This window comes from Pleuronectes platessa, chromosome 7, assembly GCF_947347685.1.
Source record: "Pleuronectes platessa chromosome 7, fPlePla1.1, whole genome shotgun sequence".
NCBI lineage: Eukaryota > Metazoa > Chordata > Actinopteri > Pleuronectiformes > Pleuronectidae > Pleuronectes > Pleuronectes platessa.
In genome coordinates this window covers 25,809,731-25,953,909 of record NC_070632.1, presented here as the reverse complement: position 1 = coordinate 25,953,909, position 144,179 = coordinate 25,809,731, and the positions used below count along the sequence as shown (strand labels likewise).

Below are 144,179 nucleotides of genomic sequence, written 5' to 3'. Positions count from 1 at the left end.
CAGCTACATGTCTGTACATTTAAGTCATGAATGTTATATATTGATGTATATATGGTTCTGAGATGCAGTACAACTACAAACTGCATTTTAATTATGTTTTAAATTCTTAAGCACTGAAATTCAACCGTTTTTGTAATTTGTGTGAGGTTTTTAAGTAGATATATCTAGATTTGTTTGAGGTTTTTAAATAAAACCAACATGGAAAACCAAATGTTAAAACTTACTTCTATCCACATGCACGCACGCACGCAAACACAAATGTAGGCGTGCGCGCGTAAGCACATCAGTGGGCCGCGGATTACTTTCTAGTCAAAATGGTGGTCCCTGGGACAAAACCAGTTGAAAACCCCTGGTATAAGACCATGGAAATTGGAAGTTTTTCCCGTCGCTGTGCTTGTGTCTGGGACAGCTCACACTAGCACGTGCGGCACCTGTAAACCAGCTATGTCAACACTCGCACAATGCAAATCCATCTGATCCACACATGGATCACAGTGGGAGATATGTGATGCCGGGACAGGAAAGTGGGTGTTATGAAGACATCTAAGCCTCCCCACCAACTTATAAAGGCGCAATTCCATAAACATAAACCACCCGACTGATTGTCACAGACAGCGTAGCTCAGTTTTTTGGGGGAGATGTCAGATCTGAGAAAACTGAGGGCACATCCGCAATGCTGTTAAAAAAAACACGACAAACCAAGCAATGGAACCATAACTATCCCAAGCTTCACAGTTTGTCAGGTAAAGGTTTTGATTGCACCTTTAGTTGGTTTTGGAAAGTGCTCTTTGCACTTGGGTTGAATCTTTAGTAAGTATTCGGTCATACAAGTTTTTAAACGAACTTTAAAATAGCTCCCTTTCTCTGTAGTTAATATTATAGGCTTTTGCATTCTCCTCTCCACATGTAAGCCAGACAGCCACCAAACATGGATATATTGTCTTCAGCAGGGTAGACAGCTGCTAACATTTGCAACACAAATTTAAATAATCTTGCTTGCATTACTAAAACACACCCTTTGCCTTCATTAGTTTCTTTTAAAAAGTAAAGAAGTCTAAACTAAATTCTTAATCTCAAAAATATTTGACTATGAAGTCAAAGAATATTAACTATCACAGAGTTGAAATGTCTGAAAGTCTTTAACATTAGAAAAAAAAAGTCACAAAAAGAACAATTTTCTTGCAACAAAGTGCAGATTTCCCATTTCAAAACTAAGTACATAAGAGGGAGCAAAATTGAAAATAATTTGTTATCAGTATAGCTCATCTGATAAACGATCACATCTTGAAGTTATTAAGAGTGAACTAAACGTTCAATGTCTGATATTGAGATTGGATTTAAAAGGGCTAAAATAACAAGACTGGTATCATTGAAACGACAAGATGGCTTTAGAATAATCATTGAAAGAAACATTAAAGAATCGGGCATGCACACAAACTAAATGATACCTAAAAAAATGTCTGTTAAAATGCATATCATGTTCCAGAGCAAAGCTGTGAGATGTGATCTCACCAGAAAAAAAATGCCTTTCAGTTGAAATTGTGTGGGCTGAATAGCTGTGATGGAAAACACTGTACACACACACACACAGCCTCTCACACACACAGAGAGAGAAAAGAGAGAAAGAGAGAGAGACTGAATCTCACAACAAGGCTCTTCATTCTGACTTCCCCCTACTCCAGACATTCTTTCCCAGACATTCGCCCAGAAGGCGTCGGTGGGGATCAAAGGTCCCAACGACATAAGTGATGATTTTAATAGGGGGGGTATGTTAATGAAAGCCACACATATTTGCCTTGAACCTAGATTCCTCAAAACCCAAATCTAACATTAACCCTTCAAACAAATCTTAACTCTAAAAAGAATATAAACACACACAAACACACACATATCACGGTAAAACAAGGTAGTGATAACAGTGAATAATTGACTGCTATATAGCATTGAGGCTCCCAGTCAGACAACATGTGGAATAACAGTACTCTGGAACAACAAAGTCTAAAGGGATGCAGTTGTCTTGTTACCACCAGGGCTGGTGTTGTTTTCACATTCAAGTGTGTGTGTGTGTGTGTGTGTGTGTGTGTGTGTGCGCGTGTGTGTGTGTGTGTGTGTGTGTGTGTGTGTGCGTGTGTGTGTGTTGTGTGTGTGTGTGTGTGTGTGTGTGTGTGTGTAGGTGTGTGAACTACCTAAGAGGCGGTTTTGAGTACATTGGCAGATGTTTCTGTCTGTGGACAGTGTCCTAAGCATTCAAAGATACAGTAACCAAACATTACAAGTGTATAATTGAGATCAAAATGAAGGCAGAGAACAAAGACTGGTCCAAGCAAGGGCGCTGAAAGCAATGAGGTTGGAGGTAGGGGAAAGAGGCATTGGTGCCCCTCTCTATGCTCCTGCTGCCCATGTTCATTTTAAATCAATGTATCCCAGATTTAATCATTCTCATCTACTATGCTATGAAGACATATTTACCCAAGAGAAGTAGAAATCATTATCTGGTCGTCACATTATATGGATCAGATGTACTGATGCAAAATGACACCCACTCAACAGACGTGTCAGGCAAATTACTTATGTTGATACTTGGGTTCTACCACGGGTGGCCGAGATGTCTGGAAATAGAACTATTGATAGGTTCTGTTCTGAAAGTAAAATAAAAGCTTTGGCTGCTTTTAGAGCAACAACAACATTTTTATACATTAAAATAACTGTAAAATCTACACAAACTTATAATGGGGAGAATCACATGGTTACTACCACAGCGAAACCTGGAGGCCTAGAACTATGCATCACTGGTGTCCAGTGCTGGTCCATTACGACTTGCTCAAAAGCATAGGTCACAATACAACCAGATTGGAGCTACTATCTGGGTAAAGAAAACAACTGGCTCAACTTTCTGTGCGGACAGCAGGACAGAGCCACCTGAGAAACCGAAGAGGACATTGTCAGAGGAAACAAATAAGAGGAAAAGAGAAAGTCACAGAGTAAGGAACCACAGTCAGAGCAAAGATAACTAATTCGATTTCAGTGGTCACAGTAACCTCATATGAATGTGTGAGTGTGTGGGGGGGGATGTAGATGGCAACTGCACTGATTGGTATACAAGCACAGAGCGGTATTTCTATTTTTCCTTAACATCGATTATGTATCACTTACTATCCCAGGTTTGTTTGAGTGGGCAATATGTCACAGTTCCAAAGCATGTGATAGTAGCATATATCATAGTATATTTAGTATATTAAAGTAAACGCACGACCATAATTCATTTTTAGTCACCTTATGTTGCAGGTTAAAAATGTGTTTGTCTCTTTGTTCATACTTGCCGTGTGTTCCTCAGTTCCTCACATGTAAATTTGCACAAAACCTTAAAGTATCTCTTAGAGCCCTACATCATGTGCTTTTGAAGTCCCACTACAAATTCTTATAAAGAAATAAAAACCCCAAACATATACATGCTTGTGCTTCTGTCTTTGGCACAGAGCGTTCCTTATGTTTACCATCAAAACACGTTCCTCCCACTTTGCGCTCAAATATAAAAATGATTTAAATAAAATGTCCTCAATTTCTGTATGATACAAGTTTGAGGACACACATACACACACACACACACACACATTAAAATGTATTTTACTTCTTTGAACTCAGAAACCAAATAATTGTCAAGGTTGACAACATTTGGGCAGAGACCAAACCCTGTTATCAACACTATTCACTACGAGGGCTGATAGACCTCTGTGAGCGTGTCATGAGCTTGTGTGTGTATGTGCGCGTGCGTTTGTGGGTGCGTGTGAGTGCAAATCTGCTGACAGGAAGTATTGAGGGGAAATGTTTGTTTTTTTTGAGCTGGTCCATCTGTTGCTTCTGACTAGGTTTTGGTCACAGCCACAACGTCTATGTGTTTTGAGAATGAGCTTGTCGGCTCTGTGTGTTGGTGTGAACGTGTGTGTGCTCGCGCGCCTCCCCTGGAACTTGCAACACGATCTGTGAGGGCAACAGGAAATTACTGGAGTGGATGAGAGGGAAGCAGTGTGACATGAGACAGGTGGGTGGGGGGTTTTGCTGGGGGAGCTGATGGAGGGATGGATGGTGGAGGGAGAGAGAAGAAGGGGGAGGAGGCGACTGTCAACACGCTGTCGCTTGAGGGTAAGAGGGACAGGAACCGTTAGCAGAGTTTTAGCAGGCTTGCCAAGTTTAGCCCCACAACCCGCTGCCTTTATTTTCAGGGCCAAAATGCCAGTGAGAACTGGGGCAGCGGCGCTCCAAAGCGAACTCAGAGACTGGTCACAATGTCCGCGATCATTGATAACCCAATCTAACCCTAGCACCCTTTCGGCATCAAAAACGGAACAGTTTCATTCTCTAGCCAAGATAGCAGTTGGGCCTTTATCACTGCAGTAATAACCATGGTCATACCAGGCTCTCCGTTGTAATTTGCCATTTTATAATACTATGCTTTAGATAATGGAAAGTTCGATCAATATTGTTGCAACTCCTACTGTGATAGTATGGGTGAAGGGTTTAAGGTTTTGGAAAGGCAAGTGAGTAGATGAAGCTTCGTGGAAGGGTTTGGGGTTAAGGGTTAGGGCGGTCCCAGTCTTCCCCATCTGCATACATGTCCTTGAGCAAGGGGTACCCATATATTCACTGTATTAATGTGTGTGAATGGGTGAATGGCAAAGAACTGTACTGTAAATATTATATCTCTCATATTTTCTTTCTCATTAAAATCTTCCCAAAACAGAAAAAACTGAAACCCAACAACAGCCAGGGTCAGGGTCCATGTGTTCTTGGCATGTAACCATCTGTGACTTCAGTTTGAAATCTTGTACTTCAGCTAAACTTACTTGACTCACCTCTCTACCTCCTCCAGTTTCCCACTCATGCATGTGACCGAATCTCTCCCGCTGCCTGCCTCACCTGTTGTCTATTTGCAGCGACCTTTACTCTATCAGATTATCTGTGTTGTACTTTTGCTTCAGTGTTCCAGCCTATTCATGCTCCTAGATGAAAAGCAAATGCACACCCAGCATTGATCTTAATGAGTGAATGGTTCCAACTAATTTTGTTGAAGCTAGTTTCACTTTTGCCTAACCATGATGGGTGTAACATGGATGTTGGGACCTGATGTTGTTACCTGAATGAGGCATTTCTTTTGGGGTAAAATGACAACTGTCATGGTAACCTAAATCCTCTGTTTGGACTTTCTGAATATTCCTGAATCACCTGTACCTGCAGTAAAACTCTAACGCACTGCAGACCATTGTGTTTTTAACTCAGTGCTATTTCTAGGCAGAACACCTGCTTACTCTCCTCACTACTTTACATTTAACTCCACCCCCCTGACAGCCCTCACCATAACCACAGCCATACGTGTCTCCAGGTCCCTGTATGGCCTGCCCTGTCACAGCAGCTGGGCTGTGGTGATCTAGGTGCTCATGGGTTCTGCCAATCCCATTGACATGCCTGTCTGAAATTAGCACTAGTAGTTTCCTGTGCCCTTTAATCCTTGGCTTTAAAGCCACGAAAGGCCAAACCGCAGACAGGAAGAGCGGCCATGAGAGCCCCCTTGGGTGCTTGACATGCCGCACATACCCCCGGCCCTATCTGTTTATCACAGTTCTGCCATGACATCACCACAGTCCAGTCTAAGAATAAGAGCTTCCCAGGCCTGACTTGATGGACGATATCCGGGTGGCTGAAGAGACCTGCCCCTCACCAGCAGGCTCACAGGTTTGATCCCCTGCAGCAGCCAGAGTATATATCTGTCACAGTGTCCTTGAGCAAGACGTTGAATTTCATGCTACACTGAGGACACCACTCATGTCAGAGCACTTTTGCTTTTGTCTCTCATATAATATAATAATGGTGGTATTGTATGTATTAGTTGAGTTACTATTCATCAATCTTCAAACCATTGTCAACTAGAAAACCAATACACCTACTATAAAATGGATTCACTACTTTGCTAAATTTCAAATCTTGCTTGTTGAACATCAACTCTGTGGTTAGCGTAACTACAGCAGCTACGGGGGGGGAGGGGGGGGGGGTCTTCAATGCCAGTGTCTCCTGGTAATTTTGGTGCTTGGGCCCTTAAAAGTGTGGCAATTAACAAGCATCAGTTTCATCAGACATGCAGTTTTTCACTGCAGATAAATAGACTTGTAATTTCAGAATTTGAGAAGATGCAGCTGGGTATCATTAGCGTAGGAGTGAAAAATAATTCCATGACTTTGAACAATTTGACCAAGAGGTGTAATATAATAAAAGAAACTCAAACAGCCAAGAACAGAGCCCTGGGCACATCTCATATCAGAATATGTCTATTGTTATCGGAGACATACTGTGTTCTTTAAGATAAGATGGACATGGGTACTAATGTTATCTCTCCGGGCCTGTACAGTATATCTGCACCAATCCTGTGATACTCTGATTACTCTTCCTTTCATTGAGTGCAACCAGAATCCATGACTTTAAAGTTTTGAGCTGGCAGAAAAAACTAATGGAGAGTGGTATAACGTGCCACAGATATATTTCCTCAGTACTTTTTTGCATGAATTGGTAGTTGTTTATAGCACGAATCACTATGACTGTTAACTATTTACTTCAATTATAGATTCATACATTGACTTCACCCTTGGTCATGGAAATCCTTGTGGGCCATGTGGCAACTCTAGGATGAGTTAGAACAAGATTACTTTGTTTTTGTTCACTTAGCTGTAATATCTGGACTGTTGGAGTTATATTACTATGACATTATTACCAAGGAACTGGAAAAACATCCTAACTGCAAAGTGGGCAGGGGGTTGAGTGCCGGTGTCGTTATAAATCATTTACATCAGGGCATGAGTATACATGGGAGTTCAGGTTTAATCCTTTTGTTATATTGCCGATGATTCACCTGCTTTGCTCAACTGTATCTCTGATTCTATTTCATGTCTAAACCTAAAAAAAAACATGCCGGCGACTTTATTTCCGTTTCCAGTGTTAGCTCAACTAACAAATTGATAATTAAGCAATACAATTATTTATTTATTTTGTTGAGTATTTGGAAAAGACTACAGCTTCCTGCCTCTACTGCACCTAATGCCCTTTCCAGTTACATTCTCATTGGCACTCAAAGACTGAAAACCAGTACATTTTGATGCGGATCCAATTAAAGGGGCAGAGTCATATTTTGTTTGCACTTCGCTTAACATTGAGAGAAGCCACTGTATGACTATGAGATCAATGTTTTTACAATTTGGTGCAAATTATTTGATATAATTTTATTGGATTTGGCTGCAACCCTGTTTACCCTTGTGACTCCAAAAGTGTTTTGTGGACTCATACACTTCCCCCATAGTGGTGATGATTGAAAAACATTTTAGGGTGAACCATCCCTTTAAAGCAACTCTTAGCAGCCAGTCACATTAAGGATGCTGTTTGTGTGGACTAGTTTGTGAACATTATGACAAGCACATGGATGATGTCCTCATCAAGGGCATGGCAGACTAAAAGAGCTTCATGCTATTCAGACTTGGATGTACACAGATCGGGGCCTTGGTTGATGCTTGCTCCAAATCTTAGAGATTAACTCACTTCAGTCACACATACTTGGTCTGCTTTTGCTGTTAATCAGCGTGTGTGGAAATGTTGGTGCATGGCAACGCATCTCTGCTGAGCTGTGTAGCAAGTTGCTGCTTGCGTGAGAACACAATGTACCTCCTCCCTCACTTGCACTGTGAGGGCCGTCTCCCTAGCCTCCAGGTCTTAACAGGTACATACTACTATGCTCACTATCAAGTATCCGCCTATCTAGGTACTTTCTGTTCCCTTTGATGGCTGAAGCAGAGGCACAACCTTCAGGATGTGCCCTGTGGAGTATTAGCATGAACCCAAAGCCCTCGCCACAGAGCTGCACCTGGAAAAACCAGTCGGGCTGTTTACAACATGACAGAAATCACTTTGTACTTGTTGAGTAGCATTTTACAGTTCACGAATGATTGTGGTTTGGAACAGAGTGTGCACAAGTGTCATGTGACAGGACATGCTAATTCTGAACTGGAAAGTGAAGTTGGAGATTAATCGTGCACTGCTGTTAATGAATAGCAAGAGCTTTGTGAACAGCCCCATCATTCACTGCAACTTTTTTTCTTGTCGTGACTTGGCTCAAGTGTTCTGTGGGTGAGGAGACACTTACATAAATGTGTCACTGTGGACACAGACAAACACCAACGAACTGCGTTAATGGAAAAACAGACATGAGAAGCGGAAAGTGTAGACAAAATAGCAATTTATTATAACTTATCTTTTCTTTACATTCGTAAGAGAGGAGTGTGTAGGGTGGGTGGGGTGATGGAGGTCACCAGGTTGGCATCCTCCGGCAAGTGGCCTTGTCTTTGGAGGGGGGCAACACAACCCTCCTGAGCTCTGGATTCTTCTCTCATCTTGACAAATTAAAATGCATTTCACAGACGTTTCCCTGAAGAGGCGAGGCAAGCATAGCCTCGTGCTTAGTCCACATGTCAGCGACTTTTAACACTTGTGCACAGATTGGGATTAGTCACATTAACCTTCAGAGATCCGGGCAACACTGTTGGCCACTATGACTAGTCAAGCTAGCTTTAATGTGGTGCCAAATTAAAAACTGCTACTATTTTAACTGCAAGATTTGTTTTTTTGTTGTGTGAAAATTGTAATAAAAAGAATTCTGGTATCCCATACAGTTGAGAACATTTATTTTTAGTGTAATGCACTAAAACACTTTCTCAGCACAAAAGTAAGGCAAACAACCATGGTGACTTTGATTTGTGATAGGGTGGTTGCAAAAACAAGGCCGATCGGCTGAATTCACACATAAAGCGATTCTCAAATATATTACACATGTACAAATTTTTCCATAATTCTCAGAAAGCCTACTTGATTTTTGGCATAATAAACTTACATACTGATTAATATGCAGTTTGTTTGCTTACATAAAATTAGAATATGAAACAAAGAATCTTCAGTACCCAATTGTTGCAGAGGGTATATACTAGAGTAAGGCTTTTACCGTATTGTTTTATATTAAGATATATACACAAAGTATAAATGTTTGAAAATAATCCACAAATGTAAAATCGAGTCCAGTATGTGTGCCATCTAAAGCTGGGGTGTTTCGGCCCCTCATAGGCAAGTCTTCACAGAAGACAAAGGAGACAATGCACCCTGAAATCATGGGGAAACCAACATTAGACCCCAAAACGAACATAAAAAAAAGACTTTCATTTGTATATCTGTCCAGTCCGAACAATCGTGTATCTTTGGCACACCAGCCTAGGAACTTTAAAGCATAACGCACAGCTGTCCCAACAAATCACCTTTAGTTTCCTCAGACACAATGATAACAAAGATAGACGACATCGGGAATCCAACAAGGATATAGGATTATAGAACGTATCTGCACTCTTTAATCAACTCTCTTCCTCTTTTGTGTCTCTTTTACTGTCTCTCCTCATTTAGTCGACAGCAACTGCATCTTGTCCAGACAGCTTTGGCCCTCCAGTTACCGCGCTCAGCAGCTGTCACCTCCAACCAGCTGTATCAATAGCGTCAAGAGCCTAGTTGCACAGCAGACGACAGGATAAAAAGGAACTTTTTGTAGCTTTTCCAACAGGAGGCTCACAAAACCTCCAGCAGCGACAGGGGTGGCAACAGCCAACCTCACGTGGACTCCAGGGGGTCCAGCTGGAAAACGTTGTGGTTGGTCGGGGTGGTGAAGTAGAGCTGCTGGCTCGGCGCAGCCATGCGGTTGTCACACGGGCTTTTCAGGCCCAGCGTGCGCTCAAAGTCCAAGAGCTGGCCCATGAAATTGAAGTTGGGGGAGATGTTAGACTTTTTCATCTTGACAATGTCATAGGCGTCGTTCATGGACAGGTTTAGTTTCTGCATCAGGTAGGCCACTGTAACTGTCACTGAGCGGCTGATGCCGGCCAGGCAGTGGACCAGGACCCCACACTTCTGGCCTCGAGCTTCATCTGGTAGAAAGAGAAAAGGGTGTAAAGGTTAAATACTTTCTCCCAACACTACACTTGCAGAGCAACACATAGTTTAACAAAACAACTAGGCATTTTTGTTGATTCTTAAACGACTCATCAATTACATTTTCTGTCAGAAAAGTCTGTGCCTGTTTCAGTATCTTGTAAGTGGCTCAGGAGTAGGGTTGCTCGATTATGGAAAAAATCATAATCAAGATTATTTTGGACAATATCGAAATCACGATTATTCAAACGATTATTAATGTGCCCTTATTCTGAAGGTTTTATTCTTTAAATGACTGGAACAGAGGTACCAGTCACTTCGAATCCAAAGTGTTCCCATACAAGAGAACTTTTCTACACTTTTTGTCGGTCAGACGGGGTTCCCCTCTCGCTGTTTTTTACATGCCGCCGGTCACCACTTCACGGCTGCTTGAGAGTGAGAGCCAGTCAGCTGGGCCGCGTTGAATGCTTTGGGGGAAGGACTGAATTGCGCATTCACGTCACTTTCGGAAAAAAATTCAAATAATCGTTTCAACTCGATTATAGTAGTTTGGAGATCGTTTGTCCCAATAGTCGTAATCACGATTAAATTTCGATTAATCGAGCAGCCCTACCCAGGAGGCATCATTTGTATTACGGACACACAGGAAAATAGCAGTCCCTTTTTACAGGGAACAAAACTTGTGATAAACCTCTCTGTTATTTAAGTCAAGCTATGTGGAAGTTGAAGCCGATCCGGGGAAGGATAGCAGCCTGACCATCTCCCAGGCATGTCAGTCAACAAAGAAGGGACTGCAGCAGTAGTGCACATAAACAGAGCCGACATTCTTTCGTTTTTGGCCTAGAGTAGCCGGCTGGGAAATTGACTATTACGGTCTATTAAACCATTCTTCCGCTTGCTAGGGTTACTCCGACAATGGTGCCATTTGGGCGTGTAAACGTAGGAGTCATGAGGGCACCCTGTCAAGGCAAACAGGATGTCAACAGGGCCTGTAAATGGCTCCTTTTGTACTTTGGAGATAGGAAAGAGGGGGGGGGGGGGGGGGACGTGCCATGTCCTAGATTACTTTCAATGCCACTTCCTTCCTGTTGCGCTCAAATTACCGCCCTCCCCTTGTTCACTCTCCCCATTCTCCTGTTTCAACGTCCCCTTTGTTCTGCAATTACACAAGCCCCAGTTCAAGAGACAGGCCAGGAAGTCTTCCATTGAAGTCAAATCACTTGTACACATTGCATTTTAGCCTGTGCACCATTAGAGTCAGACTAGTATTCCTCTGCCTCAACACAATGGCCTTAATCTGCCGCTCTGTGTGCCCCTGCCTGATCGACTGATAAGACTACAGCCAGGGAAACCTCATCTAATCTCAAAAGCACAATAAGAACCTAAGGAACTTCCTGGCATTGACAACACATAGCAAATTAATGAGATTATGTCCTTGACAATCTGCTTCCGCTCCTCAACTTTATCTGCATATAGTCAAAACAATCACAAGATGTCCAATAGTGAGGCGTTGAGGTGTAAAGGGGGAATAATGATTAGGGGAAATAATTAGCTGAAAAGCTGCTTCCTGTTCCTCAAATGTTAGTGTCCCTGCAAAACTAATATATATTTGACTTTCGGACCAACCAAAACAAGCAATACAAATATATATAATACTAATCAAAATATTTTTGTTGGGTAATCATGGATGAGAATAATTACCAATTACAGTATTTGCAGCCCTAAAGGTGAATGTAAACAAGGGGACAAAACCATAGCCTGGGGGGGGAACAGTATGCAGCAAAACAAGCGCTGGTGTGTTTGCAGCTCTGGTGGATTACTCACCGATGAAGCTGATGGCCTCGGGGAAGAACTGCGAGAGATTCTGGCTCCAGTGGTCCGAGATGGGGATCTGTTTGTACTTAAACTCCCCGGCGTTCTCGAAGAGGTTGGGCAGGTTGGGGGTCACGTTGAGGATGTACTTGATGCCGTACTCCTCCAGCACGTCCAGGTTGGTGGAGTCCTTGGCGCAGCCCAGGTAGAGGTGCGGCAGGATCTCCACGGGGAAGCAGGGCTGCGGGTTGGAAAGCGGGCTGCCGTCAGAGTCGGTGGCGCTGCTCGGGTCCCGGTCTATGTCCGACTCGATGTCCGAGGAGTCGGAGCTGATTCGTAACCCACCGAGGCCCAGAACCTGGGCGGTGGGGGAGCTGCTGTTGGAGGAGCCGTCCAAGTTGGTTTCGCACATAGTTGGATACTCTGCGTGGAATTTACTGAAGCCACCTGGAAGATAGAACAAAAATCCAATGAACATGGGTTGCACTGCAAACTGCATCTATCTTATATTGCAATGTAAACTCGTTTAGCTGCACAATAGTTGTTTAGTTCGTCAAATGCCTGCACACCGTATCAGTTTGTTTTGATTACAGTTCCACGTGAGTGTGTTTTGTTTTGGAATGAAGGATTCCCACTAGGAGATTGAATGTTGGAGGATACAGGCTGATCATTGAAAAATATTTCCTATTAAATGTGTTTCACTCTCCTTCTCTGCGCACAGACCTGCTGGTACTGAAGAGCAGCGGCCTCCGGGGGCCATGAAATGTGAATGAACCGCACTCACCCTCCAGATAATAGGCCTTGTAGCCCTCATCCTTCATCCGCCTCAGCAGCAGACCCAGCACCGAGCCCCCGTCCACGTTCTCGTTCCACTCGCGGCTGTACTCGTCGTACATCACGATCGTGTCCGTCTTGCACCGGCGCACGAACCTCTCCCGGTCCTCCCCGTCGGAGAGCAGCGAGCGCACGGGCAGGTTTCCCTTCTTGAGCCGCCGGAGCATGAGGCTGGGTATGGCCACGTTGATGGACGTCTCGACGTGCGACGACTCGTACAGCTCCTGGGCCCGACAGTCCATCACCAGCAGCGCGTCCCTGCGCGTCTCCAGCTGCTCCCGGAGCCAGCCTACCGTCTTGCTGATCGCCATTACCGAGTCGAGCTGGACGACGGGCTTCAGCTTCTCTAGCATTTATACGCAGGAGGTTGGGAAAATGTGCGTTGAGAAAGCGAGGGGGCTTCCCTTGCTGCTGCGGCGACGAGGCGAGCGAGCGCAATAATGTGAATGGACTGCGTGTGTCAGTGCTCTGCGCTGCCTTGGGGGGCAGCTGAGTAAAAAGAAAACAGACGGGAAAAAATGCAAAGTCAGACGATTAAATTCTCACTCCGAATGTCCTGCGGGTGTCCTGGGCGCTGCGGGACGAGGCGGTTGGATAAATAAAACGCAGCGATCCCTTTCACAGATTCCCCGGCTGCGGGTTGCATTCACTGGCGCTCATTCATGCATCTGGTCGGAGGGAGCCCGTGTTATTTATCAATGAGTCACACCGGCCCTGCGAATAGCTGCTGCTTCCTCTGCTCTTATATAAGTCCACGGGTCCAAGCGCAGCGGCTCCTCCGGCCTTCAGACTCGCAGTGGACAGGCAGTGTGAGGCGGTGTGTTCCTGTGGGTGAGGCGCGTGCGGGTAATATCCGACTGACTGTGCCTGCGGATGCCGCCTGTTCCCTCTCTGTCCTCCGTGTGAAGCGTCGCTCTGCCAGTGTTCTCTCAGCGGCGCCAGGCTGCTGAATGGCTCCTAACAGGAGGCGTCTCATTGGATACATTAGGCAGGCCGGCCAATCAGAGCGGGCCCAGCGGAGGTCTCCTTGGAAACGGGGGCCGGATGGAGCGGCCCCGTGTTGATGAATTGTTAATGAGTTTGTCATTCACAAAAACGGAGAGGAATTTCCGCTCCGGATCAAGTGAGTGCAAACAAACAGAAGAACTGCAGGCGGAGGGAAGGAAGAGAGGGAGGGAGAGGAGTGAGTGCTGCAGGGTATTATAGTCCACAACAACACGAGGAGGCTATGTAATAACGTACTTTACATCAGTTTGAACTGCCAAAGTTCAGAAGTTATAACATTCCAAATGAACTAAAAGTTTAAACAAAGTTAAACTTTTCACATAACATCAGACTAATTCAACATTGAATAACAAAACTGTTCTACCTTTTCTTGAGCTGCCTCAGGTGCTTTATGTAAAACCTATTGATAGATATTTTTGTTTAAATAAAAACCAGTGTTGCTGTGTGATTTTAGAAATTTTAAAGCTTCAGGTGCTGACATCACATGACTTTACTCATCTGGCCTTCATCCATACTTTGTGGACTCTTGAAGGACGACATTTTGGTTTAATCTCATTGCAGTGTTCAATTGGACTGTAAACATGTTATTAAAGATTTAAAGATGTTTTCTCTTTTACATTTATGTTTTATATTATATTTATCATTTCTGACATAACATGTACAGGTTTATTTTTCTAACTATTTATTTATTTTCTGTGTCAAGCACATCAGACTTGTTTGTTTATATACAAGAAAAGTTATTTAAAAAATCCATCCAGTGCAGATCAGAGGTCAACTACTCACCTACTGCATGCTGTTTTCTTTCCCCATGCTCGAGACAACCAAAAACTGTATCTCAGAGGGACGTCTTTCCCCTAATCCCATGTTCCTTTACTTAGGGGGGTGTTATAACATCTTATTAATTCCATAATTTCATGGATTTGGACTAGACTTTTGAAACTGTGGTGGAGAGGAGGACACTGAGCAAACTTTTATCGTTAATCTGACCGCCCTACCACATACTGGACTGACAGCTTTTATATTTTAACTTTTTACATTTTGCTTAGTTTTGATCTTGTATTTTTGCTTCTTGTTATGTGTATAATGCACCATATATCCATCTATCTATCTATCTATCTATCTATCTATCTATCTATCCATCCATCCATCCATCCATCCATCCATCCATCCATCCATCCATCCATCCATCCATCCATCCGTGCTCACATCCAGGCTGTTGTGATCAAAATCCATGCTTGTATATTTTCCACAGCCAGAATTGAAAAACAACAACCCTTTTTGATTACATTTGCAATTGAAACTGGAGAACTGAAAAGTTTTTTTATCACAACCTACTCTAAATATAAATATTCTGGTCCAACAGTAATTCAAATGTACAGAGAGGTCTTTCAAAAGTTTCTGTGGAGATGTTTTTCAATCGAAACGAATAAACACTGCAGCAGAATAATGATGGCACTCAGTGATACTGTGAGCAAACCACAGCACTGGATCTATTATTGTCTGTGCAGCCTTCAGTAGACTGGAGAGGCTCCTGTGTGTGGGTGGTGGTGCATCAATATGTCACAGTCAGTTTGGCTTCAGCCTGCCTTTCTCTCGTTAACTACACTCAATGGACTAACCACAACCACTTTGATGTTCCTATAAATCTGCTGTGGGGGGAAAAATACTTTTTCTAAATGTTATATCTGCAGCCCATGGTCTTAGTTAAATCCCCATAATCAAGGGAGTAGGTTTGATTTGGACATTGGTGGGGTCCGTGGGATATGAAAGTGCTTCCTAAAGTTGATAGGTTTTTTTTGTATTCTACATGCCCTGCCTGGCAAGGTACTGTATTGATCCTACAATATTTTGTAGGCAGTACCTAGCATCCTCTTGTTGCTGTGCCCATGCACTTGAGAGCTGCGAATCTATTGGGCTTCCCTCTTGAGCACTAACTGTCATGGCATGATGGTGGGATTTGGTATTTTGATGCCGCTGAAAACTGGCAAGTGCATTCTTCCAATTATTAAATCCCTTTGACGAAAAGGCAGGGTCTACCTTTTTATATAGTGTGCTTTTCTTTATAGTGTATGTTTCCACACAGTGAAAACAGAGAACCCCTTTGATGGAGGGGCTATAGTGCAGCCATGGATACTGCTTGAACCAACTCTCTTGAAAATGGAGGAGCTTGTGTGGCAGCTGTTGAACTGGAATGTAATTTAGGTGAGGTTGGTTTGGTTTGTCCAGAATATCTTCTTGAATGCTGACAATCTCCCTGACCCTATCCTTGGCACTCTCCCTGCTGCTCTCTCCATTTGGATCAGTTTCCTAAGAAATCACAGTATACATTTGACCACGCTGTAGCAACTACTGCAAACACACTATTAATATAGGCCTATTGTTATTCAGGTCATAATCAGACTAATATTTGACACAATGCTGAATCTCATGACTAACATATTAATCATTATTGAACCTCACCTGTGAATTTCCAGCCTCTCTTCCATCTCCTCCAGCCTCTCCTTCTCTAGCCTCTCCTTCATCTTCTACAGCATCTCCTCCTCTGTCTCCTTCTCTATCCTCTCCTCCAGTCTCTCCTTCTCTATCCTCTCCTCCAGTCTCTCCTTCTCTATCCTCTCCTCCTCTATCTCCTCCAGTCTCTCCTCCTCCAGTCTTTCCTCCTCTATCTCCTCCAGTCTCTCCACTGTCTGTCACCTGACAGAAGTATGTTGATGCATGACATATGAACAGATATATTAGGGTACATACATGGGTAGACAAAATGTTCACACAATTATTATGTTTTATTCCCCCAAAATATATATGTATAAAATCACATGAGCATCTGCAATGTGCTTGTTGTTACTGTAAATGAGAGGGAAACCTTGAAGGAAAATAAAGGTTATTAAATTTAATTAATGTTTATTTATACCCAAAAAATTTTTTAAACCATTGCTCCCTTTCCACACAAATAAAACATGAAAATAATGGTAGGCCTATACCTTAAAATGCGGATCTCTTTGGCATTATAGCCTATGCTGACTAATAATCAATATCAGTATTGTTATGGCTCTAAAATATATAACCTTTTAATTAACTTACACGTTGACTTCTAAAGAAGTCTCTTATGTCCAGTTTTCGTTTCTTCGACATCCTACACACACACACACAACCGCACACATACACGCACAGCGCGCGCACGCACAAGCATAAAACACACACAAATATAAGTGTTACTGCAAATGACATCACTGATATTAAAATCCGTCTCGCTGACGTGACCGAAGGCAGAACTTACACTCGCAGATGCAGATATTAGCTATGAACTGAGGCGTCCTGTTGCTCCTCTTGTCTGGGACTAGCAAGTTGCCGGTAGCTTTTTTTTTTTTAACAAGCAGATGGAGTGACAGCGGGGACGGCCAATCAGGTTGAATATAGGTTTGCGGGAAACCGCTACAGCCAATCAAAGTGCGATAGTTGTTTAGAGGCGGGACTTCTAGCAGAGACTGATTTTTAACCCTTTGTGTACTATAATTATTGCCTAAACAATACGGACAGCGGGTGTATTATTGGTAGGTACTACACAGTAGAGGCTGGATTTTGGTAGGGTCGGGACCCTACCGTCCCTATATAATCCTACGCCCTTGCCCATAATATCCCAGCATTTCCAGTCTATTCCTGTTTGAAAGGACTCGCACATTAACACAGCCACATGGTGTCAAAGTCAGCCGGATGTCCTCTATCTCCGCGTCCTTCACGCCCCTTTAGCGCGGACAGACCGTGTAGTCCTCGGCCAGCGGTGGGTCATCAGGGCCGCTGATCGCTTCCCATCAACCCATTAACGCCTCCACAGCCAATCTAAACGCGTTTGTGCAGTAAACAAGAGATGCGTGCACGTCCACGGGTTGTGTATGTATCACCACCCGCGCCTCGCAGCGGACTGTGAACGAGCGCAACGCTCTCCCATCGATGACCTGTGGATGTGACATCACTGCAGAGTCAGCAGCTGTAATGAAGTTCACACATTATACACACCATGGAGTTATAAGCTAAATTACAGTTATGCACACATGACACAGCTGGAATTACAAATTCAAACCAACAGGCTTTATTTTATTAATCAAAGCCTGAAATTAATAGAAACAACTACTGTGTAGAAAAGTAAGTAAATAAATAAGACTAGTTATTGTATTTAGTACAATGATTCAAATGTTAATACCGTGAGATAAGCTTTATTGACTCGTTACAGCAGCAGATAGTCAGAATGAGGTCGATAAGAGAACATGTGACAGAATAAAATACTTAAATTAAATAAAAATACAGAGAATATCAACATAGTAGACACCTTTCACTTTGTATCCTATTTAACATTCGTATAGCCAAGTACATTCTACATTTGTGAATATAAAAGGTTAACTTCAGGTTAGTTACTCATTTGTGAAATAAAAAAAAAAAAAATGATTGTAAGATTACCGGACTCTTTAATTTAATTTATTTCCTGACAGAACAGTTTAGATTTCAACCCTCTGAAGGAGATGATGCGTGGGTCATGATGCACCCTTCACAAACCGCTATTTTTCAATTCTATATTCATGCTATGATTGTTAGCAAAAACAGATATTCTATGAAATGAACATGTTATTATTTTTGATATAGCAGCTATGATTTAGCTATCTTGATAACAAGCGGTTCTGTTTAAGGGTTTTACAGCAGTTGTGTTTTGATTCAGCTGTGATCAGGAAAGAATCATCTCTCAAATAGGGGCATAGTTATCTAATGTAAAACACACCAGATACCAAGCTATTATAGTTCTAAATCAGCACACAAACACACACACATTAAGCAGACGACCCCCACTTCCAGTCTCCCATCAGCCCCTCTTTTCACTATGTGCGTCTGTATGCTGTATCCTTGCCAGTGTCTCTGCAGTGTATGTTAGCATATGAAGCGTGTACCGGCCCCCCAGCGTTAACATTGGCCCTTTTTCCCATGTGGCACGAACCCCTCCCCTTTCCTAAATAGCCAAGCTGTTTCTATTCACCTTCAAATTAATTCTGCTCTCACCAGCAAACTTCCCCCTCCCTCACCCCTGACCCACCCCAACTACCACCTTCTCCCTGCGTGCTTGCTCTATTCTTCTGCCTTTGCCCCTTTTTTTGGCCTTGGCCCCTCTTTCCCTTCCCCTCTCTCCCCCTTTTTGTTTAATTTTCACCTCTTTCAGTTAGGATACGTCCCGTCAGAAACAACCGATTTTGACCAAACTTGCGCAAATGCTGTATGTCACTTCTTCACTGGGACATTTTTACAGTCATGCTGATCCACACCAAGCCATACCAAGTCAATTTCGTGTATGTGTAAATATACTTGGCCATTAAAAATAATTCTGACTCCAAGTTTGATTAGGCTGTTTGATGTGCCAAGTGTGATGATGTCCAAGTGGAAGATTCAGATTTATTTTTAAGATGTCCTTTTCCACAATGAAAACAACAAGATTTGATTGTGGCTCACAAATAATAACAAAGAAAAGTTTCTACAGTGATGATTTGGTCAAATGTGTACATAAATCAGGCGATTGGCAGTGTTTTCTACTGTTGCAGTTGACTAACTACAGACATTTTGAGATTCATCAATGCCAAGTTAAGAACTAAATCGTTGGCTACTCTAACATACAACACAAACAATCACAGAGAGTGTGAGCACTTCCCATTTATCAGCACCTAGGTGGGCACGAGAATTTTCAGTGCTGCAATGTCTTTCAGAGCAAACAAACAAAGACACCTGTCAAACCCACCACAGCGCCATTAAACCAGAAACACTGCAGATAAGTCATAAAGGCATAGTTCACCGAAAAATAAAAAATGCCCTCATCCTCTACTAACCACTATGCCGGTGGAGGGATGGGGTGAAGTGTTTGAGTCCACAAAACAGTTCTGGAGTCTCAGGGGTAAACAGCTTTGCAGCCAATTCAAATACAATTGAAGTCAATGGGGACTTACACTTCAGACGTAAACAATAATAGAAAAAACATAACGAGCCTCCATACTGCTTGTGTGGTGTCAAAACAAGGTAATTAGGACTGTGTTTTAAGCCTACAAGTCCAATGACACACTACGCCCGCTAGTTTAGCAGCTTCCAGTGGCCATTTTGGCTTAAAACACAGCGCAAATGACCTTGTTTCTTATACCCATGATGCTAGGCCACGCTAAGAAGCTAGAAGCTGCCCGGCCCGATGAAAGTGTGCTGCAGTAAAGCAGCAGTCATGCATATTGCTATAAATTAAACAACTGTACATCTATTCAGCTATTCAATTTGCAGCCTATTACCATGTGATGTCTGCATTGAAAAACAATCTGAGCCAAATCATTTGACATTTTCTCCAGTCAGTCCGTTGACATGTTTACAATTCTCCTGGAAAACCCCTGACTTTCCTTCTCTCTGACTATACTGTATGTATGTATGTCACGTCCAGCGTGCTGTGGGACTGATCCATGTTGTTTTGCTTCTTCTTCTTCTTTGCTAAATACTCAGGATTTATTTTCCTCTCAGGCTTGTCCACCGTGACAAACCAGCATTGAAGGGTTTTCTATAGTTTCCTGAAGAGTGTCTTGTTTTTACCAACTGTCAGGCTCATAAGGTTACAAAATACATGTCAATAAAACAAACGCAAAAAAGTAAAGGTTAGTGAATATTAGGGACAAAGTCAATTCAATAATGGCAGGCGTCAAATCATAACATTTTAAGGTCAAAGCCTTAAAAACGTCCTCATTAACGAGAGAGAGAGAGAGAGAGAGAGAGAGAGAGAGAGAGAGAGAGAGAGAGAGAGAGAGAGAGAGAGAGAGAGAGGCCTGGTACAGTTGTGCAACCATCATATGGTCTGTCAGACTGGTTGTCTGTTGACATGTTTACAATTGAAGTCTACTCCTGGAAAACCCCTGACTTTCTTTATTTCTCTTTGACTGTATGTATGTCACATCCACTGGGCTGGTACATGTTGTTTTGCTTCTTCTCCTTCTTAGCTAAATTCTCAGGATTTCTTTTTCCCTCAAAGCCTCAATTTCTTGAAAGATTCATCCTTTTCTCTTTCAGATCCTGTCTCTCTCCTCTCTCATTTACATCACATTTGCATTATAACCGGTTTACATTTCCACAGCGACTGACTTAACGATGGAAGATGAGTGAGTTTAATCAGCTTGAATGAGCAAGTGACTGAACGCAGGAGTTTAAAGGTCACAGACTCTTCTCCTCTATTACCTCGACCTGTTGAAAGAGATTCCAGTGAATAACTGGTGAATTACAGTTCACCAAGCGAAAGCAGCGTCCAAATTAAGATGCTTTTCCAACATGCAGACTCTGCAGTTCCACCATATTCTCCAGTGGGATACGTGTAAAAGACCCCGACGGAGAAGTCAGGAGAGTTCGTGGTGATAAGAGCTGACGACGATGTCGGAGTGCTATAAACACGATCAGATGATATCGCCAGCTGAGTAAATACATCCCTTCCTACGTCTGTCTGTTGCATGCGGCGGGTTCACCTCTTGCCTGAATAATGTGGAGGATTTGTTTCTGTTGTGAACACATGTTCACATGACTACGGGTAAACTCCCTAGCAAATTCTCTGGATTTTGCCTGCAGGTCATGTCTGAAAACGGCTTTAAAGTCAGTGAAGCTTCAGTCTTTCTACCTCTGCCTTTTTTCAATTTGCCTCCCACCCCTCCGTGCCAACCCCACCCGTTCTCCTCATTCAGCAGCTAATCTTGTCCAGCTCCCTGTGTCTTTGCCACCAGCTGCTCGTCTCAAAGAGGGAAATCCTTTGTCCTCAAACAAAGACTCACCGTGTGCACTAATCAGGTCTGGAGCTAGACCTGTCTCTCTCTGTGTGTATGTGTGTGTGTGTGTGTGTGTGTGTGTGTGTGTGTGTGTGTGTGTGTGTGTGTGTGTGTGTGTGTGTGTGTGTGTGTGTGTGTGTGTGTGTGTGTGTGGTTTGTGTGCGTGTGTGTGTGTGTGTGTGCGCGTGTGTGTGTGTGTGTGTGTGACTGCGTGTGCATGTGCGTGGGATGATACTGAGGAAGTGAGTATGGGTTATCATGGAATTTATAGTGTGAGAACGACACAGAGTCTGACAGAGGCAGACAATGAGAGAGTGTCTGATGCGAAATCCTAAAGTTAGCACATGATGCACAGGAAGCCTGCGTTTTTGATGGATAAAGGAACTTGGCGTTAACGTTAAACACTGATGCAAATAATGATAACACACACAAAAAGAAAAGTAAGCGCAAATTATATAACCTTAAAGAGTGAAATCTTAATTTAGGTTACAATCCAAAACTCTGAGTGAAGCAACCAAGTATTTAACCGTGAGGTTCTTTTGTGTCCCATTTGCAGCTGGTACTAAGGTGCAACCAGACGAGTGATCTTTATGAGGAAGTCATTGTGATCAATCAGACCATTAAAGCTACAAGAAAAATGAAGTAGAGCCTACATCCAGCATTGCCGGCATAATTGTGGTTATGTTTAGGGGTGGTTTTAAGGGTTTTTATGGTATTACTTGATAACACATCCATGCATTCAACCTAGACTCCTACTAATACATTAGCGAGACAGATATTATTAACTGATTTTGGCTCAACAAATGACAAAACATTATCACCTACATAGTTATATGTCAACATCTATGTTAGACACTGTATGACAGAGGATCTTGCACCTTCTACAGATTATTTAACGTTATGAGGCAAATTGTGATTTGTTAATATGGACTGCTACCGATATAAGTTGACAAAGGTAATTTAGGCACAGTGTCTACATATACATTTACTTATTTAAAATTCAAATGTATATATATTTATGCTTTGTATTGATGATAAAGATAATTTGGTTGATGTTTAAGATATATTGTTGTTGATATTCTCAAACATCTTGATTGAGAAAACTTGATTGAATCCAGATATAAATCAAAAAATGTGTGCCACACTCTACATAGAGGCCAAATAAGACAAAGTTACATGTAAAGCTCCTTTTCCACCAACATCTGTCTTTTGTCTGCAGTTGGAATGGATACATTCAGCTTTCACTCCAGGGTCAAATGATTCTGCAGTAGACACAGGTTTGTATCGGCTCCAGCTCCAATCAGCAGTGATGGAAACATGACACGTGGGTGTACACACTGATTTCTTCTTCTGCTTTATTTTGGCAGTCTAGACGCTGATGCCGCATCATTTCCAGAGCAACGTTGTGACGCACATTGATATACACATATAAGTTGGCACGTAAACAGCCATGAATGTTTGTGTACTAATTGTTTTTTACATCTTGGACAACATCCTGCACTGAATTCTTTTTTCATATCATGCAAGATGCAACACTGGCCAGACAGCGAGGACAGAGAGCCTCTCAGTTTAAATTGAGATGAGCAGAGACATCTTAGGTAGAGCTGCTCAGGCTCCTGCTCACAGATAACAAGCACATGCTTCCTTCTCTTATCACACAGATCGTATCTGCACAGGGGAAGAATGCTCACCAGAGCAACACGCACACAAACACAAGCTAACGGGTGATCCGCACGCGATGACTAGACCGGATTGATGCTGCTTTTATTCAGACTTTTTTTTTTATGATGATGAACATCATCTCATGGTCTTTTCATTTAAATCTGACTTAATTGTCACAACAATCATATCATAGATCTATAAATCAACAGGTCATCTATTCATTCCCCTAGTTGGTTTGGTTATTTTTGTGTTACATTTCCATCAGTGTTGAGATGAAACTAATTAATTGACAATACACAATGCAACCCTACTCCAGCAAGGAGGTTATGTGTTCACCCCTGTCTGTATATTGGTTTAACTTTAAGCAGGATAACACTAACTTAGTGAAAGAATGTGGTGCATACAGATTTTGGTACGGATCTAGAAACTTTTTTTGCACATGCATTAAACATTGTAATTTGGGGTATTAGCCAAAAGATTTGGCATGTTTAAGGGAAAGAAATATATGAGTGTGGGCAGCACAGTCGTAAGACATATCTTTAGTTCGCATCAGAAGATGTGCAGACTTTCTGTCTTGATGTCAATGGGGTGCTCGTTCCACCATTTGGGAACCAGGACAGCAAGGAGCCAGGATTTTTGTACCTTACATTCTAGTTCAAAACTTTGCTGATGCCGATCTGGAAAAGGAGAGCAGCTGGAAATGCAACCAAAAAGCCTTCTGCGTGTCAACAGTACCGTCCCATGTATCCTCATCAGTGTAGGCACACAGTGAAAGTTTAAGGGAGCAGCTTTTCGTACGCATGACGGACATTCAGACCTTTTCAGCCCTCACTGAGATCTTGTCTCCGCTGCTCAGTCAGCTGCCGTCTCCACCACCCATTCACACACCATTCACATTCAAATCAGCCAGCGTCACAGCTACACCTCCACCACCTGGGGGGCTGAGGAGAACACACGGGGACACATGCATAAAGACACACATGCAGAGATGCAGACATAGGAGCACATGTTTCCTGTCTACTTCTTAAACACTCACAGTTTTTCCTCTTTAGTTCTCTGCAATATGTTTCTGTGACAAACACGAGTGAAAAAAAAGTCCAGTATCTTTAAATCGTCTTCTGAATGACCTGTGCCTGTTCTCCATACTGAAGAGTGTATCACTCAACATAAAATCTCTTGTTTTGAAATGTTATTGTTATAGACATATATAGATATGTTATATATATATATATATATATATATATATATATAACATGTATATATATATATATATATACACTGCATAAAGAAACTGAGCGGCACACACACGGTCGGATTTCCAGAGAGGTCTCCTCCAGCTGTTTGGTAACAGTTCCAGACACACACACAGACACACACACCCTGGTCTGAGCTCCGTGAAGACAATGGTGGCACCAGTGTTATCAACAGCTCCATCACTCTGTCTCTGCTCTGCTTCGCCTCACTTCTGTCCATCCTCAGTGTGTGTGTGTGTGTGTGTGTGTTTGTGTTTGTGTGTGTGTGTGTGTGTGTGTGTGTGTGTGTGTGTGTGTGTTTGTGTGTGTGTGTGACCCTTAGAGAGGATTTCCACTGCACTGGGTGTCCACTTCTTTCTACCTTTGGCCCATTTAGCGTGCAAAACAGGCAGACTGCCGTTCCTCTCTCTCACTATGAGACTATTTGGTGTGTACACACAAGCTCAGATTAGATACATGTTTGCTGAAGCTACGTCTATGAGGATGTGACAGTGGGCCTATCACATCAGTAATCAGTATTTTAGCAGACGTATACAATATCATACAGGATGTTGGTTTATATTATCTTTCTTTAGGCAAGGGTGGTTAGAAATCCACAACAGCAGCATTTCAGTTTCTCAGCAACTTCAGCCTTTGACCATGTTCACCAGCTTCTTTTGCCAGAAATTACTGACTCGAATGTTTAATAAGAGAGGAAGAGGAACAGACCCATGAAATAAAAGAGCCAAACCATCTGCATTTCTAAGATTAACTGAAAACACAAGTAGTTCTCATACAAGTGTCTGCAATAAATGTATCAATATAGGTTTAACACAATAGCTACAGTCAAGAATGTGGTTTTTATGTGTTGAACTTAACAATGAACAACAGAGAATTGGTTCAAGCATGAGTTCTGGAGAATGTCCGAACAACTGGGTCCGGCCTTTCACAAATGAACAAAGCAGCAGGAGATTCTTCACTAAGAGGCGTTCACAACAACACAGAATCTGTGCAGTGTTTAGGTGAGGGGTGGATCAGCAGGCGGAGGGGGGTGTGTGACATATTCATTCAAATGTGAGGATCACATGTTTTTGTTTACAGAACATCGACATGTCCACCACGGGTAAAAAATTGCATCAATCCCCCCACTTGTTTAGCTGTGAATCATTTTTTTTTTCAAAGGCTCTGGCAGGGAAAACTCTGCAGAAAGGTTGCATTCTAGGCCACGTACACACCGGATATATACATGTGGTGTTTGTGATCCAATCTCAAGTGGACCGATCTAGGTCCACTTGAGAAGAAGGGCTGTGAACACACCCCATACACTCTTGGTACACAAATCCGTCTTGGGCCACATATGAAGGACCGCACACTCAGCTGACATCCCCTGACCCACTGCAGTTTTCTCATGATTCAAACTTTTCTCTTCTTGTTGATTTGTTTGTAAGCACAATAACAACACTGCTCAACACATAATGATCAATACTTTGCTTAAATTGGTAAAAATCGTTCTTAACAGATGCACTAGATTCATTCTGACTATCTTGACTCTCTACCTCTTTTCTGGTGTGTTTATAACACAATATCAATATGTGCCGCGTTAATGTCAGTTTCATCCCACAACATTGGCAGTTGTCCTAAAGTCAACAAGTCGACTAGCACTGAGATCCAGCTTATTTAAAGAAAAACACAAGCGCATCTACTGCTGAGGTCAGTGGGATTCATTGTTGAATAGCAAAGGAAAAAGCAGGTTTATGATGAGAATAATGATCTTTCTGGGGTTGGGGTTGTTTCTGGTTGAGTAGACAAAAAGTGATGTTTGCCTGCACTTTTGACTCCTGCAGTCCAGTGAAAACAGGAAGTGTCTAGACTGAACAGCGTCCTTCAAGAGCGAGTCCGCAAACAAACAGACCAACTGGAAACGGACGAGTGCAAGCATGAGGAAAACAGGAAATACAGATGGGGGACGGCGGGGAGAGAGTCGCTCAATGTTTAGCTGTGAAAGTGTGTTTCACTTCTAGTATATGTGTATGGTGGTGGTGTGTGTGTGTGTGTGTGTGTGTGTGTTTGGTGGTATTTCTATTCACCCATGTGACTTAACTTGAGGAGGAAACAAACGAAGGTAGAGGGGAAACAGAGAGCAACACTGCAGGACAATGAGAGACAGAACGGGAGAGAAACTATTGTGCGGAATTGAGTTAGAGTTTTTCCAAAAAAGGTCATTTCTCCTTCATGGTTCCACGTTGTTTCTCTTAGCAAAACATTGCTGACATTCCTTGTCGGGCCACTGGGAAAGGAGAGGGCATGCTTCAACTTCCAAACAGCTGTGCAGACACTTGCAAATTTCAGACAGTGGTCTCAATGAACAGGCATCTGTCAAAACAGCATCTATTGGACATGTACATACAGGCTCTCTAAACATAGATATCTAATATGTAATATGAATATGAAACAAAATCGGAGTAAATAGTTTGAACACGTTATCCCTCCAGAGCCACTATCCAGAATCTTTGGGTTTCTGTGCCCCTGCATTCACTTCTGTGGGATCCACACTGTAAAGGGTCCCCTGGCTTTACCTCTCCCTTTCAGCTATCATCTGTGGGAGAGCCAAGCAACTTTTTAGTCTGTTACATTTCAATGTTTTAGTCTTTCGGTCAAATTACAATTACATTTAATTGCAGCTTAAATTTACATCAACATCCTCCTATGTCATATCATATGTGGAGGAGCTCCAGGTACATATGGAATCATAATCTCTTGTCTGGTATGTTTTCTGTGTTTTCTTGTATTGAATGAAACATAATGTGGCCCAAATTTTCCACTGTACTGTTGGAGAGGAGCTCAAGTTACATAATCACAAGTGAATGTTTTTGTCATAATAAAGCATCATTGCATTCAGCTTTCAGGTCACCCATTATGAGGCGTTTAATGTGAAAGATACACAGGAAGTGTTTGATTCCAGTTAGAGTAGAGTCAACCAAATGTGTTTGTTTTAGCCATTGTTATTTTGATTCCACTATTACTTGTTTAGCAGCATTTAATTTACAGTTTATGGCAAAGGCTTTTAGCATGAAGAATGGAAACTGTAGATAACCGATTTCTCAAAGATTTTACCTTCTACGCACACTATCTACTACTATTACTTACACCATGCACTTTTTTTAGCTGTTTTGCTTCTGCCAGTGTTTTTCTAAAACCGCATCAGGGACCTTTTTACAAATGAATCCTTCCTCACCTAATCAAGATGTACTTACCGACAACCGCAGATTCTGGTGCAGGTCATTGTGTCACTTCAATTAAAAAAGTAGCATAAACAAGGACGATTTAGAAACACTCAAACCCGACCTCAACCTACATGTGATGTTATTGAACTTTTCCTTATGCCTTCCTGACAAACATCCAGGAAGAATTATACACGGGAACATGGCCGCTGAATGGCAGCTGCCCCAGTCCCATGGAAATCCCCAACATGTTTTTCTGAATTGATGCACATCATCGTACTTCATACTTTATTACTTCCTGTTTGTGTATTAGAAGCAAGCCGAAAACAAAAGCTGGTTTTCCTATTACTCCCATACTTGTATTTGTAAATTGTGTGTGCTCGCACCTTTTTGGCTCAATTGTTTTTTTTGCCCTTTGCAGGAACACAGATGAGCTTTGACAAAATAATATATTGAAAAGTGAAAACTTGTCTGTTAAATGCCATGATTATTAATTCTACACCAGCAGCTTAGGTACACCTCTACTCACCTCTAGCTTAAACTGATGATCTATAAGTAATTAACCACTGGGGAATGATAGGTGCCTGTGTTAAGTCAGAAAAAAGACCACAAACTATGCGTGATTACAGCAGAAGGAGACTGAGCCTGTTTCTTTCTGGCGCCGCGTGGTGAATCCCAGTCTTCTGACTCCAAAAACAGCAACCACCCATCAGGAAATGAGTCAAGACCTACAAGTCCAGGCAAGACCCCTCGCTCCTCAACAGCTGCTTTAGTCACACACACACGCACACACACAAACACACACACACACACACACACACACACACACACACACACACACACACACACACACACACACACACACACACACACACACACACACACACACAGGTATACTATGGTGCATCTCATACAAATAAGGCTTGAGAATGCGATAAACACTGGGAAAGGAAGGAGGCCCTGAAGCAGCGTGGGTAATGACCCCCCAGAGTCGGGGTTGTTGGGATGGGCGAGCAGGATGAGGGCCATTATGTGGTTGTTTGTTGCTGATTTGCTGGATGTTGTGTGACCTTAAGTGAAGAGGCCCCTTTAATTAGGTTGCTGTTGCAGTTATTGTTATGAGCGTATGGTTGGTGGGACAAACCAGTCGAGGGAAAACTGCACAAAAAAGATGTTGTTTGTGGATATGTAAATATATGAAACTAGAAAGATAGACAGAGTCCTTCAGTTGCATCCATGTAGTTTTATGCTGGACAAAAATATAAACCTTTTTCTTTACCTGACACTGATAGCCATTTTCCATCGATACATAAAGAACCAGTTCTACATATTTTCATCAAAAGATCAAGTGTCAGCTCAGTTAAACCAAAAATACAAAAAAAGTCAGTCAGCCTTTGAAAGCACCTCAACGTCTACTCCATTACATTCTTTCTTTCAAACAATGACCTGGCGCATTACTGCCACCAACTGGTACGGCATGCTAACGCGGAATGTTTTATTCTCACACATGTTGAAATAATGATGGTTTCATCTAAATTGCATGAACTGGGTAGATGTAACTAAATTCTGCACACTGAACCTTTAAGTCAAACTTCACAAATACAGCCACACACATCATCCAGATTCCCAATATTTCAAATTAAGAGACATATAATTATGCTACACCATGCAATGATATATAAACAACATTATGCGTCCAACTCTGCCCATACTGGTCCATTAAGAAAAGCTTATCTGAGTTTTGAGTAGAACCCTGTTAAAAGTGCCAACCAAACCCATCTGCAACCCAAGTGGCTAACTTTGGCCACAGCTCACAACAGATACATAGCCTTGGGATTCAAATCCAATGGCTGTGAAGAAAACATGTGTTGCATATCTTTTTCAAAATACAGTTTATCTTCTATCTCTTAATATACAGTTTTTTCCAATAAAAAATTGATGGGTAGTAATCTCAAAGGTATCGTTCTAGCAGATTTATAGTAAGTTTTATCAGTTGTCTGTTTGTGGTAGTAGCATGGTAACAGATTTTGTCCCCAAAATAAATGAAGAGCTGGTGTTTCTCTCGAGTCTGTTTATCCGAGACACTGTATGTAAAGATGGACGACTAACCTCCACTTCCTGCCACTGAAATAACATTTTTGGTGTGTTCTGCCATGCACCCAGGAACGTTGACCATAAACTAAGCATCAGCCTCCCAAAAATGATAATGGAAATATAATAAAGTTTTGGTGAATTATTTGGCTTGATGATAGGCTGCAGTTAGTGATCTGTAGGTCAGGGAGTTCTAACACCTGCACCAGCCCAACGTATCGCAAAAGTAAATCTGACCAACAAAAACAGGCTTTAGTCAATTACCTTCACCGTCCAACCATGGCAACTCCCAGTTTGTCTCTCTCTCTCTTGCTGTGTCACAATATAGCAGCCTACATGTGTTGGCTAAAGCTATAACATCTTTCTAATAAAATAGCAATGATACTCTGGGTGCATAGATGTGTCACAAGTTCGGTAATGCTGAATATTGACATTCACTGTGTGTGTGTGTGTGTGTGTGTGTGTGTGTGTGTGTGTGTGTGTGTGTGTGTGTGTCTGTGTGTGTGTGTGTGTGTAAAGACAGTGAAAGAGAGGATGCAATGTTTCTGTGAGTTATTTACATTTGCGGTTACATAACCCAAGGGTTGTGGGTGGACCCGGGCATCACTACTGTGTGCCTTACAACAACGTCTGTTTCGGATGTTCCTTCTAAGTGAATCTCCAACAAGAGCAAAATGAATTATTTCGGGACAGAGTAATGCTCAAAACATAGTAAGTAATTTAATTGAGCACTCGCCACCAAATGTGATCATACAGATGTCTTCATCGAAGGTGTGTGTTCACAATAATGCATGTTATCTCCATGTGTGACCTCCACGTCGGGAAAGTTAAACACATCTTTAACTTTTCAGGATTAGGCTTGCATCATTACATAGACGATGAATGATGACTTCAAGAGAATCTCTGTATGTACATATTTATGATGTATATTCCTCTCTCTACTCCAAGCCTTGCACGTTTTTTTCACATGCCATGTTCGGCAAACTCCACAGCGCACTATCCCTCCACTGTGCCCTTGACACAGCTCTCTGGAGAGTTGTGGTTGTAGGGCCAATGTTAGCAAAAAGTAGGGGGTCTGGTCTTTGCAACAAAACAAAAACTGACTCCGCTTGACTTGACCCCACTAGCTGTGGACCACCCAGCCTGTCACTCACTCACTCACACACACACCGAACACACACACACACACACACCGAACACACACACACACACACACACACACTGAATTGTTCAGATGTCTGGAGTTGGTTCAGGAGAACGGGCCTCGCTCCACTCCATCACCGTTGGAACAATTAGCACAAGGGACGACCTTTGACCGAGTGAGCAGCGGGGAAGAAATGAGCTTCGAGGAACTCTGCCGAGCACAAAGCCAGGAGTCTTACACGCTTCTGAAGATAAATAGCTGGGGTTTGGAAGACAGTGGTTAATTTGCTTCAACTAAGAGCATGTGGTCTCTGTTGAGCTGCTCCAGAGTCACCATCAAAGACTCAAGGTAATCCAACATGTAGTCGGAGTCGCTGAACTTTGAAGAAGTCTCCTTGAACACTCTCTTTTAACACTCACTTTGTTTGATTGGAATTTATTAATTAACTTACACTTTTACTGTCATCATGATATGGAAGTAAAACAAGCAACAGTAGACGTGAACGTCAGCATAAATGGTTGTTTGGCTCAGTAATACTCTGCCTCTCGCAGTATGCTGTGAGCGGCTCCAGCTCCCCCCCCCACAATTCTTAAAGGATTAGCAGTAAAGATAAAGATAGATGGATAATCTTTGTTTTAAATAAAATGTATGTAATTAAAACGACTGAAAACAATATTGATTCAACTTTTGGATTTAAAAATTGCTACAAATGACAAACACTAAGATTTAGTTTTGGACAAGATTACATTGTGTCAGCCAAGAGAGAATTCAACACAATAGGTAAAAAATTACAGGCGTGTCTAACTTTGCGCCCTATTGAGGGGGTTTAAAACAACAAATATATTTGCAGAGAGTACAAGTATGGTTGTGTAACAAAAATGCTTGGTGTCCAAATCTTCCTCAAACATAGGTTAATGTTACTTTAAAATACAGGTAAAGTACTGCCATTTTGTGTGGGCTTTCCTTGTAACATGTATCATTCCCTTTACTTAACAGTGGACTTACTTAAGTGTGTCTCAATTTGTCTCCATATATATTTTATTTATTCGTTCAGTCAACTCTAAACTAACACAAAAGTATGTTAAACTCAATCACGTACAGTCTCATGTCACATGTCACCTGACCCACACATAACTCTGCTTAGTAGCGCTGTTATCGCTTGAGGCCTACAGTACATATTACCTGGTGAATATGCAGCGAGGTTAAATCCACTGGCAGCAGATTTTCTTTCAGAGCTTTAGCTGTCATAGTGACAAACGATAGTGACCAGACGGCCGCTTTACGATAAGAGTTGACAGCAGTTAACCAAATGTCCGAAATGCAGCGATTGCCACGTTCACCGCTTTACAACCTGGGTCACCAACTGTCACCACACTGAGCCACATAAGATGGGCCTGCACATGAATATGTGAAGTCATACAAAATAAAGCACAAACACATATATTGAGCTCACTGTGTGCTCAAGCATTCCTTCCTCTCCATCAACAGTCCCCTTAATAGTTAATCATACGTCACTTTCATCAATCTGAGGGCACAGGTAAGATCACATCCCTTCACACATCTTCTGACACACATAATTTGCTGTGCCCACTGCGCCTGAAAAGCCAAACACCTCTAATCCTTAGCAGGAGTGCATCTCGTCCAGCTCCTTCCCTGCACTGGTGAAATTGGGGGATTTGAACCAGGCCAAATTTGGCAACCATATCTAGCCAGCCGCCCTCACCGCCCACTTCCTCGCTTCACTCTCCTTTACCCAAATCCCTGTCCGACCTCACTCGTGGCGTAGCCAGCAACCCCCAGTTCATACAATCCCATCAGCCCTGCATAGGGCCAGCTGCCCACAGGTCTCGTGCATGTCTGTGGCGTCTTAAAGGATCTCCCATCCGCTAATGCAACTTAAGCACAAAGCGCTTCAGTCTTGGGAAGGCTGAGTGCTGACGGTGCCTCCCTGAAAATCAAACAGCAATTCAATTCAATTTTATTTGTTTCAATCCAAATCAATACATTATCTCAAGGCACTTTACATAGAAGGTCAATACCTTAAAACTCAATGTGGGTGGTCATCTTCCTCGACCGGTTCGGGGGAGCAGAGAAAAATGTGGAGGAGAGGGGAAGTGTGTGGAAAAGAGGGGAGAGGGGGGGGGGGGGAGACACCAGGAACAGTTGTGCACAATCAGGTATCAGCTCTGACTCTGACTTTTATATGGGGGTCAAATGACAAACATGGTCAAACATAAGTCCAAGGTTCCTCTAAGTGGAGCTAGGGGCCAAACTAAAACCATCCAAGGTGACTACCTGGTGAGACACTGTTTCTCTGAGATGTTAAGGGCCAATTACAATGACCTCAGTTTGGTCTGAATTTAGAAGTAAGAAGTTTTGGTTCATCCAGGCCTTGATGTTCCTCAGTGGAGAATTGTTCCATGGATAGTACCTTGTGGAACTTGTGTGTGGATGGAGGAGTTATTCTTTACATAACAAAATTCAAATATATCTGATAAATATTATTTTAAACAGCCTAATGCTGTTCCTTTAATCCCTACAAGTTGTCCAGATCTCTGTAACAAAATCGTATTATCTAAGGCATCAAATGCTTCACTAAGATCCAGTAGGAGAAGTATAGAGACCATTATCTGAGGCCATGAAAAGGTAAAAAGAAAATTTTAACAATGCTATTTCTGTGCGGTGATGGAATCTTAATCCTGACTGACCTTCAGCCGGCTGGTCACTTCCTTTGCCTGATCGGCATACTACAGTAAGCCGCCTGGACAGGAGGGGTGAGGGTAACTGTACCACAGCCAGAGACAACAGTTTGGGGTGGAGGCTTCCAAGAGAAGAGACAGCAAAGCAGAAGATTGATGGGATTTTATGTTGAGGAGATCAGAAGTTCAGCTGCCTTTTTTTCATCCACCTTTTGATTCCATGTATAAACTTCTGAGTCAATGGGTTAAACATTAAACTTTGTCACTCTGAAGGAAAAAGGAGGGCCTACAAAGGATTTCCTTTTTCATTTGAACATTTGTGCAAACACAGGCACTGTCAGAAAATATCAGGGCAAAATCTTTCCTTTTCAGAACAAAGAGAAAACAAACGACTGTCAGGGGGTGATAGGGCAAAGTCTGATCCATGCTGCAAGGGATTGCCAGGGTCTCCTCACAAGCTTCAAGCAAATACACAATCAAACATACGTCTGAATGTCCCCTTAAGAATGAGCATTGGAAACAATGGAAGTGCTCATTGTTTCCAATAACCTAGAGCTGATCAAATCAAAAACTATATTGTAAAAGTATTTGCAAGAATACTGAGGTAATACAATTTTGATAATATGTTCTCTTCCCTTAGATCCAGTTAAATTCCAACCACAAAATATTGACTATAATATTTGCAGCATGTTGTTGTGTGTGTGTGTGTGTATGGGTGTTTGTGTGAGACATTAAAGATAAAGTTTTGAGTGGGACTGGGTACTCACAGTACCTGCTGCCCATCCGAGCTGTGGTGTGGTCACTGCAACACTCTTATCAGTATTATTTAGTCTGTTTATCTTCTGCAAGTGTACAAACAGTTCTGCAACTTTCTTCAAAAGTGCAGAAGCTTTGGTGTTTATGGGAAAAATTCACTTCCTGCCTTCCTGGCGCCTGATCATGACTTAGCCACAACACAGGCCTCTTTCCCATTTCCTCCGTCTGTTCAGGAAGAGTGGCTGTGAGGTCATGAAGTCACAGGCTGTTTAGCAAAGAGGGACAGTCCACGTTGAGACATAGCCAGGCACTGCTGGCATCAGACTGGAAGCTCCTGAGGGAACAAGACATATATTTCATAAGTTTGTCTGCAGATGAAACTGGGTCTCAATACTTGGTTCACCACACTAATCCTCAACAGATACTGAGCTGCAATGTGTCTTTCCTTTTAAAATGTCCAGCGTTTCCTGTAACACAAGTGTTAACTTGACGTTCATTACCCTGTTTGAACATTTCCACACCGGGTAATACTACTGGAAACATTAGAGCGATCGATACGGATAAGACAGCCAGATGCAAACAAAATATCCTGGAAATAAAATCTCCATGTGAGTGACCTGTGGAAGTAGAGGGACAATACGATTGCCTTGGGAATCCCAGAGGAAGAGACCTGATCAAATCAATCAATCCACCAGAAAGGGATTCTCCTTCTTTAGTCACGGTATTGATGGCTTTCCAAATGGGTGAAATCCGCTTTGGAAAGCTGAAATCTGTCGTTGATTGATCTCTGGTCCGGTGAGACCTCTTTGAAGTAAGGAACAAAGAGATCCTATTGGGTTACACAGGTCAGGATTGATGATGCGTGAAATCAAGGACTCAGAGGGGGAAAACATTGGAAGATACTCATCTTCCCATGGGAATTATTTCTCCAAAACATACCTCCATGTAAAAGTTCTTTACATAGAGTCTGGCAAACTATCAGATGAATGTGGGCTTTAAAGCAGGACTCAAGCCTCAGTGTTTTCTGCTGTTGGCAAAGCATGGACCAAAGTGACCGGGTATGTTCTTACTTGACATAAAAATTCCTGTTTATCTATGCAGTAAGCAGGTAGGAGCCATTCCTGACAGCTCAGACCATCTCAACTGAGGCCATCGGCTGTTCACTTTCTCTTGTCTGTCATCTCCCTACTCTCTTCCCTCCCCTTCCCTCTCTTTCTCCAGTCTGGGGGACAGACACAGGAGTGGGGAGGGTGGAGGGAGCATTGTGAGGCTGGAGGACCTAGAGGGCAGGAAGCCAGAAGACAGGGAACAACAACAGTGGTTGCCAGATACAAAGTGTTTGTCCTTGCAAGCAAAGAAGAGATGTCAGACCCCAGGAGCGGAGAATTGATTAAGGCGAAGAAGAAGTGGTGGGAGGGGGGTGGTGGGGGGTTTAGATGTTACTGGGGTAGGCTTGAGTTGGCCAACACCTAGTGGGGATTAGGGAGGAGGATAGGTGGTAGTTGAGTAACTCTTTTATTCTGGAGGAAATCCTTTTTTTTCTCTCTCTCTGTTGTGTCACGTTATTATTATAGGCTTGATGTGGATAATGAGATAGTAGAACTTTTACAAAACAGTAATGGTGAAATATTATTGTAAGAGGGATTTATTTGTAAATTGTCACTAAAGGATAAATGTCCAATTTTAGCTCCGCTAAGAAGGTTCTGTTTTTGCCCCTGTCCATTGGTTGTTTGTTTTTCAGCAGGATTCAACAAAACCTATCAATTGGATTTTAATAAAACTTGGTTAAAGATTGGGACATAGGCCAGGATAGTGATCTTTAATCATTTCCTTTTTTGACATTTCCACCAATTTTTCAGAGAATAATTCATGGATCCTGAAAAAAAAGAAGTCTAATAAAGAGAACTGATATCTAAAAGGGTTGGAAATTTGGTGAAGCTTGATTGAGTTTCAGGGAACAGATAGGCCTTGGTGGAGGAGATATCATTCAACATTGTAAAGCAAATAATATAATACTGTACCAATTCTGATTGGATTCTGAAAATGTCCCAAATTAGAAACCACTTTTCATAGTGTATGACTAATTTAATATATAAGTTGATTAATTAAGGTGGCTGTTGTTATTGTTGTTGCAAACTGACCACCCAATGGTTTTGTGTCTAATTTTAGCCAAAGCGTGGACAGGAGCTTGACACGGGTAGAAGATGAGGAGACTGTTTAGGTTACAGCAGACAGGGGGGGGACTCTGCTGTCCTGACATTCAGTGGTAAGGTCAACAAACCGTTGGGGAGATGGGAAGAGGCAAGTTGTGACACCAAAGACTGGTTATTAAAGCAGGCAATTAGGATTTTCATATTACACAATGTTACAATGGCCTACGTAGTGGGTGAAGTGAGGTAAAGACGATAGAAGGATCAGAGGGAGCGAAAGAAACAAGGGATCAGGGAACCCTGCCGTCAAATACTGGGAAGTGAACTACACCGAGGGTGCATTGTGGGAACTGACCCAGAAGCCCAACAGGGCTGAACACTAATACTCCTCTATATATTATACCAGTGTCATCAATACTTGATTGTTCACATATAGTAACATTAATATTCATTGATTTAGTATTGGCTCAAAATTGCACCTAATTTAAAAAGGATTTAAATGGATGTGTAAATCTATTAAAGAATATAATACAAGATTTTAAGTTTTTTTTCTCTCCACTTTTTTACTTTCTATTTGAAGTAAAGAAAAGGTCATTATTGATATTAGAAAAATCCTGGAACAAATCAAATATGAATTATTAAGGTCTATATTTGACATTATTTTTTCTGGCTCTTTGTATGAACGAAAGGATAGTTGCGAACACATTTCATTTTCGGCACGTGAGTCACACTGGCTGACCGCAGTGATTCTGATTCCTCATCATATGTGATGCTGAGGAGTGTGTGCAGACAAACTAAACCTGCTGTGACCAGGATGTACATGATCCGCTCCCGTTGTCACCTGTGAGCGCAACCACTTCAGGGCAGGCTGGGACAGCAGGCTTACAGGAAAAACTATTAACCAGGATCCTCGAGACTGGAGGCAAACACCTGACTGAGCAGACACATGGAGGCCTGGTGAGAGAGAGGGAGAGCGTCACAGGAGAAAGCTGAGATAAGAGACAGAGGGACGAAGATGATCCCAGGGACACAGCTACTCACATGAGCAGAGAGAGTATCATACTTTGAGGATGTGTCAGGCCGTCTGTCACTCTGAGACTGAGGGCTGTTGTTCCATTAACAAGCTCAAAAACCACATCAGAAAAGTTTGTTTGACAATGGGACCTGTTGAAATGTTTATGGAGTTGGGTTCATTCTTTCACCAAATCCATTTTGGAGATGGAATTTGACTTGAACCCTTAATAATATTTATTAAATGTAATGCCTGGTCTCCATATAAATGAGAAAAAATGGGGATTATTGATTACGATATCATATTTTGCAAAGTAATACATTCTTTTTCGTTAGAAAAAGGAATCTCCTGCAATTTTAAAGCTGTTTTTGGATAAAATATCAGAATATATGCCATAAGAGAGATTAACTCTGTAGAAATACACAAGTGGAGGAATATATTTGGTCACCAATATTATCTCACTTGGAAAACCTTTCTAGAGTTGATGAATAATGGACATAGACATTTTTTTAAACTGAGTCACTATTGGCATTGTATACCATAAATTAGAGATTCATTATTGCAATTTGCTGTTATTTATATTTGTCTCTCATTATTATAATCATATTTCGCTGGGTGATGTTGTCTACCTGGGAGTTTGGGGTGTATGGAGGGGATGGGGGATATGATTGAATCAGTAAGCTTGTAACCTGTTCATCTTTTGATCCTGGCTATTACAGTTTTGGAAATAATAAAAGGGGAACACAAATATTTCAGTAAAAACACAAACTCCATCAATATGTCAACGGAATCTAAATTAAAATATATAGAAAAGGGGATTTTTAGATTAATTAATTTCTACTTTTCCCCACATGTGCTACACAATGTTGAAGTTTTAATTGTTTAACTACATACATCAAAGTTATAATTTTTTTACGGTAGAGGAAGATTAATTGAGTAATCTATGTAAGGGAAATACTAATAGAAATTGCTATACTTTTTTTTTTAACAATATATTTATTGAGTTTTACATATAAGAAACATACATTCAAACATTTATAAACATACAAACGTTTATGAACACCCCCAACCCAGAATCAAACACTCAGGGTAAGGAAAAAAAGTCAGAAATTAAAAAAATTTAAGAGATTAAATAAAATAATAATAAAAATATAAATATAAAAATATAATAATAAATGGAAGTAAATAAAGACAGAAATATACTAATACAAATAAATAAAATAAAATTCCAATCAGTCAAATCAAAAGCCTAGATAAAATAACGTTCTCTTATTCATAATATTAGTTAGATACTATTAATTTTCATCCCATTAGGTGCTGCTATTTTATTCTGTTTCACTCATTAATTTCCACTTGGTCGCTTTCCAAAAATTGCATGAAGGTGTCCCATATCTCCTTGAATTTACTGTTTTTCCCTCTGACCACATATGTTAATTTCTCCAAGAAATTGCTATACTTATTGTTAATATTATAATATTGAATAAAGTTCTTTGATTGGCCAGTAAAAAAAATTAGAAAATGAAGAAATGTTGGTCTGTGTAGTTCTTTAAATCTATGGAATGTGGAAATCTGCATTCTCCACAGAGCCTGGCATGGTGCCTTCATGTACCAGCAGGCATTGTGTTTAGGTTCATCAATGACAAGCTGGTGAGCAATTTAAGCTTCTTAGCACATCTGCTAAATGTCTGGCAGTGAGCCTGGAATTACTGAATCACTAGTTCAGGGCCGAGCCCAGTGATTAGTTTCATGATCAATTAATTCGGGTTAACAGATTAATCAATCAGGTTAATAGAGAAAAATGCAGAAAAATCGAAAACAGACACCAAGATATTTATAGAGAAGAAGTGTCTTTGCCTATGAGGAACAGGCATGGGAGGGTTCACATTTGGCTAAATAAATTATTAATCTATTATTTAAAAGGTTGTGGGTTGACTGATGATTAAAATAAAAAGACAGTGATAATTTGATCATTTTTTTTATTTTTACAAAAGGTACATATAAGATGATATGTATAATGAGTCAGCTGAAAAGGTGACGACCTGGTGAGAGTTGTGCGTCAGTGGCCTTTAAGAAACTTTAATTTCCCACATGACTCACCTGTCCAAACCACAGCACGGATTTGAGCATGTCAGCTAAATGCAGGTCCACAACATGGAAATTCATTTTCATTTTCAGGGGAGAAGAAAGAATAAGGAGACTCAGTCTCCATGAGTCGAGTAAGTTGAATATTAAACAGTAATGAGTTGTACAAACTCTAAAATAAAGGACGTCATAGTGGATCATGTGATCAGAAAAGACCAGACAGCAATTATCTGTAATTTCTCTCTCTCTCTCTCTCTCTCTCTCTCTCTCTCTCTCTCTCTCTCTCTCTCTCTCTCTCTCTCTCTCTCTCTCTCTCATACACACACACACACACACACACACACACGTAATTTGCATAATGGTTGATGTGACTTATGTGTGTCATAGAAAAATGATTTTTTTTTTTTTACCGTTTTTAAACTACGATTTGGAATACAGTATGAATGGAATGAATTGGGCTGTTGATTATAATCAGCTTCCTCTCTCTTGTCGTGAAGTCAACATTGGAAGCAGAGAGGAGGAGTCCCACTCAACAAATAGGCTGTGGTGGGACCGGCAGGAAGGATGTGTGATCCACGAAAGGGACCTTTGACCCATGTGGCCCTTGACCAACAACATGCCAGGATGCCAGGAAGTCCTCTGCTTCCTTATCAGAGGAGCGGAGGTAAGCCGTTCCCACGTTTTGTTCCTTATTCCAGAGAAAAGGGAACCAGATAAAACATCTGAAAACCGGGCCAATGTAGGAAGCCAAAGCCCGGCAGCATTAACGGGAAGGGAGTTGGAAGGATTAATGTTTTTTTTTCGTTTTTTTGTGGAAAGATGTCAAAATGTTATGAGACTCAGCTCAGCAGGTCTTTTTAGGCAAGATGCAAGGCAGGCAAATCTTGAAAGTGAACTAAACATATTCAATTCTGGCTGATGCTAATCAAGCATTCTCAGGTAGCTTAGGTACCTCTGTGCATAATGTAGCAGCAGAGTTTCATGGTCAGCAGACGCGTTATGCAAACATATTAACAAAAAGTATGCAAGTAGGAAAAGGCATCCAGTGCCTAACACAGTTAATTAGTTTTTCCTAGAAAATGACCTTAGCTGCAGGGATCTAGTAAAAAGCAATGCATTGTCACCTTGTGTGGCTTATTGGCCTGTAAGACGCTTAAGAACACTAGCTGGTTACATGTCAGGGAAGTGAAACTGTTTAGGATTCATTGCACTGTGTGTCCAGGATACAGGAAGTCAGAGGAGAAACAAATAACATTTTATTGTCGCACAAAGGAAGGGAGAATGGCGAGTCTGTTGTCAGAGGCCTTGTGTATATGCATCCCCGTTTCCTGTGAGTGAAAGAGAGGAACAGGAAGGCCGTAGAGCGAGCGAGAGATAGAAAACCAACTGGGGGATCAAATGAAAACAAACAGATCACACAGGAGCAGAGGTCCCTTTGAACCTTCGCCGTGCGGAAGTCAGCTTTTTTCCCTGTGCGCGCTCTTTCTTTCCCCTCACTTTTTTTTAATCCACTGCTCCCCCCTTCCACCGGAGATAAGCTTTCAACACGCTAAACCCTGTAAAAACAGGCCACGAGTGTTTAAGCCGACACCAGTCTGCAAAGATGTCCCAGCATGCTGCGGTGCACCAGAGCGCTGCTGCTCAGGACCAAGTGTCCACTAAAAGTTGCTACCTCTGTTGGCTTCTCAGCCATTAGTCCTCACTATGTGCTGCTGTTGCAGAGGTTACAGTGGGGCAGGGCACTAATGATGAGCCTGACATGATGCCTGCATGTTCAGAGGATCGCATGCAGCTGTGATAAGATGAGGCTGCATCATTTCAGTCCATAAAATGTTTTTTTGGAACAATTAGGGTTAGAAGGCTTTTTATTATATGCCAGGGATCACACACATCCTAAATCAACTTCAAGGGGAACTTATTTTGGAAAAACAAGACATCAGTTCATAAATTTTCTGGCTTTTCACTATATGAATAAATATGTTTAGAAATAAGCTACTTCCAGACATACACTGAACTCCTGACATTCTCAGGAAGGGCTGTGTGTGAGAACGCAAATGTCAGAGTGAGATGCTCTGGAGTCTGCAGAGTTTCTCCAGCCAGCCCCCAAAAAACTCCACAGAGTCCCAATGAGCTCATGTGAGAACACAGCAGCAGATCCTCCGCAGGGATGACCACGAGCGATTGGTTGTGTTGATGCCGTTTCTAACATGAGACGCAAAACTAGTAAAACTGAAAATAAAAAAAAGCAGAGCCACACACGTAGAGGACACAGACAAAGATATCAAGAGAGATTTGGGTGATAAGAATCGGCATCAGTGTCAATGTGCTGAAGAACTAAGTTCCAGCCGCAGAAGAATTGAAATGTTATGTTCAGCCTCCGTCTGCTGCTCCACCCTCACCTCACCTGAACGCTGCGGAAACTTCTGCGTCTGAGCGGAGAATCTCCTGTTGTGGCAAACTTTACTTCCAAAATTCAATAGGAGGCCACGGATCAAATATTGATGCGAACAGAATCTGTTGTTGCTGCTATGCCAGATGTTTTCAATATTAATAAAATACAACATCAGTGTCTGATTTTAATTGTGAGTATCCTGGATGTCTAACAAATATGCAAAGTGTATATCATCTGAAAGATTAGCACTTTTATATATTAAAAATCATGCATTGTTGTTATTATCATGAAGTGTTCTTCCGCTCCTCGTTGTTGCATTCCTCTATTTCTTTGTGTGTAATTTTTATGAAATAAAACCACTTTCTTTTCATGATATCCAAATTACAGATTTTACAGGAGCGGTGGTCATATGACAACTGAGCAACTTTAGGCCGTAAATTCCCTTTTTAGGTGCAATCTTGCCCACAACCCCAGACATAGTTTCTACATTTCCCAGAATGTTATTCCTCAAGCTTACCAGGATACATTTAACCAGAAAACATGAAGGCAAATTCTAAATGGTTCGTGGCAAGTGCTTGGATGCTGCAAACAGGCCACAGTGAGAGATATCAATCGGGCATTTGTTCACTGTTTCTCTTTGCACAGTGGGTCTGTACTGGGCTCAAGTCATAAAATACTGTTGTAAACATTTTCTACCACCTGACACATCCTGTGCATATTTGTGTCCTGGTGGAATAAAATAGGTTTGACCAGATCAGCAGTGACAGGTTTAATTGCTAATCATGTAAAAATGTACCATTATTTTTTTCCACAGTTGTTTTTATATGAGCTCCGGAACGGAAGAAGGTTGTTAAACCCCTCTGGCAAACAGGCAGCATTTTTCCTGACGAGCACAAGTCAAACAGGAGCATAGAAAGCAAACAGGGGAGCCACTGGTGAAACAGTGTGCAGGTTTCACTATTTACCTGTTCCCTTCTGCACCTATTTGAACAGGTGTCACACTGTGTGTGTGTCTGTGAATGGGCATGCACATTAGATAAACTACAATCAATTATTGTTAGGGCCAGCGTGAGCCTCACTGAAACTCAATAGGCGTGGGTGCAGCATCCTCCTCTCCCCCTGCCTGCCCTCCTCCTTTCTCTTCTTCTTTCTCTGTTCACTCTCTCCTCCTTTTGTCCCTGGAGTCCATTTATCGCCTCATCCCCTCAAGCCTTTGAGGGGAATTTCCGAAAAGACAATCCTCTTGTTTTTGAGGGATTGGCAAGAAATAGCAGAAAAGATAGAGGAAGGGAAGGAGAAGAAGGGGTCTTTCTATTCAGTTGAGGGCTAAAGATAATGTTGACCTTCAATCTAATACCATGACTTTACTTTATCATGCAAGTAAAATTACAGCATCAATCAAAGGATTGTAGCATATATCTGAAGGACGGGCAAAAATTATTTTGTTATGTTATTTTTGATGATAATAATAATAATAATAATAATAAACATCATTTACACAGCACAATTCATGCATTAAAGTGCAACAGACAGTGCTTCACATAAAAGCATAACATTTTTGTATAAAGCAGGTTAAGCTAAATATGGCAGAATAAGATCAAATTAAAAATACAAATAAAGATCCTCTGGAACAGTATCTGAACCTGTAGGGTGACAATGAGACTTTCCACTGAAAACCAAATTAAAAACACTCCTCTCTGATTATCAACTCCTTAAAAGAAGTCTGACATATCTGAACTATTAAAATACAGGAACTTTTTAAATCGCCCATTAAAAAAATAGAGGCTTAATAATTCAAATTGTGTAAAAAATAAAACCAAAAGGATAGAGATATAGAGACTTCCTGCTCCTCCTTCAGCCCAAGGACAAACATATAATTACACACTCACACAATTCAGCAGTAAACTGTGACCAAGCAGTTGCCTGGTGGCAAGTCAACAACCCAGGCTGTAAGAGATCCGTCCTTCATATCAACAGGAAACCCCTCTTCCAGGAAGCTATGAACAGGTTATGGGATCATGTTCACAACGCACTAAAGACACATACACAACCACAGTCAGGGGTTTACACCACGCTTACTATAAAACAAGTCCTGTGTGCACTTAATGACATGGAATTGGAAGTGAAGTTGGAAATTGGTCGTTAACCCTTTGCACCTGACTCCCTCTCCTGCTTTTTTTCTCAAAAGGTTTTGCAGCCGGGTTTGTTTGTGTGTTCTTGGTTTTCTTCTTGCAGAGAAACAGTAATGCTAACAGAGGCCTTAAGTGGACATTTCTTCAAGGTGAGGTCATTCTGTTCAGACTTCATTGAGTCACTTTGGGGGTAAGACCCCACTCAAGATCCACTTATTTGCTATTTAAAAAAAGAAAATCCTATCACACCATCTTCATCACAGGATAAGGTTTGCTCAGTTGATGTGGAGCTGTTCATCTTCAAACTAGACTGTTGCAGGCTCAAAGGTTGAGCTTGACCAAATTTCCGTGAGTGAACGTTAAGTAAGTTCATTACCAAAATGTATCATGTGATGAAGACTTTTCACTTTGACCCCGATTTACTTGTTTGTGACTTTTGTGATTCAACATTTAACACAAAAGATGAAATATAGAAAGGAGTGAGAAATCATGATAGCTACTTATTTTTTAAGACTTAATGTGTTCATGTGTTCCCTTTACACTAAGGACACTGATGGCCATTAAGGGAACTGCATGCTTATAGGTATGAGTCTTATGGCCAACAACACTTTGGTTTTTATACACTTATTACACCATTACTACACAATAAAGTGTGGTGTGTGTGGTTATTTGAGTTTTGGTTACACAAGTTATTAAGTGTAATATTATCAGCCTGCGAGCTCAAACAACATATTCACATTGAACGTTGCATGTTTGTTGAATTGTTTATATGGGTCAAGTCTTTTCAGACATGTTGTGAAGATAATGTGTTTTTTGGTTTACCGCACATCACATATTTTTCCTGTTTTGTTTCCGTCTGGAAATGTCATCAACTTGCCAACTCTCTCACTGTGAGTCCCGCAGATGATCTTCGGCTGTTTTCTCACATCATGGGCTCACTCCGTCATTATACGGACATTTTCCTAGGGGACTAGCAGGAGAAATTCTAGAGAGCAGCTCAATGTGAGGAAGTCAATCGTTTAAAAAGAAAAATCTAAGTGTGCTAGGTGAATCCTTTTCTCTTTCTACTTGATTTTTTTTCTTATACGAATCCAACACTTTTCTCATTGCTTAGGATGAACTGGATTTGGTCTCCTCTACTCGGCAGGCCAAACTGGTTAATGTTATTAGAAGAGAAAAAAAGGCGCAGTAGGAGGAAAACCAGTAAAACCAGAGAGGAAGTGAAGGATGTGGTTGGAAGAGAAAACAGCAGCCAGCGGAGAGCTGTCCCTTTGTGTGGCTTTTTTACTGCTTCCTCCCAACCCGACAGCATCGCTCACCACATCTTCACCGCTGGGAGAACATAAACAGCCAAAGTCTCCATGCTGGGCGAGACCCAGCCAAAACATTACAGAGTCACTGGTGGAGACAAAAGTATCATATGAACAAGCTACACCAGATATCATGAGGGTCATGACCGTGTGAAAAGTAACCTACCACCAAAATAAAAACGACAGATAAAAAGTGAGTTGATATAGAAATGAAGTACTCATGATGAATGAAAATGTAAAGATAATATGGAATATTATAATCAAACTTATTTATGTGTTATAATGTTGACTTATTTATATTTTATGAGATCGATCATCATTTCTGAACATTTGTAGTTTACTTATTATTTCAGTATTATGTAAAAAAAAAACATGATATTATTTTTCTGGCAGTACTCTTATCAGTCAAAGTTAATCTTTTGAACTGGTGTAACCCAACATCATAATAAAGGTCTGTAGTCTGGGCAGAAATACAGACAATACTCAAAACATCAGTGCAATACAGTATAACATTTATTCATATAAATTATTTTGGAATAAGGAAGTGTAACTTAGCCAGTATGTAGCACAATGCAACTCTAAATCCCTAGGCATTAGGCAGAGATACAAACAGGGTGCAATGAGAAATGTTACAGCAGAAGCAACTGACAGCTCAAATATGCACAAAAACACAGAGAAACCCACACACACACGCACGCACGGAGGTCACACAGCAGACATGCACCGTCTGTTTTCATAGCTGCAGCTGTCCGGTTTGGATGTAACACACATATCAACACACACACACACACACGGACAGACACACATACACACAATTACGGACCCACACACTCTAATGGAATGTCTGTTTAAAGCTTGAGAGTCAAAGAAAGACAGAGAAAATGTAACAATCGTAAATTTCAAACAAACCCCCCGCCCCCTAATTGGAAAAACAAATGTCGTTAGTCTGAGTTTTGTCCCTAAAGGTGGCCTGTGACACACAGACACCACCACACACTTCCAGCCTTGGTCAAGCAGTGTTCAGTCCGTAATTGTGCTGCACTCTGAGAGGAGGCGAGGTCATCCTCAAGTGAAATGGACGGACGATCCATCCGTCTCCCTGCTGTCTGTCCTCCGCCTCTCTCCTGATGATCGCAGATCCTTGAAAATCTTGGATTGCTCAAGGAGACACTCCTTCACCTTGTCCTCCGTCAGGGTGAGACGCTCCTCCAGCACTGAAACAGTCTGTTCGAAGTGAGGATGTATACAATTAATATACCACGTGTTGATAGAGTAATTAGTTGAGAATCAAAGTCTGAGTGAGCGACAGAGGTGTCTTTTTAGCTTTTGTGTCATGGCACAGTGTGTTTTCAGCACAGAAAAGCAAGTGACTTGACATTCAACCCTACAGTGGAGAGATGAACAACCTTTAAACCTAAACTGTTGGCCTGCTTCCAACACCTTCACATTCCTTTACCCGTTTTTAGGATGCTCGTGGGAGATTTCACAACCTGGCAGTATCATGAGATGAGGGTTTGACTTTCACTAATAACTGACCTGTGTGAGTATATCCAATTGTTGAACAATGTGCCTCAGGGTGGAGTCGAGACTTGATTGATGACCGGAGAGGACTTCCAGTGGGTTAATCTCTTCTGTATCCTCCTCTTCTTCCTCTCTCCTTCCTCTTCCTCCTCCGTGAGCCCCAATTTGGCTCCCCAAAGTTGAACCCGCCCTACGGGCACTTTCGTCCCACTTCCATCCTTCCTCTCTTAAATTGGCAACATGACACTCTGGCAACCTGTTGGAGTCGTGTCTGTTGGCGGCGGCCTGTGTGGGCATCAAGCGTGTCCGACCATTTAAGAGCTGGAGAGGAAAGTGAAAGAGAAAAAAAGACTGGACTTCAGTGGACTGATATTTATGTGGCTGTTTTGTTTTTTTTTGACAGAAGATCTGCCTGGAGTTTGGCCCTCATCAATAGTATTGCATACCAGATGAAGCCCACATGAAATCTAATCACCTTTGAGATACCCAACAGTTAATTGAAGACATGCCAATGAAACATGCCTCTCAAAATACCCCATTAAGTGTCAAGCACAATGACTGTCTGTATGCTGCACCCAGCTGCTCCACCTCTCGCCTCAATAATGCGGAGGAATTGTTGCTCCGGACCCAATTCTCATGTCTGTAAACGGCTTAACTGATCTGCCTGCCTTCACCCGTTCTCTCACTGCACATGTTTGGAGTCTTCGGCCTCAGGTGAGACATACACGGCTGAAGCAGGACAATAGTCAGAAGTTAGCGAGGGGATCACGAAAAGTCGGCTTCTAGAAGTTGTCAGTCAGTGCACATTCATGTGTTTGGGGGGCGTAGTTTTGACAAGAGGGACGTTGGAAGGCGGTGGGATCAGTTGCAAATGCAGCCTAACTTTTCCAGCCTCACAAACCCTAAATGTAATAAAACATTGTAAAAAGAGCTCAGAACTGTGGTCGGCATAATCTCCCTGTTTGAAATGTGCAAGCATCAAAGTGGGAGAGAGAGTGAAATACAGCAGTATTCATTAGACTAAACTAATAAGCAACAGTGATACTTAATGTTAGACAGGGTTGGCCAACATCCTTCCTGTCTCTTTGTTGTTTCAGAGTGGGCCTTGAGTGTGTTGTAACTTGGCAGAATGAAGAAGGCGGATGACTCACACTGCTGGATTACTGACTGAACGGCAGACTTTGAGACTGACTTGCTAGCTAAAGACAAGTTCACTAGGTCATTTGCACTCTGAGGCAGCGAGAGCTAAAGCCCAGGACCAACACAGAGAGAATGACTTCGTTTTTATTCGACCTATACATTTATTGAGTGTTCCCTTGATGGTGTAAAGACCATAAAAAATAAAATAACGAGGGAGATTGAAAAATAAGAGCGAGAGCACTATGTTCAGTTTAACCAGGTACCCATTTACTTTGTTCCTCGTTTATCCAGGCAGGGACGACGGAGCAGGACTTCATATTAAAACTGGTTTCATACCAGTAGCTTGACGTTACAGGGACAGTGTTGGAGTGGTGGCTGCTGAGAAGCTCTTCTAAAGCTCTAGGTGTTGAACACTATACCAACCATAGCAACTTGCTTATCACAAAACTTATACTTCAATGAGCAGTTAAGATGAATATGACAAGCTAGTCAAGTCAAAACAATGTCATCAAACAAAACGAGCAACGTTGCTTACTGCAGTCGAGTATGCGGTCGTTTGTAAAAACTGTGTTACCAGCCAGCTAGTCATAAATTGGCATTTTTTGCTTCATAAATGATAACAAATTGTCACAAATCCATTCAATGTAGAATAAATAATTACGTAATCAACTTATCATTTCATCCTAATCTGAGCTCCCTTCCTTAGCAATAAGTCTTGTACAATAACTTGCAAACCCAACACACAATCGCACGTGGAACCACTGCACTCAGATCACTAATAATCCGCACGAAGCAAAGTTTGGCTTTGGGCCAATATAACAGCAACGTCTTGTTTGAAAGGTGGAAGTGCATGAAGAGAAACAGGGGGGAGATAAACGATTGATGTGTCAAGAGGATGGAGGAGGAAGGAAGAGAAGGGTGAAGAGGAGGAGGGTGTCACACATTCCCAGCCTAATGCATGGAGCAATTGATTCCAGCTCGCTTCCTGAGCGCTGTCCTCACTTCAAAGGCAGCGTGGAGGGAGGTAGGAGAGGAAGGAGGGATGGAGGGTGGAGAGGAGGAGAGTGTGAAGGGAGGAGGAGAGAGGGCTGTGTTACAGCTCCAGAATGGAGGTGAACAAAGCTGTCAGTGTGTGGACAGTGTCGCTCTCTTGATATCTCTGCTATGATATCACTCTTTGTTTCCTCGCTCTTTATCCTTCAGCCCCCTCCTCCTCCTCTGAGGCCACATCTGGCCAACATCTGCTCCGATCCTTTACGCTCAGCAGATCCAGACCTCCAATCCATCTGCACCCCCGCAACCCCCCTCCGCCAGGAAGTTTGGGTGCAATCAAACGTTTAACATGCAGGATACCCCTGCTGGCCCGTGAGAGAGAGAGAGAAAGAGAGAAAGAGAGAGAGAGAGGGACACACACACACACACACACACACACACACACACACACACACACACACACACACACACACACACACACACACACACACACACACACACACACACACACACACACACACACACAAAGTATAAAATATATGCAACCTATGATCCTTGCAGCAGAGTATTGGGCAACATGATTACATCAAAATATTTAACAGAATGCAACAAAAACATTAAAATAAAACATAATTTATACAGAAGAATGTACAAAATCATGATAGCATGCAGATCTACCATGGTATAGCCCCAAGAGATCCATCAAGTTAAACAGACACTGCCAACAAGTCAAACAATAAGTGTATACGGAGCTAAACTGCAACACAGTGCTAAGCACAACATCCACAAAAACAACCTCATAATTATAAGGGTCATTTCTGAGATAAAATCCTCCCCGCTAAGCTCTGTAGAATGTCAGGGGTCATAGCTCGCTGTAGCTGCATTCAACAGTGGCAGGAATGTGGTGATGGCTTGCTGCCAGCCAGGGTTTTCTGTCCGATGGGAGATGAGTGGGTGGTTAGGGCAGGGCTGCGCAGAAAGTAGCCACTGAGATACAAGGGCGGTCAGTGGGAGAGACGTGACAGAGCCCCAGTGCTGGTAAGTTTACGGGAACAATGTTCACGTTGTCTCCGGGCGGAACACTATTGGAGCACGGTCTTACAGCATTATGTTCTGTGAGACACGCAGGCTCAGCCCACAATGTTTGGTGAAAGGTTAACAGGTCATTAGGGTTGTTGGTGGAATAAAAGGGATATTTTGGATTCAATCTAATGGAAATGTTTTGTGTTGTGAGCCAAGTATATGTTTGACAGGTTTAAAACTTGTTTCCACAGTTTTTCCTTCCTGTTATATCATCATCATCATCTGATAATCAGATGTAAAGTAATACGATTGTTGAACTGACAATAATTATTCTCTGCTAATATTGCTGGGAGCATGTTCACATGACTGCAGAGGATTTACCTAACATAGCAATCTTATCCGTCAGAATAGCAGCCCATGTAAAAATGTTAACAGCATCCGTGATGTTTACCATCAAACTCATCATCAAGGGAAAGATCAAAAATAGTCTCCCCTCTATTCCTAAATCAAATCACAGATGTCTGATCAAAACCATGATTAGCATCAGCACCAGAATTAGCCACGCTCTGTCTTTTGGCAGGAAACTTCAGACACCGTGACCCTTACATAAAAAGGCTGTTTGATCTTAATTGAAGGGCCTCTCGGATGTTGCGCCTCCTTGCACCACATCCCTGCTCTACCTTCTCCTCTTCAAATAACGATGATGATAGCTAAGGTCCTCTTAAAAAATAACACTTCACTGATGACACTCATTCTGTCTGATGTTGTTTAAAAACAACAAGGGAACAGTCAAACCGGGGTGCATCCTATATTTTCACAGGAGTGTGCGTTATCACAATGTTTTTATGACAGTAACTAAATGTCCACAAAATAAATTGTAAATCAGGAGGTCATGTCTCATGAGGGGGTGTGTCACGACGATCACTAGACGACACAGATGGGCTCTCAAGCCTTGTGATGTTCAGTATTCACACTGAGCTGCTGGCCTCATCATGCCCAGCACTGGCTGTTTCACAGGGAGACCATAGTGCAACAGATATTTCACAAGTGCTACTTAAGACAAGTGTCTGACCACACAAATTCAATGAAATGACACTTCATTTTAATTTATGTGAAAGGTGGTTTTTTAATTGGTCAGTTTCATTTCGAGGTATATATTCAAGAGAATTTGGGAATAAAATGTTTGGCTTAACCGTGAAAGAGGAATCATCTTCAGTATGATAAATGACTAATATAGATTATATAGTAGTGTAGCATACTGATTATGTAGATTTCACTTTACTTTTTTATAACTTTTTATTTAAAAAATTACTTTAATTTACTTTTGGCACTTCATAACAATCATCAATAGATTTGCATAATCTTTTGCAAACTCATTTAAACTTAAATGAATTCAATGATTAATTCAAATTTAAGTGTGAAATCTATAATTTTCATAAAAAGGGATCTGAATGCTTTCCAAGGTTTGTGTATGTATCTGCTTGAGTTTGATGAGACTATTGGTTGATTTCAATAATTTCATAAAAAGTTGCTTATGTTGATATTTCTGCCTTTTGAATTTCTCTTTCCGTCATGTTTTCTTTTCTAACAAAAAAGGCTAAACTGGGTAAATTCTCCAGATTTGACCGGTTAGGTCATGTCTTTCAGGAAACAGACTGGAAAACTGTCGAGCACTATCTTTTAAGAGTGTGATAAATACACCGCTGCTTTATTTCTGTGCCTTTTTATCCAGTGTGTCAAGACTACATGGTGGCGTGGCTTGCTTTGACTGAGAGGCGATGAGGGGACAGAGCTGAAGTTAACTTGAATGTGATTGAAGCAAAAATGAATACTGAAAAGGCAACAGAAGAAATACATGTGAGTATTTATAAGCTAAACTTAGACATTATTGTAATGCAACAATTTCAGTGACTTTGGTGTGTACCGATCACATTGCCTCTCCCCTTCTTTGCTGTATCAGATGGTTGGTCCGGTGCTGATATTGAAAAAGGAGCGCTTCCTGGTCACAGGATGCCATGTAATGCCATTAATAAGGCAGGCTTCATGGAGAGAGGAAATCCTCGTTAAAAATCAAAGCAGGCATTAGCTGGCCCTGACCCTCGGCCCTGGTTTCACTTTCCTAAATCTGCAGAGCAACACACAGACAAGCAAATTGTTGCCCTCTGGACACGGACACACATATGCATGTCGAGCAAACATAAATGGTGGCTTGTACACAGTTGGCTGCCATCTGTACCAAAAGACAGACACACACGCACACGTGCACACGCACACACACACACCAACTGCCATCAGAAACACTCAAACAGCTGGAGTCACTCTTCTGATTTCTTCTCTTGATTAACAGCAGTCAAGGCCGTGCTCTAGTCTCAGCACACAGCCACAAAGAGGAGCCCTCTTGAACTCAGTGAACCTCTACAGCTATGTACACATTTCATGCTGAAGGGGCCCAAAAGTGACTTTCTTTTGTTGCCCTCAAGTGACTCACAGAAGTGTTAACAAACAAGATGTGTTATATAGCATCTGCACCACTTGCACACGCGTTGCTGGGTCAGATTCATGTCGTTGCCTCATGTCTCTGTACGCGCCCATATTGCGTATCGCAATAATGTAGTGTTGGCACCTCAAGTAATAATAAACATGGAGGAAAGCAGCCCTGTTTAGATTTTTGTCACTTTCTCATTCTTGCTCTCATCATTTATTGTCCACCACATCAAATAATCCCCCACATGTACGCTTGCACACCCGTGTCACCCCTGTTTAAGATTGGACTGTCGCACAAAGGCCATTGATGTTACTCTTGTATGAACAACACATTTCAGTTAAAGGCTACTTGTCATGTACTTTATGTGCAAAAAGGGTTACGTTCACTTGAAATGATGTAACCATAATGCGACATTGGCTTGGTTGTTAAGGAAAACATCCACATGGTGGAGGAGGTTGCGATAAAGTTACCTCTGAAGTAAGATCATACAGATGCCTGTACAGCCGTGGCCAAAAGTTTTGAGTATGACACAAGTATTGGTTTTCATAAAGTGTGTTGCTTCAGGTTTTTTAGATCTTTTTGTAGGATGCTACTATGGTATACTGAAGTATAATTACAGGCGTGTCAAAATATTGTATTGACAATAACATTGAGTTCATGCAAAGATTCAATATTTGCAGTGTTGACCCTTCTTTTTCAAGACCTCTGCGATTCAACCTGGCATGCTGTCAATTAACTTTTGGGCCACATCCTGACTGATGGCAGCTCATTCTTGCATAATCAATGCTTGGAGTTTGTCAGAATTTGTGCGTTTTTGTTTGTCCACCCGCCTCTTGAGGATTGACCACAAGTTCTCGATGGGATTAAGGTCTGGGGAGTTTCCTGGCCATGGACCCAAAATGTTGATGTTTTGTTCCCCGAGCCACTTAGTTATCACTTTTGCCTTATGGCAAGCTCCATCATGCTGGAAAAGGCATTGTTTGTCACCAAACTGTTCTTGGATGGTTGCTCTCAGAGGATGTTTTGGTACTCTTTAATCATGGCGGTGTTCTTAGGCAAAATTGTGAGTGAGCCCACTCCCTTGGCTGAGAAGCAACCCCACACATGATTGGTCTCAGGATGCTTTGCTGTTTGCAAGACACAGACCTGATGGTAACGCTCACCTTTTCTTCTCTGGACAAGCTTTCGACCAGATGACCCAAACAATCTGAAAGGGGATTCATCAGAGAAAATTACTTTACCCAGTCCTCAGCAGTCCAATCCCTGTACCTTTGGCAGAATATCAGTCTGTACCCGATGTTTTTCCTGGAGAGAAGTGGCTTCTTTGCTGCCCTTCTTGACACCAGGCCATCCTCCAAAAGTCTTCGCCTCACTGTGCCTGCAGATGCACTCACACCTGCCTGCTGTCATTCCTGATCAAGCTCTGCACTAGTGGTGCCCCAATCCCGCAGCTGGATCAACTTTAGGAGACGGTCCTTGCATTTGCTGGACTTTCTTGGGCGCCCTGACGCCTTCTTCACAACAATTGAACCGCTCTCCTTGAAGTTCTTGATGATCCGATAAATGGTAGATTTAGGTGCAATCTTACTAACAGCAATATCCTTGCCTGAGAAGCCCTTTTTGTGCAAAACAATGAAGACTGCACGTGTTTTATTGCAGGTAACCATGGTTAACAGAGGAAGAACAATGACTTCAAGCACTACCCTCAGTTTAAAGCTTCCAGTCTGCAATTCTGTCTTAATCAGCATGACAGAGTGATCTCCAGACTTGTCCCGGTCAACACTCTCCCCTCTGTTAACAAGAGAATCACTGACATGAGGTCAGCTGGTCCTTTTGTGGCAGGGCTGAAATGCGTTGGAAATGTTTTTTTGGAGATAAAGTAAATTTTCATGGCAAAGAGGGACTTTGCAATTAATTGTAATTCATCTGATTACTCTTCATAACATTCTGGAGTATATGTAAATTGCCATCATAAAAACTGAGGCAGCAGACTTTGTGAAAATGAAGATTTGTGCCATTCTCAAAACTTTTGGCCACGGCTGTAGTTTCTAACCAACTGGCAAAGTCTCTCCAAAGAAAGTTCTGCCAGTGTTGAAATGTCTTCCTCGAGTATTATGGTCATTTTGTTTGAGCTATTGGCTACACTGCCCCCCTCTGTCTGTTTCATCGGTACACACAAACCTTCAAAACAAAAGCACAAATATGAGTGCAATACCGTAAGCAGGCTACGTCCATTCTGTATATGTTGAGGATTTCTCTTCCAGGCTGACCAGTGGCCAGTTTGATGACCTGCCTCGACCTCCGAGTCAGTGCCTGGACCTGTATCTGATGAGTTTCATTCTCAGCACTGATTGACTTCTGCAACAAGCAAATGTTTCACTCAAGTTCAAATATTTCAATTCAAGCAATTGAAGCCAATGATATATATTTTGCGTCACAGGATTGACTTTGTATGAAATCTCATCGCAGGAAAAACTCACCGTAAGGCCTGTGAGTTAGATTTTGATTTCCTGGACTTTATTGTCCCCCCTAAGGTAACACACTCTCAACGCCTCAGGCCCCTGCTTGGTCAAGGTTGTTTTCGGACTGAATGCCCACTTAATAATAGCAACAGTAGTAGCACCCCTATTATTAGTGATAGTAGTAGTAGCAACAACATAAGTATCAAATGTCAAGTCAAATATATCTGTCTTCAAAAAGTAGCCCGCTTCCTGTGTGGAAACACACACAGTATCCTGTTTCCCTCCGCAATCGACCTTTAACCTTTAACACAAAGTCAGGTGGCAGCTAAAAGCGGCAAATGATCTTTGTCCACTGTGCTCGGTTGGTACTGCCAAGACACCACATCATAGGACTAATTTTCCATTCATCTCTGTCACACCTTATTGTCAGGTACCCAGGTGCAGTACCCACACCCACACCACACTATTGTATCGCTTCAAACAAAACACACACAGTTAAGGATGTTCACACCCACACATGGACACACAAACTGGCACACCAAAACATATGCACACCGGGAAACAGGCAAGCACACAGTCACATGAACACACACACACACACACACAAAGAGATAATACAAACAGATCCAAGTTGTGTAAATATAATTTAGCTCAAACCACTGATCTGAGCTAACAGGATCTTTGTCAGAGGTGTGGCAATGTTTTTTATAACGGTGGAGCTAAACGCTGAGCAGGAAGCCATGGGTGGATTTTTGTGGCTTTGAGGAAGTGGATACATCCTCTCGACTTCTCAGTCTTCCTCCTCTCTCTTCTATCTGTCTGTCTCTGACATCCGCACAGCAGCCACCCACACACTCAGACGAAAATATCCTGGCTGGCCGCGGATTGACAATAAATACAGTGTGTTTTCTGACCGCATCTCTTACACACACACACACACACACACACACACACACACACACACACACACACACACACACACACACACACACACACACACACACACACACACACACACACACACACACACACACACACACACACACACACACACACGAGTGGGGACAGTAAGAACCTCGACCATGGCTGATAAAAAACAATACCGTCCTCCTTTGATTCAATGGCAGCTGAGCCTTATATCATAGCTCAGTTTACAAATACACACACAAGCACGCACACACGCAAGCACGCACACACGCACACCATTATCCAAGTATACTGTGCAGTGCTGCAGCCATTTATTCATAACACATGATCATCACTGAGACTTGATGGAACTAGTTTCCTCGTTGGCCTTACTATTGCACTGCACGTTCAGCATTTATCTTAATATATGTATATTAATACAGTGATATTAATGTTTTATATTTTATAAATCTATATATAGTAATTTGTTCATTTATGTATTAATGCGATTGGAGGGAAGGTGTAGATTCTATCTCAATGGCAAGATATATTTCTATGAATGTGTGAATATCCGCATACCGGGAAAGAGAGAGAAAAAGTGAGATTGATGTAGGTATAGGATGAAGTTGAATAGACAGAAACAAATGTATAACCCATAAACCAAAGCAAAAGCATGTATACTATTGATGTAGAATAAACAAACGAGTAAGGCTCTGGTTTTGAAACTGCACACCCGGCACAATACCATGGCAGTCAATCTGTCAATTTGAACACTGGAACACATTTACTATGATTAAAATCGTAGTGCAATAACTAATTCTTTACTGAGACAAATATGTACAGGGAAAAAATTGTCTTCAATCAACTGGATATAGAATAATAATGTTAATCATTTTGACTATATCCAAATATTATACTTAAAGTTGTTAATTAAAGGGGACATATTATGAAAATTCCACTTTTGTAGTGCTTCTACGCATTAATTTTGGTATCTAGCATGTCTACCGTCCCCAAAACTCTGGAAAAAAACAACTCCTGCGATTTTTTGTGGCTCCTCTATGTCAGAAACTATACGCTAGATGGCCTCGAATGGGATTACGACAGAAAAATAAATCATAGTCACGCTACATGGCCTTGGACCACTCCCCACCATCATCTCACCGGCTCCGGGGACGGCTTCCCGGCTAGCGTTAGCTCGCGAGCTAACGCGCTCAGCCCTCTCCCCGGGGAGACTGCGCCGACGGAGCCAGGCCGGTGGACGCCATCTAGCGTATCGTTTCTGACATAGAGGAGCCACAACAAATCACGGGAGTTGTTTTTTTTCCAGAGTTTTTGGGACAGTAGACATGGCAGATACCCAAATTAACGCGTAGAAGCACTACAAAAGTGGAATTTGTATAATATGTCCCCTTTAAGGGTCAGGGATTTAGAGATTAAGAATGCAAGAAGATTTTCATCATCAAGAGGATTAAAATAAACAGATCCCATTTGTTATGCATGTATAAGCATACTATACTAAACTACTACTATACACATCGCTATAAACTATTACTATAACATTCGATTTTGAATGGTCAGAAACACTGAAAATCTCCGTGGGGTACCCTAAACAATTGAAATACTAAAGAAAGGCTTTAAACAAATTAACAGTTCATTCATTCAACAAAATGGAAGAAAATCTTACTTTTTAACATGCAGTTGAGCAGTTGATTGTAACTGTGACACTGATTACAACTGAGTCATATCAATAAAGTGTTTGCATTTATGTGTGCGTGTCTGTATGTAGATTTCAGCATGGAGAATAAGTCGTCCATGTAACGGTTCTGTTAGTCAGGCCGGCTGTGGCGGAAATAAACAAGCATGTGTGCCAGTGTGGCTATAATGCATGAGAGCAGGAAGCTATTAACATGGCATTACCAGACCAACAAGGGGCAGGAAATTAAATTTGTCTGCCTCTGAGAAGGTTATATCCCAGCCCTCCCTCATGGGGGATAATTGATTATTATGGCTTTCCAAAGCTCTCATGTACATACACACTTTCCAAAGCTCTCATGCACACACACACACACACACACACACACACACACACACACACACACACACACACACACACACACACACACACACACACACACACACACACACACACACACACACACACACACACACACACACACACACACACACACACACACACACACACACAATTTAAGTTATTACTATATGTTATGTAGTTCCTGCAGACCCGGCAGTTTTTACAGCAGTTGTCCAAAAGTGACTGGTCCTTACTGGATTATGACAAGACAACAAAAGGGCACTGAAAGTTTACACCAAACAGTATGAATATCATGTAATATTTAATGTACAGAGTCAATGTTCCCACGAAGACAAGCAATGTCTGCTTGGTGCTAGGCCATTCGAATATTTGGTGCTATAAAAAACTGCTAGATACATCTCCAGCTTTCACTTTTACCATCTTCACTACTTGAAAGACTCTCCCAACCACGACCTGACTATTAACTTTGACAACTCCGTGTTAACCCCCACTCAGACCGCTAGGAACCTGGGTGTGACACTCGACAGCCAACTCTCCCTGACTGCTAACATTACTGCAACAACACGTTCCTGTAGATTCATGCTGTACAACATCCGGAGAATACACCCCCTTCTCACTCAGAAGGCGGTGCAGGTTCTGGTCCAGGCCCTGGTCATCTTAAGCTTAGACTACTGTAACTCCCTCCTGGCAGGTCTACCTGCTACTGCCATCCGACCTTTGTAGCTCATTCAGAATGCAGCAGCTCGACTGGTTTTTAACCAGTGTTAATTTCGTTGACGAAAACGATGACGAAAACTATTCGTTAACGATCTTTTTTCCATCACGAAGACGAAGACGTAACGAAAACGAATCTTTGAAAATAAAAACTATGACTAAATCTATTTTAACTTTCGTTGACGAGACGAGACGAAACGAAAATGTTGGTGGTTGACTAAGTCACAATAATTTTTTAAAACATCATCGTGTCAGGCCGTCATGAAGTATCAGGAGCGGGCAAGTGAGTGTGTGTGTCTGTGTCTGTGTGTGTGTGTGTGTGTGCGCCCCAGATAGCGCACCGGTCCCGAGGCTCCGCCCCCCGCCCCGCTCACTCGCTCAGAGACACAAGACCAGAGCTCGTTCACGTGAACCGGCTGCTTCTTAACAGTGGAAACAGTGAAAACACAGAGTTTCTCTGGTCACAGCTGATCAGAGATCAGCGCAGCAGCTTCTTGATCAGAGCAGAAGCTGCAGGTGGTTTGTACCGAGCTTCAGTTTCTGTGTCCGCCTCCAGCCTGACCTGCTCTCACTTTTTGTTTTCAAATTTAAAACTAAATATATATTTTTAAGCTATTAGGCTGCAGCTATATGTTTTTATTTATTTCAAAATAGGGTACTTTCATACATTTCCCACAAATATTGGGAGGACTCAAATAACCCTGCAAAGTTCTGTGTTTAATTTATTTCAAAGTAGGCCTACTCTTGCCTGTGTATTTTCTTCTCTTCATAAGTGTTCGGTGTTTTCCTTTGTTGTAACAGGTACAAATAGCAATAAAATGTCAAGAGTTTTCTTTATTGTCGTTCTATAATTTCGTAAATGCAACAAACTATAGTTTAGTATAGTATAACTTTATATTAAACTTTATTAGCTTTGTTATCAAATATGTTTTACGGCTCCAGACACATTTTATTTGGGGGAAGAAGGGGCAAAATAAGTAAGTAAAGGTTGCCGACCCCTGCTATAGACCTTTCTGGTAGGGATATCTTATGGACAACCTAAGTACTGCAAGCTAGACTATTATGCAGTTTTAGACACAACACAGGGTCCCTGGGCTTGAGAAGGGAAGAAGAGGAGTTAATGTGGCTATTAAATGTGACTAAAATGTAATTAGTTTTCGTCGACTAAAACTAGACTAAAATGTAATTTAGTTTTCGTCGACTAAAACTAGACTAAAATGTAATTCGTTTTCGTCGACTAAAACTAGACTAAAACTAAGAAGGATAAAAATGACTAAATGTGACTAAAACTAATATGCATTTTCGTCAAAAGACTAAGACTAAGACTAAATCAAAAATAGCTGCCAAAATTAACACCAACCTTAACCAACCTAAATTCTCTCATACTACTCCGCTCCTCCGCTCCCTTCACTGGTTACCAGTGGCCGCCTGCATCCGCTTCAAAACATTAGTACTTGCGTACCATGCTGTGAACGGATCCGGTCCTGTCTACATCCAGGACATGGTCAAACGTTACACCCCAGCCTGTTCACTCCGCTCTGCTTCGGCCAATCGGCTCGTTGCTCCTTCACTGCGAGCTAAACACACATCAATATCACGACTGTTTGCTGTCCTGGCTCCCAAATGATGGAACGAGCTCCCCATCGACATCTGGACATCAGAAAGTTTACACATCTCCGCCGCAAACTAAAAACATACCTCTTCCGACTATACCGTGAATAAAAAAAAAACTTACTAAACACTTTTTGAAACTAACAATTTAGTAGCACTTAAATGACACTTACTTATAGCACGTTGTAGTTTGGCTTTATTTTTAAAGGAATTGTACTTTCTTGATTCTTGTTGTTCTTGGTTTGTACCCTCGGGGTTAAATGCACTTATTGTAAGTCGCTTTGGATAAAAGCGTCAGCTAAATGAGATGTAATGTAATGCTAGTTAGACGATTATCATCATCATCAAGTGGTAGACAGAGAGATTAAGGGGGGGGGGGTGCAAGCATGAGTATGGTTGAGTATGGTTTCCCTGACTAGGCTGCAATCCACTCTGCAAATGCACACATGTGAGCGTGGACTAGTGGCAGAAAGTTGGACTGTGGGCAGAAAATCCGACGGTGGTCTCTGGTTCGAATCCACGGAGTGACAACAAAAAAACAACATACCTGAACGGACAACACCTGGACAACACCTGGATCTGAGAAATGCGGCTCCGGTCTGACCGGTCTGAACAGCCAGTCGGGAGCGCGCTTGAGAATAGCAGGGCGCGGCGCGGCAGCTACATAATCTGCTGCTGCCCTTCCTGCTTTTCCACTCGCGCTGTTTTTCACCACCGAACTCGCCTCCTTCACTTTACTGCTGCTTGAGAGTGAGAGCCAGTCAGCTGGTCCGCTGAATGCTTTGGGGGAAGGACTGAATTGCGCGTGCGCGTCTCTTTCGAAAAAAATGCCAAATAATCGTTTCAACTCGATTATAGTAGTTTGGAGATCGTTTGACCCCATAATCGTAATCACGATTAAATTTCGATTAATCGAGCAGCCCTACTCAGATATGATCACACCCATGGAAACACACCCTGTCCTGATGTCGTTTATTATCTTTTCTACAACTTTGGTAACAAAACTGACTTTGTTACCAAAGTCAGTTTTTCCACCTTCCCCTCTCCTTTGACACTTGGCTGTTGCCACGACCAGGTAGTTTGGATGCTACATCAGTTTGTTGGCATACCATAGTAACATTTACCCTAAATTATAACCCATATCCTCTTGTATCAGGGCCCTGACATACCAAAAGCCACAAAGGATCAAGCCAACATTTTGGTTACTGCTCATCTTTATCTAAAAGAACCTGGCAAGTATCTGGATGTCATGTACAGTGCCTTGCATAAGTATTCACCCCCTTTGGACTTTTCTACATTTTGTCATGGTATAACCACAGATTAAAATTTATTTCATCGTGAGTTTATGTAATGGACTAACACAAAATAGTGCATCATTTGGAAGTGGGGGGAAATATTACATGGATTTCACAATTATTTACAAATAAAAATCTGAAAAGTGTTGAGTGCATATGTATTCACCCCCTTTACTGTGAAACCCCTAACAAAGATCTGGTGCGACCAATTGCATTCACAAGTCACATTTGCAAGTCACATAATTAGTAAATAGGGTCCACCTGTCTGCAATTTAATCTCAGTATAAATACACCTGTTCTGTGACGGACTCAGAGTTTGTTGGAGATCATTACTGAACAAACAGCATCATGAAGACCAAGGAGCTCACCAAACAGGTCAGGCATAAAGTTGTGGAGAAATATGAAGCAGGGTTAGGTTATAAAAAAATATCCAGAGCTTTGAACATCTCTCTGAGCACCATAAAATCCATCATAAGAAAATGGAAAGAATATGGCACAACCGCAAACCTACCAAGAGGAGGCCGTCCACCCAAACTGAAGAGTCGGACAAGGAGAAAATGAATCAGAGAACCAACCAGGAGGCCCATGGTTACTCTGGAGAAGTTGCAGAGATCCTCAGCTGAGGTGGGAGAATCTGTCCACAGGACAACTATTAGTCGTCTACTCCACAAATCTGGCCTTTATGGAAGAGTGGCAAGAAGAAAGCCATTGTTGAAAGGGATCCATAAAAAATCCCGTTTGGAGTTTGCCAGAAGCCATGTGGGAGACACAGCAAACATGTGGAAGAAGGTGCTCTTGGCAGATGAGACCAAAATTGAACTTTTTGGCCTCAATGCAAAACGCTATGTGTGGCGAAAACCCAACAATGCCCATCACCTTGAGCACACCATCCCAACAGTGAAACATGGTGGTGGTAGCATCATGCTGTGGGGATGCTTCTCTTCAGCAGGTACAGGGAAACTGGTCAGAATAGAGGGAAAGATGGATGGAGCCAAATACAGGGAAATCCTTGAAGAAAATCTGATGCAGTCTGCAAAAGACTTGAGACTGGGGCGGAGGTTCATCTTCCAGCAGGACAATGACCCTAAACATACAGCCAGAGCTACAAAGGAATGGTTTGGATTAAAGAATGTTAATGTCTTAAAATGGCCCAGTCAAAGCCCAGACCTCAATCCAATAGAGAATCTATGGCAAGACTTGAAGATTGCGGTTCCATCTCTAGATGTGCAAAGCTGGTAGAGACATACCCCAAAAGACTTGCAGCTGTAATTGCAGCGAAAGGGGGTTCTACCAAGTATTGACACAGGGGGGTGAATACTTATGCACCCAACAGATGTCAACTTTTTTGTTCTCATTATCGTTTGTGTCACAATAAAATTTATTTTGCACCTCCAAAGTACTATGCATGTTTTGTTGATCAAACGGGAAAAAGTTTATTTAAGTCTATTTGAATTCCAGTTAGTAACAGTACATAATGGGAAAAAGTCCAAGGGGGGTGAATACTTATGCAAGGCACTGTACCTAAATTACATGAGATTTTGAGTGTGTTCAGTCTGAAGGTCCACGTCTCTTACAAAAATGTATATAACTTAAAAAAGAAAGTTCCACTATACAGAATCCATAACCAGTGGCCACCATCAGGGATTTAATATGCTCAATTGAGCCTGTAGCCACTAATATCAACAGCAACACAAAGATAACATCTCAGAATGTCAGAGCCTTACATCCTTCTTCCTTCTCTAACAAACAGTCATTAAGAACTAATGATTTAAAATTCCAATTCTCAAACTAACTGTATATATCGGTTTATAGTATGAGTACTGACTTTGAAAGGAAATAGACTCTTCTTAAGAACTGCTCCCCAGAGAGATCATAGGTCAGGGTCAGCACCACAGCAGTACCCGTAGAATAATCTTGAGCTTCTCAAGGAAATGTCTGCAGGATGTTTACTGCCGCGGGGACTTGAATATGAAACATGTCTCTCCAAATTCACTTGTTAGTGGACAGATTAAATTTATGTTGCACATGTGGATAGGATTTTAGCGAGTCCTTCCTGCCAAGACGAGAACTAAGAACCTTACAGAGAGGTAAACAGGAGGCACACACATTTAACAAAACTAAATGAAGACCAATAATTTTGGTAATCAACCCCAACTCTCAGTTCCTTTTATTCCTTGGCTCTTGTGCATCCTATGAGTCAGTCAGCAACTCTGGTTCCTCTTATTTCATCACTACCTATTTTTTTCCCTCTCTCGCCTCTACTATACTTCCTCTCCTCTCTATGTTACGTGCCAAATGGCACTTGGTTCTTAGCATTATCTTATTCCCTGTGTCTATGGGTATGACCTACAATAACCCTTGGTTAATCATCCATGTACCGACAACTCTGATTAAATAACTCTGTCACCACAACATATTTAAACAACATTTAGAAAGTTGCTAATCTCTGTGTTGAGATTCATTACATTACACTTCAGGGTAAGAGAGTGTCTCAATCTTTGAAAGGCACCTCCAACTGTCAGGTTTTTCATGAAAAAGGAAAACAAAGTCTGATAGGTTAAAGTGTCTTATTAAAGGAAATAGAATATCTCTAATGCAGGGGTGTCCAAACTACGGCTCGGGGGCCAACTGCGGCCCGCCATCCATTTTTAATTGGCACACATCAACGTCTTAAAAAAAAAACATTTAATAATTTTTTTTAGAAGACTATTATGGACCAAATAGAAGAGCGTTTGGCAGAAGAGGTCTGAAAGTATGACCAATTGTCCACACCGGTCATTGACGGAATACAGGGACACGCAGATGGCCTGCAATTCCTGGAAGGACATATCGGCTAACATTGGTTTGCAGGTCGACGAAGGTACCAAGCTGCTGAGAAAGATCAGGTACAAATTTGTCCTCCAGAAAAAGTAATAAAGTAATAAATAGTCGACGACGACTGCCACAAACAAAGAAGGCGTCTCTAAGGTCGTCTTCGACAAAAAACGGTACTCCACCTAGTGTTCTGGCAGTGAATTGCTTTGCAACCCTTGGAGAACCATCAATTAAAACGAGTCCATCGACACAACTGCGTGAAAAGTTGCAGCCGTAGTTGCAGAACCATGCGCCGGCCTTTATTGGAAGTTACTTTGGATAAAGGCATCAGCTAAATGAAATGTAATGTAATATAATGTAATTTGGCCCACTGTATTGCACTTCTCACCCCTGACTTGCCAGCTGTCCCTCAGAACGCTGCTACGCCGCCACGCCCCCCCCACCCTGAGCGACGCGGTTGAGACGCACTGTCAACAGTCCGCTCCAGGGCAGGGGGCGTGGCGGCGTGAGTGGCCCAGTCCTTTGGATTTTTTTCTGTACAGCATTCTTTTAAAAGAGCTCAAAAAGGATCACACAGCTGAGGTTTCTAAGAAATTAGAGGAAATTAGACTTTTGCTGAGATTTCCGCAATTTATAACCCCACCAGAGATTTTTCTTTGGTTTCTTTCCCACCAAAGTCTCAAGCAGAGGTGAATTCTTTCACAGTGAGGAAGTGAACAAGCGTCATTGTGGCTTTGCATGGGATTAGCCCATTTTAAAGCCCCTTAGTAAGATTTACCCACATAATTCACATTTTAATGGAAATTCCCACCCACTCATACGCATGCGGACTACAATCAAAATCTGTGGCAATGAAACAAGGCAGCATGAGGCTTAATAAAAGGGAAAATATTTCAAGGTTCATTGACTACAAGTTTAGGTATTGCAGGGATAGAATGAGAGAGCACAAATAGGCATTGTACCTTTTCCGATGACTGAGCATGAACATATGAAAAGTAGATAAAACGTCAATTTAACCCCTTAATGCCAATATCGTTCAAGAGGAGCAGATACAAAGAGTGAAACTGCAAAAAAGGTAAGAGTGAGCTAGGGAGCTTCGCATGGTAATGCATGATGGTATTTAACTTGGAAGGTCTTTGAGACATATTATCAGGACATGCAGCAAATTCTATTTAAAGTACAAACAGGAACATACTAAAATACATAAACTCAACTATTCATGCAGAGATAAGGATAAAAACAATTATAGCAAATGTATTAACCCTAACCCAATTGGGTACATTAAGCAAAAGACAGATTTATAAATGTACAAATCAGAGAATTTTCTCTGATAATCTAGTGTTGAGCAATATCCTAGCAAACCGGAAATGTACTGTGGTAATTTAGTCAGTGAGTCCATTTATTGATGTGTACCAAGACTTGTACCAGATACAAACCACCAAGCAGCATGATAGATTGCATCTGATTTTTTATTTTGTATTTAAGAGATGCAGTTGGAGGAATATTAACTATATAACCATAGTCTAACACGGACAAAAGGTGCTCCGGACTAATCTTCTGTTTACCTTAATTATAACACTCAACCTTCTAACATAGATGTTTTTCATTAAAGTAGGGGATATGTACCTTTTAAGTGAACTTGGCAGGTAAGGAAATATACTAAGGACACAGGTCCTATCAACATCAGTAAATATAGACACTGGAATGCTGCTGAAACAAGGGGGTTAGTATAGCCTAGACATTTAAACACCTTTAATTGAGTCAGCCTGTGCTACAACATATAAGCAGATGGGACAGAGTTACAGAGTAAATATTTTCCGATATACACTTGCTGTCACCTCAGCAAGTGTATCACACTGACAAATGTTATAATTAAGTATTTGATAGTGAAAAATGTGGTGAGACTTCATGATCGAGAGCTGAAACTGACTAGAAATTTGTCTGACAAATATATTACCAGGACTTCGACATAGCATCTCCGCTCCATGATTACAACTACGCAGATGGCAGTGCCTGTATACAAGATGTTTTGGCTTCAGAAGGTGGAGTTCACAGGTCACAGTAGGAGTGGCCAAGACTTCTGATTTCTCTTAAGTAAAAGGTTTACATTAAGTAATATGAAGAAAAATTATAGTTGTTATGTGAACGGAAAATATCCAGTCCACCCATCAATCACATGGAACTTTTGACAAGTTACAGGTGACAAAACAATGACCAGCAATGAACCGATATGCTCTGAAATTATTTGACAGATTATGTTTGCCACACTGCTCACACAAGCATTCTGATTTCATTGGTAATCTGTTCTACTTTACTAGAGCAGAAACAGCAATGCAAGAGAGTGTAACAGTTGATATCGCAGTGGCTCTTAGGTCAAAGGAATCTTCATCTATCATGGCGGAAAAGGACATATTGGCCTTGCTAACTGAAATGTCAACGGCGATCCATTGACTGTTCTCACAGTCTCCAGCCCCCTAAAAAATGTCAATGCAGATTCCGGGCTGCAAGAAAAAACAAGAGAGGATAGCTGATTGGGCTACAGGGGCCCCTCAAAGAGGATATAGCTAACTGTGTTACTATTGAGCAGCATCACAGCGAGAGAGCATCAGAGAAGCTGGAGTTGCTGAGCTGTTTGATTGACAGCTGGTGCGGTTGGGGGTTAGAGGTCAAGCTGTGTCTCTGGCCTTCACAGAACAGGCAGGAGGGAGCAGAGAGAGCTGCCCTAAGCACTAGTAACAACAGGTGGGCTATGCTGTCTGTCATCATGGATCCTGTGGCACCAAAATACCCCCTCAGTCCCCGTTAAAAAACACAAACAACAAGCAGGCTTTCCTGTCGGCATGTTTGTCCACATATTCCCACGTGTAGGCATGCAAGTGGCTGTGTGCATCTTCTCAGCTCTGCCCCTGCAGCTTTTGGTTTTTAGAAACTCAAAATGATAATTTTGGCAATGGCAAATTAGGAGCGATAATATGCATGTGGATATCTGGGAAATGTGTACGCGTGGCAAATATTTGAGTGGCCCTTAACTCTCTGATATGACTTCAGGCATTCAGCATTTGCTTTTTGGTTTTCACATTGGTTTCAAGTTCCATGATGTCTCACCAGGAATGTAGCCGCTATGTTCACATGATTTTGGTTACATCTGACTTATAAGCTTAGGTCACACAGGAACCTGGTTGGGAAGTTTGTTAACTGCAATTTGTTGCTTAGTTGTCATGTTATCTTATTTTTGGTGTCTGAGCAGTTCTCTAATTTCACTATAGGCCAGGGCATGTGACCACATAGCATATTTTCTGCAGTGAGGACAGTTGTGTAGGCTCTTTTCAGACAGCAAATTAGAATGGTATGGGACTCATAATCCCTGTAACCAAGAAAATGGAGGACAATCTTGCTCTAGCTGAGAAGCCTATACTGGCTGTATGTCTATTCTGAGCTGCACTATATGGTTATGTATATGAGACAGAAGCTCTCACAATAAAGAACTTGCCATTTGAGGGAGTAGATCGACTGGATACTGTGGGCGCTGTGTGTGGTTGCACATTGTAAACTTGTTGTTAGCTCTGTAGTCAACTCAAAACATCTCCTTGCCATGCAAAAAAACTTTCTGTTTTTAAAAGTTTAAGGTGATCACTGCTATGATCACTGTAGAAAACATGTGAATTCCTTTCCTTAAAGTTTCATTTGAAACAGAGGACAGACATTAATATGTTCTAGGTAGGCAGATTGCCAGAGCAACCCTGTTAATGTAACTTGTTGCTCTTTTTTTTAAACCGCCATGGTTTACATTTACAATGACAGTAGATGAAAGAAAATGTTCGATTTAGCTTGTTCTAGTTTTGAGCTTCATACACTTGAACATCCTCCTCTGGTGGCAGCACTGAGGGCTCAGATTAGACATCAGCTGGAGTAGCTAAATTAGGCATACATCCACTACTATGACCTTGCACATCAAACGATAGGATTTATGAGAACTATGATAGATAGAGGACAGGAGGTCCCACACGGTGTGTATGCTCTTTAGAGATATGAGGGCCATTTTGGTTCAAAATCATCATTTTGAGGACATTTTTATGTTGTGAGGACATATTGGCTGGTCATCACCAGTTCAAAGGCTATTTGAGGTTTAAGGGGTTAGAGATAGTATTAGGTTAGAGTTCAGGGTTAGGTATTAAGTTGTGATGTTAAAGGTCAGGGAAAGGTGCCTAATGTCAATAAGTGACCTCTCAACTATTAAAAGACTGGTGTGTTTTTGTGTGCTAGGGACAGACCGGAAATATGATCATACACAGGTACCAGATATACTTAACATTTTTGGGGGGTGTATTTTTGCTTTGTTGATGCAAATTGCTAGCCTGGATGCCAGACAAACTTAACCCAGCCCACAACATTTGAGGTCGGGAAGTTCGGTCTGGCATTGCTCCGTTGGGGAGAAACTATGCCCGAACAGAAGCTGTTCGGACCAATCAAATTGTCAGGGCGGACTTTATACGATGATGGACAGATGATCAACAGTAACATAATCAACCACGTCACCAAAGGGCGCTTGGGTAGAATTCGTTTTCAACAAACATGCCTGTCGTTGGAGAGCTGAGATGTGTAGATGCTGCCATTGAGTCTGTTTTAGAAGACATCGACAGCGCATTCATTTTGAAAGAGGAACAGAGAAACGCGATCAAGGCATTTTTAGATCGAAAATAGGTTTTTGCCGTCCTTCCTACGGTATACGGAAAAAGTTAAATTTATCAGCTGGCCCCGATGGTCGCGAAGAAGATGGGAGAAAATGAAAACCCAGTGGTCATTATGGTTTCTCCTTTGGTCGCACTCATGGAGGACCAAGTGAAAGAGGCGACCAAAATGGGCATCAGGGCGATGCAACTCGGCGTGCACGACGAGGTGGACATTACCAGCGGTCGTTGCCAGCTCCTTTTCGGAAGCCCGGAATCCTGGATGCTGAACAAGAAGTGGAGGAACATGCTAGACTCCGATGTTTTTCAAGCCAACGTAGTAGGCATCGTATTGGGTGAAGTTCATTTAACTTACAAATGGTAAGAGAAAGTCTTGACTGTCTGACTTAGTAAATAACTCACAATGTCGTGATAGGAATCAAATGTTGTAAACATTGTATCATAGGTGTCAATCATAACGTTAGTCTCATTGTAGCGAAATAACTAACAGTTGAGTTCTGTTGACAACAACTATGCATCGCTTAACATACGTCACATACTACGTTGCTCTGATTGGTTGTAGGTCTATCCAATAGAGCGAAGAGGCATTTTTTTTCCTGGTTCGGTTGAAACACGCCCCATAATCACAGCCCAATGGAGCGGTATCAGACTCACATTCTGACTAGAATTATGAGTATGACAACGTCAGGCTAGCAAATTGCACTACATTATGACAAATCAGACACAATATGACCCATAATCAGGTCCTGCAAAACTTTCAGTCACAGCTCTGTTTGAATAAAGCTTTTAGAATAAAGATGTTTTTATTTAAAGGATTTTTTTTCTCATAAATTTGTCTCCACTTCTAAAAGAAGTCCAGTTTGCAAACTGGTAGGCCTAGATACTATGGGCCTGATCTACCAAGATCCCAAATAAAGAGTGATACATTGCGTGTGCATTAAAACAGATTGCACGTTTGGATTGTGGGCATTTTGCGGGTGATCTTCCCAAAAAAAATTGCGCAAATTATAACAGGTGCAAACATAGAAGCAGTAGTATTCAAAAGAGTGTTTTACATGCATTAATGGTTTACACCATGGAGCATTACAGAGAGCAGAGTGACCGCTAGGGCAAAGTGAAATTTAATGCCATGGAATTGGAGGTGTTGGAGGCAAACAAACATGTTGTGGAGCTACAGCAAAGAAATACTACTATAACGCAAAGAAATGCGATATGGGAGAGTTTCTGGGAGAAAATGAATGCTTTGTCTAAAACAAAAAGAACAACCGATGAATTTAAGAGAAGATGGCAGGACATAAGAAAAAGAACATAAGAAAAAATAGCTCCCAATATTTTGCACTCGGGTAGATACCTTTGGTAAAAGCTTTAAAGACCGCCAAAAAAAACAAGAGATTATCAATTTAATGTTGGTAAGCTGATTATTCCAAATGGCAAAAGCCATATTCGGCCTATTTATTCAAGCAAAACATTGCCACCATCCAGACTGACACTAAGGAACAGACAATGTACTCAGATATCCCTTAAAACTTCCAATGAAGTTATGAATAAATCGGAAAAAAGCAGAGGCAATGCCAGGGTTGTATAGATTGCATACATGAGCTCAGAGCTAAGCAGAGCTGGAAAGGGGTTGTGGACGTGAGAGCTTCCGAGGAAGAAAAATCTACTTTGTTAGAATGTCTGGGGATGTGACAAGATTAGCTGGCACAGAAGGTGCTTATTTGGTAACTTCTGTGACTTCCCTGTTCTCATCCGCCTTCTCTATCTCCGAAGCCAGGTTTTTATGTAGGCGTTTAGTCTAAACAGCATCACAGAAGGTTTCATCAGATTCTGCGTATATAATTAAAATATCGTGGCCACTTGTTCTTTCAAGGTGGGAAGCCTAGGGTGTCAACACTGGCACAAGGTGAATTATGGTAGAATAAATAGTTCCTTTGATTATGCTAATAGAGCAGCTTAGTCAATAATTGAATAATCTAAATAGGAATTTTATAAGAATCAAGACTCAGGTGACAATCTTTATGCTTTTCATTTATATAAATATGTGTTAGGTGACTGTATTGCTGAATGAGGTTACACAAAGCTTATTGAGCTGATGGCCCACTAATATATGTATTGCAATGTTTATGTACATGCAAACCGGTGTCTGTGGTGACATTCTGTGGGGGAAAATGTTGTTTTAATTTACTGCTAATCTCTTTAAACAGCAATCTCCATAAGAATGGTAAATGCTACATCATCATCAGATGTTATCGGATTGGTTCGAAAGTTGTTGGTAATGCAAACTGAGCATGTCTTAATGGAGGCGTCAGGGGCAGCCACAGTGAGGTGCTAGATGAAGAGCCAATCTGACAAGGAGGTAATCAACTCTTTTCACTTTACCCTGCTGTTTACAGAATCATGTCATGCAGTAGGAAATCAGGAAGGTCAGGTTATTGCTTGACTTCTTTAATTAAATGGCAATAGTTTTTTTTGCTGCCCTAAGAATTCTATGACCTGTAAAATTAAACCACATTTGCAGCTACCAACAGTAATTACAGGGTTCCCCAAATCAACCAGATTAAAACCTTCCAGACTTCCACTTTAATTATCTACTAAGGAGTGTAGTGTAGATACTAGACTTCTACTAATGCAGCTTTATTGCGGACCAATATTTGGGAGGAAAGAAAATGATCAACAAACAAATGTTGAAACACATTAAATACCATCAAATATATAAAACATGAATGAACAATGTTTTTTTTTACATCACATGTAGACATTACAGCACATAATTTCAGCATTGTTTATTCTGTAAAATAAAAGTTTTCATATCGGTGAATATCACCAAACAATATGCAAGTCATTAACTGAACGCAATATGTGCACAGTTGAAACGGCAAGACTGAGACGTGAAAGTTATAGTCAACTAAGTCCTTTACTTCTAAAGTAGCTTTATGATTAAATACTATAGGCTGCACAAGCAGCAAGTCTGCGGCTCTGGACTGAGGGTTTTTCAGGATGTGGCCTACTTTACCACACACAAATACATGTGAACTCTCAGTGGGTGTGAGACTAGAATAGATTCATTCATTTGCACATATTGACATACCATCAGATGTTTAAGTATGAACCTGGTTCTGCATCTAGTCCCTCAAGAGAGAAGTGAAAAGACATAAGACAGTGTGCATCCGAGCACAGGCTGAAAAAACTATTTCACACAGCTCGGCTCTATAGAGGACTTTGCAGATGTAGGAAAGGTCCTACTGGGCGAACTTCTTGAGACCCAATGGAAACATTAGCGAAACAAGGAAAACATTTCAAACTGTGGAGCCATTCTTCTCATTTTCATTGCACCACCTCCACAAGGGCCAGGGGTTAACGTCAAACAAGCCAAACCTTCAAGCCCACTCTGTCCTGAGGTGGATAGGTCAACAGACTGTGCAAGTGTTTCCTCCTGGGCACTTCAACATTTGATGCAATTTCAAAGCTTGTGGCTCTCACAGGATACTGCAAACCAGGCAGGTGTCCATATAAGAGATCGGATTGAGCTGCATTGCCACACAAATGCCTGCTAATCAGCTTTAGAACTTAAGCTTAAACCATAAGGACTGCAAAGCACCTGTGGGAAACTCATTTGCCATTCACAATATCCCCTCTGCTAATTGCTATTTGTCTGGTTGTAAGACAATGCAAACTCAGGCCAGCACTGATCCCCTCCTCACAGACTGTGTTAGTGACCAAACCTTTGCCAAATTCCCACATGTGCCGGGCTCACGGCCAGGGCAAAACACTTAAGCGTCTTTTACCAACAATCTTAAATCTGAACCTTGACAAACAATCCCCAAAAAACAATATTAATACAAGAAAAAGATTTAGTACTCAGGATCTAACAATATGAAAGCTGTTTTGTATGGAGACCATAATTCCATCTTTGGCATTCAAACTGCATTCCCTGGCTGTTTGTATCTGATTAAGACAAGACCCAGTAAAAGATCAGAAACGTATCAGCAAAGTCTGAAAACAAAGGGCAAACAAATCTGTGTGCACAGTTCCTACTGTGTTCCAACCCTGAACAATTTCATAAAGTTAAAAAGGTACTTAAGCTGACTAATGTGCTATTAAATATTAAGAAGGTCAACTCAGATTTACATAGGCACCTTAGCTTACTTTCAGTGTTTTACCAAGTGTTTAAAAAAAGTAACTGGGAATATGTGTTCACATGGATCTGACTGGACAACGAGAGGCAGTGTCCAGCAGCAAAATGCACATTTTTATTTTTGAACAACTATGCATTTTGATGGAGTCTTCTGTATCCAAAGAAATAAGAATTTGGCATGTTTGTAAGTTACAATATACAATGCTTTGGGGGGGACTGGAGTTCTAATTGTTCCATTTGCTAAAAGATTGTTTTCTTCACCGGTTGTCTGTCTGTAACCAGGATTACACAAAAAACTACTCAACCAATTTTCTTTCACTTTCTTTTACAATGCAATACCTTGATAAAGAAAATCAAGCACATATGAAGACTATTAGCATCTATGAACAGGTGAAACTGTAGGCAGTTTGTAGTATATATAGTAAATGTATTATGATCTCAGTACATGTATAAGCATTGTAGTGATAGAGAGCTCCGTGTGCCCTTCCACTTTTACTATGCAACTAGAGACTGTTCCTTTAAATTGTATTTTAAAAGCAAATAGTCTCACAGGGACAAAACAATTCACCGCCAAACCAGTAGGTGGCGCAACGGAAGACGAGCTTAGAGAAGCCTACCTCATGAGTTCTATATATGCAGAAGAAGTCCACGTTGTTTATTTACCTCCTCCCGGCTTTCCTCACGCACAGTGAACGATGGCAACTAACAGACAAAGGCTGTTGATGGAGCTGGAGCTGCTTGACATGGAAGAGGACTTGCTTGTAACGTATTTTATGAGACGAGAACAACAACAGAAGAGGAGACGGAGGGAATGAAATAGGAAGCGTTCAGTCCAGGAAATGTGAGATTCCGGAAAATGACGTTGTGCTAAAATGATGCTGTTAGCGGACCAATCACAGCCAAGGGCTATCCCTAGGCTCTCCGAAATGCCGACGGATAGTTAGAATAATCAGAGGTTCACGAAGAGCTTTCCAAGGTGCTCAGAGAGGGCGATCCACGGCCGCGAAGCCGTTCCCATGAGTCCGTGTCCGTCAAAACGGAGTAGCATATATCGGCCTTAACTGCCGAAACAGAAGTGTCATTGTAATACTATATTTTGGAAATGGACATGGCAAATCGACACTAAAAATTAAGGAATAAGGTAAATCATGAAATAGAGTAGAGATACGAAGAGAGCAGATTTGATTTTGAGAAGACAGCGGAAGAAAGTGGATACATCAACAATAAAAGTCCATTAAAACCATCCATCAGTGGGGCTGCGGTCAGAGGTTGGGGATCCAGTTATCTCTCTCCGGGGAACAGAGAGATGAATGACTTCCTAACAGGTGGACTATGAGCTTAACGGGGGGGAGATGATCTTTAACCTAGAACCAAGGCAGTATTAGGTTACAGCTTCAGCGCCGGAAAGAAACTGTGACCCTGTGGCTTTCTCAGCTCGTGGAAATGGATTTGTTTTCCTCGCTCTTTCCAAGTAATCCTCCCTTTACAGTTATACTTTATATCTGAGTGTGACACCACAAGTATAAGCAATTGACATATATACAGACAGAGACACATACACATCTGCCCAAAGATGACACATGTATACAACATTTTACAGCCACACAGAAACGGAAGTGCTCAAACACATGGTTCCTGAGAGAAAAATATAGCTAGATAGATTAAGTGTATACAGCCAAAGCAGTATAATCTATGTAATAGTGTTCCACAAACAGCATGACCACCGATTAGGAGAACAAATTAACAGTACTATACTCCCAAAGAAAATGAAAACGTTCAACCCACCACCCCGCTAAAAATAGCATTAAAAAGTCCATTCCTAAAAGTCCTGAAAGTCCCCTGAAAGTCCAGTCCAGTCTTGGCTAACCTAAGCCCCAATCACTTAAGGTCTTCAGGTACATGCTGCTCAGTGGAAGGTAAAAAAGAAAACACATGCATTTTTTAGAAAATCAATAATTTGTTTTTCTTCACCTAAGAGCAGGACAGAAATAAGCTGGGCCTGCAGCAGAGCCAAGAGGCGTCTGGTCTTCCTACGCAGTTCATCGGGGCACCTCCTCTCTACCTCCGCTCAGGAAGTAAATAGCATCATATTTTAAGGTAGCCTTTCCACACATAGTGTCTCCCTCAGACTGTCTAAAGGTGGTGTACCACTGCAGCTAAACCAAACATTAAATACACAACACTTATTTGACCTTAATGTTCAGCCTGTCCAACTTTGAAAAGTCAACAACATTTCAGTTGTAGACTATCTATCTATGAATGTCAATTACTTTGTATATAACTATTTTAAACATACTGTAACCTACAGCTTTTAATATGGGTCTTTGCCAAAAAGAATAGGCCCAAAAAGAAATTGACATAATGGCATCTTTTAGTTTAAATATGAAGTTCTGGCAAATAAAGCTGGGCCGACATGAAAGGGCTTTCTTATTTTTGTTCTAATGTTGAGTTGAATCGTGCTATTTTAGCAGAAGATTAATATTACAACGAAAACAACAAATTGTTTTCATGAAATACACATTTTGAATTCTTTTGTTTTCAGTTTCAACTCAATGACCAATCCCTCCATGAGATAATAGATTCAACTCACAACCTAGGAGTTATAAAAAAAACATGAGCTGATCACAAGGCAGGGTACCACAAATGTTTCTGGTTGTCTTTTTCTTTTGGCAGGAACTAACGAGTATATATATATAGTAAAATGTCATGTCTCCTCGTCTTTATCTCATTGGAGTTCTGTTTTCATCTTGCATCCTAGCTACCCCCCTTTTCTCCAGGCAGGGATAATGGCAAGCAGGGTGGACAACACAACACATTTGCCTTTCAGGTGTCCCTGGTACCTGTAATAGACCTGGGTAGCTATTTTTAGTCTCCTGCATGGACCGAATGTCAGCAGGTTCCCAGGAGAAACCCCTGAGGATGCATTCTGTACACTTGAGACGGCACAGTCAGAACTGAGGGGAGGTCAGAAGGGGATGGATGGTCTTCCTGAGGGAAGCCCTTACAGTGACAGGAAGGGAAACAAACAGCTCAGAATTAAAATCATATGTTGGTAAAAGAAAGGAGTGAAGAAAATATTAAATTATGTGATGGCGGGAATCACATGTAATCCCATTAATCCTAATCACTACACCGGCACTGGGTATTTAACCAAATACTTTCTGATACTTATGTAACCCTCATGAAATTAAGGCTACTAACCTCAGGTGTAGTAAAACTCCCCACCAAAAGGGGGCGCACTATGCGTTTTGTTCAATGTACTCCCCACCAATAAGAAACCCTTTTTTTCTCCTGAGATTTTCTCATTATACCAGTAGAGAGAGAAGCTTCCGGATAAGACGTACAACTTTAGAGTGATGTACAAAGTGATTACATACAGTAATCTAATTCTGGAAACTCCGATTGTTTTTTTCTAAACACCAATCAAAACTCAGGCGAGAAACCATCCAGCTACTTGCAGCGACTGCAGACAGGCCTGATTAAGGTTGTGAAGAGAGGTGGCATTTCCGCTGCTGAATCAGAACTGCAGCTCCTTAAGCAGTTTTGCAGAGGCTGCTGGAATAATGCCTTAATTACCAGTCTGCAACTAGAGCAAAAGAAAAAGAACCCACCCTCGTTTTCAGAATTACTTCTCTTGCTACGTACTGAAGAAGACCGACAAGCGGCTAAGTCTAGTCGAATGAAACAGCACTTAGGTTTCCCAAAAGCCAAAGCGCAGACTTATGTCCATTCAGTGGAAGACTTCTATACTGAAGAGACTGATATTGCAAACAGTGCAGAACAAGCATCCCAGAGCAACACTTGTAAGCTTGAAAAGCAGCTCGCAGAGTTACAAACTCAGATGGCTTCACTTAAAGCTGCATTGATTGATGGCACACGTCAGACTCCTGTTAAACAAATTAAGAAACAAAAGCCCACAACCAAGAACTCTGCTGGGGACAACACCTCAGGAGAATGGAGACTCACAAAGAAGCCCCGCCCAGGTTACTGTTTCAGGTGCGGCAAGGATGGCCACATGGCTCCGTCTTGCATTGATGAGCGAAATCCTGAGCTAGTTGAAGGGAAGCGAAGGGAGTTCCAACGAAAATTACAAGCATATGAAGAACAGAACGAACAGAAGTTAAACTAAAACCAGTCCTTGATGTGGGACTATCAAGGGCTGGAAGCCAACGTAAATTTTCCAAAGCCAGAACTCTGACTAAAGCTTCCATTCAATCACACTCAACAGAAACCCAATCCCCATTCCCCAGAGGTCTTATAGGCCAGAAATGCATAGCTACTGTCAAAGTGTCAAAAGTGAACTGCAACTGTCTTCTAGACACTGGGTCTCAGGTTACCATAATTTCAACTTCATTCTATGAAAATCATCTATCTGAATATCCCATTCAACCACTAGATGGCCTGGATGTTGAAGGTGCTAATGGGCAAAACGTTCCATACTTGGGCAATGTGCCTATCAGCCTGAAATTCCCCAAGAACTTTGTTGCAAATGAACCTGAAGTGTTCACTTTAGCACTTGTGATCCCAGATATACGCAGTAGCTGCGATGTACCTGTACTAATTGGGACGAATGCCCTCGACGTCTTATATGATGAACATTGTCACGGGCAGGATCCCAATAACCTGTCGTCTGTCCACAGTTACAGACAGATTATCAGAACACTCAAGCTCAGGAGAAATGCAAACTCCACAGGGAGGATTGGAATGACTCTCAAAGGGAAAGTGCCACAAGTTATACCAGCTCAAGAAAGAGTCCTTTTAGAAGGGTTTGTCAAAGCTAACATCGTCAGTGAGTGTGCGGTCACTGAACAGCCAACAATATCCGCCCTTCCTGGAGGAATTCTTGTGGAGTGCTGCCTTGTCACTTTGCCCAAACAACACCCTCATAAGCTACACGTGTGGGTTAGAAATGAAGCTGAACACGACATAACACTCCCCTCCCACTGTGTCATTGCCGAGTTATCTTCTCCTGATGTGATCCACGAAAACTTATCTGCCTCACCCAGAGACATCCACAATGTGAAATGCTGTGCTGTCAACGCTAAGCCAGCCAGTGAAACCAAAGATTCTGATCTCATGTTTGACTTTGCTGATTCTTCTCTCACTCAAGAGTGGAAAGATAGAGTAACAAAGAGTCTTAAGGCTTATGCTGACGTCTTTGCCCAGGATGACTTGGACTTTGGGCACTCGTCTAAGGTGAGACATCATATAAACTTGAAAGACGAAACACCTTTCAAGCAAAGGTCTAGACCAATACACCCAAACGACTATGAAGCTGTGAGGAAACACTTGCAAACACTACTCAACGCAGGAGTTATCCGTGAATCCGAATCGCCATACTCCTCTCCAATAGTAGTGGTTTGGAAGAAAAATGGAGACGTACGTCTGTGTGTGGATTACAGGAAGTTAAATTCACTGACTATCCGAGATGCCTATGCACTCCCAAACCTCGAAGAAGCCTTTTCTGCCTTTGCCGGATCAAAATGGTTTTCAGTAATGGATCTCAAGTCGGGTTATTACCAGATTGAAATGGAAGAACGTGACAAAACAAAGACTGCTTTTGTGTGTCCCTTGGGGTTTTACGAGTTCAACCGCATGCCCCAGGGAATAACGAATGCTCCCAGTACCTTCCAAAGGTTAATGGAGCGATGTATGGGAAGCCTTAACCTGAAAGAAGTACTGGTATTTTTGGATGATGTCATAGTGTTTTCCAGCACACTTGAGAAGCACGAAGCCCGACTGCTAAAAGTCCTTCAACAGTTAAGAGAATATGGCCTCAAGCTCTCCCCATCTAAATGCCGTTTCTTCCAAAGTTCAGTTCGTTACTTGGGACACATTGTTTCAAGTGAAGGAGTCGAGACAGATCCTGAGAAGGCCAGCGCTCTAAGAACATGGCCTAGACCTCAAACTCTGAAGCAACTCAAGTCTTTCTTAGGCTTTGCAGGCTATTATCGCCGTTTTGTCAAGGATTATTCAAACATCGTCAAGCCTCTGAACGACCTCACAAAGGGCTATCCACCGTACAAGAAGGGCAAAAACGCAAAGTCTTGCTCTGAAGTCTACTTCAACATCAAGGAACCCTTTGCGCATCGATGGACGCCTGCATGCCAAAGAGCATTTGAAACAGTCATTGAAAAACTCACCTCTGCACCTGTGCTTGGATTTGCGGATCCGAAGACACCCTATGTTCTCCATACGGATGCAAGCACTTATGGCTTAGGTGCAGCTCTTTACCAAGAACAAGAAGGTGAAATGCGAGTCATTGCTTATGCAAGCCGAGGGCTTTCACCAAGTGAAAAACGATATCCAGCCCACAAGTTGGAATTCCTTGCATTAAAGTGGTCTATCGGTGAAAAGTTTCACGATTACTTATACGGAAACACATTCACGGTTATAACAGACAACAATCCGTTGACGTATATACTGAAATCAGCGAAACTGGATGCCGCCAGCTACCGCTGGTTAGCAGCGCTTTCTACATTCAATTTTAACATCAGATACCGCGCTGGAAGGTGTAACCAGGATGCTGATGGCCTTTCCAGACGGCCTCATGATGGTCTGGAAGAGGATCAAGAATCTGCTGAGGAAAGGGAATGGATAAAGCAATTCGCATCACACCATCTATCTTCATTCCCCGATCCTGAACAACAATACCTGACAGCTGACGCAGTTCATGCCTTGTGTCATCGCCACCTGTTGAGCGAGGCTGAAACACAATTCCCTTCCATCACCTTAGTAGAATCCCTCGCTCTTCACGCTGATGCGGTGCCTGACGTCTATGAAGATGTTGGAGCTCTAGGTAGTCCCACAATACCTGCATATAGTGAAGAAGAACTTCAACACCATCAGAGATCTGATCCTATCGTTGGACAAGTCGTCAAGCTGTTGGAGTCCGGAGATGGAACGAACCATAACCTCAACCCTGAATCTTTGGAGCTGAAGTTGATGCTTAAAGAATGGAAGCGGCTGGAAATGAGAGATGGCCTGTTGTTCAGAATCCGTCAACTTCAGAATGACACCACTTACCAGTTTGTGGTTCCCAAGTCCATGCGATCTACCATTCTCCAGTGCCTCCATGACAATAGGGGACATATGGGTCTGGACCGAACACTAGACTTAGTTCGTTCAAGATTCTATTGGCCGAAGATGGCTGTAGATGTAGAGCACAAGTTAAAAACATGCGGGCGTTGTGTCAGAAGGAAAACACTGCCTGAAAAGTCAGCACCTCTCGTGAATATCCAGACAACTCGCCCTATGGAACTGGTATGCATGGACTATTTATCTTTGGAGCCCGACAGTCACAATACTAAGGATATTTTAGTTATCACTGACCATTTTACTAAGTACGCCATCGCAATACCCACAAAAGATCAGAAAGCTACAACAGTCGCAAAAGCCCTGTGGGAGCAGTACTTAGTTCATTACGGCTTTCCAGAGCGCCTACTAAGTGACCAAGGTAGGGATTTTGAGTCTCAGCTCATTAAAGAACTCTGTATCTTAGTCGGCATCACCAAAGTTCGCACCAGGCCCTATCACCCCAGGGGAAACCCTGTTGAGAGATTTAACCGGACGTTGCTTAGCATGTTAGGAACGTTAACTGAGAAGAAGAAAAGCCACTGGCGTGACTATGTGAAACCCCTAACACATGCCTATAACTGCACTAAAAATGATGTCACAGGGTTTAGCCCATATGAACTCATGTTTGGGCGCCAGCCTCGACTCCCCGTGGACCTTGCGTTCGGTTTGCCCATAGGGAGTAACACTCCTAAGACTCACTCCCAGTATGTGAGAAACCTGAAAGCACGGCTCGAAGAAAGTTACCAGATAGCCAAAAGGAACTCACAGAAGGTTGCTGATCGGAACAAACGCCGCTTTGACAGGACTGTCAGAGAGTCAACACTACAAGAAGGCGACCAAGTCCTTGTAAGAAATGTGCGCCTACGGAACAAACACAAGCTGGCGGATAAGTGGGAGTCCAATATGTACAAAGTCCTGAAACAGATAGGAGACCTACCTGTCTACAAAGTACAGCCAATAGATGGAGACGGTCCTGTCAGAACCCTACATAGGGATCTCCTACTCTCCTGCGGTGACCTGTTTGAACCTGAGGACGTCGAAGCTGACAAGCCGAAAGTTCAACGGCCTAGAACAAGACATAGTCCACCACAACACTTTGTAGAAACCTCTGACTCTGAGGATGACTTGCCGGTCTACCCCATACAAGTCCAATCATCGAGGCCCCAGCTTCAGGGTGTACCCACTGCAGACGAGACCCTGCCAGTAGAACCTCCCGAGATGCCTCCTGTAGTGTCTGAAGCGGAGGAACCTCCAGATATGAACTCTGAACCTACTGAAGTGGATATACCCCCACGGGATGTCACAGATGAACCTCCTACTAAAAAGGATCTGCTGGAGGAGAGAAATGAGAGTCCAGCTAAGGATGCTGATGAAAAGGATGCTTCTTTGGAAATCCAAGAGATACATGGAGAAGAAACTGACACAGAAGTGAGTCAAAACACTGACAAAGAAAATACTCAATCAGAGTCTGATCCAAGACCAGAGAGTGAACATGTGACACGTGAAGAAACAACTGACATTAGACGCAGACCTGAGCGGCCACGTCGACCCCCTAGTCGTTTTCACTACCCTGAACTAGGAAAACCCTTAATCTCCTTTGCTAAGAAGTCTCTTCATTGAAACTATCAATGATTATGATATTTCCCCTCTTAGTGTCTTCTAAACTGAAACCTAGTTAAGCATGAAGGGACTCATGCAGAGTCAAGGGGGGAGGGTGTAACCCTCATGAAATTAAGGCTACTAACCTCAGGTGTAGTAAAACTCCCCACCAAAAGGGGGCGCACTATGCGTTTTGTTCAATGTACTCCCCACCAATAAGAAACCCTTTTTTTCTCCTGAGATTTTCTCATTATACCAGTAGAGAGAGAAGCTTCCGGATAAGACGTACAACTTTAGAGTGATGTACAAAGTGATTACATACAGTAATCTAATTCTGGAAACTCCGATTGTTTTTTTATGAACACCAGAAGAATCCGAATGCTGAGATGGCGAGCTAACCCAGATCTTGGATGCAGTGTGACCAACTGAATGATCCAGATCGAACCTGATCGTTTATCGAGAGACATAAAGACCCGGACCAGAACGGAATCGTTGAATCTGCAAGCACACACTATCCTGTGAACTGTATATATACACACACACACACACTGAAAGGACAGTTATTTTATAAGAATCATATATTATATTCATTTTTTTACGTTATACTGTTTTATATTGTGATTGTTCCTTGACTGAATCTGAATCAATAAACTGTTCATTAGTTCAACTTGTTCTTTGACATAAGCCTACCTCTCTTAAGAATCTAGGTAGATATTTTGTGCTTTTTTTTCTAATACTAGTCCAGACAAGTGCTACACTTACATTACTTTACGTTCATCAACCTAAATTTGTTCTCTATTTCTTTCAAAAACTGTGTCATAAAAAATGTGTCTAACCCAGGGGTGGGCAAACTTTTTGACTCGCGGGCCACAATGGGTTCTAAAATTTGACAGAGGGGCCGGGCCAGGACCAGATGGATGGAGTGTTTTTGTGAACTAATATAAATGACATGGAAAAATCATTACATGAAAGGACTGCTTGCTAGAGGAGTTAGCATGCTTCTTAGCAAATTGACGGCTGATGTTGTACTCCTTGAAAACTTCAACAGTTTCTCGGCATATCAGGCATACAGCCTTCGATTGGACTTCAGTGAAAAAGTATTTTGTTGTCCCTCGGCACTTATTGTCCACTTTTCATTTCCTTGATCCGCTCATTTTACAGAAGGGCTCACAGGGCAAAGTGAAAAAGTGAAGGGACATCATGAACCCTATACACCAAATTCCCGGTCAAATTTAATTTAGCTGTCGGTTTTATCCAAAGCGACTTACAATAAGTGCATTCAACCCACTCGTTCTGGGTGCAAACCCAGAACAACAAGAAGCAAGAAAGTACAAATTCTTAAAAAATAAAGCAAAACTACAAAGTGCTATAAGTAAGTGCCATTTAAGTGCTACTAAATTGTTAGTTTAAAAAAAAATATTAAAAAAAGTTTGGGAAAAGTTCGGCGGGCCAGATTAAAAAGCCCAACGGGCCGTACCTTGCCCATGTCTGGTCTAACCTCTACTCCGCATATTCATTCAGAATATATCAAGTGTCTGTCTGCTGCAACCGGCTGCTCCACCTCGCTCCTGAGAAATCCAAAAGATTTGATGCTGTTTTGAACGAGTCTGTGCAGTAAACCTAACGTTGTGCATGTGTGAAAGGCCAACTACCGGTAAACTCCATAGCCAATTCTCTGGACTTTACCTGTAGGTCCTATTTAAATATGGCCTGACATGCCCTGCATGTAAAGTATGGAGAATTGGGTCCTGAGTTTACCCGTACTTTGAGGAATGAGATCAAAAACAGTTTCAGACACAAAGTACCAACCCTATATTTCTAACCTGCTCTGCAAAAATGTTTTCCCAAAACATCCAAGAGCATAAAATAAATATTCTCCTGATGAGCAGAGTGTTGGCAAGGGCCTCAGGTAAGCACCTGTTTCCTGTTAGTCATTGCTTCGTAAGGTTGAGATAAAGAGACACCAGTTAGACAAGGAGAGAAAGGAGAGAGACAGGAACGGTGATGGGGGGGGGGGGGGGCAGCCGGGAATCCGAAGAGAGAATCCTCCTGAATTAGTAATAAGGCTTGCCCTCCTCTTCTATTTTTGATGAGGAAGATCAAGTTTTTGGACACTTGCAGGCCAGCGAGCACTAAGGAGACCGAAGCTGCTTGGGGGAATCTCCCAGCAAAACACAGCGCTACAGAACATGTGCGGTGTCTGGAGACTGGTTTCCGCTTTGACTCTGCTGTCAGTGGGGCCATCGGATGGTCAGGAGGCGTTGTGTAATGTTTGCGTTACACAACATCCTCAGAAACTGTCAAGTGCATTTACTTTGGTTTCCTAACATTGGCTTGATTCTAAGTGTGCGGCTCTATGACTGATTATTTTACATTACATGAAGTCATTAGGTTTGGTGTTTTTATCAAAGTAATATCAAGATTATGCACATTATAATTGTCATATCAGGTATGCCTGCACGTTTATGTTTATCAGATTTGGCCTGTGGGAGGGTTTGTGAGTGACTAAAGTGACAGTCAGTGTTGTAGAATAAAGTATGAATGAATGTGCATTGGACTAAGTGTGCATGAGCGTGTTTTCCTGACTGTACCAGAGTGTGGTGTTTCCGTTCGGGCACACATGTGAGGGTGTTATGCAGCCTCTGGGTGCCTGTGTCCTGATGGAAAGTGACCCCCCCCCCCGGAGCTGTTACTATCTTTAGCTCATTTCCGTTGCGTCTTGTCACTCATGTTCTCCTCTACAGCACTTTAATCTGGCATCTAAACCTCCAGGCCATCCAATATCCTGTACTTCCCTTGCACAGGAAGCTCGAGAGGGGTGGTGGCGAGGCCATCTTAGTAAATGTAGACACGTACACACAGTGCAATACCACAAACATGCGTGGCCTTAACATAAACAGTTGATGGATGCCCCTGAAAAGAAGCATTAAAAATGATGGCAAGTCCGACACACAAAGGATTATACAATCATTCACAGAGGATGAAGGACATACACCTACATAAAGTAACCACAAGCACACACACAGGCTTGTCGGTACAGGACACCTTGTCTGGTCAAACTGGCGTCACAGCTCACGTCTGCAGGGACACGAGAGATGGCGCAAGAAACCAAATCTAACCTTCTGCAATCTAATCACCTCTTAAACACACACAGAATTACTTTGAAACACTGCTTTAACCTTTACCCTTCACAATGTATAGCTAACCTTAACCTTATCCTAACTTTGTCTCAAAACTTGTGTTTAACTTAAACTGATGCACGACAAACCTAACTTCAAAACAACCAGCTCTCCTTTGGAAGATTTTTTCCTTTTCTATGAATACACGTGGACCCTTAGGTCCTCATAAAGACATTTACACCATACACACACACGTTATAACTTTCCACTTTCTTCCCTGGCCTCATTTCACGCTTGCCACAATGCATGTGATTCACAGCTGACTTGATATCTCGTCAGTGCATTGGACTTGACACCGTCTGTGTCATTGCATAATTTCTGCTGCCATTCATCTAGAGGAGCAACTCACACAAACAACAGACTGTAGAACGATTTGAGAGACAACCACGCACAAAACTCATACGGCTATCGTCAAATAAATGCATTTATCTTTTACATGTTAAAGACGGATACATTTTCAGTTTTGTCCAAATTCATCCCAAACAGAATTGAGACAAATGTGTGTGACTATGAGGCAAAGTAGAATGTCACTCAGTAGAGCTCATACATTCACCCAAGCAAAACACTCCCCCATGGAACCACATTTAATTCCACTAGATCCGGATTTATCAAGATCCATTAATTATTCTCTGAGAAATAAAGGAATATGTTGAAAAACGCACTCAAATGAATGCAATGTTAAAGAAAGTGACAAAAGAAATTGAATGGTATCTTCCTTGGTTCATATTCCAGACTTTCACAAGGTTTCATTGAAATTGGTTAAGTAATTTTTTGCCTAATTCTGCTTAATTAGAATAACAAAGTGCTGCGAATAGGTGCACTGTATGAATGTCATCAAGACTAGAAAAGCGCTATATAAATACAAAACCATTTACCATTTAAAACAAACAAACAAATTTAGACGAATATATAACCTCCTTGGTGGAGGTAATTATGTATTATTATTATTATTATTAATAATAATTTTATTATTCAGGGGATAATGCTGAATCCACATAAACAGAAGAGCGGTCCTACTCCAAACACATTGTAGACTATTAATAAGGGATGTAAATTTACTTAAAAAATACCAATTTACTTTAATATTAGTTTATTCACATTATTCAACTTTCTGAACCCCCATAAATGAAATTACATTTAGATGAAAAAGTATCCAACCGGAGGAAACTATTCAGGTGGCAGCTGGAGCCTGTGGAGCCCTTCGATTACAACAAACCTCATTTTGCACCAGTGCAATCTGGATCACTGACCTGTCGGGCTCCCTGAAACCTCATTTTGAGCCACTATCATGATTATCAGAACGAAATTTGGCTTGTATCACAATGTAACCATTACAACTTCTGTTTGTTTATTTATATGTGCTTAAAGACGGATCTGTTATCCAGAGTGGATTCCAAGGTCGGGGATGAAAGGGTTTAGTGCCGGAAGGACACTGGAATAAATGCGATGTCATTTTATGGCAACTGGTGTGTCTCTCACAGCTCTGCAATGTCAATGGGGAGCAAGGGCACAACCCTGAGCCTCTGTCCGCTCTACAATGGCATTGTGTTTTCTGATAACCCGCCATTCAGAAATACTGAGTCCTGCTGGTGTTGCTAGCTCTCTGCAGAGCTTAATGGCTCATAGCAGAAGAAAGATAGAAAGGGGTCAAACAAACTTACCGAACACCTGATGTGTTGTATTTGCTTTCACTGTGTTTTCTCCAAGTTTGCATGATTAAAACAAAGCATATTGATTTGGTTGTTTGTATATTAGTTATATTATTATTAGCTGATTTCTTTCCATAACATGATTAAAATACAACATTGTGAATAGATAAGTTCAATACCGCTGAAGTAAAAAAGTAAAGTAGAAAAAAGTGATAAAAGGGGCACTGCCCTAGATTAAGGACACAAAGGTGTAGCAGGACCTCTAGTGCAGGGGCCTCCCCATCATGCCGCCCACGTATCCACCTCAGGTCATTTGCATCTCCCATAACATCTCTAAGTTTGTCTGTCAGGCTCTCCTACTCCTTCTCTCTCTGTTTCCGCCCACGCTTGGACCCATTAGGGCGATGAAGGGGAAACACAGGCGAAGGGCGGAAGGGAAAGCACTCTGAGGACATCAACCACAGTGGAAGGAGGAGGAAATGACCAGAAGGGAAGAGGAGAGGATGAGAAGAGGAGAGTAAGAAGAGAGGAGAGGTTCCCTGTGATGGAAATCGGGTGATGATAACTGACAGGACGAGTAGCACTGGGGGCTCCCTACTCTGAACCAATCTAACCAGGAATGACCCTCACACACACAGTGACTCGTGGACACACATCAACAGACTGTAAACGCACACAGACTAATACATATGACTTTGTAAATTCACATAACCGCTGACACATGCACAACTCACTCACTCGTCCATAGAAAGTAAATATACATGGGAGATGTGTTTTTTTTAATCTTGTATGATCAGCTTCCTTAAAGACACAGGTCTCCACAACGTGTTTTGGAGGTGTGCGCATCAGCTCATCTGCAACCTGGGTTTACTGATAAAACCCTTTTCTGCATATGCCTGCGAAGTGTTTACGTACATCTTCAGAGGAGGCACAACTATAGTTAACCACACAAACACACATCTAAGAACAGACACACACACACATCCATAGACACAGCTTACAGGAGGCAAGGAGAAGGGCTGGGTGTGCACAAATGAGTCTCTGTGTGCATGCTTTACATTTTAACACCAACACACTCATATTATCATATTAGCCAATGCACTCACACATTGGCTGATGTACTAACGAACCAGCGTTTGTCTCTCTATTTGTGGAGAGGAGGAAATTGATGTACATGTATTAACTGTGTGTTACTCCAGAGAGCTAGTCAGGCAGGCAGAACTCCAGCAAGTCTATTATTAGAGCTACGGCTGCCTGGTTGGGGCCCCCAGGGGGCCTGGGCTCTGGGGCTCTCTCTCTGGGGCTCTCTCTCTCTCTCTCTCTCTCTCTCTCTCTCTCTCTCTCTCTCTCTCTCTCTCTCTCTCTCTCTCTCTCTCTCTCTCTCTCTCTCTCTCTCTCTCTCTCTCTCTCTCTCTCTCTCTCTCTCTCTCTCTCCTCCCTCTCTCTCCCTCCCTCTCTCTCTCCCTCTCTCTCTCCCTCTCTCTCCCTCTCTCTCTCTCTCTCTCTCTCTCTCCCCCTCTCTCTCTCCCTCTCTCTCCCTCTCTCTCTCCCTCTCCCTCTCTCTCCCTCTCTCTCCCTCTCTCTCCCTCCTTTTGGGCGATTCATACAGGGAGCAATGACATGTTCTTTTATCAACACCACAAAGGAAGGAGAACAATAAATAGAGAGAACAAGGATGAGATGGAGCAAAATCTGAGCGAGAGCTTGCTTTTGACTACATTGTGATGTTAAGTCAAAAAATGCCAAAAATATGGCGACGCCTGCGAGCTAGTTCTGGCAGGCAACTCGAGCTGCGCTGCGCCAATCACGTGACATACATCATGTGACATACATCATGTGATATACCTCAATCTCCACAACCATCTATAATACACACCCACCTTATCAGGTGGTCTATTTAACCAGAGAGACATTTCCCATCAACCCCTCTTGCTCGCACTGCTGCTGCAGTATGGCTACCTGTTGCTACAGTCCCTCCACCACCCCAGCATCCACCTGTAGGCCCAGCATCCACCTGTAGGCTCCAACGGGGGGTTACAAGTATTTGCTCATCACTCCCATCATTCCTGTGTAATCATATGGGGGAGTGATTAAGTTGGAGCCTAGACGCCAAACACTAAATCTGTTGTAATAAATATATTACATGATCAAACGTGAGTTGTCTGACAGAATTACGTTTTTTCATACGGTAAAGAAAGAACCTGTGTAATACACACAGGTTCTGCAGGTTTCTCTTAGTGCAACAGCGTAAGGATAAATACGACCTACCTAAATATGTTGTAGACCTAGTATGTTATATCTCAACATATTTAAGGATTCAGATTATGTTATTTTAGGTTTTTTTTATAGATTTTTAGGGCCCTGCAGAAAACAGCCAGATAGTTTATGCAACGAAACTCAACCTTTTTGGTTGTCTGCAAATGACTCTGTTGCTAATTTGCCTCCAAATGTTGTTGTCATCTTTTCTGTGGGTGCCGCTATTTTCAAAATCTGTTGAGCCATGGTGGGATTCATTGCTCATGACAACCAACTGCTTCTTCTCCTTTAAGTTTAAACTGCTATATATTTGACACTTCCTGTATGTCAGCTCTTCCAGTTTGATGTTTAAACTCAAACTCCAAGCTTTACTTATTCGTACCTATGTTGATTTACTAATGTATTACACTTACTTTGTAGATGTTTACTTTAAACTATTTACATAAAATGATCTATTACATTAAAACCATCCCTCTGATGGTTAAAGTTAGTTCCCTGCATTCATCTACACACCTCCATTGGATAATTCAAGTCATGAATGGGTGTTCTGTGGTCTTGGGTTTTTCTGGACTCTGAATCCAAACCACTTATCTGACTTGGCCATCCTCACTCTAAATTACTTCTACTTGGATGGGTCCATTCATGGCTTTCCCCCCACACAGCAACCAGCCGCAGGAATGGAGACACTAAGAGAAGCAGGGTGCCATGCTACAAAAAATTCCACAACAAAAGGAGGCATAATTTGTAAAGACAAAATGTTTCTACATTTGTCCTACAATAAAAAATTGATAAGGAGAACATTAAAACAAACTTTTGGTTGTTCAATCTAAGTGTGAAGCTGTTTTTTTAAAGATCATAACCATGACCTTACATTAGTGTGTCAACTTTGCAGTGAACTGAAAAGACACAACCTGACTGTGAGTTAAGAGTCTCATAAAGACACAGCCCTTAAGGAAAATCACAATATGTCCAAAAGAAAATGTGCCTAAAGTACAAATATCACTATTAATCATTAAATGTTAATTTAAAAACTCTAAAAACTCTAAAAACTCTAAGGTATAGCTTGTACATATGAGTGGGCCGGTGTCTTTTGCTTCTCCCAAAGTACAGTTAAACAATACATACACTATGTATAACACAACACACCGTGTAGCTCAACTGCTGAGAATTGTGGGTGTGAGGCATCTGTACTTATGTGTTTTGCCTTTTGCATTAATCGGCTGAATACAAAGCACACTAATCAACCTGCCCATGCCTGATTAAATTATCCTTTCCATTTCTCTTAAGAAATAAGATCTACAGCGAAAGAGAATTTTTTTCCCAAATCTACATTCATCTGCTAATGAATTTACACAACAAACACAAGCACACTAACCCTACACATGTGTGTACTTAGGGTGTCGACATAAAATACAAATATTACTATGAATCATTAATCATTAAGTGCATAAAGCAGAGAAGGCAATACATCACATACACATGAGTATTCTATTTCTTGTTATGAAGTATTTTGTGATCCCCTGCTTTAACATGTAATGTCCTGATGTTCTTGTTTACAACAGTAGAGGGCGGTAATTCATTATAAAGTCTGTGGAGACAGGCTCCTGATTCCATTCCAACTACTCATGAACCACACCAAGGAACAGCCGCATGTGATGGGACATTTCTAAGATGCCAGAGAGGAAAATTGTATTTCATGCCACTGAAATTCCCTTGTGCCACTACACAACAAATTCTGGTGTAGTTTACAGCACTCTTGAGTCCCTTATATGGCTCTGGTTGACAGACCACACGACCTTGCTTCCAAACCACTCACATATAAACCCCCTTGAAAATTCTATGCAACATCTCTGAGTAAGTTCATGAACTTCTGTGACAGCATGTTTTTTTCCCCAATACTAAGTTAATCTGTACATGAAGACCCACCTATATCAATCGTATGTTTCGACCTGGTTATCCAAGATCTGCATGAGTGGAGTAAGCGGATAGCACTCATTTACACCCAGGATTTTCCTCGGCAACATAATGCAAACTCACTATTCAAGTTCAAGACCTGGTCACGTCCCAGAGCAACAAAAAAGGACCCCACAGAGGAACCATTAGGCAACACACAGAGTGGACTTACGAGTTTGCTGGGTGAAGACAATTACAAGTAGGTGGCTTTAAAAAAAAGTGAACAGTAATAGAGAAAATTCCCTTAATTTATTTGATAAAATAAAATTTACATAAAATCTTCTCTGCTGATAAACCAGGTAGGATAAGTTTTCTAACTTCACTCTGCAAATTTTTTTATCCTAAAAGCTCTGTACACAACGTCCAGCACACAAACAATTAAAGTGACAGTATATTGTAAAACCGTTCTACTGTCACTAATGACGAGGAATAATTCTGAAGTAGCTCTGGAGCATTAACACAGGACAAGAGAACAGGCAGGATTAGAACGGACACTGTGCTAGTCATGTGAGTTTGTTGTTCCCTCAGGCAGCTTTCAGAGCTTTAGCAAGATGGTCTGACATAAGACTGACTGGTCTGCACTGCCACCTGGTGGTCATATGAGCCTTTCACCAAATAAACACAACGTTTCTGTAAACATTAATGTAAAAAGGTACGAAAGAGTAATTTTCAGGGACATAAGATTTCCATTTCATTTCATTTCCCCTAAAAGTGGACACTTTGATGACACCACTGCAGCAGTATGGAGGCATGTGTTGGTTTTTCTGTTGTTTTATTACCTCTGATGAAGGACTCACCATTGACTTCAGTTGTATTGGACTCTAAATAAGTTCACTCCCTGAGAGTCCAGAAGTTTTTTGTGGACACTTCACCCCCCCCCCCCCCCCCCCCCCCCCCCCCCCATAGTGGTGAGTAGATAATGAGTGAATTTTCATTTTTGGATGAAATATTCCTTTAACTGTTCTATGTTACATATTGTGTAACTGCTGTAAGATCTCCAAGTCATTAGTCCTCTTAACATGTGTTTACCCTCAAGAAACCACATTTCTGTTGCCATTCTCTCTATGCAATCACACATTTGTGATAATAAATATTCCCCCCCCCAAGTACCCTGAATAACTATCCAAAGTATGATTAGGAATTTGGCTTGTCTTCTTGAAACTGTGTAAGTTAAGATTTAGTAATGCAATCTTACCATGGTGCTGTGAACAGCATGGCCCAACTCTATGACATGTGGGTCAGCTGACCGTGTGTCTGCCAGTGTTTGACTGATCTGTGGAGATAAAGAAATTTCACAGCTTCTCCACTTTTAACCATCAGAGAACAGCTCTTTCTTTCTCTTCGACAAAATACTCTGAAAACAGATGATATGAGAGGAATGTCAAATGAATACCAGATCAGGTTACCTTTACCAGATGCTTTTTATCTGTACAGTAGAAGGATGAATAGGTGAAGAGCTTTAAAGGAGACGTATGATTTATAGGGTTTCATAGGTTTTTCTTTACTCTCGTGTCTTAAATAGGTTAAGTTAAAAAGCACAAAGTAAAAGTAAAGAGAACTCTTCTCCACCACAGAAAACACTGTAGGTGCTGAAAACCTCATCAGTCGTCCAGCTGATGAATCTGCATCATCATGATGTCATGTGACATCACAGTGCCCTTCCATTTGCCGAATGCAAACGCCTAGTGGCTAGTCTGATAGGCTCCTCTACAAAGCTAGGTAGAGTGACAGCGGAGTCCGACATATCCTACTCGGCCAATCACAACAGTGTGATTGTGGGCATGCTGGCCAACTCAAACCTCATCCTTCCACCAAGTTTCAAGGTAATTTGCCTGTAATTTGTTGTCATCAAAAACACGACTGTTTGCGGTCCTGGCTCCTAAATGGTGGAATGAGCTCCCCATTGACATCCGGACATCAGAAAGTTTACACATCTTCCGCCGAAAACTAAAAACACACCTCTTCCGACTTTACCTTGAATTAAAAAAAAAAAAAAAAAAAAAAAAAACACTAACAACTTTTTGAAACTAACACTTTAGTAGCACTTAAATGGCACTTACTTATAGCACTTTGTAGTTTTGCTTTATTTTGAAGAAATTGTACTTTCTTGATTCTTGTCGTCCTTGGTATGTACCCTCGGGTTTGATGCACTTATTGTAAGTCGCTTTGGATAAAAGCGTCAGCTAAATGAAATGTAATGTAATGTAGTAGTTTTGGGGTAATTTTACTAAAAATCCAACAAACCAACTTACAAACCAACCAAATCCGTGTATCATTCGTTCTTTTCATATTCAATTAGAAAACCAAAATCTGAAAGTTAATAAACAAGTCACTATTTCATTATTCATTTATGAATAACGAATGGTACACGGATTCAACTAACCAAGCAACAAATAGACAGGGGTGAAAAAATAACCTCTTTGGCGGAGATAACAAGACACTATGAATATGAATTGTGATGTTAAGTCAAATTGAACTGACCTGAATGGCTGTGGACTGCGGGTGATGAAGGTGGGGTACTCTGGGGTGGATGTCGGTGAGGTGGGGAGGGGGATCAGGGGTGGACCTCCGGCTGTGTTGTTGCAGGACCTCCTGGTAGGATTTGGTGTCAAAGTTTGTCCTCCACAACAGCACCTGGGAAACCAAGGGAGCGGCAAAATAAATATGATCCAGGTTCTCTCTTCATTTTCCACTTAAGAAAATAAAAGGATTACACAGACTAAGTTTTCATGGCCACAAATAGTCTATTATTAACCTGATTAAGTCAGTAGTGTGAATAAGATACTGCCATGTAAACAACATTTCCTGAATACCCTCACCTGAATATGGTCATAATATCTTCAATAAATCATTATCAAAGTGAGACATGTGGAGTTTTCTGATCTTAGCCCAATTATGTTGATCTGTAAACAACCTAATTGTATTATAACGTCCTCTTGATGTTTTCACAGCATTTTGCAACATCGACATACAGCAACTACCGCCAAAATGGAAAAATGTATAGGAGTTGCGATAATAAAAAACCAAAAGGGTGCATACAGTATCATACCTTAAAGTATTTCACATTGGGCATTTTTTAACTGGGGGAAGAACATTGAATGTAAGGAAATAGTGGAACTATTGACGTGAGTCAGAATCAGACTATGCTCTGTAAGAATAATAATAATGACAGGAATTCACTTAAAAACACCGCTAAATACCATAACAGAAAAACAAAAGTCTGAATGTTGGTGTCCATGTAGTGTTGCACGGTGTACCGGTACTAGAAAGGTACCGCGGTACCCTTACGTTAAAAACGATACGGTTTTGCATATTTTTAGTACCGGTACTTCATTGAAATAGCAGCAATCAGAGCGCACTCGCTGCTCCGCTCCCAGTCACTCTGCATGCAGACTGCGAGGGGCGGGGCTGCCAGCTCTCACACATGCAGGCGGCCCTCACTCACAGCGAGTGATCTCAGTGGAGACATGGATCTTGCCGACCGTCCTCGGCTTATTGAAAAGAAAGATGCGCGGAGTAAAATCTGGAAATTATCTGGCGCAACCGGACGGAGACATAACAAGTGGGGCGCGCGAACGGGAGGGTGAATGTGCGGCGCGACAAATGCTTTGACTTCCGCATCTCTTTAATGGCGGAGCAGTAAAACAAGTCATTATTTCTCCGGAGCCAGGGGCCGCAACCCGCGGCTCTTCAGCCCCTCTGCAGCGGCTCCCTGTACAGTGTCCATATGTTGAACGGTAACGTGAGGGAACGTCACGTTAATATGTCACGGCTCCTGGTTTTATCATGCTGGCCTGATACGATGCTGATTTGACAAATTAACGTTCACGTGTGTGTTTTTGCGCACTTAGAAACATTAGACGTCACCCCAGTCACTTGAATGTGTTCTTGCCCTATTGCATGTATTCTCGTTTAAGACGTTGATCTAGCTTTCAATTTGGCTGCAAGAACGTAGCTCAGTTCATTGTCAAAATTAAACTTAATTAAGAAAAAAATTAAGAAAACGTTATACATGCAAAATAACCTATAATTTCACTTATGTGGGCCTGTAGGCTAATACTAATATGAATGCCATTTGTTAAGTGTCCAAAAAGCTGGGCATGAACAAGCTGGTAAAAAAGGGAACCTTACAGATTTTATTATTTATTACTATCAGATAAACCAGTATCGTATCGTATTTGTGGTATAGTGATATTTTGGCAGATATAGTATCGAAGTCATAATTTTGGTATCGTGACAACACTATGTCCATGTAAATTGTCTGTATCTTTTGAGAGCTTTTCTAGACTTGATGACCACTGAAAGCGCTTACAGTACAGTTTTGCCATTCACCCATTCACAGATACATTTGGGCAGCCCATTTTTTTATAAGGCGCCATTCGGGGTTCAGTATCTTGCACAAGGACACGTGATGGGGAAGACTGGGATCCAACCGCCGACCTACTGGTTGTAGAATGACTCCGAACTCACCGAAGTAACAAGCTATTGAGTATATAGGATACACAGGTTCATTACTGAGTCATGAAACACCAACCTGACTATCAGCTCCACCTGAAGCAAACTGATTTCCAGTCCTGGAAAAGGCGACTGTGGTCACAGCACCCTGCAAAACCAAATGTTGGTGATTAACAAAACTTACAATGACGAAGAGCATCAAGGACTATTTCAGAGAAAATATTGGAATAGCAGCTCAGACTGCCTAAATTCTGGCAAAAAATCTGATAATGTCAGATTGGTGTCTGTGGATGAACTGAGCTGTGCTGTGGCACCACCTTGTGTCCATGCAGGGTGTAGATGAGGCGTCCCTCCAGCAGGTCCAGAATCTTGACCGTGCCGTCAGTGGAACCGCTGATCAGGTAGTTGTTGGATGGGTGGAAGGAAAAACTGTTGATTCCTGCACTGTGGACTGATCCGAACGGGAACATACAAAGATTAGCCACACACACACAAACAAGCAATACACATTAGTAATATAATAAATAATTTACTCTGACAGAAGATATATTAGAAATACTGAGTCTAAATCCTCGGCAGGATAATAAAGGAAATAATTCCTCAGCTGACAAACTGGAAATACAACCAGTCAGGATCTTCTGCATTATCTAACTATTTGAAAGCATGTTTTAGATAATGACAACATTTTCCAATCTGGATATATAATTAATATTGTACTGTAGCTCTGAGATTTTGACATACCCAGATAATGCTGAATCAGCTTGTTGGTCCGTAGATCCCAGATTTTTAATGAACTGTCAGCTCCTGATGAAGCAATGCAAGTGCCGCTGGAGTTGAACTCAACAGACGTTGTTGACCTGTGATGATAAAAACCGAGTTAGTGACCTATAGCAGCTACCATCTAAATAATACACAGCAATTCCATCTATGGGAGAAACAGAGGAACGACTACACCAGTGGTTTTTACATTTTGCTCATCAATCAACAGACATAATACAATAAATAGTCCAGAGTTAGCTTTTTAAGATCATTTTCATATATTGTCCCTGGGCAGTTTTTACAAGGCAACCTGAAAAAAAATCATAAATTATTGGTAATATCTATGGATAATTTATGTACACTCATCATCTAAACTAACTGTCCAGGCGCTACATAAACCCATGATTTTAACTTTTTAATGCTGCTATAGTCTAGAAAATTAGATTACAAACTATGCTCATGGACAATTCTGTTGTTTAGAAAAAAATAATATAATGAATTAAAAATATAAAATTTAAATGGATTTTGTATGGATAATTACACAAAAATGTTTGATTGATTTAGAATTTTAATCTTTTGAAGAATATAAGGACACCCATGCAGGTTCTGGGAACTTACCCTCCGTAGTCAGAAAAACAGTTGATGCATTGTTTGCTGGATGTGTCCCAAAGTCGGACTGAGTGGTCGTCCCCACAGGAAGCTATGAGCCGCCCATCTGGAGAGAACCTGCAGCAAGGAAAAGACAAAAACCATCAGATGGAAACATATAATAAACACACCAGAGCCACGCCTGACTAATAAGTAGCTTAGGCCGACCTATCATAGATGGTTCATAAGCCGTTTTTCAGACATGACCTGCGGATGAGTATTGGGTCCGGATGTTCTCTGCAGTTTTCCAGTCACACATTCACAGCGCGTCAGGAAATTCGGATGCATGATGTATTGATTCTGGTGCGAAGATCACATGTTTTTGTTCGCATCGCCTTGGCATCGGCCTCTGCTCTTATCACCACAAACTCTTCTGACATCTTTGCATCTGTCTCGTATAGGACCTCATCACCCGCCCCACTCGCTCACGGGGAATCCTGCAGGGGATCTCCTGCTGTGTTCCCACATTCACTCATTTATACTTTCTGCAAACTTTGGGAAGTCAGGCGGAGAAAGTCCAGAGAAACACAGGGGGCTCTCACTTGAACATTTGCGTTCACATATAAACCTCTTCTCCGCCAAGTTTAGCGTACGTCTGAAAGCAGCTATAAATACTCTGAGAGACCTTAGATAGACAGTTATGTGTCCTTCCTAATCATGTCTATAATGACTGATTAGTGGAAAATGTTGCTGCAAAATTATCCAAAATTTAAGATGTCCTAGTAATTTCTGAATGCATTTCTACATATTCAACATGTTTAATATACATGCGCATTCTAATGCTATAGCTAGAGAGGGTGCTGACAATCATGCTGTACCTGGCACAGCGCACCCAGTTGGTGTGCTGGTTGAGGGAATAGATGAAGCACTGTCTATGAACGCTCCACACTTTGACCGACTTGTCATCAGACGCTGTTACCAGTCTCTGGCCATCATGGGAGAATGCAACACTGCGTACTGCGGCAGTGTGAGCTTTAAACACCGTTGACTCTCCTTTCCTGTGACACGACACACAAAAATACAGACCATTCATTCCGTATCACTGTACATTTATTGTACTTAATGAATAAAAAACGTATGATTAAAGCAGTTACAGTGACTTTGAAAACCTACATGGAAGGTGTCCACAGTCTGACTGTTCTGTCCTTGGAGGACGTTGCCACCAGGTTACCGAATGGGGAGAACTGCACCCCAGTGATGACATCTTGGTGGCCAACAAATTGGAAGGCCCTCAACTTAAGAGTCAGATTCCAGATCATCAGGCTCTTGTCCACTGACCCTGAGGCTGGAGGAAGACAAAAGAAAGATGATATAGTGAAGATTAACTAAATTACCTGGACAGTAGAATCCGTACTGCTCCCGTGCAGGAGAACTGTCATTGATTTAACTACACCCTCAGGGCTCCTTTTAAAATACTTCCTCTCATCTACTTCTCATGTACTTTGGGACCTAAAGGTCCCCTCCCTATAATCCCTACATGACACTCTCTCTCTCTCGCTCTCTCTGTCTCTCTCTCCATCTATCTGGATAGACAAAGATCTATCTGTATATCTATCTATCAATCTAGATAGATACAGGGTCAACACAGCCTGGCCTATGTCACTGATTAGCAACACATTTCTTTGCATTACTAGTTTTTGTGTAGATGCCCATTTAAAAAAAAAACTTTCTCATATTATGTCAAGGGGCAGCATCAGTATTATTTAAACTGTATATTAGAGACATAGGAGCAGAATTTGAAATTCCTAAAAAAATACACACCCTTGGCAAATGTCATGCCGTATGCATCAATACAGCCAAACATTCCAAAAAATAATAACTTAAAAAGCCCAACATTTCCTAATGGTTTAATTTTAGTTAACTCAGATGCAATAGCTCAGAAAATTATCAAGTTTTTGAAGCCAGTGTCTTTTATATCAGTCAGTTTGTGCTTTGCCATTATGTGGAGTGTGCTGTACATGAGGATAGAACAACATTTGAGTTTGGATATTCCCATTTCTACATGTATAGTATACAGTACAATTGTACATGTAGCCTATGTATAGATTTACATGATATATTCCAAAGAAAGTGTTTGTTTTACCACTAAATGTTACAGATTCAGATTCTCTACATTTTCCATATTTGGAAATGTAGTGCATCATTGTATAAAAGACGAGAAAATAAATGTCTTAACAGTGTTCTTAAGTTTATATTAGATATTTTTGAGAACCAAAAGCATGACATATGATTACAGCCAACTATCTTCTGTAAATATCTGAGGCTCAAAGCAGCAGCAGCATGTTTTACCCAGTTGTTTGTTGTTTGGACTGAAGTCTGCACATGTGACAGCATCTTTATGACCCTTGAAGTGTCTCTCCAGGGTTGGATCATCCTGCAGAGAGAATGCTCACAGTCAGTCAGCAAAACTTTTCATTTCCTCTGCAGATTAAATGGTGAAAATGTTGTCTGACAAGAATTTTGAAAGAGTTTTCAATTTATATTCAATTCACTGTCAATAGAGTAGCAAAGGATCTCAAACCGATTTATTGATTGAAAAATAGTTGCTGTTGATCGATTACTGAACAAATAATCGATTCTGGCAGCCCTGCTCCTGAGTGAAGGTTGTGGTTTTAAACCGTTCTTTATGAGCAGAGATCGACAAACACTTGATTAGAAGCAAAGCATTTCACAAATCTGAGGTAGATCAATGGAGTGTTTTAACTCCTCAATGTGCTTACACAATGAATAAGCAATATATTGCTATTGATTGAAATGATATAGCATAATTATTGATATTGTTTTATTGCCAGCCCTAGATAGCAGATTCATGAACACACAAACACACAAACACACAGACACACAGACATACACAGACACACATACACAGACAAACAGACACAGGAGTGGGCTCTTAAGCATTAGTGAGTGAACACTGACACATGAACGAGATCTCTAGACTTTGCTGTGAAGGAAACAGTGTTGCCAACTTAGCGACTTTGTCACTAAATCTGGCGACTTTCCAAACCCCCTTTGTCAAAAGCTACTATTGACATACACCAAACACCAAACACATATTGACATACACCAAACACATAATACATACTCATATTGATACACCACATATATTCCTTAAACCATACTCATAGTCAACACTTTATATCACACATTCCAGCTCCCTGATTCAGTTCGCACTTCGCACAGAGACAGTGAGTAGACCTTGGCCCACAATCTCTCCCCCAGACAGCACACTAACGCAGCTGCACTGATACATCAACATTATCACCTCTGGTAACCACGACAATGGAGTGCACGTACGACATCTTCATCACGCGTCATTCCAAGAGGATGAGGCACTGTCCCGTCTAGATGCAGCGGCCTCCATCTAGTTTTGACCAATCCAAGACGAACCCCAGTCACGCCCAATATAACAATATATAATCTATGTGCGCACTCTGTTTAAGCGTCTTTCTTCCTGTGCAGCCTCCTGCGTAGAACTAGAGACCCATGCATGTTCAATTGCTGGACACCGCGTTTCCTGACCTGTGACCTCTGAATAAACTTGCTTAACTTCAACTTGAGAACGACGACTCCTCTCCTTTGATTTCCACCCGCAACACTACTAGCGACAAATCTGGCGACTTTTTCTGGTGATATTAGAGACTTTCTGGTGTTTTGGAGACTGACGTTAAAGCACGTATCGTTCTGCAGTTACTGTCCTCAACGAGCAGCGGGTGCTGCCGTGAGCCGCTCCACCGTCCCAACGCACTCACAGGCGGTCAGTCTCCCAGTAGCCTTACGCATCAGTCCTAGCTGCAGTCAGAGCAGAGAGGAGACCCACACTCCGCGTCCTCCAGACTGCAAATGAATCCCGCATGCGCAAAGCCACCGCTGATACTGCCCTGTAAGTGTCAATGTATCTTCACTGTCACTGGAAAATATGAGTCATGAGTCATTGAAATCAGTCTCTTCATCGATGCAGAGTCCACATCTCTCGTGTGGAACGTGGTGAAACTAAACCCTTTCAGGGCCCTGAAAACTAAACCAAAAGTTAAGAAGAAAAAAAAAATAACTTGCTCTGCCAGAGTATCTCTTTTGGATCATTTTGCCGGTCCCAAGCCCGGATAAAGGAGGAGGGTTGGACGTAGAGCTAGAAGTTCCACCCCACATAACAGCCTTTTGATAAAATTTGATATTCTAACATTTAGCAATACAGGACAAAATCGATTTATGTATGTGGGTCTAGATACAGCATTAAAGTCATGAAGTTATTTTGAGAAGTGATGGTCTATTTCAATGGCAAAATAAAAAATAAAAAAAGAATCAACAGAAGAATACGGAAGCGTATTGCATTCACTTTTATTTTTTATTTTCTTGGGCATTTGTCTCGGAATTTCCGAGATAATTATCCCAGAAAAACTGAATAATTTTTTGGTGAAGAGAATGTAATACGCATCTGTAGAAGAAAGGTTATTTTAAGTTCTAAACATATTGAGGGTGTTTTTTCTCACTTTCTGTACGTCCTATAGCGACCATTACATTATGCAAATTGGGCGATGACGTCATTTAGCGACATCTAGCGACTTTTAGGACAGCCAATAGCTACTTTCCTTACTGAGGAGTTGGCAACACTGGAAGGAAAGACTGTTTATATGGTGCAGGGCTGGGATGCAGGTACTTCCTGTGGGACACTGCGTTCCTTGACCAAGTGTGTTCGAGTTTACAAATCTGACAGAGACATTTCACCAGGATATCGCTGAACCTGACATCAACAAAAGTCTACAACTCCTTCAACGGGCCAGCACAGAGGAACCAGGGTGTTCTTCACAGCCTCGTTCAGCAACAAATCCTCTTAGCACATACGCAGCTAGCAAACTCGCCGACTCAGCTACCATTGGCACAAGTATACATTATCAGAGTAAGCGCACGCTTTTCCTCATTAGCTCCTCTGTGAGTATTAAACAAATGTACTCACCAGGACAGACGCCATTGTGGGCATTAGCTGTCTGCACAGAGCTGATGTTGTCAAAAGGAAACTTGTTGATCTTCCATTACTGTCAAACTGTGCGCCTTCCGCAACTGTCCCAGACCCGACCTGTCGATCCCAGATCCCACCGCAGCGCTCGGTCCAACGGGATCTCAGTGAAATTAACTTGTTTCTTTTTGAGCATCGATGGAAACTGACTTTTGTTTTTTGCGATGGCGGCAAAATACACTCAGTGTTTCTTCCTCGGAGTAACTGTCCACCTGTGGCTCGAGGATGCAGCAGTGAAGAGAGTGCTGCTGCATTCAGGGACCTGGTGGGGAAATTATTTTACAAACAAATCAGTTGGGAACGTTGTAAATAGGGAACGCTAACCTACTAAGGTGAACATGGGTGAACATCAACAAAATTCACTTGAAATAAAAAAACTAAAATAGTAGATATGAGGTTTTACAAAAATTTGATAAAAGACCTGATTCATTGGGCAATCCCTTCATCAATAGATGCAAACATTAAAAAAGTTAGGCTCCATATCAACAGAAGGGAGAATGAAGCACTGAACTTGTTTAAGCTGCTTGAAATAAGACACTCTATTTATTTATTTATGCTTTTGTTATGTTATATTGTCTGTAATACTCTATCAACTTTGTTGTAACAGTTGTCTCCAAAAGATATATCCAGATTAATAACGGTTATTTCTATGTGACGTGAATGCACCACGCGATGAAGGTGGAGCGTCCCTCGCTGCCTAGCAACTAGCCACTCTTATCAAATGGAAGCGTTCTGGAGAGTGAGTATCGGCTTCTATGATTGGTCCAAGTAAGTGCACCGACCAATCATCAGCGAGGTTGTTAAACTTGGACGTTAATGTTTGGTATTCTGGTTTGAAAGGATGTCGCTCAAACACGGCATCGGCAGTGTGCAGGTAATGTTGGATAAATAACATTTAAAGTCCTTTAGTTACCTGCTAATTGTCGGTGCTGAATTAGTTTTATGCACCGTGAACACAGTGTGGGCTAACTCAGTCAGATGTAGCTGTCCTAGCTAGCGAGCTAGCTGTCATCTCTGTTAAACCATATCCACAGTACACCTGTAAGAATTTAAAGCTGGCTTTAGTCCGTTACGTTCTTCTACGTGATGGTTATAATGTTATTTGCTTTATAAACAAAATACTTCTGTGTACTAAGCTATAGAGAAACTCCACATTGTTCTTTTCCTTCTAGTTCATGAAAAGAAGAATACCGAGAAACGCAAAGTACCAACACGTCAAGACCCGATTGGATACAGGTACAGGTTTAAATTATTTAGGTGTCATGCTCACAGGGTACTCTATTCCCACGGGTTCACCGGACACCATAAAGTACTTGTTGTAGTTACACATCCCATATCAGGCTCTAGAAGTCAGGACCCCTCAGCTCTGGAACTCACTGCCCTAAGGATCTGAGACTTAAAAACTGTGACATCCTTTAAATCACCTATCTTTGTAATTTAATGATTTGTAGCACAAAGTTTGATCGCCAACATGTCTTATCTGTGTTATTATTATTATTCATATTTTGTATTGTTGGGGGCGTTCTTCCCTTTATTCATTTTATTCCTTTTTTTCATGGCTATTGTTTTTGTTTCTACGGTTGGGTGTTTATTCCATCTATTTTCTATATTATTTGAAATCTTTTGATTTATTTGCTCAGTCCAGAAATGGCCTAGTCCTTGTTTATTCATATAAAGCACTTTTTAACTTTGTTCAAATAAAGCTGCATAAATTTAGTTTATTATTAGGATGTATCGCGTCATTTCAAGGATGGGAAGATTATAATAATCAAATTAAAGTGGAATAATATAGATATATGGTATTCTACTAAAATGTGTGTCCCTCCTGACAGGACAGTAGAACCAGATATGAATCTCACTCTCTATTTCACTTAGTTAACACAATAAGCAGAGTATGTCCTCTTCTTGAGATGCATTTGGATTGTTGTTTTTGATCTAAATTATAATTAACATAAGGTTATATATTGTAGAAAATAATCATGTATAAAAAAAACACGATAAAAAGAGACTCTGTAGCCTATGAGTCAGTTCGCAGGTTGAGGAACCTGTGTACCAATCTGCTGTACTTTTCATCTCCCTGCCTGGTAAAGTCACTTAAGCTGCAAAGCTTTCCAGGGATGCGTCAATTGCCCGTTGGGGTTTTATGTTTGTTTATTTATTAATTGAATGCAATTTCCCATGTAGGTGGACAATAAAGTTCTACTCTTTTCGATTCTATTTGATTTTGCTCCTTAACATCACAAGTAACCTGTTCAGGGAAGGACACATCTCTCAAGTAGAACAAAAATGTCAGGGTCTTAGTATAAACCATTTGACATCTGAAACAACTCAGCTTTAAATCTTCTTCATATTATTGTTATGTTTCGTTTTGTAGGATGCAGCCTTACGAAGTACATGGAAAGACTGGAGGATATTAAAAAAAGTGAGTAACTTGTTTGAAGAGGAGAGAAGTTCAGAAGTTGCAAAGAAATAACATTGTTGGCTGTTGGTTTATATATATTCATTCATGATTTGTTATGCTTGTATGGTTTTGTCTGAATGTTTCCTTGACCAACCCAATGTTTCTAGTCTGACATTCACAATTCATCTTTCTTTCTGTCAGCTGGTTCAATAGATGTGAGATAGAGCAGGCCATTTTTCCAACAATCTTTGGGTTCTCATACTACCCCAGTTAATTAAGCAATTAAATAAATGTTCATTTGTGACTTGACCTTCAATTTCTCAGTATCTTCAATGGAGGATTGCAGTATTCACAATAGTGTGGCCAGACAAAGACTGCAGGGATGTGATTGTTGGATACCAACAAGTGTGAGCTAGTGTGCAGGGATAAAACTGAGTCTGATGTGGGGAAAGTAGTAGCAGCTGTGGATTGACGGTATACTGAGAGTAGACAGGTTAGAGCTGTTGTAGGTGAGTTTTTTTTTTTTATTCTCCATTTCCTCAGATTACAGGTACCGTGCAGACGAAATATTTAAGCGGTTAAAGGTGACTACATTTGCCCAATTGGTAAGTTTTTATTTCCTTGCTATATGGTAAAGTCCTGCTGGGTTTACTATCAAGTGATTATCCATTTATTTGTTCCCTTTACTTTGGAGATGACTGAATGAATGTAGTGAGCAAACCTGATCTGTTCACTGTACTTAATAATTAATAGACTACTTGTGTGAATAGTTCTGCACAGACAGCTTATAACAAACTATTCAGCTCAGTTTGTTACCTTCATTTACGGACACCAGGATACCATTGTCCATGCACTTTTACTTCCTGTTAGTTTTAACTGTTTTTCTTGCTGGTACATGCATTGCTGAGTTTCAAACTTTTTTTACTCACCAGATACTTCAGGTAGCCTCTGTGTCAGACCTGAATAAATATGAGAATGATGGTGACTCACACTGCCCAGACGGTAAAAGTTATTCTACAGCTTCTAACATATTGAACTTGGCTCTGAGAGTGGGTGACAATCTGTTGATTTCACACTCATTTGCAGATGCCCTGTCAGAGATGTCTGATGCAGACCTGGAGAGTTTGTCCGAACACACCAACGGTGCCCTACAGATGTCACCACTTTCTGATCCCCATGATGCAGGTGACACCAGGGAGAACTGCTACACTTCAAGGTCAACGCTGCTAAGGTAAGAATGACCTTGCTCAATATCTCACATACCATTTTACCCATTGTTAGGAGGATAACCTTTATCCAACATGCTGTGGATGATGAGGGCAAGTATTTTCAGCAAGTGTTGCACTTAAGGGAACTGTACCTCTGTCCCAGAGGCTGCATTAAGACGATCTGACAGAGTCGTCCACCGGCTGCACTGTAGAGTATAAAGCTGTTTTCAGTCATGAACTAATGATTGTCGGTACAATGGGCTCCAGAGTTTGCCTTTCAATCAAAAAGCATTAGGAGATTCTCCGTTAAGACATGTTCACAAAAACATGAAAACTTTCCTGCAACTCAAAGAGTCTGATACTAGAAAATTAATTGGCAACTATTTTGATAATCATTTCATAATTTCAGTCTTTTTTTCTCATAAAAAAACAAATCAAACATCACAGTAGACTGAATGTCTTTGTTTTGGTCTGTTAATTGGACAAAACAATACATTTTTGTGAATTTTTGACATTTTATACATAATTCTTTGAGAAAATAATCATTGGATTATTTTCAATATAGCTCAAATAATTTTTTGTTGCAGATTTAACATGGATATTAATCATTAAACTATAGTAACTGTAAAGCAACATTACTCGGTTGAACTTTTTTTAAGTGTACCACATAAAACAACAGTATACCTTATGGAACCACTTTTAAATTCACTAGATCCATATTTTTCTTCATCAAGATCCATGAATTATTCTCTGATCCTGTTCAGACCTAAGTTTAAAGATGTGTCCGATGTCACTGTTTATGTTTGTCTGTGTGTCCTCATGAGGGAGAGAGAGGAGTCAGGAGGCGTTGAATGAATCCCATGCGGTTGCAGAGAAGAAAGATTTCAACAATTTGAGAAAAGCATTAGTCATGATGTCCTGGTCAGTGTTGATATTTTGGTGATGGCCACAAATAATTCAGTGTACAGGCACAGATAAGAATACAAATAGGTTCAGTTCACAGATAAACTGTTGCAGGTCAGAGGACATCAGCTGAGTAGGAGGTCTTTCATAACTGGCCCAGGAAACATTCGCGTTCACACTTCTAAAAATATGTGGACACATGTGGCCCAGTCCACCTCCGAATGTGGTCTGGCGTGATCGGATCACTATCTGATCCAAGTACGTTCACACCTGTACTTGCTGTCACCTTGTGATTGTATCCAGGTACATGGTCAATAACACCCTATCTCACAATGCTGAAGAATGTTACAAATCCTGAATCCATCCTGATCCAGATCAAAATGTATTCAGTTCCCTCCTGACCCATACCACATCCTTCCAAAAAGTTTCATGATAATCCGTTTAGTCGTTTTTGTGTGATCCTGCCAACTAACAAACAAACAAATGCTGACGAAAACATAACCTCTTTGGCGTAGGTAATATAGGCAAAGGAATAAAGACTAAATATTACAATCTCCTAACCGTTGTCCTCTCACAGCGTTGTCAGTGGTGTAGGAGAGCTGAGCCTCGGCATGAAGTGTCAGAAGATGGACAATGATACTGACAGGCCCTACCCCGACTGCCCCTACCTGCTGCTGGACGTGCGTGACCTGGATCAATACAACTGCTGTCACATTATCAGCGGTATGTAGCAGAAAAATGATCATCAAGCTCTTTATGCCTAATAGAATAATGTAAACCTCCTTATCATTTGTATTTCTTATAGCACACAGTTTCCCGATCGCCCACCTGTCTCGAACAATGAACCCCTTTTCCAAAGAAGTGCTGGAATATGTATCCTTTAACACAAACTGGCATTAAACACTTTCACTTTAGATATTTTCCCATGTCAACCACAACATCAGGGCGTTTTGAAATGCAGGTGTGATGGAAATCTGAAATCTTTTGCTGCTCTATACATTTTTAAATATCCTGCTTGACCAACATAAATCATAATGCCTTAGAGAAATTGTCTACATAGTGTGCTTTTCACACAATCCAAAAAATAACCAGTAATATTTTATTCCATGGTTGTGGTCTTAGCAAACTTAGGTACCTCGTCAGTTTACCTCCAGGTTTTCGTACTAAACCTTGGTTAAAACCTCTACAGCGCTTTAACCCATCTGGGATCAAATCCCTCTAGAAAAAACTATCTTTAGCACTATGTAAGCAGGTACAAAATATACTTGAATTTTCAGATTCTCACCAGATTGATCGCAGCGCTGAGACAATCCTGGTTCAGGTCTCGGTCTCTCCATCTCACTCTTCCTTTAGGGAAGTTGAGGTTGGAAACTACTTTTTTGTGCTGGAATATGTATCCTTTAACACAAACTGGCATTAAACACTTTCGCTTTAGATACTTTTCCATGTCAACAACAACTGACCTGCAGGTACAACTTATTATTGTCTTGTCTGAACTTAACCCACACTCTGTTTAGAAAAACACAGCAGGGAAGATCATCATTGTGTATGATGAGGATGAGAGAATAGCCAGCCAGGCAGCCACCACCATGTGTCAGCGAGGAGTCGAGAATCTGTTTATGTTGTCTGGAGGTAAGTCAGACTTTCTCTAAATCATATAGGGAATAATTTTTTACCATTCTATGGTTGTAGTCGCGAGAGGGGCTGGAGCTTACATTTCTGCATTTCAATAACTCATGTATGAGTATATAACGGAATATAAAGAGGTACTGCACACTTGAATGTGTTTTTTTTGGTCTGTAAACTAAATCATATGACTGCTCATGACTGTATTGAAATGCATGAATGCTGGTTTTAATATCACTCATTACAAATTTTATGAGAAAAATCTAGATTTATGTGGTAACATGGCTCATAATGCGACTTAATGTATAAAACCATCTTGAACCTTGCAGTACCATGTAGAATCAACAGTTTGGGACTTTAACTATTTAGTTTATATATTTAAAAACTCTATTAGGCTTTTGATCACAGCGCTCCTCAGATACAGCTTAGCACCAGCTGTCTTTGTACCAGCCACCTTTTCCAGTAGTTCACGTTGCTAGGAATGACTGCTCTTGGCCGTCAGGAAACTCTGGAGGCGACAATCCTCTTTTGGGTTGAAAAGTGTGTGTGCTGCTACTGGAGTCAATGCTCATAGCTAGACACACTAGATAGCTTAGCTTTATCCCTCTTTGTTCAGTATGTGACCAAAGACACAGGGGTGTTTCCTCCCAGTTGCTAATCCACTGCATCTATCTGCTTGATTTTTATCTGCTGTCCAAAATGTTTACAAATCTACTGGTTTGTGCAGGGTAGAGAGAGATGAGGGTAGCTGTGTTTTAGTTCGGCCTTCAAGGCATTTTTTGAATTTCCAGGGAAAGACACTTCAACCAAAACTTATGGGTGAAGTTACACTTAAGAATGTTATATTAGTCAACCCATGACACAAATTTGTAATATGAACTAATAAAAAAAAAATTGTGCCTGAAGAGAGCCGTCGTCCCTCTTTGTTCTCCCAGGTCTCAAGGTAATCGCTCAGAAATTTCCAGAAGGGATGACGACGGGTTCCTTCCCGACCACTTGCCTGTCGTCTCCCACTTCGTCAAAGTGGAAAAAGAGTTCTGTTCAGCAACAGATGCAGGCGGCAGAGATGAGGAGGCGCTTTACATCAGATGAGCTGACTAAGATCCAGGAGCAGCTGGAAGAGATACTCATCCCAAGTAATCGTAAGACCACACTGTTAGAAGGTTTTGCTGAAAATAAACAAGTAGTTTGGTTCAAAATGTGAGTAAATTATATGATATAGTTCCCATTGTGAAATGTTTGGCTTTGATCTATTCAGGTGCTTTGAAGTCAGAATGTGGATTTATGTTTTTTAAACTACCCATTTGTAGTGTTGCAGAACCTGAGGCTCATTCACAGTTAAAGATGAGATAAAAAGCTGGAGGAGGAGAGCCTGTGGTCTCTCTTTCTCTCACTCTTTGAATCAATCCACAAAGCAGCAGCATATTCTAGTTTGAGTTGGAGATGTCCAGTCGTCTAGTTTTCTTGTTTTGGTTTTGATTTAGATTGAGTTTAATAGTGATGGCCCACTTCGTCAGCTTTTCTGTCATTAATTTAGTTCCTTTATGGCTTGCGTTTTTTTTTATCAAATAAACTCTTATTTCGGTTCATCCAACCATTTATCTATGGTGTCCTTTTAACATAGTATGACCTCATCTAAATCTTTGTTTATTGATTGCTGTGGGATGGTTACAGGTTTATAAGTGATGAAAACTCATGTCATAATTTTTGCCAACTTTCTCAGTTCCCTTCTGACTCAGACCTTGAATTTTGGTCCATGATGCACTATTATCACTGTCGGGGCAATTCTGCAATCCCACTCTGACAACAAGGAACGAGACACACCTCTCTTACAGTATTGTCACATGTAATGCTCAGAGCATGGTGCACAAGTCAAAGGTTGGTTTGTAATATGCACAGCGATGGGAAGCAGTTGTTCTCTTTATACATTTGGATGGTTCCTCCCCCTCTTGTTGAGGTTGTTTCTAAGCCAAAGGTCAGGATCTTCTGGTGACATCAAGGCCTCAACACCTTAGTTTAGGCAATCAGACCAAGATTCATTCAGTTGTACAGGATTTAGCATGGTCAAGGTTACATTGTATAAGATTCAATCATGATCAATAATAGGGGAGATGAACATGATTACATTGTGCATGTTCAAAATGTTACATTTCCCTTACATCGGGCCAATTAAACATGAATCAAAACAAGATTTCCACTTGGTAGAAGACTGACAAATGTTTTTAATTCATTTCATTTCATATTCCTCACCAGTGTTTGTGTGTGCATTCACAGAGAGCAGCAGATCCAGCCGCATGTCGACCCTCAGCTCCCGCTCCAACATATCCGGCGCCGGGAGTCGACTGAGTTCCTCTGCATCTGGAAGGAACAGTTCCAGGGTTCAAAGCAGTCAACCCTGGAAATAACCTTCAACGACACAGATACACAGAACTAAACATACCTCCGACCAACCAAATCAGTTGTAAAATAATTTACAGAGAAAACCCCACTCTCCATCTTTCCTTGTGGAGATTTTATGCCTAGCTCCATCACTATGACATTCCTAAAAGAGTTATAGTTTGATTTCTGCAGCGTCAAACATTGAATGTTGATGTGACATGAAGGATGTGCTCGTCTGTATTGCACAAGTTTGAATGTATGTTGCGATAATGTGATCTATTTTGTAAAAGCATGAAAGGTTTTGCTGTATTTTTTTAATAAGCCTCATGAGGTCTTATTTTAACGTGCACAGCAAATTGTGAACCACTGTAACTGATTTAAGTGACACCTTCACACAGATCAACATGCACATCACAAATTCACAGGACCAGAATGTACAGGCAGCACTTTGTTTCTTAGCAATGCTTTGGAAAACCGGTATTGATTCGTGGCCTTTGGTTCTGTTGGTGATTTGTTCCTTTGTGCTCGGCTCCTTACTACACTAACACAATCAAAATGAAGTGAATTTGATTAAGATATGGACTAATTTTGTGCTTTCCAAATCACGCTTTACTGGTTCTAATCAGGTGATCTCATCACTTGAATTTGATGGTTAATTAATGTGCACGAAAAAAGTGGATGATTGTTTGCTGTTAATAGTTATGGTGAAATTATCATTATTAAAATGAAAGCTACCTGAATCACTAAGTGTTTTGTTATTTCAGAAGGTATGTGATCTGTTCCAGTCCTGCTCAGTACATCTGTCTTTAGGTAAAAATAAGAAATTTAAATTTAAAGAAATTAAAACCTCCCTATGAGGGAGACCAACTTGGAAATTTTAAAGGATTAATTAATGATACTTTCAGGTTTTCAGCTTATTTTTTTGACATCCAGGATGCAGTAGTAAATGTTGGATGGTTGTCCATGATCTGGGTGGGTGGAGGGGGTTAGGTAGGAAGACTGGAGGAGACAGGCTTAATGAGGGATGTGTGAAAGGTGGGGTGAATCTTGAGGTTAGGATGGAAGCTTGAGGGGAGAAGTGACTGGGTTGATGACCTCAATCTCATAGGGGCTCACGAATTGCGGGGCCAACTTGCGTGACTCCACCTGGACTGGAAGGTCCCGGGAGGGCAGCAATACCTTCTGTACTGGTGTGTATGTGGGAGCTGAGATGCATTGACTGTTCCTGGTGGCAGTGTGGACTAACGCTGCCCGAGCCTCCCTCCAGATCCTACAGCTGTGGCGCAGGTGGGACTGAACGGAGGGGACGGCAATTTCTTTCTCCTGGGAGGGAAACAAATGGGGATGGAAACCAAACATGATGGTGAACGGTGTCATACCTGTGGCGGAGCTGGTGAGGGAGTCATGGCATATTCTACTCAAGCAAGTGGGAACTCCAGAATTAGGGATGTCGGGCAGGAACACAGTCCCAGTTGGCCCGATCGTCCTTTCCGTTGGTCTGAGGTTGATAGCCGGAGGATAAGCTAACAAAGTGCACTTCCTTAGAGAGCCGTCCAACAATAGTGAGTATGGTTGTGCTTCCTGCCGATGGGGGGAGAACAGTATCAAAATCCACAGCAATATAGGAACATGGTGACTGGGGATGGGCAATAGTTGAAGCAGTCCAGAGTGAGGTTGGTGGGAAACCTTCACGGGCACAGGCCGAGCAGGCGGCGACAAAGGACTGAGTGTCCTGGGCGATCGTGGGCCAACAGAAACATTGCTTAATGAATTCTAAAGTGCATTGAACTCCCGGATAGTAAGTTAGTTTTGACGTATGCCCCTACAGGAACGTCGGTCTGCTGGGCTTTCGGAACCCAGACTCCACCGCCCAGAAGACAGCGGCCACAATATACATGGGGGGAGGATGGGCTCCGGGGACTGCTGGAGGTCTCAGGGGCAGTCTGTCGGGAAAGGACATCCGGTTTCTGGTTGCAGGAGCCGCGTCTGTATGTGAGAGTGAATTTAAACATACCCAAGAAGAGAGCCCACCTTGCATGACAGGAGTTTAACCTCTTAGCTGATTGAAGATAAACCAGATTTTGTCCAAACAATTAAAGGATACTCCGCCCCCTCCAACCAGTGCTGCTCCAGAGCCAACACCACCGTCAGGAGCTCACGGTTCCCCACAACATAATTTCGCTCAGCCACTGTCTAAGTGCCTACCCCACCCCACTGTCTAAGTGCTCCTGAGCAAGGCACCTTACTCCCCCAATACCTGCTCCCCGGGCGCTTTGCATGGCTGCCCACTGCTCTGTGTGTCCTCCTGTGTTCACCAGATGGGACAAAAGCAGAGAACAAATTTTCCCCCATTTGCATGTCGTGTGTGTGTGCATGTGTGTGGGACCAATAAATGTATCTTATAAATGTATCTTATCTTATGATGTTTATCCTTTGGAGAGCGCTGGGAGAGGATGGCCCCAATACAACTCTGGTGTCCGAGGAATCAACCTCAACCACGAACTGTTGGGAAGGGTCTGGGCGGACAACAACTGGAACGGTGGACAACAAGGTTTTATGTTTCTGGAAAGCCTTGTCAAAGTCTAGTGACCAGGTGAACGGAACCTTATAGGAGGTGAGTCTAGTGAGGGGTGGAGAAACCTTACTGTCATCCCGGATGAATCGGTGTTATAAGTTGGCAACACCCAGGAAGCGCTGTAATTTGTTTCCTGGTCTCAGGCACGGACCACTCTGTCTCCACAATGGAGCCCAGGAAAGACACAGACTGTGCTTGGAACATACATTTCTCAGCTTTAACGAAAAGTTTGTTATCCAGAAGTTTCTGGAATACAATCCTTACATGTTTGTGAGGTTTATTTTTTGTTTAAAAAAACAGGATGGCTCCCTTCGACCCTGTATTGATTTTCGGTCCGTCAATAATATCACAGTTAAGAAGAAATATCCACCAATGCCCACACTTTCTTCCAGAACCTGGTAAACGACGTTCTAAAGGATATGCTGAAAAGTCAATTGCAAATAAATCTGTTGTGTCCATTGTAAATAGGAATGCTTACCTACTAAGGTAGACATCAATTCAAATTTAAAACTAAATAAGAAAATATATCTATGAAATTATATTTTTAGAGTGTTCAATATAAGAATGTTTGAGCTTTTCTAAGGGCTGCCAAAGAGCCAGGAACTCCAGCGTTGTAATGATCTAGAGCAGATATGAGGATGCACACAAATTTGGATTTTCTAATAAAAGCCCTGAGTTTGTTAGGCTATAAAGAAGCAAGAATGAACGAAAGATATTTGTAAAACCTCTTTAATGCATGATGAACAGAAATGACCTGACACTCTTTTCTTTACTTGATTTGTTTATGCTGCTTGAAATAAGACCCTCTATTTATCTATTCATGTTTTTGTTGTGTTCTTTTGTCCTTAATACTGTATCAACACCAGTGTACGCTTGAAATGTGTGCATTAGGGCTGCTCGATTATGGAAAAATTCATAATCACGATTATTTTGGACAATATCAAAATCCCGATTATTTAAACAATTATTAATGTGCCCTTATTCTGAAGTAAAGTACATGCTTTATTTTTTTAATCACTTCCGGTTCCGGTAAACACCGATGACGGCTGCGTATCTTATTCCTCCATGAAACCAGGATATCGGTGCCCGGTTATTCAAACCCTTAATGATGGCAACCCTAACACTCTATGACCGACTGACCGGCGCGGAGAAATGCGGGTCCGGTCTGACAAGTCTGAACAGCCAGGCGGGAGCGCGCTTGAGAATAGCAGTGCGCGGCGCGGCCGCTACATGATCTGCTGCTGCCCTCCCTGCTTTTCCACTCACGCTGTTTTTTTCACCGCCGATCACTACACACACAACTCGCCTCCTTTACTTTACTGCTGCTTGAGAGTGAGTGCCAGTCAGCTGGGCGGCTGAATGCTTTGGGGGAAGGACTGAATTGTGCATGCGCGTCTCTTTAAAAAAAAGATCGTTTCAACTCGATTATTGTAGTTTGGAGATCGTTTGACCCCATAATCGTAATCACGATAAAATTTCGATTAATCGAGCAGCCCTGGTGAGCATACACCTTAAAGGTTTGCAATCGTTGTCTCCAAAAGATCGAGAATAATTCTGGTTATTTTTATGCGACGTGAATGCAACACGTCATGAAGGTGGAGCGTACCTCGGTGCCTAGCAACTAGCAACTGTTACAAAATCTTACAAAATCAAAGCATTTTGGAGAGTGAGTATCAACCTATCAACCCCGCCGACGCATCAGCGGGGTTGTTCAACTTTGATGGTAATGTTGGTATTTGCTCAAACAATGCATCGGCAGTGTGCAGGTAATGTTGGATAAATATCATTCTAAAGTCTCTTCAATCAATCAATCATCAAATTTTATTTGTATAGCCCATATTCACAAATCACAATTCGTCTCATAGGGCTTTAACTTGGTGTGACATCCTCTGTCCTTAACCCTCAACAAGAGTATGGAAAAACTACTAATAAACCTTTTAACAGGGTAAAAATACGTAGAAACCTCAGAGAGAGCCACATGTGAGGGATCCCTCTCCCAGGACGGTCAGAAGTGCAATAGATGCCAAATGTAGGAAAACATCATCAAGATTAAAGTTTTTAGCAGCATTGATGAGGGTAAACATTTTCGGATGCCACTATAGTCCACAGTCATTGTCCACTGCCGCTTATTAGAATCCATCATCAGCCGCCGCCTCGGTCGTGGTCCACCACCATTATATGATGCCAACACGACACAGGATCCGCCATTACCACTACGATCAGCCCACAAGATAGAGAATCCACCATACTGGATCCACCATTGCAGCCTCTGATGCACGATCCACAAATAGTAATCCATGGTGCGGCCACAGCGGGCCCGGATCTGCAGGCGATAAAGCAAAGGGACTCGGGGAAGGGGTCAAGTCAGTAACATGTACTGATGAGATATGACTTACTTTGATGTGATAGGGATGAAGAAGAGGAAGGAGAAGCTGGAAAGAGAAGCTCCGTGTGTCATGTGTCATAAATTCCCTTTGCGTCTTAGTGTCATCAGGGGTTTTTGCCTTGTAATCAATGATACAATGATACGGGCCGAACTTGGGAGTACACGGAGGCTCAAGGTAAATCTGACTGGCTACTGGTTTGTATGGTAGTACGATAAAAACCATGTGACCCACTCAATAGATCAGCCATCAATACCTCTATGCCTTTTTAAACTAAACGCTTCCTATTTTAGAACATAGGACAACTAACGTTCTGCCGCACTAATTAGCTCTAACTATAAGCTTTATCAAAAAGGAAGGTTTTTAACTTCTCTTAAACGAACAGATGGTGTCTGCCTCCCGAACTGAAAGTGGTAGTTTATTCCACAGCAGAGGAGCTTGATGGCTAAAAGCTCTGGCTCCTGCTATACTTTTAGAGACTTTAGGGACGACAAGTAAGCCTGAATTCTGGGAGCGGAGTGCCCTAGTGGGTTGATAGGGTACTAAAAGCTCTTTAAGGTAAAATGGCACCATATTATTCAGGGCCTTGAAGGTGAGGAGGAGAATTTTAAATGATATTCTAGATTTAACCGGAATCCAGTGTAGCGATGCTAATACTGGAGAAATGTGCTCTCTTTCGTCAAGACACGTGCTGCGGCATTTTGGACAAGCTGTAGAGTTTTTAAGGACTTACTGCTGGAGCCTGATAGTAATGAATTACAATAGTCCAGTAACAAAGGCGTGGACTAGTTTTTCTGCATCTTTTTGCGAATGGACATGTCTGATTTTTTAGATATTACGCAAGTGGAAAAAGGCTGTCCTAGAAATTTGTTTTAGGTGTGAATTAAAGGATAAATTATGATCAAAGATCACTCCCAAGTTCCTGACTGTTTCATTGGAAGCAAGGGCAATGTCGTCTAGTGCAGCTATATCTTGAGATAATGTATCTCTAAGGTGTTTAGGGCCAAGTATTATAACCTCTGTTTTATCTGAGTTTAATAAGAGAAAATTGCGGGTCATCCAGGTTTTTATGTCCTTGAGACATGTTCGAAGTTTAGTTAATTGATTACTTTGTTCAGGTTTTATTGACAAGTATAACTGGGTGTCATCTGCATAGCAGTGAAAATTTACCGAGTGTGTCCTGATAATGTTTCCGAGTGGAAGCATATATAATGAGAATAAAATTGGGCCGAGCCCAGAGCCCTGTGGAACACCATGGTTAACTTTGGTGCGCACAGATGACTCATCATTAATTTGCACGAATTGGGAGCGATCAGCAAAATAAGATTTAAACCAGTTAAGGGCGGTTCCATTAATGTTAATTAACTGTTTAAGTCTTTGTATTAAAATTTGATGGTCATTTGTGTCGAATGCTGCACTGAGATCTAACAGAACAAGGACAGACACAAGTCCCTGATCTGAAGCTATTAGTGACTTTTGCTAAGGCTGTCTCTGTGCTGTGATTGGCTCTGAACCCAGTGTGAAAGTCTTCATATATATTATTTTCCTGGAGAAACTCACACAGCTGATTGACTACAACTTTTTCTAAGATTTTAGAAATGAAGGGGAAATTAGATATTGGTCTGTAATTTGCTAAATCTAGCAAATGAGTTTTTTATTAGTGGCATATATTCAGTTTTTGAAAAATCGAAGGTTATTAAATTATGGTCTGATAGAACTGGATTACGCGGAAGTACTGTTAAATGTTCGATTCCGACACCGTACGATAATACAAGGTCAAGTGTGTGGTTACAACAATGCGTAGGTTGGTGTACACATTGACTGAAACCAATTGAGTCTAGTATCGAAATAAATGCTACGCTAAAGGCCGAATTATAGTCGGGTTGCACGCACGCACGCATGCAAGCAAGACACGCAACACGCCCCTTTCGTGCCCTGTGGCGGCTTGCGTGTGTCCGCCAATTTTTATAACTATACGACAAAACGACGCAAGCCTCACGCAGCCCGCAAGGCTTGTGATTGGTCGGGTTACTACATCCCGTCCGGAGTCTAGTTTCCGGTTTCATGCCCCACAATACGCGGAACTCACGGAAGATTTAAAAGAACGAATATGGACCAAATGCTCAAATAGATGAGCACTTGGCAGAGGAGATCCGAAAGTATGACCACTTGTATAACCTGTCACTGACTGGCCGATTTGTCCGCCAGAAATAGGCTATGAGGAGCCGGAGTGGCGATCTAAATAAACAGTCGACGAAGAAGAAGACGTCTCTTCTTTGTGTGTTTTGTCTTCGACAAACAACGTAACTCCGCCTAGTGTTCAGGCGGTGAATTGCGTTGCAACACGCGCAACACTTTAGAAAAGCATAAATCAAAACGAGTCCGTCGATGCAACTGCGTGGCCTTCCGCGGTTACAGTCGCAGGACTATTATTCGGCCTTAAGGCTATCTTTATTATTGTCAACCTGCATATTAGAGTCACCAACAATAATAATTTTATTGGTCTTTAGGACTAGGTTTGATCAAAACTCAGGGAATTCCGTTAACAATTCTGTATAAGCCCTCGGAGCACGGTAAACTACAGCAAATGTGATTGGCTGTTGGTGTTTCCTGGATTGGCGTGGAAGACTAACAACAAGACATTCAAATGAGTTATAGCTGAGTTTAGGTTTAGGATTAATTGATAGACTGGTGTTAAAAATAGCAGCAACACCACCTCCTCGCCCAAATTCTCTGGGACCCTGTGAATTTATATGACTGGGGGGAGTAGATTCATTTAGACTGACATATTCATCAGGATGCAGCCACGTCTCAGTGAGGGACAATAAATCTATGTTGTAATCGGAGAATAGTTCATTAACTAAAATAGCCTACTCTACTCTTGACCCCTATTAATTTCCTATGTTTTTTCATAGATAGCTGGATGTTTCTCTGCTATATTCTTTCATGGCTTATTCTTCCTTCTTCATTTAGGAGAAGGCTCCTTTGATGACATATAAGATGAGTCTCTACTATGTCATCAAAGGAGCCTTTTGCCTTGGAATCCAGTCCCTTAAATGAAGAGGATTCTTTGTTGACATAGCCTTCTATGTCATGACACCCACAACTCTAACTTGATCTTGTGGAAGATAGCCTACATCCTCAGCACCAGAGATTTCAGACTTAGAATCAAGACAAATAATTGTCTCCTAATTGGTATTATCCTGTTCTTCAGACAGCATCTTTATTAACATGTCAACCGTAAGTCTGAAATGAATTTGATCAGCCATATTAACCTTTCAAATGCATATCAAACAATGTCTATTGATTATACTGTTATACTTCGAGATTTATTTAGTTGATCTAGCTATGGTTAGCTGGCTAGGTGACTTCTTGTTAGTATTGTACATATTTCTCTATCTCACTAGTAATGGATGTAAAATAAAACTAACATGCATCAGATGTGTAAAAGCAGCTGTGTGAAATGAATGTTAGGTGTTCCATAGTGAATACATAGGGGAGAGCGGGGTAATGTGGGACATTTTTTACATTTGCTCCCCTCTAGGCAAGCTAAAATGATATATCAGTAAAATGAACACATTTCCCATTAATTCAGGATGTTTCATAGCAATGGAAACGATCAGAATGTCTTCAGGACAAAGGGCAGTGAAAATATGATGATGTTTTAAAAAAAGTGGTCTTGTGTCTCACTTTACCCAGCTACGGGGTAAAGTGGTCCACTTACTTTTTCCACTTTAAAACTAACATAACAACACATGTTGTAATAGTTAAAATCCCTACAGCTAGATTGACAACCACTAATATCGGACTAGTAACAGAATCACAGGGATTGGTCAATTAAGCACATTTATGATAATTATGATTCATGTGATCTCTTGCACACCCTAGTTTACCGGCAAATTGTTTCTCTGTCCAATTGGCAGGGACAGGGATATTGTTTTTCTCTGCGTATTCAAATGCCAGTTCACAACACTTAACTGGAGCAAGGCCATGGAACTGGTCAGCTAGTTGTTTCAAGTGTTAGTCAAGCTCCTCCTCCATCTCATCTGTGAATATTCTCTTTGCCTCAGCTACTGCACCCCAAGCTACTGATTTTACTTTCTGTTGCGGGTGGAAATCAAAGGCAGGAGTCGTCGTTCTCAAGTTAAAATTAAGCAGGTTTATTCAGAGGTCACAGGTCAGGAAACTGCAGTGTTCAGCAAATGATCATGCATGGACCATTGATCCCACACAGTAAGCTGCACAGGAAAAATGGCGCTTAGACAAAGTGTGCACATTGTTTATATATCGATATACTGGGCGTGACAGAGGTTCTTGGATTGGTCGAGACTAGACGGAAGCTGCTGAATCTCACACGGGGCAGTGCCTCGTTGGTCGGAGCACAAGGCAGTCCTGCCCTCCTGGTGTTGCGTGTTGATGATACTGTAGGTGCGCGCCATTGCTATGGTTACCAGAGGTCATAGTGTTCTGGCCTCAAAGCATTCTAAGACTGATGATCTCACAGGAGAGAGGACGTCTCCGAATTAATACAATGAAGTAATTCATGAAATACTGTGAGAAAAGGCATGCAAACCTCCTCTAATTCCCTGTTTGATAAGGAGCATGAAACATCTGAAGTTGAGGTGACGTAGTGTGTGTGTGTGTGTGTGTGTGTGTATGAGGTTAATGCTCAAAGGACATGGTATGTGTATCTGACCACACGTTAAAGTGTGTGTATGTCAATAAATCCCCCTTTCAACATGGGGAAGGCAAAGGGCAGAAAAGGGCAAGGCAGAAAAACCAACCCAACTTAATACTCAGTAAAACACAAAAACAAAAGCGCCAAAACATAGCCGTGATTAAAAGAATCACAGCAAAACAAACAATCCAACTAATATAAAAATCTAAACATAGCTGTGATTAAAATAATCACAGCATTTCCCTTTCTCTTTTTTCTTCATGAATCTTTTGAGGGTTTTCTTATCAATATTTCTATCCCTTCCAGCTTTTCTTAAGGACTTCTTTCCTTGCATGACCTCAGCGGCTGCACTCTCCATCTCTGCAAGGGGTGTTTGGCCCCAGGTTGTCTTCCTGGTGTATAGTTTCTTGGCATGATGGCTTTTCTACAATGTTTATGACATTAAAAATAAAACATATATACCGAATATAACGCTAAAATATGTTTAAGACTAGACTTAACTTGTGCTTCATGGTGGGGTAAAGTGAGAAACTGTCTCACTTTACCCCACAGCATTTGTCCCACTTTACCCCACAGCCACCGTTTTAGAAAAAACATCTCTTAGCAATTCAGGCTAATCTTCAGCTAGCATTAATCACATGGTTTAATATGTTGGAAGTTCACCAACATGCATGATATAAGTTTTCTACCTGATCCAATTCGTTTTGACACAACAGTTGATTAAGTTCATAGCAAGAAAATTTACTTTTACATGCAAAAAACAAATTTTTGTGAAAAACATACTTTCCACTAGCCTGGATGCCAGACGAACTTAGCCCCGCCCACAACATTTTTGGTCGGGCAGTTCGGTCTGGAGTCGCTCCATTGGGAAAAAATTATGGCCCGACCGGGCCAATCAGATTGTCAGGGCGGGCTTTATACGATGATTGACAGATGATCAACGGTGACGTAATCAACCACGTCATCAAAGTGCCCTTGGGTTGAATTCGTTTTCAACAAACATGCCTGCCGCTGGCGAGCTGAGATGTGTAGATGCTGCCATTGAGTCTGTTTTAGAAGACATCGACAGCGCATTCATTTTGAAAGAGGAACACAGAACGTGGAGGCGACGCCAAAGCACCGCGCTAATCCCTATCGCCCCGGCGCTTGGCTGTTCACAACGGACACTGAAGCGACGCTGAACCGCCGGGCAGCGCTAATAATATCACCCGTTGATCCAGTAGATCGCTGCACGGCTTTGTGACAGTCACACCGGAGGCTGAAGCACCACGCTGCGCCAAGGCTGCCTCGCGGTGCTTCAGCCTCCGGTGTGACCGGCACAAAGTTTTAACATGGGAGTGGATGGGAGCCAGCTGTTATTTAAGGCTTGGCGCTGCGCTGAAGCGTCCGGTGTGAAACAGGGTAAATAACTCACAATGCGTTGCTTAGCATACGTCACATACTACGTTGCTCTGATTTGTTGTAGGTCTATCCAATTGAGCGAAGAGGAATTTTACTTCCTGGTCAGTTGAAACACGCCCCATTATTTTTTCCCAATGGAGCGACTCCAGACCGAACTGCCTGACCAAAAAAGTTGTGGGCGGGGCTAAGTTCGTCTGGCATCCAGGCTAACTTTCCACAGCACCAGCACCAACTTCTCCTTCATGGCAAGGGGGAAAGGGAGGGGCTTGAAAACATAATGGTCACATGACCACAAATGTGTTCCGTTGCCTAGATACAGGGGCTGTCTCACATTACCCGATGTCCCACATTACCCCGCTCTCCCCTACTGTTTGGGTAATTTTTGGCGTGTAATTTTTTGTGTGTTATAGTGAAATTAAGATTCGTTTATAAAGAAGTGAAAAAAGAATGTACTGATTTTTGGTAATCAAAAACAAGATCTTTAATGAATACTTAGAATATGCAATGATAAAATACATTTATTTAAAAAATATAGCAAAGAAACACTCAGCCATGCATGAAATAATACAGGAAATTAATACAGGTCGTTTTTAACCTATGTTGTGCATTAGAAGGTTAGTGATACAAAAAATAACAAAGGAAAACTCAAAAAAGGATCTGTGATGATCTAAAAAAAGTTTATTGCAGAATACCTGAAATATTATATATGAAGTGTAGCTGTCCTAGCTAGCTAGCTAGCCTGCATTTCTGTTAAACCATATCCACAGTACACCTGTAAGAATTAAAACTTATTTGGTCAGTTACGTTTTTCTACGCAAAATACTTCTGTGTACGAAGCTATAGTAAAAATCCCCATTGTCCTTTTCCTTCTAGTACATGGAAAGAAGAATAACGAGAAACCCAAAGTATGAACACATCAAGACCCAATTGGATACAGGTACAGGTTTAAATTATGAAGCTGTCATGCTCACAGGGTACTCTATTCTCATAGATTCATCAGACACCAAAAAGTTTAAAGTGGAGCGGCATTTGGATTGTTGTTTTTCATCTGAATTATACTTAATATAAGGCTATATATTGTAGACAATAATCATATATCTAAAAATCATGACAAAAAGAGACTTAGGCCCTATCCCATTGAACCCCTACCTCTACCCCTTGTTTTCTAAGGGTTATCTTGCCCTTTAAAACAGAGTTACACGGTCAGTGGTTGAAATCTTTCCCTACGAACTGGGACAGCGCTTCAAGAGGCTGTTAACTTCATCAGTAGTCGTCGGGACAATGCTAAATTATCATGCAAAAAAAGATCGCTGGCATGCTAACAATACCACGGACTCAAGCTTTTACTTTAAAGGTTGTTGTGAAAAAAGTGACCATAATACATTGAAATTATATGAAACTAAGATATTGCAATCATTATCGTAATTTTTCAATCCTTATTAATGAAGAAAATAATACATTTGTGGGTCTCTCTCAAAGTTTGCGGGGGAATCGCAAGGCTTTCTGGGTAGGTTGAGGAACTTGTGTACCAATCTGCTATTGAGAGTGATTTAACTTTTCATCTCCCTGCCTGGTACAGTCACCTAACCTGCAGAGCTTTCCAGGGAGGCGTCAATGGCAAGGAAAGTAGTCAGCAAACACCAAAAGCCCTTGACCCAACTCTTTACTTGAAGGACGAAGAAGAAATCGAGGAAAGCTATCCTGGCAGATAGCTCCCATCTTTTTTTCTGGCAGTTTGGGCTTTTGAGCTCAGGGACTGGCTACAGACTTCCTCCGGCAACTAAAAATGTTTTTAAAAAGTGTTGGTTTTCTTAATTCCAAAAAGAGACATCCGATCCAAAGAAAGGCTTAATACTAATTGCCCGTTGTAGTTTCCTGTTTGTTTGTTTAGTAATCTAAGACAATTTCCCATATAGGTTGACGATAAAGTTCTATTAGATTATTCTAATCCATTCGATTCTGCTCCTTACTGTCACAAGTAACCTGTTCAGGAAAATAAATGACACATCATTCAAGTAGAACAAGAATTTCAGGGCCTTAGTATAAACCGTTGACAGCTCAAACAACTCAGCTTTAAAATCTTCTTCAGTCTTTTTATCAAATTATTATTATGTTTCGTTTTGTAGGATGCAGCCTTACGAAGCACGCGGAAAGACTGGACAATATTAAAAAAAGTGAGTAACTTGTTTGAAGAGAAGAGAAGTTCAGAAGTGGCAAAGAAACAACATTGTTGGCTGTTGGTTTATATATATTCATGAATGATGTATTATTGATTTGCTATGCTTGTATGGTTTTGTCTGAATGTTTCATTTCCCCTTTATTTGAATTTGAATAACAAGGTCAATATTAACTTACCTCAACTTAGCTTATAAGTAAAGCTTGAATCATTAGGAGGTGCTTGATTATAGCACATCCCTGAAGCAGATGCATAAAGACGACAGTCTGTTTAGTACATGACCAACCCAACATTTAAAGTGTGACATTCACCATTCACCTTTCTTTCTTTCAGCTGGTTCAAATGTTGTGAGATAGAGCAGGCAATCTTCGGGTTTCTCATACTACTTCAGTTAATTAAGCAAAAGAACAAATGTTCATTTGTGTTTGACCTGACATTCAATTTCTTTAACATTACATTGCATTACATTTCATTTAGCTGACAAGTTTATCCAAAGTGGCTTATATGAGGGTACAAACCCAGAACAACAAGATATTTCTCAGGGATAAGTGAGAGATTCTATCTATCTTCAATGGAGGATTCCAGCATTCACAATAGTTTGGCCCCACAAAGACTGTGGGGATTTGCTTGTTGGATACCAACAAGTGTGAGCTAGTGTGCAGGGAGTCTGATATGTGATGTGGGGGAAGTAGTGGCAGCTGTTTTTTTATTCTCCATTTCCTCAGATTACAGCTACCGTGCAGATGAAGTATTTAAGCGGTTAAAGGTGTCATCATTTGCCCAATTGGTAAGTTTTTATTTCCCTGCTATATGGTAATGTCGTGCTGGATTTACTATCAAGTGACTATCCATTTATTTGTTGCATAGACTTTGGAGATGACTGAATGAATGTAGTCAGAAAACCTGATCTGTTTACTGTACTTAATAATTGATAGACTACTTGTGTGAATAGTTCTGCACAGCTGAGAGCTCTAACAAACCATTCTGCTCAGTTTGTTACCTTCATTTATGGACACCAGGATACCATTGTCCATGCACTTTTACTTCCTGTTTGTTTTAACTGTTTTTCTTGCTGGTACATGCATTGCTGAGTTTCAAACTTTTTTTACTCACCAGATACTTCAGGTAGCCTCTGTGTCAGACCTGAATGAATATGAGAATGATGGTGACTCACACTGCCCAGACAGTAAAAGTTATTCTACAGCTTCATACCAATAGGCTGATAACCATTTTCAAACATATTGAACCTGGCTCTGAGAGTGGGTGACAATCTGTTGATTTCACACTCATTTGCAGATGCCCTGTCAGAGATGTCTGATGCAGACCTGGAGAGTTTGTCCAAAGGGGCTCTACAGATGTCACCACTTTCTGATCCCCATGATGCAGGTGACACCAGGGAGAACTGCTACACTTCAAGGTCAACGCTGCTAAGGTAAGAAAGACCTTGCTCAATATCTCACATACCATTTTACCCATTGTTAGGAGGATAACCTTTATCCAACATGCTGTGGATGATGAGGGCAAGTATTTTCAGCAAGTGTTGCACTTAAGGGAACTGTACCTCTGTCCCAGAGGCTGCATTAAGACGATCTGACAGAGTCGTCCACCGGCTGCACTGTAGAGTATAAAGCTGTTTTCAGTCATGAACTAATGATTGTCGGTACAATGGGCTCCAGAGTTTGCCTTTCAATCAAAAAGCATCAGGAGATTCTCCGTTAAGACGTGTTTACAAAAAACAGGAAACTTTCCGAGCATTCAGGTGAGGGGTGGTGCAGCAGGATGTAACACAAAATCTGCTCCGGAGGTCACATCTTCTTGTTCACAGCACATCGACACCAGCATCGGGCCCTTATCACCAAAAGCTCTCTTGACACCTTTGTCGGTATCTTGTACATGTTTAGCTCAGGATCTCCTGCTGTATTCGCTCATTTGGATAGTTTCCAAAGTTTTTACTAGTGGGCTTGTTGGAGAAACTCCTGGTGGTCAGTGCATCTCTGAAAGCAGGTTATGAAGCAGTGTTATACAATACATAAACACTCACCCTCAGTCACAACCAGCTTCCAAAAATCACAGTCACAAGAAGCCCTGTAATCCTACACCCACCATATCTGTGTCACTGAACGCACTGTCCCTTAAGACATCCACCTGTCCTACAAATCCACCCTCCTATTAAGCCCTCCCATGTGCCATCTGTCATGGGGGCCCCTTCCTTTCACATGCATCTTTGCCCCCTCCAACTGCAACAGGGACCCCAGGAGTGTAACTCAATCTACAACCTCTCCTGGGGCTGCAGACTGTTTGTAATGGTAAAGCTATTATGTCACATCACTGTGCAAGGAAGGGCAAATGGAGAGAAAAGGCACTGGGGTAAAGCCTACTGTGGCAGTAGACCATGCTACGGCGCTTTCACCACAGCAGACAGAGACAAATCATTCGGTCTTCAACATTTCAACAACCTTCCTTCAACATAAATCCAGCACTTTCTGCTGGCCTATAGCTTAACAGCCTAGCACATCTCTGTCTCTAATGAGTCTCTAGAGGATCGATCAGCTCTCACTTGCGCTGACTGATCCTCTGGTCCAGGTGAAGGTGCTATCCAAGCTACCTCCATATACCATAATCATCCAACTCAGAGCCAGGGAGCCATCCTGCCTGGAGAGGAAGCCAGCCTGCATTCTGAGGCTCTCAAGGGGTCGAGCAGGTGGGCTCATCGGGTTTGATAGCCAGGTGGGCGCCGCCCACATCGGGTTTGATAGCCCACACCTGGCTATCACATCGGGTTTGATAGCCAGGTGGGCGCCGCCACACAGGAGCACGGGAATTAGGAACAGTGTGAGCCGGCCTTGGAGAAGTAACACTAACATGTATAATATACCTCATGTAAAATATGTCATCAATATCGTTATCATTTTTTCAGTGTGTTTCCTGGCGTGCGCTTTTTTTTTTCGCTCACCCTGAGGCGAGCGGGGAAAAAATTGACTCGGTGCAGGGCGCGAGGCACCCTTCGTGCGGCGCTTCAGTGTCTGGTGTGAACCGCACAAAGGTTTAACAGGGGGGTGGATAGGAGGCGCCTGGCTTCCTTTGGCGCCTCCTTTCCCTTCCCTTCCCTTCTGTTGACCTGGAGCTTCAATTTCCCAGATTTTCCCCCTCTCATTATTAAATTTCCCCATCTGCCCATCCACTACAAGCACACAAGCACACAAACAGAGAGAAAGAGAGGGTTTGGGGGGCGGGGGTTAAACCTTTGTGCGGTTCACACCGGACGCTGAAGGGCACCCTTCACCGATGGTTTCGGCTTCGAGTTTATTTTTTCTGCTCGCCGCGAGCGTATCGCGCCAGGAAATACACTGAAAAATTATTTTAAACTTTTTTGATTACATATTTTATATGATGTAAATTATCAAATATGCATCCCATACTTTGTATTCCCCTTCTGTTGTCCTGGAATTTGAATTTTACCAATTTTACCAATCACATAATTGAGAGGGGGGGGGGGGGGTGGCTATGAAGACGACCTTCATTTACCCCCAAACCTGTGCATTGAACGGGTTACATACAAAAACAAGCGGAGGAAGCAGAAATGTGCTTCCGGTGTGAACAGCCAGGCGCCTGCACGCTAGAGATTAGCGCTGCGCGGTGCTGCGCGGTGCTTCAGCGGCGCTTCCGCGTCCGGTGTGAACCCGGCGGTGTCAGTTGCTGCGCAGGGATGCGGAATCGGAGCTTTGCTCGCCACCGCCTTGGCACTGCACGAGAACGCAGAATGGGGCCAAGTTTTTAAGCTACTTTAATGCAACTAAAAAAGTCTGGTGCCAGAAATGTATTTTGATAATCAATTCATCATTTCAGACTTTTCCAGTAAGAACACCAATCAGATATCACTGTAGACTGGATTTCTTTGTGTTTTTTTCTGTTAACTGTTTGTGTTTGTCTGTGTGTCCTCATGAGGGAGAGAGAGGAGTCAGGAGGGAAAAATATTAGTGATGATGTCGTAGTCAGTGTTGATATTTTGGCGATGGCCACAAACAATTTAGTATACACAGATAAAATAAAAATAGATTCAGTTCATAGTGAAACTGTGGCAGGTCAGTAGGAGGTCCTTCATAACTGGCCCAGGACATGAAAACGGACGAAAACATAACCTCTTTGGCGAATAAAGACTAAATAATACAATCTCCTAACCTTTGACCTCTCACAGCGTTGTCAGTGGTGTAGGAGAGCTGAGCCTCGACAAGAAGCGTCACAAGATGGACGATGATGCTGACAGGCCCTACCCCGACTGCCCCTACCTGCTACTGGACGTGCGTGACCTGGATCAATACAACCGCTGTCACATCATCAGCGGTATGTAACAGAAAAATTATCATCAAGCTCTTTATGCCAAATAGAATAATGTCAACATCCTTATCATTTGTATTTCTTATAGCACACAGTTTCCCGATCGCCCACCTGTCTCGAACAATGAACTCCTTCACCAAAGATGTGCTGGAATATGTATCCTTCAACACAAACTGGCATTAAACACTTTCACTTTGGATACTTTTCCATGTCAACAACAACTGACCTGCAGGTACAACTGATTATTGTCTTGTCTGAACTTAACCCACACTCTACTTAGAAAAACACAGCAGGGAAGTTCATTATTGTGTATGATGAGAATGAGAGAATAGCCAGCCAGGCAGCCACCACCATGTGTCAGCGAGGAGTCGAGAATCTGTTTATGTTGTCAGGAGGTAAGTTATCATTTCACTTAAGTTGTTCACACTTGGTCAAAATAATAGGGAATATTTTTTACCATTCTGTGGTTGTAGTCGCGAGAGGTGCTGGAGCTTATCCTGCGTTTAAAAACTCATGTATGAGTATGTAAGGGAATATAAAGAGGTACTCCACACTTAAATTAGTTATTGAGCTGTAAACCTAATTATATGACTGTTCATGACTGTAATGTAATACTTGTCTAATGCTGAATATAACATAACATGGCTTATAACACGACTTAATGTATCAAACCGTCTTGGACCTTGTAGGACCAAAGCTGACATAGAATCAACAGTTTGGGAATTATATGTAATTTAAAAATATTTGAAAACTCGAATAGGCTTTTGATCACAGCGCTCCTCAGACACAGTTTAGCACCAGCCGCCTTTTCCAGTAGTTCACGTTGCTAGGAATGACTGCTCTTGGCCGTCAAGAAAATCTGAAGGCGAAAATCCTCTTTTCTGTTGAAAAAGGGTGTATGCTGCTACTGGAGTCAATGCTCATAGCTAGAAACCCTAGATAGCTTAGCTCTATCCCTGCTTATCCAGTATGAGTCCAAACACACAGGGGTGTTTCCTCCCATTTGATAATCCTCTGCATCTATCTGTTTGATTTAGACTTTTGTCCAAAATGTTTACAGATCTACTGGTGTGTGCAGGGTAGAGAGATGAGGGTAGCTGGGTTTAAGTTCTGCAGGTTCAATGCCTGAAAAGAGCTGTCGTCCCTCTTTGTTCTCCCAGGTCTCAAGGTAATCGCTCAGAAATTTCCAGAGGGGTTGACGACGGGCTCCATCCCGATCACTTGCCTGTCGTCTCCCACTTTGTCAAAGGGGAAGAAGGGTGCTGTGCAGATGCAGGCGGCAGAGATGAGGAGGCGCTTTACATCAGATGAGCTGACTAAGATCCAGGAGCAGCTGGAGGAGATACTCATCCCAAGTAACCGTTAGACCACACTGTCAGAAACTCACAACCCCTTTTCTCTATTGAAAATTAGATTGTATGGTAGGGTAAGGTACTGTTTTAGGTTTAGGTATATTTACTAATAAAATACTTATTTGTCAGAAAGTTTTGCTAGTAGTTTATATAGTGATGTGAGTTTATTTGTGTAGTGTGTGTCTTTGTGTATATATTGGGTTTAAATGCAAGTGTTTATTTACGTGCTCCTTTGAAGATCCCATTGTGAAATTATTACCTATGATGTGCTCAGGTGCTTTGAAGTTAGAATGTGGATTTATGTTTTTATTTTATTTTTAAACAACCCACTCGTAGTGTTTTGCAGAACCTGAGGCTTACAGTTAAAGATGAGATAAAAAGCTGGAGGAGGAGAGCCTGTGGTCTCTCTTTCTCTCACTCTTTGAATCAATCCACAAAGCAGCAGCTTTTTCTAGTTTGAGTTGGAGATGTCCGGTCGTCTAGTTGTCTTGTTTTGGTTTTGATTTAGATTGAGTTTAATAGCGATGGCCCACTTCGTCAGCTTTTCTGTCATTAATTTAGTTCCTTTATGGCTTGCGTTTTTTTTTTACAAATAAACTCTTATTTCGGTTCATCCAACCGTTTATCTATGGTGTCCTTTTAACATGGTATGACCTCATCTAAATCTTTGTTTATTGATTTTAGTGGGGTGGTAACAGTTCTATAAGTGATGACAACTCATGTCATAATTTTCGCCAACTTTCTGAGTTCCCTTCTGTCTCCGACCTTGAATTTTGGTCCATGACAACAAGGAACGAGACACACATCTCTTACAGTATTGTCACATGAAATGCTCAGGGCATGGTGCACAAGTCAAAGGTTGGTTTGTAATATGTACAGCGATGGGAAGCTGTTTTTTCTCTTTATACATTTGGATGGTTCCTCCCCCTCTTGTTGAGATTGTTTCTAAGCCAAAGGTCAGGATCTTCTGTTGACGTCAAGGCAACAACACCTTAGTTCAGGCAATCAGGCCAAGATTCATTCAGTTGTACAGGATTCAGCATGGTCAAGGTTACATAGTATAAGATTCAATCATGACCAATCAGGGGAAATGAACATGATTACATTGTGTATGATCAAAATGTTACATTTCCCTTACATCGGCCCAATTAAACATGAATCAAAACAAAATTTCCACTTGGTAGAAGACTGACAAATGTTTTTAATACATTTCATTTCATATTCCTCACCAGTGTTTGTGTGCGCATTCACAGAGAGCAGCCGATCCCGCCGCATGTCGACCCTCAGCTCCCGCTTCTCTGCATCTGGAAGGAACAGTTCCAGGATTCAAAGCCGTCAACCCTGGAAATAACATACAACCAAACAATCTTACAGAACTAAACATACTTCCGACCAACCGAATAAGTGGTAAACATTTTTAAGAAAACCCCACTTTCCATCTTCACTTGTGGAGATTTTATGCCTAGCTCCATCACCATGATATTCCTAAAAGAGTTATAGTTTGATTTCTGCAGCGTCAAATATTGAATGCTGACATGATATGGAGGATGTTCTTGAGATGTCTGTTATGTCTGTGAGTTATTCCTTTGTGCTCGGCACCTTACTAGTGAATTTAATTAAAATATGTTTTTTAAAAGAGTAAAACCTGCCTTTGAGGGAGACCAACCTGGATACTTTAAAGGGGATATCTGGCATGTCTACCGTTCCAAAAACTCTGGAAAAAAACAACTCCCGCTATTTGTTGTGGCTCCTCTATGTCAGAAACGATACGCTAGATGGCGTCAAATGGGATTACGACAGAAAAATACATCATAGTCTCGCTACATGGCCTTGGACCACCCCCCACCATCATCTCACCGGCTCCGAGGAGAGACGGCCCGGCTCCCCAGCTTCCCGGCTAGCGCCGTCCCAACGCACTCACAGGCGGTCAGTCTCCCAGCCTTACGCAGGAGTCCTGCAGTCAGAGCAGAGAGGAGACCCACACTCCGCGTCTTCCAGACTGCAAATGAATCGCGCATGCGCAAAGCCACCGCTGATCCTGCCCTGGCTTACAGAGAGGGATGTAAGTGTCAATGTATCTTCACTGTCACTGGAAAATATGAGTCATGAGTCATTGAAATCAGTCTCTTCATCAATGCAGAGTCCACATCTCCCGTGTGGAACGTGGTGAAACTAAACCCTTTCAGGGCCCTGAAAACTAAACCAAAACTTAAGAAGAAAAAAAAAATAACTTGCTCTGCCAGAGTATCTCTTTTGGATAATTTTGCCGGTCCCAGGCCCGGATAAAGGAGGAGGGTTGGACCTCGAGCTCGAAGTTCCACCCCACATAACAGCCTTTTGATTAAATTTTATATTCTTACATTTAACAGTACAGGACAAATTCGATTTATGTATGTGGGTCTAGATACAACCTTAAAGTCATCAAGTTATTTTGGGAAGTGATGGCCTATTTCAATGGCAAGATAAAAAAAAAGAATCAACAGAAGAATACGGAAGCTTATTGCTTCCGTATTCTTATTGCTTATTGCTTCCGGGGGGGCATTTGTCTCGGAATTTCCGAGATAATTATCCCAGAAAAACAGAATAACTTTTTGTGAAGTGAATGTAATACGCTTCTGTAGAAGAAAGCTTATTTTAAGTTCTAAACCTATTTAGGGTGTTTTTTTCTCACTCTCTGTACGTCTTATAGCGACCATTACATTATGCAAATTAGGCGATGATGTTATGATCATCCTTGGGCGCACATCGTCTTGCGCGCACATCGTCGTGCGGCGCACATCATCATGAGGCAGCGCACAGCATCATCACCGTGCGGCGCACGCACACCATCCTGCGGCGCACTTCATCCTGCGGCTCACATCATCACCGCACATCATCTTGCGGAGCACATCATCCTGCGGCGCATATCATCATTGTTGACAGGTAGGCTTATACCTTCTGCCTACCTGCACAGCGGAATAATAATTCTAACTGACGTGCGTTTCTTTGGCGTTATTTATTGCAGAGGTGATCACAACATACTGCTCTCCGTGAGAGTCAGGCAACACAGAGAAAGAGGGTGGTAACATCACTCTTATAAAGGTAGTGATGTCATCAGTCACAGGTGACTCTATGTCATATGAGGTGCAACAGCGCCTCCTCCTGAACAAATATAGTTACATGCATACATACACTCATTCACTCTCAACACTCCCACTTATGAATGACAGGTATACTGTACAACTTTTACAAAATAAATAAAACAAAAACATGGCATAGTCAAGTGTAAACATTTTACACACCAAACATGACTCCTGCAAATTTCCTCAGCTTCAGTCTGGAGGCGGGCTTTGTCATAACATCTGCGACCATGTCGTCTGTGGGACAGTAAACAAGTGACATCTTATCTTCCCTTATGGTAGACCTAATGAAGTGATATTGGATGTCCACATGTTTACATCTTTGTCTACGCACAGGGTTTCTAACAAGCGCAATTGTCCCCTGGTTATCCTCGTAAACAATAGTTTTCTTGTACACATAGGTATCTATACCCCTCAGTAGTTGCTCTAAATAAATACACTCCTGTATTGTTAGAGCTAAAGCCATGTATTCGGCTTCGCATGTGGATAGTGCTATCGTGGGTTGCTTCTTCGTCTTCCAGGAGACTAAAGAGCTGTCTTTGCACATACCCACACAATACCCGGTGGTGCTGCGTCTGTCACTAGTGTTCGCAGCCCAGTCTGCGTCACTATATGCATGTAGGCCTAAACTCTCTCTGCTTTTTCTGAAACAGAGTTGTTTGTCTGCAGTACCCCTGAGATAACGCAAAACATGTTTCACCGTAACCCAATGTTCTTCAGTAGGGTCAGCAAAATGCTGTGATAACTTGCTCACCACAAAACATAGGTCAGGACATGTACAGGTTGTCAAGTAAATGAGACTGCCTACAGCCTCCCTGTACTTCTTCACATCAGACATTTTAGGTGCATCTTCCGAGTAGTCTTACTTTGTGTCGCATGGTGTTTCTCTAGTTCTACACTCCTGCATGTCGAAACGTTCCAGTATTTTTTCAACAAACCTCTTTTGTGACATTTTTACACAGCCGTCAGACTGACTGAAGTCCATGCCCAGAAAATACTTCAATCTACCTAGATCCTTCATCTTAAATCTGGTAGAAAGCATGTTTTTCACTTTATCCAAACCTTGGTTGTTGTTTGCTGCGATGATAAGATCATCCACCCAGATAACTACTATTACCTTCCCTGCCTCTTTAGACTCTTTTATGTAGACGCAGTGGTCTGTCGGGTTCTGAATGAAATTATCATCTACTAGGCATGTGTGGTGCATCTCATTCCAATTACGCCCCGACTGCTTCAGGCCGTAAATTGACTTCTCTAGTTTACACACTAGGTTCTCTCCCTTTTTTTCGTAACCTTCAGGTTGTTCCATATAGATATCTCGATCAATGGGAGCGTGTAGATAGGCTGTTTTCACGTCCATTTGATGCAAGACCAGATTGTCTTGTGCTGCCTTCTGCATCACTACCCGTATACTTGCAAGATTGGCTGTTGGTGAGAACGTCTCGCCATAATCTATCCCTGCTCTCTGGCTGTATCCTTTTGCTACAAACCTAGCTCTGTATTGGTCGTGTCCATCAATATCACACTTGATTGAGTATACCCATCTTCCTCCCACTGTCTTCCTGTCCTCTGGTAACTTAGTCAGGGTAAAGGTCTGGTTGTCCTCTAAGGACCTCATCTCCTCGTCCATCGCTTTCTTCCACTTTCCTGACTCAGTTGATATAATTGCCTCTTTAAAGGTCAAAGGTACACCACAGACTGCTCGGTAACAATAATCTACACTAGTGAGTGTACTGTCATCATCAGTGTCTTCCAGAGTATAATCTCCCAGATATCCCGGGTTTTACGCTCTCTGGTGGGATATCTCCCACTGTCTGAGGCATGTGACGTCACCCTTGGGTTCTTCTCGCCATCATCCGCTGGGGCTGACCGTGGACCGTCACACTGTACATCTGTGCTCAGTACACTAGGCTGTGGAGTCTCTACTCTGTTGTCACAACTTACTTTGGGGTCCAGTCCTATCTCCTGTGTCTGTGTCTCGATTTCACAGGTTGTCTTGTTGACAAACTTTACTAGTCTGTGCTTCTGCACTCTTCCTTTATCGGGGTAGTAAACGAGATAGGCGGGACTGCCCTTGTCATGTCCTACAAAGAGCCCTTTTCCACACCTAGAATCTAGTTTTCCCCTGTCCTGCTGGAAGACATAGCACACTGACCCGAATTTATGCATCCTGGTTAGATCACACTTTTTACCTGTCAGTGCTGTGTATGGGGTAGTGCCGGTGTGCTAATTAAAGCACCGGTTCCTAGTGTAGGCAGCCTCCTGGATGGCATAGTGCCAAAGACTCTTAGGTAGGTTACTGTCAATAAGCTTACATCTGGCCATCTCAAAAAGAGTGCGTCCTTCCCTTTCAGCTGTCCCGTTCTGGTGCGGGGAGTAAGGACAGGAAGTCTCGTGTCTGATTTTGTTCTTTCTCAGTAGTGTCTGAAACTCTCTATTAGTGAACTCGGTCCCGTTATCTGATCTAATGCATCTCACAGGGCCATAAGGTGCTACATCTGCCAGGTACTTCTCAGTGGCCTGCACTGCATCACTTTTTGCTTTCAGGAAGTAAACAAACACTGCCCCCGTACAAACATCTGTGAAAGATTACATGTACTTGAAACCATCTATGTACTCGTTGTTTACTGGACCAGCTAGGTCTGTGTTCACCAGCTCAAGTGGTGTCTTTACTTTTTCAGTCGGATCTCTGTTTCTCGTTTGAGTGAACTTTCCCTCTATGCACACTGCACATTCTTTATCAGGCCTACGCTTTGCACCTTTAATGTGCATGCCTTCTGTTACATCCTGCAGCTTCAAGATATCATCTTAATTGCAGTGACCCATTATCTCATGCCATGTCTGGATATCATAGCTGACATGACACACATCATCGACATCACACTCGGTTTGCTAGTAATACATCCTTTTACATACATAAATATTAAACCTTGTTCCATCTGGCAAAACTATGGCATCTTTACCTTCTTCGAAGAACACTTTGGCACCGTGAGCTGTAGCAGACTTCACTGAGAAGAGTTCTTGGGGGTAGGAGGGAATGTAGAGAGCGTTCTTTAAAGTCACTGTACACTGGCGCCCCTCGCTGTTTATGAGGCATACCTGTGCGTCTCCCCTGCCTTTTGCCACCCTGACGGTTCGCTTCCCATCTGCCAGCTCCATGCTGTGTCTCTCCGGCTTGAAGGTGCTGTCGAGCTCTTGAACTTGCTCCTGTCGTTGATGATGTGGGACGACGCGCCCGTGTCCACGATGAGTCCCTTTTTCTGGATCTGCAGCCGTTGCTCCGAGAGGCTGGCATCTTCTGTTTGTGCCCTGAAGGTGTAGTCTTCCTCCCGCGGCTCTCCGCGCGCCATCTAGTTCACGGCCTGCTTTACGTTCACCGCCGTCGCTGCCGTCATTTTGGACACACACACACCGGGCACTCCGTTCTCGCTCCTTCTTTGTGCACACCTTGTCTGTGTGTCCCCTGCTTTTGCAAAAACTACACCAAACTTTCTCTGCGCACTCATCCCTTCTGTGGCCCTTTTCTCCGCACCGCCAACACACCATCTCCACTGGCCCGGTCTTTTTCCTTGGCGCCACTTGGGCCCTCAGCACCCTTTCTCCCGTCTCCTTTGCGACTGGGTCTGAGTCTTCTGAAGCCTCGAAATTCCTCAACTTTGCCTTGAACTCTCCGAGCGTCATGTCCGCTGAACCATGTGTCACCATCAGTGTGAACGGCTTGTACTTCTCCGGCAACCCCCTCATGACCATCGCCATCATCAGTCCCTCACTCGGTGCTTCACCTGCACTCCTGAGTGCCGTAATGATCTGCTCAGCTCGGATAACGTATTCGGTTACAGTCTCGTTGTCAGCTTTCTTCAGCGCAGTCATTGTTATGTACAGGGAAACAATCCGGGGTCTACCTTTTCCGATGTAGTGTTCTTTTAACACTTTGAGACTCTCTCGTCCCTTGTCCTTCGTGTCTCTGAATATCAGTCCCAAGCTCGTATTGTCGAGTAGTGGCGCCAATGCACAATATGCGTCCGCATTCAGCTTGTCATCGTTAGCCTTTTCTTGCGCCGACAGTGGTCCAGCGGGCTCCGTGAGATTCGTCTGCTTCAGCCCCACTCCGTGCATGCAGCACAGCATCCTCTCTTCCCAGAGCTCGTACTCCTCTGCTCTCCCGTCAAACGTGGGCCACTTGCTCTTGCTTCTGTTCGCCATGGCTTTTTGTATTCGTTGCTCAGTTTAGCTTCTTCTTAGCCTAGCTTTAGCTTCCCGGTACTCCCGATGCTAAACTAGCTCTTTTATAAAATCCGTCTTCTGTATGCTAGCGCATTTGCTAGCTTCGACTCACGTGTCCATCCAACTTTAGAATTATTCTCGGTTAGCTGGGCCCATAACCTGTTGACAGGTAGGCTTATACCTTCTGCCTACCTGCACAGCGGAATAATAATTCTAACTGACGTGCTTTTCTTTGGCGTTATTTATTGCAGAGGTGATCACAACATACTGCTCTCCGTGAGAGTCAGGCAACACAGAGAAAGAGGGTGGTAACATCACTCTTATAAAGGTAGTGATGGCATCAGTCACAGGTGACTCTATGTCATATGAAGCGCAACAGTGCCTCCTCCTGAACAAATATAGTTACATGCATACACACACTCATTCACTCTCAACAATCATCACCGCACATCATCGTGCGGCTCACATCGTCCTGCGGCGCACATCGTCCTGCGGCGCACTTCATCCTGCGGCGCACATCACCCTGCGGCGCACATCACCCTGCGGCACACATCACCTCATCCTGCGGCGCATATCATCCTGCAGCGCAGCGCACATCATCCTGCCGCGCATATCATCATCATCGCACATCATCCTGCATCGCACATCATCATGTGGCGCACATCATCGTGTGACACACATCATCCTGCAGCGCGGGGCACCTCATCGTGCGGCGCACATCATCTTGAGGCGCAATTCATCATCACTGCACATCATCCTGGGGCGCACATCGTCCTGCAGCACACTTCATCCTGCAGCGCTCATCATCCTGCGGCCACATCATCCTGGGGCTCACATCATCCTGCTGCACACTTCATCCTGCGGCGCACATAGTCCTGCTTCCCACATCACAGCCTTTTGATTAAATGTTATATTCTTACATTTAACAGTACAGGACAAATTCGATTTATGTATGTGGGTCTAGATACAACATTAAAGTCATTAAGTTATTTTGGGAAGTGATGGCCTATTTCTAAACACCGTAAACATGTTTAGGGTGTTTTTTTCTCACTTCTCATTTTTCTAACTACACGTCGAAATGGCGGAGAGCCCACGGATAGCCCTTGGCTGTGATTGGTCCGCTAATGCCAGCATTTCGGGACCTCAAACTTCCTGTTCCATTCCCTACATCACAATAAACCAAAATCACAACTACAACTCTATGATTAATGTGACAAGTGTGTTAAGCCAGCGGCGTTGTCCGGCTGACGGTGGCTGGTTAGAGCACTTACGGCATGTGTTTTTACGGTCACATACGGTTTTAACGAACTTTCATAACGGGGCTAGCGGGCTAGCCACCATGCTAACTGCGGTGGGAACAGCGCAAAAACCCGCTGACTTTAATCCCACGGCTGTCATGACACTGTTTCTCAAACACCGTCAGGTTAGAAGCAAACACTTGTTAGTCGTTAGTATCGGGTGTCCCTGCTGACTGTGTGTGGAAGCTGGGGGGAAGCTAGCTGCCTCCATGTAGCTTCAAGCTGTTGCAGCTGTTGAATTAGCAACGCAGTTTGGAAACAAGACCGGGGAACCGCTGCGCTAAGACACGATAACATAAACATTTTGACCCGCTGGGTGTCACTTTATTTCAGCAAAAACTGTCGCGTCATCAACATCCTTTTTCTGTTAGTTGCCATCGTTCACTGTGTGTGAGGAGCCGGGAGGACGTAAATAACCAGCATGGACTTCTTCTATATACATCATGAGGTAGGCTTCTACTCGCTGCTGCCACCACACTACGCGAAGGCAGCTCATTGGGAGTATCGGAGACTTCCCTGCGGTGTAGCCGGCTCAAGGTAAGCAGCCAGTTAACACGCGGCACGAGAGGGGGGTTGAATGATCCTTGTGGTATTTTGACAAAAGTATGTTACAGACATTTCATTAATACCCCAAGCTACCATATCAACTTCTGGTAAAATGGGCATACGATGAGTCCTTTAAAGGTTTCTATAATGACCCTTTCAGGTTTGCATTTTATTTATTTATCCAAAGTAATTATTCATTTTATTCTACCCAATATGAGATATATTTAGGATTAAGATGGGAGTGAGGGGAATAAACAGGTATGTATTGGCTGATAATGCAGTAGTGTAATGCAGACGGGGGGGATGCTAATAAAGAAATTATGCATGTAACATGTAATGAATTTGAAGTCGTTCACATTATTAAGACAGAAAAGCTGCAGTTTTTTTTTCAGATGTACTTGTTTATTTATTTGTGGAAATCATCAGTAGAAGTAGTAAGATGATGATGGCGGCATCTACCGACAGTGACCACACTAGTTTAGTTTAGTATGGGTTCTTGAAGGTGTGATCCATGATGGCCATCAGAGCCAGCCATGTCTCCTTGGCGGTGGGGATGATCTGATTGGCTGGCAGGATGAAACCGTGACGACCTGTGTCCCTCAGCTCAAAGGTGTAGGAGTACTTGATGCCTTGGTTGTAGGTCCAGTCGATGGTTCCACCACTGGCTTGGTCTGCAGAAGAAACAAGTTTCGTTGTTGATGATACTTCAGGTATAAAACACACATTTTGAGGCAGGAGTCGTAATGGAGGTCCTATGCTTTGATTCTGAAAATCTTAGGGAGCGTTTTGCAGTTAAAGCCATTATTCAAAGAATATAAATATATTAGAATCTGATGCTACTGGAAATAAAATGAAAAGAGATAGTGTGGCAGACAACAATGCATGGGGCCTAATTACAGTAGCTGGGAGTTAAAGATAAAACTACAGAAGCACTATATAGATAGAGTATATTTACCATGAACCAAAGTTAAAAAAGCAACAAAAAACAGCTTAATTTGTCACAGTTGCTTAAATACACAAATACAACTTAATACAGGTTTTGAACTAACAAGTGACTCATCATAAGCCCACACAATAACATTTCCAAGGAAATAAATAATTGAAGACCAATGTTTTTTAGAACGCTAAATTACATATACAAAATAAATCCAATTGAATATCTTAAGGTGCAAATTTGGTTTCAGTATTTTGGTGACTTTATATGAAGTTTATAAATTATCAGCGTCTTGCTTGACGGCACTTCAACACTAATTATGCCCCTGAACACAAAACGTATATTCACACTAAACATTTGCCCTGTTTTCTATGGTCTCTAGAATCATATTTTATTATAAATAAAAAGTTGATAATGATAATTATTGCAAAATACAAATAGCAATAAACTTACAGATGGTGTTAATGATGCTGCCGTATCTGTATCTAGTACCATACAGGGAAGCCAGGTCAGTGATAGCCTTCTTCGCCAGAGCGTGCTGTAGGAAGACATTACCATGATATATGAATATATAGGTCTATATATATATATATATATATAATTCATTGTTTCTTAATTAACATTTAGCATCACAGGCAAATCTTTTCGTAGGGACCAAGAGAGGATATCTAATGACAATTTCCCCAGTTTGATCTAGAATTTCTTTTTTACCAGCTCGGTCTGGTCCTTGACTGGATTCCTGGTGTAGCCGTAAGGATACAGAAGCATCTGGGAGTAGGCATGGATGGAGACGAACGCCTTAATGTTTCCATGTGACTTCACAAAGTCCACAATGGACTTGACCTCAGACTCAGAGTGAGCACTGGGGCCATGGTAGGTCTCAGAGCAGGGGCTGCTGCTGGCACCAGGTCCTATGGATGACATCAGACTTAGAGATAGTGCAAGGAAATGTCACTGTCTATAAACAGCTTCTGAATTGAAATGATTGTGATCACTTGGCATAAGAGCATTACAACTAGCCCAGCTCACTTAAGATATTTACTCGTACTCATGGTACAAAAGTCTCAAGCACTAAAATATGGGAGTAATTATTGTGTCTTCGGCCTACTGGTACGTATTTTGTGGAAGGTCTGACTAATTCCTGGAGTTTTGGGCCACTACTTTCTTGATGGAAAAACCATAAAAGACAAACTCAAGCACCAGATGTTCCTCTTAAAAAACACTCTATGAAGAATTTGAATATTTGCTACATTAATGCCACCTGGAGGTAGCATTGAGGATGACACCTGCAGATACAAGTACAAATAAAACAAACTTTAAAGGTTGATGAGGTGATTATTAAAATATAGTAAAAACATAACAGATCACTATTTGAAAGTAAGTTTTTGGTCTTTAATTTGAAGAATTTAGAAAACTGATAATGACAGCTGGTGTCTATGTATTCTCCAGTGACAAGGGGAAGACGTTACCTGCAAAACCAGCATCCCAGTTCCTGTTCGGATCGACACCGACGCAGTTAGAGCCAGGGTTGGGCTTCCTGGTCTTACGCCACATACGGTTCTACATAGGAAGTCAGCAGAGTATTTGTTATGTTATTTATAATCATGAATCTTATTTTATATTTGTGTGAGTTCTTGTGAAAATCTGTATTTGATTTTTGTCCATTTTTCCGTGTGTACTTATTGTTGACAATCAGTATTCATATCTATGTTACTGATATTACACTACTATTTGTATGTATTCAATCTAATCAAAATCTCAAAGTTAAATGACAACTCTAATTTCCAAAGTCAAGACTGACCAGTTTTATTATGAAAAGCTGAATGTGACCGGAATTCATTGGCAGATCAGAAACTTACGCTGTTGTGGGTGTAATAAAAGCCATCAGGGTTTGTCACAATCTCCAGGAAGATGTCCATCTTGTTGAGGATGGCGGTCAGAGCAGGATCACGTCCATAATCAGTCACAATCTGATGATGACAGACATTTAAAAGACATAATAGCCAGTGCAGCAGGTCAAAGGTCAAAGAGACGGAGGAGGAATATGTAATAGTTATCAAAGCACCTTCTTGGCAAACCAGGTGCCACTGGCCTGGGTGACCCACTCTCTGGAGTGGATTCCAGTGTCTAACCAGATAGCTGGACGGTTGGTTCCACCAGTGCTGAACTGAGACAGAGGAACGGGACAGAAAACATCAATCAGTAAATATATATGAATGGAAAATAAATGCTGCAATGTTTTTCATATCACCATTACTGGCACCATTTGATGAAAATAATCACATTACGTGTACCAATATTAATATTATAGTATATCATTCCATATGTATATATACTGTACTTACATATATATGTGTGCGTGTGGTGTTTATGTGTGTATGTATACATTTGCCTTTGTAATTCTCTTGTCGACCTCATTCTGACTATTTGCTGTTATAACAAGGGAATTTCTTTGGCATGGGATCGATAAAGTTATCTTATACCTCAAATAATTTGTATCGAGTACAACATGGGAAATGGGAAAGAACACTATCTGTAAAAGCTTTTTTTAAATTTTCGAATCAGATTATTTACATTGTGTCATCATTTTTGTATTCATCTTTTAACCATAGTTTTCTTTTACTGGACTCACTCACCTTGAGCACATTCAGGGGACGGCCCTGGTAGCTATGACCAATCACGATCTTGCTGACCATGTTGGGATTCTCAGCCACCAGCATGTCCTGGAAGCTGTAGATCTTAAAACCCAGACAAAACAATCAAGGTCTGCACACATGAGCATCACTACAAGCTGCAGCACTATTATTAGAAGACAAGCACTGGTGATGACTTAAAACACACTTTCATTTTACCATTCAATCATTTAAATCAAACCTAATTAAAAGTAAACCACTGTAATGGTTTATATCAGACACATAGGTTTATAATTTGTATTCAATTGAACCTTAATCAAACTCAATGACTGGATAAAAGAGTGAGTGCATGTACGCACCTCGTCTATTCTGTGGTATCTGGAGAAGTCAAAGCTGTCAGTGTTTCTGGGATTGGCCCCACGAGCTGCAGAGTCCATCTCCTCCTTCTCCTCATCAAGCATCGCCTGAACACCAGTCATATCAAAGTCAGACGGGACCTCCTCTAAGTGGATTTAATAAATCACTGCTGCTCCCTTTTCGTACCTGCAGGTCTTCAATCATGATGGAGTAATCGATGCCCTGAGACTCCAGGTACAATTTGGTGGACTGCAGGCCGTGGAAGGGAACTCTGATGTGCACAGGAGTGTCCACATCAGCCACATCCTTCCAGAAGTCCAGCTGGTAAAAAAACACATTCAAATTTATCCCCCATGTTCTTGGAGCAAAAGGTTGGTTATTACTTTAATAACTTTACATTTTTATGTCATTATTGATAATGGATGATAGATGACCTCAAACTCGATCATGTCCTCCAGGTCCTTTATAAGTGAAAGTTCGACCTCATCTTTGGGAATGATGCGAAGCACCTGATCTCTGCAAAGCGAGAACCACAATGTTCTTACTCAACTCAAGTAGAAGGAAGTTGGCTCACATGTATTTAAGTAAGATTTCTTAAGGCTAACTGCTTCTGCTTGTGTATAATTGTGCTGCTTTAAGGCCACCTTTTCCACCGGTAAAATTATTTACACCAAAATATTTATTGGTTATAAGGGCATTAGTTGTCTTGTTTTATTTATTTATATTTACACACTTTTTACAAACAGCAAGAAAAGAATGTAGTTTGGTAAACCACCAAACTAGTACTCATCTGAAGTTCTCTATCCATGCTAGCTTCAGCTATGAATGATGTTTTAGGGTTTTTGAACTATTAGAATGTTCAAATCAGAAATCAAAACCCAAAACACATCTATACCGATCGGTCTCCACACATAGCATCCTCTCTAGCCGTCAGTAATCACAATTTAACCTTTGGTTTAACTTTGTAACTTTTCTCATGTCACATTATGTTGCATTGATAGATGTTTATGTCTCCTCATCTGTTTTTAAAGTTTTGTTTCATGTGTTAATCTAGGAAATATTGTTAGGTGTCCTTTGGTACATGGACATGAGTAGCGGAACAACATATACTATGTGTGAAGATTCTCAGTCAGCCAGTTCATGGTGATGGTTTTCCAGGTCGACAACGGTGGCTTCTTTTAGATAGAAGTCATCGTTGTCAACCGGCGTAAAGCTACAAAAACATGTCTAAGTATACTTTCAAAAAGCATCAGTGCATCAGTCACTCAGCAGTGAGAGTCCTGCTGCCCACTTACCCATCAAACTTCTTCTTGCAGAGAGAGACAACCAACAGTGTGGCGAGCACGAGCAGCACCCTCATCTTGACCTGCAGTGTGAACCTGGCTGAGCCCAGGAACAGGCTTTTATGGCTCAGCATGCTCCGTCACGTGTCCAAACCACAACCTTGCTTAAGGTGATGGAGGTGTGTCCGCAGCTGGTCCCTTTCTCACAGCAGTCTGGACACAGCAAACCAAAAGCTGCATGCAATTACTTTGTTTGTGTTTGTTATTTACTTTTGCTCAGTTGCTAAAGAAAAGGGTAACATTCTGACTGGGTCGAACTTGGACAATGCAAAGAGCTCAGTCCGACTCCTCATCCGTCTGTATTATTACATTTTTATATTAAACGTTCATCAAAGTTAAAATGACTCGTACGAGCACTGTATAATTTTGTACAATTTTCAGCATCAATCCCATCCTTCCATTCACTATAAATTATCAGTCTCTGATATATGAGTCAATTCCAGCTGTCATTGGGTGAGAGGCGGGGTACATTCTGGACAGGTCACTAGCCAATCACAGGGCACACAGTCACAAACAACCATTTACATGTACAGCTAATTT

General features: G+C 41.9%; 5 protein-coding genes across 9 annotated transcripts in view; 2 read left to right on the top strand and 3 right to left on the bottom strand.

Annotated features, from left to right (window-relative positions):
• Positions 1-8,252: 8,252 nt before the first annotated feature.
• Positions 8,253-13,615, bottom strand: dusp6 (dual specificity phosphatase 6). Its single transcript, XM_053427595.1, has 3 exons — positions 12,593-13,615; positions 11,821-12,255; positions 8,253-9,992 (listed from the first exon to the last, which is right to left on the bottom strand). Exons 1-3 carry the CDS (start codon positions 12,993-12,995, stop codon positions 9,679-9,681), a joined length of 1,152 nt encoding a protein of 383 aa, XP_053283570.1. The 5' UTR covers positions 12,996-13,615; the 3' UTR covers positions 8,253-9,678.
• A 32,210-nt stretch (positions 13,616-45,825) lies between these two features.
• On the bottom strand, positions 45,826-102,018 carry poc1b (POC1 centriolar protein B). Of its 2 annotated transcripts, XM_053427337.1 has the most exons (12): positions 101,708-102,018; positions 99,043-99,127; positions 97,867-98,038; positions 97,572-97,751; positions 96,724-96,831; positions 96,088-96,203; positions 95,664-95,797; positions 95,426-95,494; positions 93,373-93,525; positions 92,087-92,164; positions 46,872-47,177; positions 45,826-46,559 (listed from the first exon to the last, which is right to left on the bottom strand). In XM_053427337.1, exons 1-12 carry the CDS (start codon positions 101,729-101,731, stop codon positions 46,401-46,403), a joined length of 1,584 nt encoding a protein of 527 aa, XP_053283312.1. In that variant the 5' UTR covers positions 101,732-102,018; the 3' UTR covers positions 45,826-46,400. The 2 variants fall into 2 exon arrangements, with proteins under 2 accessions (XP_053283312.1, XP_053283313.1); XM_053427338.1 differs by lacking the exon at positions 92,087-92,164.
• On the top strand, positions 101,371-111,027 carry cep41 (centrosomal protein 41). 4 transcript variants are annotated; one of them, XM_053427343.1, is made up of 12 exons: positions 101,371-101,650; positions 102,446-102,535; positions 102,940-103,003; positions 104,142-104,189; positions 104,712-104,773; positions 105,101-105,170; positions 105,255-105,399; positions 106,857-107,002; positions 107,085-107,152; positions 107,797-107,911; positions 108,841-109,047; positions 110,180-111,027. In XM_053427343.1, the coding sequence occupies exons 3-12, from the start codon at positions 102,943-102,945 to the stop codon at positions 110,308-110,310; spliced, it is 1,053 nt and encodes a 350-aa protein (XP_053283318.1). In that variant the 5' UTR covers positions 101,371-101,650; positions 102,446-102,535; positions 102,940-102,942; the 3' UTR covers positions 110,311-111,027. The 4 variants fall into 4 exon arrangements, with proteins under 4 accessions (XP_053283318.1, XP_053283317.1, XP_053283315.1 ...); XM_053427342.1 differs by lacking the exon at positions 102,446-102,535; XM_053427340.1 differs by lacking the exons at positions 101,371-101,650; positions 102,446-102,535 and adding an exon at positions 102,548-102,641 and having other exon boundaries at positions 108,841-109,041.
• An 11,171-nt stretch (positions 111,028-122,198) lies between these two features.
• Positions 122,199-130,536, top strand: LOC128444803 (centrosomal protein of 41 kDa). Its single transcript, XM_053427459.1, has 10 exons — positions 122,199-122,259; positions 123,449-123,496; positions 124,224-124,285; positions 124,615-124,684; positions 124,795-124,930; positions 127,694-127,839; positions 127,922-127,989; positions 128,114-128,228; positions 128,994-129,194; positions 130,439-130,536. The coding sequence occupies exons 1-10, from the start codon at positions 122,199-122,201 to the stop codon at positions 130,534-130,536; spliced, it is 1,005 nt and encodes a 334-aa protein (XP_053283434.1).
• Positions 130,537-138,752: 8,216 nt separating this feature from the next.
• The window catches only part of cpa5 (carboxypeptidase A5), a 6,685-nt gene continuing 1,258 nt past the window's right edge, over positions 138,753-144,179 (bottom strand). Inside the window, exons 2-12 of the mRNA XM_053427762.1 lie at positions 143,592-143,792; positions 142,731-142,812; positions 142,483-142,617; positions 142,299-142,403; positions 141,943-142,044; positions 141,372-141,473; positions 141,166-141,276; positions 140,776-140,866; positions 140,018-140,217; positions 139,760-139,844; positions 138,753-139,043 (exon numbers count right to left, since the gene is read on the bottom strand). Of these exons, the coding sequence (XP_053283737.1) occupies positions 138,856-139,043; positions 139,760-139,844; positions 140,018-140,217; positions 140,776-140,866; positions 141,166-141,276; positions 141,372-141,473; positions 141,943-142,044; positions 142,299-142,403; positions 142,483-142,617; positions 142,731-142,812; positions 143,592-143,713 (1,323 nt within the window). The 5' untranslated portion in view covers positions 143,714-143,792 and the 3' untranslated portion in view covers positions 138,753-138,855. The remainder of the gene's footprint in view (positions 139,044-139,759; positions 139,845-140,017; positions 140,218-140,775; positions 140,867-141,165; positions 141,277-141,371; positions 141,474-141,942; positions 142,045-142,298; positions 142,404-142,482; positions 142,618-142,730; positions 142,813-143,591; positions 143,793-144,179) is intronic.

Coding starts and splice junctions, on each gene's coding strand:
- dusp6 (XM_053427595.1), bottom strand. CDS start 12,995: ATGCTAGAGAAGCTGAAGCCCGTCGTCCAGCTCGACTCGGTAATGGCG. Junction 12,256..12,592: donor CAAGGCCTATTATCTGGAGG/GTGAGTGCGGTT, acceptor TCTATCTTCCAG/GTGGCTTCAGTAAATTCCAC. Junction 9,993..11,820: donor CGAGGCCATCAGCTTCATCG/GTGAGTAATCCA, acceptor TCTTTCTACCAG/ATGAAGCTCGAGGCCAGAAG.
- poc1b (XM_053427337.1), bottom strand. CDS start 101,731: ATGCCCACAATGGCGTCTGTCCTG. Junction 96,204..96,723: donor TGTTTTTCTGACTACGGAGG/GTAAGTTCCCAG, acceptor TTATCATCACAG/GTCAACAACGTCTGTTGAGT. Junction 95,495..95,663: donor ACACCCTGCATGGACACAAG/GTGGTGCCACAG, acceptor TTGGTTTTGCAG/GGTGCTGTGACCACAGTCGC.
- cep41 (XM_053427339.1), top strand. CDS start 102,609: ATGTCGCTCAAACACGGCATCGGCAGTGTGCAG. Junction 104,190..104,711: donor ACTGGAGGATATTAAAAAAA/GTGAGTAACTTG, acceptor CCATTTCCTCAG/ATTACAGGTACCGTGCAGAC. Junction 107,153..107,796: donor CCAAAGAAGTGCTGGAATAT/GTATCCTTTAAC, acceptor CACTCTGTTTAG/AAAAACACAGCAGGGAAGAT.
- LOC128444803 (XM_053427459.1), top strand. CDS start 122,199: ATGGAAAGAAGAATAACGAGAAACCCAAAGTATGAACACATCAAGACC. Junction 123,497..124,223: donor ACTGGACAATATTAAAAAAA/GTGAGTAACTTG, acceptor CCATTTCCTCAG/ATTACAGCTACCGTGCAGAT. Junction 124,286..124,614: donor TGTCATCATTTGCCCAATTG/GTAAGTTTTTAT, acceptor TTTACTCACCAG/ATACTTCAGGTAGCCTCTGT.